At 47.1% G+C, this 139810-nt stretch overlaps 7 protein-coding genes and 1 non-coding gene across 16 annotated transcripts; 2 read left to right on the top strand and 6 right to left on the bottom strand.

Moving 5' to 3' along the window:
• Window positions 1-10642: 10642 nt before the first annotated feature.
• RBM3 (RNA binding motif protein 3) lies at window positions 10643-14166 on the bottom strand. Of its 2 annotated transcripts, none has more exons than XM_069462960.1 (7): window positions 14101-14166; window positions 13389-13508; window positions 13001-13107; window positions 12252-12357; window positions 12053-12152; window positions 11549-11634; window positions 10643-11198 (listed from the first exon to the last, which is right to left on the bottom strand). In XM_069462960.1, the coding sequence occupies exons 2-6, from the start codon at window positions 13489-13491 to the stop codon at window positions 11574-11576; spliced, it is 477 nt and encodes a 158-aa protein (XP_069319061.1). In that variant the 5' UTR covers window positions 13492-13508; window positions 14101-14166; the 3' UTR covers window positions 10643-11198; window positions 11549-11573. The 2 variants fall into 2 exon arrangements, with proteins under 2 accessions (XP_069319061.1, XP_069319062.1); XM_069462961.1 differs by having other exon boundaries at window positions 11549-11631.
• Window positions 14167-20430: 6264 nt separating this feature from the next.
• TBC1D25 (TBC1 domain family member 25) lies at window positions 20431-35447 on the bottom strand. 3 transcript variants are annotated; one of them, XM_069462864.1, is made up of 6 exons: window positions 35244-35447; window positions 33537-33646; window positions 31783-31937; window positions 22661-22788; window positions 22333-22521; window positions 20431-22074 (listed from the first exon to the last, which is right to left on the bottom strand). In XM_069462864.1, the coding sequence occupies exons 1-6, from the start codon at window positions 35373-35375 to the stop codon at window positions 20713-20715; spliced, it is 2076 nt and encodes a 691-aa protein (XP_069318965.1). In that variant the 5' UTR covers window positions 35376-35447; the 3' UTR covers window positions 20431-20712. The 3 variants fall into 3 exon arrangements, with proteins under 3 accessions (XP_069318965.1, XP_069318963.1, XP_069318964.1); XM_069462862.1 differs by having other exon boundaries at window positions 33537-33694; window positions 35256-35447; XM_069462863.1 differs by having other exon boundaries at window positions 35256-35447.
• Window positions 35448-43607: 8160 nt separating this feature from the next.
• Window positions 43608-47699, bottom strand: EBP (EBP cholestenol delta-isomerase). Of its 3 annotated transcripts, none has more exons than XM_069463057.1 (5): window positions 47660-47699; window positions 46414-46772; window positions 44994-45030; window positions 44737-44867; window positions 43608-44088 (listed from the first exon to the last, which is right to left on the bottom strand). In XM_069463057.1, exons 2-5 carry the CDS (start codon window positions 46736-46738, stop codon window positions 43865-43867), a joined length of 717 nt encoding a protein of 238 aa, XP_069319158.1. In that variant the 5' UTR covers window positions 46739-46772; window positions 47660-47699; the 3' UTR covers window positions 43608-43864. The 3 variants fall into 3 exon arrangements, with proteins under 3 accessions (XP_069319158.1, XP_069319159.1, XP_069319160.1); XM_069463058.1 differs by having other exon boundaries at window positions 47471-47693; XM_069463059.1 differs by lacking the exon at window positions 47660-47699 and adding an exon at window positions 47387-47463.
• A 1376-nt stretch (window positions 47700-49075) lies between these two features.
• On the bottom strand, window positions 49076-60151 carry PORCN (porcupine O-acyltransferase). 4 transcript variants are annotated; one of them, XM_069463287.1, is made up of 15 exons: window positions 60034-60151; window positions 59175-59347; window positions 57739-57931; window positions 57303-57346; window positions 56730-56911; window positions 56519-56649; window positions 56386-56403; window positions 55123-55137; window positions 54899-55024; window positions 54639-54739; window positions 53486-53562; window positions 53339-53402; window positions 53160-53245; window positions 51999-52109; window positions 49076-49485 (listed from the first exon to the last, which is right to left on the bottom strand). In XM_069463287.1, exons 2-15 carry the CDS (start codon window positions 59308-59310, stop codon window positions 49384-49386), a joined length of 1386 nt encoding a protein of 461 aa, XP_069319388.1. In that variant the 5' UTR covers window positions 59311-59347; window positions 60034-60151; the 3' UTR covers window positions 49076-49383. The 4 variants fall into 4 exon arrangements, with proteins under 4 accessions (XP_069319388.1, XP_069319389.1, XP_069319390.1 ...); XM_069463288.1 differs by lacking the exon at window positions 55123-55137; XM_069463289.1 differs by lacking the exons at window positions 55123-55137; window positions 56386-56403 and having other exon boundaries at window positions 57739-57860; window positions 59175-59565.
• Window positions 60152-80879: 20728 nt separating this feature from the next.
• Window positions 80880-89128, bottom strand: FTSJ1 (FtsJ RNA 2'-O-methyltransferase 1). The gene is made up of 14 exons (XM_069463024.1): window positions 88657-89128; window positions 87013-87220; window positions 86669-86738; window positions 86492-86582; window positions 86086-86164; window positions 84660-84712; window positions 84521-84574; window positions 84332-84434; window positions 84146-84229; window positions 84057-84062; window positions 83455-83552; window positions 83156-83353; window positions 82924-82965; window positions 80880-81397 (listed from the first exon to the last, which is right to left on the bottom strand). Exons 2-13 carry the CDS (start codon window positions 87131-87133, stop codon window positions 82933-82935), a joined length of 990 nt encoding a protein of 329 aa, XP_069319125.1. The 5' UTR covers window positions 87134-87220; window positions 88657-89128; the 3' UTR covers window positions 80880-81397; window positions 82924-82932.
• Window positions 89129-98185: 9057 nt separating this feature from the next.
• SLC38A5 (solute carrier family 38 member 5) lies at window positions 98186-106171 on the top strand. Its single transcript, XM_069463602.1, has 16 exons — window positions 98186-98231; window positions 98570-98623; window positions 98703-98778; window positions 99337-99452; window positions 99542-99615; window positions 100294-100386; window positions 100516-100594; window positions 102585-102667; window positions 102954-103012; window positions 103113-103235; window positions 103435-103514; window positions 104207-104307; window positions 104544-104659; window positions 105270-105414; window positions 105508-105611; window positions 106070-106171. Exons 2-16 carry the CDS (start codon window positions 98571-98573, stop codon window positions 106169-106171), a joined length of 1404 nt encoding a protein of 467 aa, XP_069319703.1. The 5' UTR covers window positions 98186-98231; window position 98570.
• Window positions 106172-118061: 11890 nt separating this feature from the next.
• On the bottom strand, window positions 118062-126508 carry LOC138379003 (protein SSX7-like). The gene is made up of 4 exons (XM_069464284.1): window positions 126440-126508; window positions 125881-126018; window positions 122091-122226; window positions 118062-118174 (listed from the first exon to the last, which is right to left on the bottom strand). Exons 1-4 carry the CDS (start codon window positions 126506-126508, stop codon window positions 118062-118064), a joined length of 456 nt encoding a protein of 151 aa, XP_069320385.1.
• Window positions 126509-137515: 11007 nt separating this feature from the next.
• LOC138379175 (U1 spliceosomal RNA) lies at window positions 137516-137679 on the top strand. The gene has a single exon (XR_011231981.1). It is a non-coding gene; the product is annotated as a U1 spliceosomal RNA (small nuclear RNA).
• Window positions 137680-139810: the final 2131 nt, after the last annotated feature.

Genomic DNA, 139810 nt, shown 5'->3' with positions numbered 1-139810 from the left:
TCTCGCTCTGTTGCCTGGGCTAGAGTGCCGTGGCATCAGACTAGCTCACAGCAGCCTCAAACTCCTGGGCTCAAGCGATCCTCCTGCCTCAGCCTCCCAAGTAGCTGGGACTACAGGCATGCGCCACCGTGCCTGGCTAATTTTTTCTATATATTTTTAGTTGTCCAGCTAATTTCTTTCTATTTTTAGTAGAGATGGGGTCTCACTCTTGCTCAGGGTGGTCTCGAACTCCTGACCTTGAGCTATCCGCCCGCCTCGGCCTCCCAGAGTGCTAGGATTACAGGTGTGAGCCACCGCGCCTGGCCTCTTCATTTGCTCTGTCAGCAAATCCTGTCAGTTCTACCTTCAGAATATACCACAATCTGACTTTTCCTCTCTACATCCACTGCCACCACTGCCATCGCTGGCCTAGACTACTGCTGTGGCCTCGTCACCACTTCTGTCCCCACAGCAGCCAGAGGGATCTTCTTAAACCCAAGTCAGCCCATGGCCCTCCTCTGCTCGAAGCCATGTTGTGGCCCCCATAACCCTCAGAGAAAAAGCCAAAGTCCCCTCTGTGGCAAATGAGGCCCTACAGGACCTCTCTGACCTCACCTCCTACCAGCGGCCCCTCAGCCACTCTCCTTGTACCCCACTAACCTTCTGGCTGCTCCCCACACACACCATGCAAGTGCCCACCTCAGGGCCTTTGCACTTGCTTGCTTTCCCTTCTACCTGTAATGCTCCTCTTCCAGATGTCAAGGCAAGGTAAGGCCGACATATTTGGCTGGTAAAGAAATGAACTCTTGTTAGATTCAGATGTTACTTACACACATAGTGAAAGCAAGAATAGCCTTAGATTCCGGCTCATGTCTCTTGTGCTGGGCGACACCATAAGAAAAGGGGCGAGATGACTGTGCCACGGATGGTAGGACATCCTGTTGCTGAGAAGCTAATTTCATGCTGCAGCTAAGCAGCTCTATAGCCCTGAGTCGAGGGTATGGAAAGCCTCAAACCTCACCAGAATCTTGGCAGGTGAGGAGAAACTGTCTCCTAACAGCCTCCTTGGCATAATATATAGGGAGGTGAGTGGGAAATGGCCTCATAAGCCGCCTGTGCTCTGTGTTCCGAGGATAACAGGGTGTTCTGCCAAGACTTAGATCAGCTTACCTACGTGGCCTGTGTGGAGATATTCCAAGATAGCCAGAGCACCATGTCGGAACCATTCCGCAAGCCAGCTGTCCTCCTTGCTCTCTAACTGGAGCCTCTCTTGAAATCCACCTCCTCTGAGTTGCCTTCCCTGACTTCCCTGTGTACAGCAGCACATCTCCTCTCTCTCCACCCCACCCTGCTTTATTTTCCTTCCAACTGCTTCCTACTCCCTAACATTACATCATGCAGCAATTTTTTAGTTTATTATATGTAGACCCTACCAATAGGTAGTAATTCCTGAGGGAAAGGAATGTCATCTCCGTTACTGTGTCCCTACTATTATCATATGGCACACACAACAAATGCTAACATTTATTGACTCCGTGCCAACTACTGGACACTGTTCTAGGTGTTTCCCATGTCTTAACTCATTTAATGGGCTACCTTTATTATCCCCATTTTACAGGCAAGAAAACTGAGGTTTTTAATGAAGTCCTGGATTCTAGAGGAGAGAAGGCAGGACTTTTTTTTTTTTTTTTTTTTGAGACAGAGTCTCACTCGGTTGCCCAGGCTGGAGTGAGTGCCGTGGCGTCAGCCTAGCTCACAGCAACCTCAAACTCCTGAGCTCAAGGAATCCTCCTGTCTCAGCCTCCCGACTAGCTGGGACTACAGGCATGCACCACCATGCCCGGCTAATTTTTTCTATATATATTTTTAGCTGTCCATATAATTTCTTTCTATTTTTAGTAGAGATGGGGTCTCGCTCTTGCTCAGGCTGGTTTCGAACTCCTGAGCTCAAACGATCCGCCCACCTCGGCCTCCCAGAGTGCTAGGATTACAGGCGTGAGCCACCTCGCCCGGCCTAAGGCAGGACTTCTGACGCTGAGCAAAGGGATGGTCCTTCTGCCTGAGGAAGCCAGACGGGTCCTGAGGGCTGTGACTAGGAGGGGAAGGAGGAAGGGGTTCTAGGGCCAGTATCTGGAAAATATCAACTTTATCAATGAATGTCAGATGTCAAGAGATAGAAGCTAGCTTTTATATTATAGAACAGGGTTTCTTGAGGCCCTTGGAGTAGAAATGCCTATAACTCAGGAGAGGGCTTTGGGGGACAGAGCAGGCCAGCAAAAAACACCTGACAGCTATCCACCTCCCATGCCGATGTCGAAGTTGAACAAACCCCATCCTAATAGTTTTCATTTAACATTTTTTATGGATAATTTCAAACTTACACAGAAGAATAGTATTGATATAATGAACCTTCAAAAAACAAGTCATAACAAATTTAAGAAGATTGAAATCATATCAAGAACCTTTCTGACCAAATGGTATGAAACCAGGTATCAGCAATAGGAGGAAAACTGGAAAATTCACAAATTATGGAAATTATTATTTTTTATTTTTGCTGTATATGGATACCTAGAAATTGTAGAAATTAGACAATACATTTCTGAACAAACTAATGGATCAAAGAAGAAATCAGAAGAAAAATAAAAAAATATCTTGAGACAAAAATGGAAACACAATATACCAGAACTTATAGGATGGAGCAAAAGCAATAAGAGGGAAGTTTATAGTGATAAATGCCTAATTAAGAAAAAAGCAGGCCGGGCGCGGTGGCTCACGCCTGTAATCCTAGCACTCTGGGAGGCCGAGGTGGGCGGATCGTTTGAGCTCAGGAGTTCGAGACCAGCCTGAGCAAGAGTGAGACCCTATCTCTACTAAAAATAGAAAGAAATTATATGGACAGCTAAAAAATATATATAGAAAAAATTAGCCGGGCATGGTGGTGCATGCCTGTAGTCCCAACTACTTGGGAGGCTGAGACAGGAGGATCCCTTAAGCTCAGGAGTTTGAGGTCGCTGTGAGCTAGGCTGAAGCCACGGCACTCACTCTAGCCTGGGCAACAAAGTGAGACTCTGTCTCAAAAAAAAAAAAGAAAAAGAAAAAGAAAAAAGCAATATCTCAAATAAACAACCTAACTTTATATCTCAAGGAACTAGAAAAAGAACTAAGCCAAAAGTTAGCAGGAAGAAGGAAATAAAATCAGAACAGAGATAAACAATAGAAAAGATGAACAAAGCTAAGAGTTGGCTTTTTGAAAAGATTAAACAAAATAAATAAATAAAACCCAAAATGAAAGAGCACACATTATAATGGATACCACAGTAATACAAAGGGTCATAAGAAACTACTATGAATAATTAGTATACAAATTGGATAACCTAGAAAAAATGGAAAAATTCTCAGAAACATACAACCTACCAAGACTGAATCATGAAGAAATAAAAAATCTGAACAGACCAGTAACAAGTAAGGAGATTGAATCATTAATCAAACATCTTCCAAAAAAGGAAAGTCCAGGACCAGATGGCTTCACAGGTGATATCTACCAAACTTTTAAAGAATTAATACCAATCCTTCTTAAACTCTTCCAAAAAAATTAAAGAGGGAGCACTTCCAAACTCATTTTATGAGGCCAGCATTACCCTTACACCAAAGTCAAAGACACTGTAAGAAAACTACAAGCCAAAATCCCTGACAAACACAAATGTAAAAATCCTCAACAAAAATACTAGCAAACAACTGAGTTTGCACGTTAAAGGATCATATACCACAATCAAGTGAGATTTATCCCTGGGATGCAAGGATGGTTCTACATACATAAATCAATAAATGTGATATACATATTAACAGAATGAAGGACAAAAACCGTATCATCTCAATAGTTGCAGAAAAAGCATTTGACAAAATTCAACATTCTTTCATGATAAAAACTCTCAACAAATTAGGTATAGCAGGGATGTACCCTCAACATAATAAAGGCCATATATGACAAACTCACAGCCAACATCATACTGAATGGTGAAAAGTTGAAAGCTTCTCCTCTAAGATCAGGAACAAGACAAGGACACCCACTCTCACCACTTTTATTTAACATAGCATTATAAGTCCTAGCCAGAGCAAAAAACAAAAACAACAAAAAAACACCACAAGACATCCCAATTGGAAAGGGAAAAATACAATTGTCTGTTTGCAGATTACATGATCTTATGTATAAAAAGCCCTAAAGACTCTAACAAAAAAAAACCTGTTAGCATAAAGGGATTCAGTAAATTTGCAGAATATAAAATCAACATAAAGAATCAGTTGCATTCCTATACACTAATAACAAGCTATCTGGAAAGGAAATCAAGATAACAGTTCCATTTACAATAGCAGTAACAAGAATAAACTTAACCAAGGAGGTGAAAGACTTGTACACTGAAAACCACCTAACATTGATGAATGAAATTAAAGACACAAATAAATGGAAAGATAGCCTGTGCTCATGGTTTGGAAGAATTACTAAAATGTCCACACTACCCAAAGCAATCTACAGATTCAGTGCAATCTCTATCAAAATCTGATGGCATTTTTCATAGAAATAGGAAAAATCCAAAATTTCATATGGGTCCATAAAAGACCCCCAAATAGCCGAAGTGATCCTGAGATAGAACAAGGTTGAAGGCATTACACTGTACATAACCCTCGTACACTGTTGATGGGAATGTAAATTAATACAGCCATTAGGGAAAACTGTATGGCAGTTCCTCAAAACATTAAAAATAGAACTACTATAGGATCCAGGAATTCCACTTCTAGGTATATTTCCCAAAGAAATGCAATCACTATCTCAAAGAGGTATATACACTCCCATGTTCATTGCAGCATTATTCACAATAGCCAAGATATGGAAACAACCTAAATGCCCATGACAGATGAATGAAGTGAATGTATGCACAAACACACACACACACACACACACACACACACACACACCCCAGAATATTATTCAGCCTTAAAAAAGGAAATTCTGCCATTTCCAACATGGATGAACCTGGAGGACATTATGCTGTGAAATAAGCCAGTCACGGAAAGACAAATACTGCACAAAGTCCACTTATACATAGAATCTAAACATGTCAAACTCATAAAAATGGAGTACAATGGTGGTTACTAAGGGCTGCGGGAAATGTTGGTCAAAGAGTACAAACTTTCAGTTATAAGATGAATCAGTTTTGGAGATCCAGTCAATGTATAGCATAGTGACTAGCTAATACTGCACCATATACCTGAAATTTGCTGGGAGTAGATCATGTGTTCTCACCACATACACAAAAAGGGTAACTATATGAGGTGATGGATGTGTTAATTAACTTGACTGTGGTAATCTTTTCAAATGTGCATATTGATCAAACATCCTGTTGTATGCCTTAAATATGTTATTTTTGTCAATCAGACCTCAAAAGAGCTGGGGGAAAAATTAATGCAAAAAGGTCTACCAAAAAATGACTATAAAGAAAAGACTTGCTAGGCTGGGTGCAGTGGCTCATGCCTGTAATACTAGCACTCTGGGAGGCCAAGGCAGGAGGATTGCTCCAGGTCAGGAGTTCGAGACCAGCCTGAGCAAGAGTGAGACCCTGTCTCTACTAAAAAAAAAAAAGAAAGAAAGAAAGAAATTAGCTGGACATCTAACAACATATATAGAAAAAATTAGCCGGGCATGGTGGCATGTGCCTGTAGTCCCAGCTACTCGGGAGGCTGAGGCAGGAGGATCGCTTGAGCCCAGGACTTTGAGGTTGCTGTGAGCTAGGCTGAGGCCACGGCACTCTAGCCTGGGCAACAGAGTGAGACTCTGTCCCAAAAAAAAAAAAAAAAAAAAAAAAAAAAAGACTTGCTAAACAAGCTTGAAGTATAGAGGCATTAATTGATTTTACAATGTGAATATTGATAGATGTACTGTTAAACATTTAAAAAACGTTTCCATGTATCTGCTGAACTATCAAGGAAAAGAGTAGTCTGCTGGGTGATGAGTAGGTGAACTTGTTTTCTCAAGTAGGCACATTCCCTAAGTAAAGGTTTTTGTATGAGTTAAACCTTATTGTAAACAAACTAGGGACATCAATACATAAATTGATCTTTCTTTTGCTAAGTAGCAAATTTTTCTTTTTTTTTTTTTCCAAGACAGTCTCACTCTGTTGCCTGGGCTAGAGTGCCGTGGCGTCAGACTAGCTCACAGCAACCTCAAACTCCTGGGCTCAAGCAATCCTCCTGCCTCAGCTTCCCGAGTAGCTGGGACTACAGGCATGTGCCACCATGCCCGGCTAATTTTTTTAATATATTTTTTTAGTTGTCCAGCTAACTTCTATTTTTTTTAGTAGAGACGGGGGTCTCGCTCTTGCTCAGGCTGGTCTCTAACTCCTAAGCTTAAATGATCTGCCTGCCTCAGTCTCCCAGCGTGTTAGGATTATAGGCGTGAGCCACCTCACCTGGCCCTAAAGTAGCAAATTCTTACTTTTATCTGTTTTACACATTGTGCACTTTGGGTATCATGGAATCTAAGCCAGTATACAAAGCAACCAGGTCCCATGAACTCCCGGTGATTTCAATGCAGCAGGTTGCCACTGCAACTCCCCCCTTTAAACAAACCACTCTGCTACTCCACTTTCTTCTTTACCAAATGGTTCCTTGAGTAGGTCTTGCCTCTTTATTTTCAGATTGACTCATATGCTGATTTTCCAGCCTTCAGTATAACATGAGTACATGGGCCGGGCGTGGTGGCTCACGCCTGTAATCCTAGCACTCTGGGAGGCCGAGGTGGGCGGATCGTTTGAGCTCAGGAGTTCGAGACCAGCCTGAGCAAGAGCGAGACCCCATCTCTACTAAAAATAGAAAGAAATTATATGGACAGCTAAAAATATATATAGAAAAAATTAGCCGGGCATGGTGGTGCATGCCTGTAGTCCCAGCTAGTCGGGAGGCTGAGACAGGAGGATTCCTTGAGCTCAGGAGTTTGAGGTTGCTGTGAGCTAGGCTGACGCCATGGCACTCACTCTAGCCTGGGCAACAGAGTGAGACTCTGTCTCAAAAAAAAAAAAAAAAAAAAAACATGAGTACATGGATGTAAGCATGAAAAAAATTAACTCAGCAGTGTATTAGAAATGTTTATTTAGAATAATGGCACAACTGCTTTTAACCATTTAGAAGCCTAAACTGTATGTATACACTGTATATAAACACCCACCCCCCCCCCAGAGGATCTAGGGCAGTAAACTATGCATATTCCCACTGATCAAAGGTTATGAAAAGCCTCAGGTCAGATCTTGCCACCAATTTTGAAAATACTTGGAATGCAGCAGGGCAGGGAGTCTTGATAAACAGATAAGATTGGTTAAGAACACTAGCTACTGATTGTCATCCAATATGCTTTTTGATATACCTGAAATTTTCACAGCAACTTAATTTTTTTTGCTTTCAATGTATTTTATTCTGATGAAGTTACAAAAGTAGATACAAAATATTTTTTTTTTAAAGTACAGTTAACTGGCCGGGCGCGGTGGCTCACGCCTGTAATCCTAGCACTCTGGGAGGCCGAGGTGGGCGGATCGTTTGAGCTCAGGAGTTCGAGACCAGCCTGAGCAAGAGCGAGACCCCATCTCTACTAAAAATAGAAAGAAATTATATGGACAGCTAAAAATATATATAGAAAAAATTAGCCGGGCATAGTGGCGCATGCCTGTAGTCCCAGCTACTCAGGAGGCTGAGACAGGAGGATCGCTTGAGCTCAGGAGTTTGAGGTTGCTGTGAGCTAGGCTGACGCCACGGCACTCACTCTAGCCTGGGCAACAGAGTGAGACTCTGTCTCAAAAAAAAAAAAAAAAACTTAATGCAAAATAGCATGACCAAAGGACTAATATTTTCCCTCTTTCACAGCAACTTATTTTAAAAAGCTTTTTGAAAGTATTCTACACCTCCACTAAATCCAGAATGTGAGACAAAGGTGTGGGAGCATTATTAGGGACCTGGCCCAATCCTAACACTTTACATTTAATGTCCTTCACCCCTCTGTGAGGTGGGGACTATAATAGATGCTGACAATGACATCTTGCCCTGACCTAATCACAGCCTGCCTGAGGCTGTGATTCCATTTTACACATGTTGAAACTGAGGCAGAGGAATTAATCCAGGAAACAGGGTCTGAAAACAGTGATTTCTATCCAGGTGGGGTGGGAGGGGCAGGGCTCGGGATTTGACAGCCAAATTGAAAACTGTAAGTCAAAATCCAGACCTTGAAAAGGGCTTGGGGCAGTTTGTGTGAAAAAGATGTAAGATTTTTGGCCAGCCTGAGCAACAGTGAGACCCCATCTCTACTAAAATTAGAAAAAACTAGCCAGGCATGGTGGCACATGCCTGTAGTCCTAGCTACTCGGGAGGCTGAGGCAGGAGGATCGCTTGAGCCCAGGAGTTTGAGGTTGCTGTGAGCTAGGCTGATGCCATGGCACTCTAGCCTGGGCAACAAAGTGAGACTGTCTTTTTTTTTTTTTTTTTTTTTGAGACAGAGTCTCACTTTGTTGCCCAGGCTAGAGTGAGTGCCGTGGCGTCAGCCTAGCTCACAGCAACCTCAAACTCCTGAGCTCAAGTGATCCTCCTGTCTCAGCCTCCCGAGTAGCTGGGACTACAGGCATGCGCCACCATGCCCGGCTAATTTTTTCTATATATATTTTTAGCTGTCCATATAATTTCTTTCAAATTTTAGTAGAGATGGGGTCTCGTTCTTGCTCAGGCTGGTCTCGAACTCCTGAGCTCAAACGATCCGCCCACCTCAGCCTCCCAGAGTGCTAGGATTACAGGCGTGAACCACCGCGCCCGGCCGAGACTCTGTCTTAAAAAAAAAAAAAAAGATTTTTGGTATATTCACTTGACCAGCCTTAAAAAAAGAAAAAAAAAAAAAAAGGAAAAAAAAGACTTTTGGTATAGATAGGATCCAGGACTCGAAAATAAAACTTATTGCAGGCCATGTGTTTGGTCTTTGCAGGCCTTGGGATCTACCTTCTCAAGGTACCTTTGAGTGGTGGTTTCTGTCTTCAGTGGATTCTCGGGAACATAAGTCCATTAATGGGATACTGGAGACAAACCAAAGCAGGAGACTAAGAAGCACTTTGAAAAGGATTTTGGATCTCAAATCTAGAACTTTGCTGATAGGGGCTATGGCACCACAGAAAACTGTGGGTCCTCTGGGGCACTTTTCCTTTGAGCAAACAGCAGACTGGGCCTCCCTGGGATGAATTACCACAAAGCATCTTCTAAAATGAGCAGAACAGGTTGACAGATGCTATACAAGTCTGTGAGACTACCTATGGTCTTTATAGATCCCACTTAGAGGGTCATTTTGTTACAATATTGTGGCTGATTATAGGATCCTAACTCACTCAAGTGTCACTGGGCTAAGAAGTACATTGCCATCCTAAGGCAGGGAGCAGACATTCCCACCCCTAATGGCCCCTGCACCTACAAGGCAGTAATGGTGGTCCTCCTACTGTCTTAGCTCCCTAAAGGCCCAGAACAGAATGCCTCCTCAAACCAAGTACCCACCCGGTGGAGTTAGCCACAAATGCCCCATTACCTGAAACCTGGCTCAGTCGGTTAAGGCAGAAATATGGGAAATTCCTAAGTCTCCATCTACCTGCCAAAGCAAATTCATGACTGGGTGGGAAGAAGGAACCTTGGGGCCTGTCCCAACTAGCCAGGAGACCCAGGAGGCAGGCTTCCAGGACTGGGACTCGTAATACAGGGCTTCATGCCCCATGAATGACAGAATAAGGCAGCTTAAGATAATAATGTCCTAGAGTTTACAATCTGGTGATGCCTGGCTCAGTACTAGCCAGGTGAAAGCCACATAACTGATTTTTCTGTTCCAATCTGGAACCAATGGAGGTACTAGAAAGACCCATGAGTAAAGGGGAGAAGCAGAACTAAGGAGCCAGCTAGAGGTACAAAATCAGACTAAAATCATACCACCTTACCACCCAAGTAACACACCAAAAGATTGAATCCCCACAACTGAGCACTTTGTCACTCTTCTCAATATCTTTATATGCCTATTCAATTCATTTAACCCCCAAGGAAAATGTAAAATGCCCACGAGGCTGAGGCATGCTGATGTTAAATGACTCCACCAAGGTCAAATAGCTGGGAAGTAGCAGAGCTCGGACTTAGAATCTGAGTCCAGTCTGAGCTCTTAGAACCCTGTTGTCAAATCAGGTCTCCCTCTTTATCCTTCACACACAAAGATGAGTTCAGCACCTCTCCCCAACCCTTATCATTTCAGAGAAAGGCACCACTCTATGACAGGGTTTAGCTCATGCCATGGGCAGGTGGCTGACATTCTTGTAACAATCCTGTGAGAACAGTGTCCACCTAATGCTCAGAGAAACTAAGGAGATTCAAACTCAAACACTGATTGGACAATACAACGAAGAGGAGACCATGTCAGGCAACCCTTACCCTTTTGACAATCCTTTCCCACCCCACCCCCCACCAAATTTTCCCCAAGCCTCACTCCTCCTGATCTGCCTATATTTTTTATTTGCTAAGGGGGCCGAGTAAGGAAAAAGCACTATCAATATCAATGTTTAAGTTTCAACTTTTTAATTAGCTTCATGAAAGATAACCTAAACACGTGAGACACAACAGAATATTTTTTTCTTCCAGTATTTTTTAAAAAATAACATTTACAAACATTTTTAAGAAGCTCTTCTATATAATCAGGTTGGTTAACTTCAGTTACAAAAAAAACCAAAAAACCCTAGGCAATTATGTTCATGATACATATTTCTCTCAGGTACACTTAGAAATGGTTTCCTAACCATGATAAACATTGTGTATGTGTTTTTAAAATGTCCCTAAAAAAATAAAGTATCCTAGACAATCATTAATTAAAAGGAAAGAAAAACCAGTCTGGCTAAGCTTGCCAAGACCAATAATCCTGAGAGCTCAAACAAAAAACTGGTAAAAGGAAAAATACCCAGACTTTAAAAATGTCGCAGAATTTGCCTTTAAATGGAAGGAAAAAAATATCTTAAAAAATACAGAGCTTTCTAAAAGGTCCTTAACAAGCTACCTTGGGAGAGCAATTCAAAAATAGAAGTTGGTGTATTAAAACAGATGTTTCAGTGCAGCTCCAAAAATCTTTATAAATACAGCCATCTGGAAGGACGATCCTGGATCAGAAGTATTATTCCTTGTGTCTGAGAACATCAAGAAGGGGGAGAATTGCGATGTCAGGAAGGTACAGGCCAACAACATGCTTACCTCCCACAGTTGACAAAGATGCCAAGGGCTCAGCCATAGGGACACTCCATCTCCTCCATCCCACACAAGAGCAGACTACAGGATTTTAGATCCCTTCCCCTTCCAATTAGACTAACCCTGACATGGACCGGAGAGCAAGGGAGGCCTAGGAATGGTGTCTGGTAGGCTGGCTGGGAGAGATACGTGAGGGCAGCAGAAATGCTGAGCAGTCTGGCCAGAAAAGGTAAGAGGGACATGACAGGGTTTGATAAACAGAGGTCTGCTCACTAACAATATCCAGTCTCACCTATGTTATGTGTGCATGTCTCATCTCAGTTGTCGTAATTGTCTCTGTAATTTCCTCCTGAGTAGCGGTCATAACCACCCTGGCTTCTGGGGAAAAAGTTTTGCAGAAATGCATCAAATACCACTGATAATATTAACAACCATACAAGTTATATCTTATAACATAAACTTTAAAGGTAAAAAAACAGAACATATTAAGTGTATGAACACCATGTAGTAAACAATTTTGTGGCATGCAATTTAGATAGTTATAGTATGTTAACTCACATTACATGTTAAAGCAATACAGTTGCATAATTAACCAATATAGTACAATCAACACACATCATCTACCTTGTTATATGACAATACAATTCATTATACATAACTCAAAATACTAAGTTTCATATTTGTTTTACACACATGCTAGCAACACCAAGGTTATGATGTTTGTCAATACCCAGGCATCTGAGTTCTTAAGGAGAGGGAAGCAATAGCAGAATACCCCAGACCCTTGGCTACCTACCTGCCACCATAGTCTCTGGGCCGTCCATATCCATATCCATATCCATATCCTCCAGGTCGACTGTCATACCTGCCACTCCCATAGCCCTGGTCCCCACCACCTACAGGAGATAACAATTAAAACAGCATTTGTCCACACATAGGCCATTAATAGGTGGCTCTCCCTCTCACTCCATGATCAAACCTACCACTGTACTCACCTCTAGAGTAGCCGCGACCACGCCCATAGGCCCCAAAGCCACCTCCTCTGGTTCCCCGGGCAGACTTGCCAGCATGGTCCACACGGATCTGGCGACCATCCAGGGACTAGATGTAGGGGGGAGACACAAGGAGGATGGGTTTGACAGTCAGTCAGGGAAGTGGTGAGGGAAGAGTGGGCATGGGCAGGTAAGCAAAAGAGCCCAGAAATTTCTGCTGGGCACCAGGTTCTGGGTGCCATGTTCCAGAATAAGCTCCTCTAACCAGAATGGCTTCACCAGGAGCTGTAGAATCCCACAAAATGACCTGAATCCACCATGTTCCCCCTGCTACTACTTACATCTTGACTGAACTCAGGCCGAGTTCTCCTCCCCACTCCTCTAAGCTGCCCGACTATTAGGGCTAGATAGACACCTCTCTTGGTTTGAGGCTTCAGAGTCCATCCCAGAAGACTCACGAGGTCCTCTCCGGGCCAGGCCCACAGGTCTGCAGACTCTACTACCTAAGCCCAAGGCAGGTGAACCATCCACAGGTGGCTTCTCGGCCTCATGCAGAACCAGTCGTCGCCTCCCAGGCAGCTCTGTCTGCCGCTGCCCTCCACCCCCTAGAACAGAAGGCAGTCATGCTCCTGTGAGTGGGCACTGCGGGGCTTGGTAGCCACGCTGCCCCTAGCAGACACAGAGAGAAAAACAGAAAGAATGGAGGAAGTCGCAGATGGGGGCAGGGCCCCTCTGCAGGTAAGAGACCTCACCTCTCCATTCATGGCTCTCATGGCATCTGAGGCATGCTCTGGGTTGGTGAAGGTGATGAAGCCAAAACCCCGGGATCGCTGAGTCTCCCGGTCCTTCACAACGACCACTGGGGAAGGGAGAGAAGATGGAGCAATGGGATGACTCACCACTAGAAGGGGTAAGTAGCAAGAAGCTGCCTGAAAAGGGGGTGGGGAGAATAGACCCCTCCTACCAACCCTGAAAATTATAAGGTTGTTCTTAGCCTTAGTCTACACCTTGGGCTTAGAAAAAAGAGGAGAATTTCAACTCCTGGGATCCTGACTTTTCTCTTAATGTTCCTTGAAATGCAAAGGTCCCAGGCTTCGTTTCACCTCCCCCCTGCCATTACAGGTCTAGTCCACGTCTCACCCTCAGAAATAGGCCCGAAGCTGCTGAAGTGGTCTTCCAGCGCCTGCTCATCGGTGTTAAAGTTGAGCCCTCCCACAAAGAGCTTCCCTTCCTCAGAGGACATGGCAGTAAATTCGAGTCCTGTGGGAAGAATATGGACAAGGGTGGCAAAAATAGCTATGGTAGGAAAAAGAAATTGAAAAAGTCAGAAAAACGGTTAAGAAAGAGAAGGGGACGAGAAGCACAGTAAATATACTAGAAAAACAGAATAAAGAGTAACTAAATAAACACCAAAAAGGAAAACCGAAACAGCAGGAATCTCCGGGGCTGGATCTAGGCGGCCGCCATCGCGCATGCCCACAACATCCTCTCCCGCCACACCCGGCATTTCGTGCCACTGCGCAAGCGCAAAGCACCCTTGCGTTCCCCCTCCCCCCTGCACCCGCAGAAAATGGCGGCGATCACGTGGGACTAAAGAAGGGCAACAGATTCCGCTGTCGCGTGGTCACTGTCGCCACCAACGTTGCCGGCTCCGCCCGACACCCCTAGCACTTGGATACAGCGCGCGCCAGCCTCCTACAAACCTCCGAGCACCACACCCGCCCGCCCCGGAAAAGCCCAAGCCTACGTGTCTGCAGCCGTTACTCGCCCCACTCGCGCCCCTACTCTCCGCCCCCGCGGCGCACGTGTGTGACGTAGCGAGCGGCCGCTCTGCAGGGCATACACTGCTTACCTGGAAATTAAAAAACAAAAGGATCGGACAAACCGCGAGCACCAGCGAGCAGGGAGAAGAGGGAGGCTGCAGCGCGCGCAGACGACTGATAAAGCTTACGTAGCGTGTACGCCACTTAACGTGCCCCAGCGCGCGGCGGCGTGTGTGCTGATTGGCTGGGGCCAGCGGGGGGCGGGGCTCCGAGGAGAGTAAGGGACCGTAGAGCAAAAGGAGGAAAAGTCTCTACGCGCTTCCCGGAATGGAGGTAACTTTTGTGCGATAGATGTACTCTAACGTAAACCCCACCAGCCGAGCCGTCTTTGTCCCTTCCGCACAGAAACCTTTTCGCTCTTACACTCTCTTCGGTCCCTGACATCACCCTCTCGCCCTTAACGTCCTTTCCCCCATTGGGTATGATTCCCCCATGACTTCCTCACCATCACAGTGTCTTCCTCTGGGTCCCTGACGACGTAATTACCATCCTCTGAGGTCAACCTCCTTCACCTTCTAGTTCTTTAACCTCGGCCGGGGGCGATGGCTCACGCCTGTAATCCTAGTACTCTGGGAGGCCGAGGTGGGACGAGGATTATTTGAGGTCAGGAGTTCGAGACCAGCCTGAGCAAGAGTGAGACACCATCTCTACTAAAAATAGAAAAATTAGCCAGGCGTGGTGGTGCATGCCTGTAGTCCCAGGTACTCGGGAGGCTGAGGCAGAAGGATTGCTTTAGCCCAGGAGTTGGAGGTTGCTGTGAGCCAGGCTGACGCCAGAGCACTCCAGCCGGGGCAACGGAGTGAGACTGTCTCAAAAAAAAAAAAAAATTGTTATATTCAAGTTTTCTATTTTTTAGCATCAATTTGAGCACATTTAAATTTTCCCAGAAACTTATGCCTTTCATTTATGTTTTTAAATGTATTAGCTTACTTTTTTTTTTTCTTTTTGAGACAGCTGGGCTAGAGTGCAGTGGCATCATCATAGCTCACTGCAACCTCAAACTCCTGGGCTCAAGCCATCCTCCTGCCTCAGCCTCCTGAGTAGCTGGGACTACAGGCGCGCACCACAACGCCCGGCTAATTTTTTTTTTCTACTTTTTGTAGAGATGGGGTCTTACTCTTGCTCAGGCTGGTCTCAAACTCCTGGCCTCAAGCAATCCTCCCACCTTGGCCTCCCAGAGTGCTAGGATTACAGGTGTCAGCAAATATGCTGGGCCAGCTTACAGTTTTTAACCTCTTTTTGTGCCTGTAATTCTTCTTTTTGTTCTGTATTTTGCATTCTTTTAAATCAGTCTTGGCAAAGGTCTATGATTAACATTTTTTTTTTTTTTTTGAGACAGAGTCTCACTCTGTTGCCCGGGCTAGAGTGCCGTGGCGTCAGCGTAGCTCACAGCAACCTCAAAGTCCTGGGCTCAAGCGATCCTCCTGCCTCAGCCTCCAGAGTAGCTGGGACTACAGGCACATGCCACCATGCCTGGATAATTTTTTCTATATATATTTTTAGATGTCCAGCTAATTTCTATTTTTTTGTTTGTTTGTTTTTTTAGTAGAGACGGGGTCTCGTTGCTCAGGCTGGTCTTGAACTCCTGAGCTCAAACAATCCACCTGCCTCAGCCTCCCAGAGTGCTAGGATTATAGGCGTGAGCCAAGGCCCTTGGCCTATCATTAACATTTTTAAAGAACCAGCTTTTTATTTTGTTAATCTTTATTATTACTTTTTAATTCTCTATTGCACTTATTTCCTTCATTATTTCCTCTATAACTCAGTTCCTCTGTTCTTTTTTCCAACTTTTTTTTTTTTTTTTGAGACAGAGTCTTGCTCTGTTTCCTTGGGTAGAGTGTAGTGGCATCATTGTAGCTCACTGCAACCTAGAACTCCTGGGCTCAAGTGATCCTCTTGCCTTAGCCTCCCCGAGTAGCTGGGACTACAAGTGCGTGCCATGACACCCAGCTAATTTTTCTATTTTTTAGTAGAGACTAATATTTCTATTCTTTTAGTAGATAGAGATGGGGTCTCACCCTTGCCCAGGCTGGTCTCTAACACTCCTGAGCTGAAGGGATCCTCCTGCCTCAGCCTCCCAGAGTGCTAGGATTATAGGTGTGAGCCACTGCACCCAGCCTTTTCTAACTTCTTGAGTTAAATGCTTACATCATTTGGTTTTCAACCTTCTTTTCTGATAAATATGTTTAATGCTATGAATTTTTTTCTATTAGCTAATTTTGTTGTATCCCACAAATTGTACATGTATTGTTTTTATTAAGTTTTAAATATTTGTAAAATTCCTTTATGATTTCTTCTTTCATCCAAGGGTTATTTAGTAATGTTAGTTTCTAAAAAATGAGGAGTTTTTTTAGCTTTTATTAGTTGCTAATTTTACTACATATCATTAGAGGACATACTTAATATTGATACTTTTGAATTTATTGAGGCTTCCTTTGTGCCCTAACATGATCTACTTTTGTCATTGCTAAATGTAAACATAAAAGGAGTCTTCTCCATTTGTTAAGTGGGGGGGTTATATAATGTGAGATATCTATGTATAAAAACATAATATATATCTATATATCAAACTTAACATGTATTATTTAAGGCTCCTTAGGAATATTAGTGTTTGTAATAGACATATCTTCCTTGTCAAGGAGTATGCGCTCTTCTTTGTCCTTTGTGACCTTAAGTCTTCAATTCTATTTTGTTAGCTATCAGAATGGCTATCTCAGCTTTCTTTGAGCTTTTATCAGTCTGCCATATCTTTTCTCCATCCTTTTGTTTTCAACATTTCTAAATCTTTATATGTGTATGTTTACTGTTGGATTTTTTTTTAATCCAACGAGGGTCTGTGGTTTATTTTACTTTATTTTATTTGAGACAGAGTCTCACTCTGTCACCCGGGCTAAAGTGCCGTGGCGTCAGCCTAGTTCACAGCAACCTCAAAGTCCTGGGCTCAAGCAATCCTTCTGCCTCAGCCTCCTGAGTAGCTGGAACTACAGGCACATGCCACCATGCCCGGCTAATTTTTTCTATATATATTGTTAGATGTCCAGCTAATTTCTTTCTTTCTTTTTTTTTTTTTTTTTTTTTTTTTTTTAGTGAGATAGGGTCTCGCTCTTGCTCAGGCTGGTCTTGAACTCCTGAGCTCAAGCGATCCTCCCACCTCAGCCTATCAGAGTGCTAGGATTAGAGGCGTGAGCCACCTCATCCGGCCAAGAGTCTCTGTTTTAAATATTTTTGTAATTATTATTATACTAGGACTTAGTTCTGACATCTATTTTCATATACTCCATTCATAGTGTGTGTATATATATATATATATATATATTTATATTGAGACAGAGTCTCACTCTGTCATGCGGGCTAGAGTACCGTGGTGTCAGCTTAGCTCACAGCAACCTCAAACTCCTGGGCTCAAGAGATCCTCCTGCCAAAGCCTCCTAGTAGCTGGGACTACAGGTGCACACCACCACACCTGGCTAATTTTTTCTATTTTTAGTAGAGAGGGGGTCTCGCTCTTGCTCAGGCTGGTCTTGAACTCCTGATCTCAAGCCATCCTCCCGCCTCGGCCTCCCAGAGTGCTAGGATTGCAGGCGTGAGCCACCACGTCCAGCCTACAGTATATTTTTTATTGCATTTTTTCTACCATCATAGTCACGCCTAACATCTTTTGGGGTCCTTTTTATAATCTCTAGTTCCTGTTTTATATTTTAATATTATCTCTTTTGTATTATACTTATTTAAAATATTCATCTGTCTGTCCCAATGCTCCTTCTGCTTCAGATGTTCTGTTACCCAGTGTGGTAGCCAGCTTCCAATATGGCCCCTAGTGACCCCTGCCTCCTGGCATTCACAGGCTGTATAGTCCCCCTCCCATGCTGTAGTAGGGTTGATCTTATGTGACCAATAAAATATAGCAGAAGCGACGATATGTCATTTCTGAGATTAAGTTATAGTAGACAATGTAGCTTCTGTCTTGGTCATGGTGTCTCACCTGCTTGCTCGGATCACATGTTGTAAGGAGCCCCGTGGAGAAGCTGAGGTGGTGAAAAACCAAAGCCTCCCGCCAACAGCCCTGTGACCAGGCCATGTTGGAGGTGGGTCCGTCAGCCAAGTCAAGCCTTCAGTGGACTGCAGTCCTGGCTGACAATCCGACTGAAACCTCAGGAGAGATCCTGAGTTAAAACCACTAAGCTAAGCTGCTTCCAGATTCCTGACCCTCAGAGACTGTGATATTTTAAGTGGTTAAGTTTGGGGGTAATTTTTTATACAGCAGTAGATAACTAATACGTTCAGTTGATTTTTCTCTGGCGGTGTCCTGGTGTCTAGCTCTGGCGGTGGACTCACATTCCCCTGATGTTATTAGCTGCCCTGGCTGGTAAAACGTACCAGGGAAAGGCTCTGCTCGATCACCTGGAGTTTGCAGGGTAAAGGGATGTGTGAGAGATAAGCCAGAGGCTGGACAGTCCCAGATACCACAGAAGCACATTCATCACTCCTGCTTCCTCTCACAACACCTGACCCTCACCCCCGCCAGTGAGGGATTCATCTGTAAACCCTCTGAGGAAGGCAGCTTTAAGAGGAGGCAGTCTCCCTAAATGGAATCTACCAGCCCTGGTGTCTAGAGGGGGAGAGGTAGAGGACTCATGGCCTCTGGCTGTCTATTTCTTTCCCCATTAGGGCTCTTGCCACCCTGATACAGCCCTCCAGATACCTGTACCAGTGGTTTGGATCATTTCTGCAGTGAGGGGAGCAGACAGGGACGTCCCCAAGGCAATACGGGGGAGAGGTAAGAACCAGAACTTAAATCTCTTCTTCCCTTGTCTACCCTTTATCTGCTGCCTCCAACCATCCGCTCCTCAAAACACACACCAGTTAAAGACAGCCTTCCATTTCTCCATGGGTCTATCAGAACTATGCTGCAGTTTCTGGAACCCGTGTTTTCCTCTGTAGTTTCTCCAGGCAAGGGCATCAGCAGCTTGTGCTATCTGTCATCTTGGCAGGAACCAGAAGCCCCAAGTATCCTAGAGGAATAATAGGTTTCTGCCCTTCAGCATATCTGAGCCTCCTATTCAGAGAAAGGACTTTTCTGGCCCCCAGAGGCCCCAAGCCATTATCCACAGAATTGACTTGTCTGGCCCTCCAAATATCTGAGCTCATTAATTACAGAACGTATCCCAGAAGGTGTCAGCTGGTCACTGACAAAAGGGACATTTCAGGTCCTCAGAGGGCCAGACACTTCCATATCTTGGACGGCCCTTGGGGGAGTCTCAGCCCCTTAACCACAGAATGCACTTATGAGAACCACAGTGTTTGAGCACCCTAGACACACGGTCAGCTTCCCCTCCAATACTGGGGGTGGGGGACATGGCAGGAGCCTTTTGAGAGTCATCCCCAGCTTTATATGACATTCTTGGAGGAGACAGATGCGAGGATGGCTGCCCTGATGCCCCCTCATCTCTGGCAGCATTGCCTAGGTGCAATGACTTCTGGCCAGAACCTGGCAGAGTCTACAGTCATACCACCCTGAACATGCTCATCATGTCTGATCTCAGGAGCTAAGCAAGGTTGGGCCTGGTTAGTACCTGGATGGGAGAACATGGCGTGGCTAGGCCATGGCCTGAGGACCCCAGGTACCCCACCCGCCATCTTCCAGGTCCTTTGTGGAGACTAGCACCTGGCCTGTGAGAGAATCCTACCTTTTGAGAAGGTAAGTGGGCAAAAGGACCTTCTTTTGATCATTACCCTCCAAATAAGTAGGTGACTTTTTTTAGGGTTTGATGTTTGTCCACATTAGTGGGATGGAGGAGGCAAATAAATGGTTAATATTGCTGGAATGGTTAAGACAGGTACCCATGAGCTGGAAACCCAGTTCAGGAACCTAGGTATGGCGAGGCCACGGACCCTCAAGCTGGCTCCAAAGCAAGTGGCATGAATAGGAACCTTAGACTCCTGCCCAGAGGTGCTAGCATTGGTACATATGACTCACAGAGAAGGGTCTAGATCCTAGAAATGGTGACATGTGGTATGCCGGGGATGGCTGGTCCAACGTTTCTAAGTAGCCTGTACTTCCCAATCTTGATAATGAATCTTGCCCCTTTTTGAGCCAAGAACTTTCTCTCTCATCTCTCATTCAGAGGCCCATCCTGAAAACGTACATTCACAGCCATAAGACAGACTGTTACAGGCAGACGGATATACCAAAAAACAGACTCAGGCCTTCCTCAAGCAGTCCCTGACTTGGGCTCACCTTCTAGAACCGATTTTCAGTATCCACTCTCCCCACCACTGGGGAAGCGGGAGCCGCTTTCCACCAAGTGAAATATTTCAGCTCCATCAGGTAAAGAGCCCTTGGGGATTCCATCTACAGCAAAAACCAGGGAGGGAGCAGAGAAATACACAGACAACAGTGACCTTCATGTGTGCAAAGTATAGTTAAAAACAAAACAACAAAAACGGGGGGAAAAAAGGCTGTGGCCTCCAGGGGGCAGTGCTGAAGCAGAACCCCACACACTCTGACCTGGGGAAAAAGGGCCCCACACTCCAACAGGTCTAGGGGCTGGCAGGCAAGGAGGTGGGGTCTCATGTGTAGGCCCTCATGGCAAAGAATGGATACCTGGTGGGGGGCTGATGGTGGAATGGAGGGAGCTTGATCAAGACGGGGCTGTGGCCTCAGCCCCCTCCTCTGAGTCCCACATCTCTGACTGCAGGTAATCAGCGAAGAGAGCCTTGGCCCTGCGCAGGACGCGCCCCAGGTGGTGTTTTCGCACAAGGCGGTCAAAATGCATGGCCAGCTCGTTGTAATCTAGCCCATTGCGCATGATGTGGTCACGGTGCTCCAGCAGGATGGCCAGGCAGAGGAAGAGCATGAATGGGTTTCCCCGGCCAAACTCCTGGGGTGGGGGCAGGCCCACTGGGGGTGGGGGTGGCAGGGATTTCCCAGGGTCTCTTGGGGAGCCTACCTCTTGCATCAAAGGGGATCCTACAGCCATGTCGCCAGTGGGAGAGGCCTCCTGGGTGGATGGTGGAGATGAGGAGGATGGGGAATCGGGGTGGGAAAAGGAGGAGAGAAGTGGGTCAGGGGAATTCAGCAAGGGCTCAGAAAGGGACTTGGAGCTGATGAGGGCAGCTGGGTGAGGCAGCTGGACCAGAGGGTCCCTCCTGGGGCTCATGTTATCCCTGAGTTGCTGGAGGCCATCCAGGCTAGTTTGCCTCAGGAGACGCCCCCCACCACCAGGCCTCTGGCTGGGCATGGCCAAGTGGTCAACAGCATCTTCAAAGGCACTGCTTCCTCCACCAGCAGGCCTCAGCATGTGCCTCTGTCGCACAGGCCGCCCCCTGTGGCCACCAAAGCCATTGTCTGCCGCTTGGCTGGGAGGTCCAACCAGCTCCACCTCATGTTCAGGAGGATCAGGGGGCAGCGAGCTCCAGGTGACCTCAAGCATGCGGAGGGCATCATCAAAGGCGAACTCACGCTTGAGCTCAAGCAGCAGCCAGCGGTAACAGAAGAAGAGGTCATCAGCACCTGCTTCTTGCAAGTACCGGTAGAAGTCGGGGTCAGCATGTCGCAGCAGCAGTTTGAGGTGAGCAAACTTGGTGGCCATGGCACGGCCGTCAGGATGGAAGTTGGCAGCCAGGCGCTTCATGATGCCACAAAAGCAGACGAAGGCATGGCCCTCATGGTCCATGACAGCAAGGATGGGTGAGGCAAGGTCACTCATGCCCTGGCAGTAGGACACCTGTGGGTGGGTAACGGCATAGGTGGTGAGCAGGTCGTGTAGTGCTCGCAGGTGTGGGCCATCCTCAGGCCCCGCGTAGTATGGGTGGGCCCGGTCAGTGCGCAGTACGTCCTTCAGGACCGTGCTTCGGATGAATTCCAGGTCCTCAGGGCTTGCTCGCTGGGCCCACTCACTCTTGAGTTGCTCATACTCGCGACTCTTGCGTTTCATGTAGTCCATCCGCTCTCGGCCTGTCAGTCCGTCTGGGTACACATTCAGCAGGTACCGCCACACCACCTGGCCAGGGATGAAAGGGATGAGGCTGAGGTTCTCCAGATAAGCCACCACACCCCAGTGTCAATCAGTCACCACCTCCCAAACTCCTCTGGGCCTCTGTCTTCTTTCTGACAAATCTGCCTTCTCGCCTCTGACTCCTAGCTACTCCTGAAAGATGGCTTCCTGCCCTGGAATATCTCCATCCATGACAGTGTGGTTGACATGAGCTACTAATGATCGCAAGAATGATGGATCCTACGAGTGACTGCAGAAGCTCACCTTTCGCAGTGAGGGCTCCACACCACCATGATAGATCCGCAGACGCAACTCCTCAGGGCGGGAGAGCTGGCCCTCGTGGTTCAGGTATGTGTGAAATTCGGCATCACTCAGGGGTGGTTTGAAGGGCTTGACATCTTCCCCATATGACCAGCTCAGTACCTGCTGGACCTTAGACAAGGTACGGCCCACCTATGAAGGAAGGAGGGAGGGAAGCCACTGGTCAGCTGGGCAGACTAGGGGAAGATGCCAACCAGCATGCTCAGAATCGGGGTGCCAGGTAGGCCCTGCCCTCCAACCATAGCTGGGTCCCCAGGGTCCCTGAAAACACCTGAGAGAGGATGGACTGTGTAAAGGGCAGGGCAGCAGTCGTCAGCGATGACCGTTTCTCAGCCAGCAACACGTCGGAGCCAATGACATCCTTGGGGCTGATTATGTCCCAGTCTTCCAGCAACGGGCCTGGGCACACAGAGTAAAGTGCTATGAGAACAGGGATGAGAACTCAGACCTCAGGGCCCGGTTCTTCTCCTTCTACCAAAGCCAGGCCACCTGCAGGGCAACAAATGACTCCCACTCCCTCTTTCGGTATCATTCAAATCATGAAAAACTCTGTAGTAAAGGTCTTACAAAATGGCTGGGCAGTCTCTAATACCTGAATGATATCAAGTAATATTTACTGAGTGCTTACTATATGCCAGGCACTAGAACAAGGGCTGAACATTAATATAAGAAATGATAGGCCGGGCGCATTGGCTCACGCCTGTAATCCTAGCGCTCTGGGAGGCCGAGGCAGGTGGATTGTTTGAGCTCAGGAGTTTGAGACCAGCCTGAGCAAGAGCGAGACCCCATCTCTACTAAAAATAGAAAGAAATTATATGGACAACTAAAAATATATACAGAAAAAATTAGCTGGGCGTGGTGGCGCATGCCTGTAGTCCCAGCTACTTGGGAGGCTGAGGCAGGAGGATCGCTTGAGCCCAGGAGTTTGAGGTTGCTATGAGCTGGGATGACGCCACAGCACTCTAGCCCGGGCAACAGAGTGAGACTCTGCCTAAAAAGAAAGAAAAGAAAAGAAATAATAATAGTAGCCAACACTTCCATAGTGCTAAGTGCCACTGTTCTGAGCCCTTTGCAAATATTAACTCTTTTTTTTTTTTTTTGAGACAGAGTCTTACTTTGTTGCCGGGGCTAGAGTACCATGGCATGATCATATCTCACAGCAACCTCCAACTCCTGGGCTCAAGTGATCCTCCTGCCTCGGCCTCCCAAGTAGCTGGGACTACAGGTGTGTGCCACCACACCTGGCTTATTTTTAGTAGAGATGGTGTCTCACTCTTTTTTTTTTTTTTTTTTTTGAGATAGAGTCTCGCTCTGTTGCCCGGGCTAGAGTGCCGTGGCATCAGCCTAGCTCACAGCAACCTCAAACTCCTGGGCTCAAGCGATCCACCTGCCTCAGCCTCCCAAGTAGCTGGGACTACAGACATGTGCCACCATGCCCAGCTAATTTTTTCTATATATATTTTTAGTTGGCTAGATAATTTCTTTCTATTTTTAGTAGAGACAGTGTCTCGCTCTTGCTCCAGGCTGGTTTCGAACTCCTGACCTCGATCGATCCTCCCAACTTGGCCTCCCAGAGTGCTAGGATTAGAGGCGTGAGCCACCACTGCTGCGCCCAGCCATTAACTCATTTAATAGTCACATCAATCCTATCAGTTAGGCGCTACTATCATTGCCACTCTTTATATGAGGAAACAGGCACAGTCAGGATGAGATACTTGCCCAAGGGCCCCATAGCTACTCAGTGAAATAGCCAAAATTTGAAGCCCGGGCCCAAACTCCTATATTCCTGCCAGTCTTCCTCCTGCAAACAGTAGAGACAAACCTTACCATTCTCATTTTACAGAAAATGGCAAAAAGTTTTGGGAAAAATAGTAAGTGACCAAGATTCTACAGTCAGGAAATGGTAGGGCTGGGATCTAAACCACATTTACCTTACTGAGCAGCCCAGACAAATTTTAGAAAAAGTATTATGGAACCGGTATGCCATGTTTGTTAGACAAATGAAACAATGTTATGCTTGGCTTTGTCCGGTTCTGGCCCTTGAAACATCAGAAGTCTATCCCTTCTCTCTTTTTCACTTCCCCTCACAGCCCTTCTTTCCACCTCACATGTGATGTGGCAGGTGAAGCACCAATGGCCACCTGAAGGTAAGTTCGAGAGAGTCTTAAGGGATGTCAGCCCTGACGCCAGAGGGTTGCTAAGCCCGCAACAGCAACGTCCAGTGGCCAACTTTCAAACTCCATTGTATGAAACAAATCAACTTCTATCTGTTTAAGCCACTGCCACGTACAGGCAAATGCCATTCTGAAACAGCATTTCCATGGAATCCACTGCACTTTTCCCCACAGAGCTGAGGGGGAAACAAACTCTAAGGCACGTCTAAATGTCACTGCTTCTCCCTGGATGTCTCACAGGGCACTGCAAACCTACGGGGTCCAAAAGGGGAGCCCGAAATCCATGGCTTCCTCCTCTGCTCCTCATCTAAATGAAGAGCATCTCTATCTGTTCGATTGCTTAATAAGCCAGAAACCTAAGAGGCAACTTTGCCCCCTCCCACTTTCTCAACCCTTGGGTCCAAACCATCTCAAAGCCCTGTAACTTCTGCAGGCAAAACCTTCTTCAATTCCCCCTCTTCTCTCACCTCCACCTTGTCACCCTGTCCAAACCACCACATCTCTCACCTGAAACTGCCTCCTAACCAGTCCTCACTTCCTCTCTGTTCCTTTCCAATGTTTCCCAACAGCTGCCAGAGTAGTCTTTCTAAAACATTAATCAGAGTATTAAAACACTTAACAGGTGAAATGAAGATGGTCATATTACTGAAAATCAAATGAATGGTCTGAAGGCACGGAACTAAGGCTTGATGATTTGAGTGAAAAAGTAGAGAGACCTAGAGGCCAAGTCCAGGAGACCTAATAAGCAAATATTAGGAAATGGAAAGGGAGAAAAGGGATTAGGTGGAGACATTAGAATCAAACAGGTATAAAGGAAAAGTTCCCTGAGAAGAAATGGCTCCCCAAGTCTTAGATAGCATTAATTAACAGACTTACAACAGGCCTCCCCCACTTCTATTCACAGCAGGCGAAATGCCCAAATTCTAAGAATGAAAAACACTTGTCATTTTCCAGAGACAAAGAACAGACTGCTTACAATGGAAAGAAGGTCAGATTGTCAATGGACTTCTACTCCACAATCCTGGAAGCAAGACAGTGGCTCATGGCACCCATGGAGCACTGCAAAGCCTGAGATCCAAGCCAAGGGCCCTACACCCAGCCAAGACAGTACAGATCTATTCAGCCAAAGAAAAACGTTTTTTGTTTATTGTTGTTGCTATTTTTTTTTAAGAGACAGGGTCTCGCCCTGTTGCCGAGGGTGGAGTACAGGGGTGTGATCACAGCTCACTTCAGCCTCGAACTCCTGGGCTCAAGTGATCCTCCTGCTTCAGCCTCACAAGTAGCTGGGACTACAGATACACACCACCACACCAACCTAGTTTTTCTATTTTTTGTAGAGACAAGTCTGGCCTCAAGCGATCCTCTTGCCTTGGCCTCCCAAAACGCTGGGATTATAGACATGAGCCACTGTGCCCAGCCTAGTTTTTAATGTATGTATAGTTAAACATAAAATGACAAAGATAACGTGATTGGAAATTTGTAATATTATGTGTTATGCTATAATTCTTGAAACATAAGTGATTTAGTATGTCAGTTAGAAAATATAATGATAGCCTGGAATTTAGAAAGAAAAAAAATTAAAGCTGCCTACGCAAAACCCAGAAGTTAAGGATTAGGAATGAGAGAAAGAATGAGCATTAGAAGTGTTCTAAAGCTCCATTTCAAGGGCCAGGGAGGGTGAGAGAGACTGGGGGAGAAAAAGTAGCCTAAACATTTCACTGTCAGTCGTCTAAGAAAGCATAAATGAGGTTTTTATGAGAGACATACCTAAAACTAGATGATAAAAAAAGGTTAAAAATTTAAGAATCCTAAGGTATACCTGGAAAACATAAACAGAAAGCAACAGTAGCAATGTGAATGTCAGATAAACACAGCTCAAAGCCAAAAGCATTATAAAAAGAGACATTATATACTGATTTTAAAAACCCATAAAAATAAACAAAAAATCCCCAAGAACCCATTAATAAAATAAGCAAAGGATTTTTGCAAGCACAAACTCACCTAGTGGCAAAACCTGATCTGAACTGACACGAGACTATATATAGTCTTCACATAACCCACTTAGTGTGAATATGTGCACGTTTCCCTGAAGAAACACCCAAGTGTTCCATCATGGGCTGTTGGCCCAGACCCTGCTTGTGGTATTACATAATACATGTGATACGTACTACATTTCCTTATCATAAAATCGTCAAACTTCACAAACCCTAAATTAATATATGAACTCAGTGCAATGCCAGTGAGAAATCTAATGGAGTTTTTGCTGGAACTGGATCAAATTATTTTAAGGTTTATATGGAAGAATTCATGTTCAAGAATAGCTAAGAAAAGTCATAGTTGGAGCATGGCAAAGGCTTGCCTTATTATAACTGACCACAAAACCACTGTAATAAAAATACCATGGTGTTAGCATAGTAATAGACAAATAGAGCCAGTTGGTAGAATGCAATAGAAAGCCCAGTAATAAATCCAAGTACATATATAGGAACTCAACATGTGACAAATGTGGCATTTCAAACCAGTGCAGAAAAGGTCATCATTTAGTAAAGGATGCTGGCATAACTGACTATCTGGAATTTTTTTTTTTTGAGACACAGTCTCACTCTGTCACCCCCGCTAGAGTGCAGTGGCATTATCATAGCAACATCAAACTCCTGGGCTCAAATGATCCTCCTGCCTCAGCTTCCTGAGTAGCTGGGACTACAGGCACGTGCCACCACACCCAACTAAATTTTTTTTATTTTTAGTAGAGACAGGGTCTTACTCTTGCTCAGGCTGGTCTCAAACTCCTGAGCTCAAGCAATCCTCCAGCCTCGGCCTCCCAGAGTGCTAGGATTACAGGTATGAGCCACTGAGCCCGGCGTGGAATTTTTTTTTTTTTAAAAAAAGCTAGGTCTACTTATCACAACGTTGACAGAGTAAAGATTTATATGTAAAAAAGAAAACAATAAACATAGTAGAAGAAAAGGTAGAATTTTGTATAAGTCTGTGGTTGGGGAAGATATTCCAAAGAGGAAAAACTCAGAAATCATAAAGGAAAAGGGAGATATATGTATAACAGTACGTACAGATTTTATTTATTTATTTATTTATTTGAGACAGAGTCTCACTCTGCTGCCTGGACTAGAGTGCCGTGGTATCAGCCTAGCTCACAGCAACCTCAAACTCCTGGGCTCAAGTAATCCTTCTGCCTCAGCCTCCCGAGTAGCTGGGACTACAGGCATGCGCCACCATGCCCAGCTAATTTTTTCTATATATTTTTAGTTGTCCAGCTAATTTCTTCTATTTTTTTAGTAGAGACAGGGTCTCGCTCTTGCTCAGACTGGTCTCGAACTCCTGAGTTCAAATGATCTGCCCGCTTTGGCCTCCCAGAGTGCTAGGATTACAGGCGTGAGCCACCGCACCTGGCCAGATTTTAAATTTTGATATGACAAAACAGATACCATAAACAAAGCCATAAAACAAAAGATAAACTGGGAAAAATATTTGCAGTACATATGACAGAAAGAGGATTCATATCACAAATGTACAAATGGGTCAAAGGCCTAGGCTTGGTAATCTCCCAACTGTAGAGGTGACAGAAAGTAGCTTATTCCCAGAGAGAAAGATTGGGTGGCCTCAATATGCTTGTTGCTTTCACAACCATAATAATGATCACAAGAATGCCGTTGATAATATTTATAATAATAGCTCCATATTTTGGACACTTATTAATGTATATAGTATACCATTTATGTTAGATACATTCCATTTTGTGTATATACACACAAATCTGAATATACTCACATATCTTTATATGTGGATAAATTTGTGCGTGTGTGCAAATAAGTAAAGGACATGCAAAGTTACACATCAGACTGTTCAAAGTGAGTCCCTCAGGGCCAAAGGGTGAGGATTGAGATTAGGCATAGTGTTCCCAGGAGACTTTAGCATTACTGAAAATGTTTAATTTGTAGTAAGAATTTTTACTGGGTAATTAAACATCTATTCCTTTTAAAATTCCAATCAAATTCCATCAGAATTTTAATGGAATAATAAAGCTAATTATATTAAGTGAAAAGAAAGGGGAAAGACAGTGACAGAGATGGGCAGGGAGACAAAAGGAAAATACAGGTATCCAGAGGCACAGGAGCCTCTGCCACTGAGCAGCCATATGTGCTTAGGTCAGAATATTCAAGAAAATTTTTTAAAAAGGAAAATATCAAAACATGTCATAAAGCAATCATGATTAAAACAACATAAGCCAGACATGGTGGTGGGGGCCTGTAGTCCCAGCTATCTGGGAGGCTGAGGCGCAAGGGTTGCTTGAGCCCAGGAGTTTGAGGTTGCAGTGAGCTATGATGCCACTGCCCTTTAGCCAGGGCGACAGGGTGACACTCTGTCTCAAAATAAAACAAAAAAAGCCCCCACAGAACTGGCTTACGATTTCATAAAGAGATCAGTGTAAGAGAATCAGGAATTCAAAAGCAGACTTGCATATATGCAGGAATTTGGTAAATAAGACAGATGGCTGCTGAAAACAGTAGAAAACGAATGGACTCATCAATAACTGGAAAGTTGATTCTCTTTAAAAAGATAACTTTTAAAATGTATTTCTGCTAAACTGATAGGTATCTGTGTCTCTGCTTTACTGGCATTTCTCTCCATTCTTGTGCAGTTGGGGTTTTCTCTACATGTTTATTAGCCATGCAGATTTTATTTCTGTAGTGAAATAGTGCTACAGTGTCTTTTTTACAGCTAAAGAAAACAATGCCTGGGGAACTAGTTAAATGACTGACCTAAGCACATATGGCTGCTCAGTGGCAGAGGCTCCTGTGTCTCTGGCTCCCTATATTTTCCTGTTTGTCTCCATGCCCATCTCTGTCACTATCTTTCCCTCTGATCCTTGTTTATCTCTCTCTCCGTCTGCCTTTTTTTTTCAAGGTTGCCAATCTTAACAAGCCCAAAATGTTGTAGTGTCAAATGGCTGAGAACAAGGATGTTGGAGCCAATTCAGCCACTGTCCGGGTTCAAATCCTGTTCTTCCTGCCTGGCGAGATGGCTCACGCCTGTAATCCTAGCACCAAGAGGCCAAGGTGGGATCGCTTGAGGTCAGGAGTTCAAGACCAGCATGAGCAAGAGAGAGACTCCCCATCTCTACTAAAAAGAGAAAAAATTATCCAGGCGTGGTGGCACACACCTGTAGTCCCAGCTACTTGGAAGGCTGAGGCAGGAGGATCGCTTAAGCCCAGGAGTTGGAGGTTGCTGTGAGCTAGGCCGACACCACAGCCCTCCAGCCTGGACAATAGAGCAAGACTCTGTCTCAAAAAACCAAAGAGGCTGGGCGAGGTGGCTCACACCTGTAATCCTAGCACTCTGGGAGGCCGAGGTGGTCGGATCGCTCGAGGTCAGGAGTTCGAGACCAGCCTGACCAAGAGCAAGACCCCGTCTCTACCTAAAAAATAGAAAGAAATTATCTGTACAACTAAAAATATATAGAAAAACTTAGCCGGGCATGGTGGCACATGCCTGTAGTCCCAGCTGCTTGGGAGGCTGAGGCAGAAGGATCGCTTGAGCCCAGGAGTTTGAGGTTGCTGTGAGCTAGGCTGACGCCATGGCACTCTAGCCCAGGCAACAGAGTGAGACTCTGTCTCAAAAAACAACAACAACAACAACAACAACAACAACAAAAAAAACCAAACAAAGAAACAAATAAATCCTGTTCTTCCACTTACTGTCTGTATGATTTGGACAACTCCTGTCACTTCTCTCAGCCTCAATTTCCTCATCTATAACATGGAGAAAATGATTGTCTCTACCCTGTAGGATTATTTTGACAATTCAATGAAAAAAATTATGTGCACACAATGACCCCAAGTGTTCAATACATGTTAGCTATTTAGATGTTATGACGTTAGTAAAAGTGCCTCAGTCATTCCAAACGGGCATGTGAGCTCCCCGAGGCTGAAGTGGGAGACATTAACCATGTCTCCCACTCATAATTTTTAGTTTAAAAAATTTCAAACCTACAACAAAGTTAAATGAAGAATATATTAAACATCTATACATCCTTCATCTAGATCCCTTATTAACATTTTTTGCCACGTTTGCTTCATCTCATTCTTTTTGTATATAAACATATTATTTTTGCCAAATTATTTGCAGACATCATGATACTTTACTATTTCATACTTTTCTGTGTTTTCCCCAAGAACAGGGGCATTTTCCTTCAATTTCCATGATACCATTAACACACTGCTATAGTTGGAATGTGTCTCCCAAAATTCATATGTTGAAGCTTAATCACCAATGTGATGCTATTAAGAAGTGGAGCCTCTGGGAAGTGATTAAGTCATGAGGGCTGAGCCTTCATCCATGGGGTTAGGGCCCTTATAAAAGGGCTTGAGGGAATGTGTTTGCTTTTTTTTGTTCTTTTACCAGGTTGAGGATGAAGCAAGAAGGCCTTCATCAGACACACAACCTGCCAGCACCTTGATCTTGGACTTCCCACCCTCCAGAACTGTGAGACATAAATATCTATTTATAAATTACCCAGTCTGTGTGTATTGTGTTACAGCAGCACAAACAGACTAAGACATACACCCAGGAAATTTAACACTGATACAATACTATTATCTAATGTATGGTCCATAACCAAATTTGGGGGACCATGTCTTAATTTATCTGTGTGCTCATGGGGCCAGAATAGTCAAGAATGGAGGAACAAAGAGAAGAAGTGGCTGAGAGATGAAGGGAACAAATGAATGAGTGAACAACAGCACAAACAAATATGGGTATAGGATGAATGAATGAATAAACACAATTACTACTATCATGATAAGCATTGTTATATTTACATATTATAACTAAAATATACAGTAATACAGCTATATATTGCATTATATAATTGTAACATATATTACTAGGTTATATGCTATAATAGTACAATACAATATAATTATCATTATTAGAGCTAACACTTTTTGAGCATTCACTATGTAGTCATGTACTATTCTAGGCATTTTATGTGTACTTCCCTATTTAATCCTCACAATGGCCCTAAGATTATTATCTCCACTTTAGACCTGAAAAAACTGAGGTGCAGTGACTGAGCCAGGATCTAGACCTAGGATACCTTGCTGCCCAGCCCACTGTGAGGGAGTGTATTGCAAGGGGCAGAGTCACTTTATGGGGAAAAGGTGGCTCCCAGAGCAGTACCCCTGGGGCATTGAGTACTCACTGTCCTCCGAGGGCCGAATGTCTACACGCAACTGCAGGTAAGGTTTGGAGGCAGTGGCAAAGGCTGTGCTGAGGTCCCAGTCAGACAAGAGTGAGAGGTAAGCTTCCTGTCCTAGTCGGTCCCGGCCAAGGTAGCTGATGCCAAAGTTCTTCTTCCTGGACAGAAGATACCAGGGAGTTCTCAGGGCTCCCAGTTCCCTGGAGGCCTCGTGGACAGTTTCCAATACAAGGGGGATAGAAGGTGTTGAAAACAACTTCCTACTGTGTGCTGGGTACTGTGCCAAGGATTGTGGGCAGCCTGAGGTCAGGTCATTTATACCCACTTTGTTACACAAACACAGAAATAGATACACACCTGCTTGTATCTGGAGGGCACATTGGAAACTGGTAAAATGTTGGTCCCCTCTGGGGACAGTAACAGGATAGTTGAGGGATAGAAGTGAGAAGAAAGCAGCTGTCTTACTACATAAAAATAAAGCGAGTGTTTGTTATTTTTCACCAAAAAATGTTTTTGCAAAAAAGTCAAATAACTAAGAATTTATTCTTCAGATATACTTGTGCAACTATGCAAAGTATGTTGTGTGATAATCACTGTAACCATGGAAACATCCCAAATACCCATCAATTTTGTACTGTTTGAATTTGTTACCATGTGCATGTATTCCTCCAAAATAACAACTACTATAAAATAACCATCACACCTGACCCCAAGAGACACACTTTTGAGCTATCAGGTTGGCAAATTTTGCAATGTTATAGTAACCAGTGTTTGGGAGGGTGTGGGTGAAACAGGCATTTTATATGCTGCTGGTGAGATTGTAAATTGGTAAAACCTGTCTGGAGAGCATGTTGTAACCATCCACTGAAAGTTTAAAAAGCACACACCCTTTAACCCAGCAATCCCACTGCCAGGAATTATCTCATGACTAGAATTTCCCAAATACAGTAAGTCCCCCCTTATCCACAGGGGATACGTTTCAAGACCTCAGTGGTACCTGAAACAGCAGATAGTACTGAACCCTGTATACACTATGTTTTTTTCCTATACATACATACCTATGACAAAGTTTAATTTATAAATTAGGCACAGAAAGAGATTAAAAACAATAGCTAATAATAAAATAGAACAATTATAACAATACAGATACTCCTCAACTTATGCTGGAGCTTTGTCCCGATAAACCTACTGTAAGTTGAAAATATCATTAAGTAGAAAATGCATTTAATACACCTAGCCTACCAAACATCATAGCCTAGCCTAGCCTATGTTAGGCTAGAAACATGCTCAGAACCCTTACATTAGCCTATAGTTGGGCAAAATCACTTAACACAAAGCTTATTTTATAATAAAGTATTGAATATCTCATGTAATTTATTGAATACTGTACTGAAAGTGAAAACAGAATGGTTATAAGGGTACTTGAAGTATGGTACTGAATACAGATTGCTTTGAGCCATCATAAAGTTAAAAACTCTTAAGTCCGACTATTACATGAATGTGGTCTCTCTCTCTCAAAATATCTTATTGTATGTAAGATTTTCAGACCACAGTTGACTGTGGGTAACTGAAAAACGTAGAAAGTGAAACCCTGGAAAAGGCACAACTACTGTACCCCAAGATATGCATTTGTGGCTGCTCACTGTGGGATTATTTGTAACAGTAAAATAAACAAACAAAACCCCTACCAAACAAACAAGGCCAGAACACCACTGTTGCGTGGTCCACTGGCCAGTCCCCAGCATCTTCTCACTCACCCGTTCAAGTCAAAAGCTCGGATGAGGATGTGTTGTAACACGTCCAGTGAGGTGATCTGGGGGTCTACAGCAAAAGAGCGGAACTCATGTGGCAAGATGCTCTCACATTTCTGGGGAGAGAAGACACAGGGTAGGCCATCAGGGGCCACATCACCACACTGAAGGGTGAATGAGGTGCAGAGTGGTAGAAGGCAGGGCCAGAGAGGTGGCCGGGGCCAGATCGAGGTAGGCATTCTGGGCCATATCGAGGACTTTGTTTTTTGCTCTGAGTGAGGGGGAGCCACAGAAGGTTTCTGAGCAGAGGTGGGATGTGGCCTGAATTAGGATGTAACAGGATCCTTCTGGCTACTCTGCAAAGAACAGACTGTGGGGCACCTGGGTAGAAGCAAGGGATCCACTGAGGAGGAGGCTACTGCAGTGGTCCAGGCCCCCAGTCCTTCTTCTATGTCCTCTCAATTATGGTTGTCAGAATCACTATGTCCAGTCTGGCTCCTATTAAATCTGTCCTGCATGCTGCAACCAATCTAGCACATCTACCTACAACACCCCCTGCTTAAATCTCTTCAGTGGCAACCCTAGGATCCCCAGCAGGTGAGCCTATAGGGCCCTAGCCAGCCTCTCTCCAGTATTTTTGAACTTTACACTCTGGCAGAACCAAACTGTTGGAAGTTACCTTGAACACATCCTGACTCCGGGCCTTTGCTTGTGCGGATCATCCTTCCCACTTTCTTCATCTGGCTCACTCACAACTCAGGCAGGCATCATCTTTTTTCTGAATTCCCAAACCTCTACCTTAGAGATCAAGTGATCTGCTGACCCTCTTCTCATCACTTCCAGTAAGTACCATCACTCTAGTCTGAGCCACCATCATTACTTGCTGGAACTATTGCAATGGCTTTCTTCCTCTGAGTACACACCAAAGGCCCTTCTCCATCTGCCCCCTCTTACCTCCCTGACTCACCTTCTTCCACGCTCTCCCTCCCTCTCTCTGCTCCAGCAATATGGGAACCTCCGGAGGAACATGCCAAGCTCATCCCCACCTCCCAGCCTTTGCCCTTGCTGTTCCCTCTGCCTAGAACACTCTTCCCCTGATATGCACGTGACTGACTCCTTTTTATTCGGGTCTCTGCTCCTTCAATACCCTCTCTGGAAATTTCCGGGTAAAACCTTGGCTAAAGTAACCCCCTAGTTCATAACCGTTTTCATTATTTCCTCATGGCATTCACCAGTGTCTGAAGCATCTCATTTATTTAGCTGTTTGTCTCTGCTAAGGAACGTGTCAGCTCACTAATGGTGGGAAATCGCACAAAAGTGCATTCCCAACACATACGTGTTGAGTGACTTCAGAGCCCCCCTTTCAGACAGCAACAGCACAGGGCTCACTCCTCAGGGCCCCACCCTCAACTACTGCGGCCCCTCCTCCGACCCTATGGCCCCTCCCCTCCACCCATAAGCTCCACCCATACATTCCATAAGCCCCTGCCCATGCATTTTCACTCACACGCCCTAGGGTTTATCCCTAAGGCCCCATGCCCTCAGGCCCTCCCCCTCCAACCCCCAACCCCCCCACCCCCCGCCTCGCCACCATCACTCGACCCTCAAGCCTCGCCCCTCAGGTAACGCCCCAAATCTCAGGTCCCGCCCTCCATCCTATGACAGCCACAGCCTTTGCCTCCCCTGGGATGCCCTGGCGGTTGGCCGACCGGCTGCCAGCCTCACCTTGACTCGGACCCGAACCACTTCTCGCTCCTCCTCCTCAACTGTCGCCGCCTGGGCTCCCCCGCCGGGCGGGGGCGCTCCAGAGCCAGCCAAGTCCAAAGACCCGGAGGCTGTCGCCATCCCGCTGCTGCAAGCCTCAGGGTGACAATTGACAGTTGCCCCCTACCCCTGCGCGCACCCTACAGTGCGGGCTCCCGCGGCCCCACCTTGCGCCAGAGCGCAGGCGCAGAGGGCACTGCGCGACCCTGCCTCCCTACTGCCCCTCCCACCTGGCCCTGGCTGGAGGTCGCCTGTGCACATGCGCCTAGCGGGCTGTTGCCAGGAGTCCCGCCCCCAAAAGCCGGACATTTTGCTTCATTTCAGCCAGTGTGCAGGCGCCTACTGAGGCCCCACCTCTCCTCCTCCCGTGGTTTGGCTATTTTGGCAGTCGACTTCCGGATTCACCTAGATCTGTGTTAAACTGACGACCCGTTCGGGCGAGAGAAGTAGGCGGGGAAAGGAAGCTGCTGCGTGATGTTGTCAAGGCTGCACGCCCCGCCCCAAGTTACCTCGCCCCTCTGCTGACAGATGATGTCATCTATTTCAAATACCGGTGGCCCTCGCTTCTTATGAATCCACTGAACGGGGGAAAAAAAAAATTCTTGTTCCAGAGTGTTTTTAAAAATAGTTTACACCCTGACTCAGTAAGGTCATATAAAGAAAAAAATCAAAAAATAGTTTACATGTTGTGAAAATTCATGGAGCTATACATTTATGATTTTTGCACTTTATTTATGATTTTGATTTTGTACTCATGCTATACTTCATTAAATAATTTACCCCAAAAAGCGAGTTTTATGCTCTCTGGCAGTCCTAGCTGTTTAAAGTTTGCCTTTGTCTTACTTAATCCTCACCACACATTGAGGTTAGTCCTGTTATTAAACGATGTGTGTCCACTAAATATAGGCTGAATGATTGAACATATCTCAAACTCCTCTAAGAAACTTTATGTATGGCAAAATGCAAAAAGACATTCTCCCTACTTAATTGCACAAAAGCCATGTGGTTTGGACAAAATATAGGCTGCCCTTACAAATGTTATTTCTAACAAATGAGTCTTGTAAGATACTAGGACTTCAGCTACTGTTGCAGTGTCATATGGATGCTACCCTTAAGGTTAACGTTCTAGGCAAGTCTACAATTCTATTTTGGTATCTTTTAAAATAATGTATTGCCTTGGTATTTTTTTTTTTTTTTTGAGACAGAGTCTCACTCTGTTGCCCAGGCTAGAGTGCTGTGGTGTAAGCCTAGCTCACAGCAACCTCAAGTTCCTGGGCTCAAGCAATCCTCCTGCCTCAGCCTCCCGAGTAGCTGGGAATACAGGCATGTGCCACCATGCCCGGCTAATTTTTTCTATATATATTTTTTAGTTGGCCAGATAATTTCTTTCTATTTTTAGTAGAGACGGGGGGTCTTGCTCTTGCTCAGGCTGGTCTCGAACTCCTGACCTCGAGCGATCCACCCGCCTCGGCCTCCCAGAGTGCTAGGATTACAGGTGTGAGCCACTGCACCCGGCCTTGCCTTGGTATTAATATTAAATAGACATCTCTATTTTTTGGAAGATATAAATAATGGGGCATTTTCTTTGAAAGCCAGAAGAGGGTTATTGGCATGTCCTTTTGTCCCATGTGTATGGAGTCAAAAACACCTATGGCATTGCTGAATTTTCTGATGGAAAGTAGTTTGAGAGTCTGCTTCTCATTTAAGTTATCATACGGTGAGATGAGCAAACCATTAGCCTGGAGCTTGGAGTTGATCCTGGGGGCATTGGAACACAGGTTTTAGACAAGGGTATGATGTGGTCAGATGCCATACTCCTGGGGAGAACTTTCTCTTTTATTTGTTTATTCATTCTTCCATTCAACAAATACAAAGTATATGCTAGACAGGCTACATATATATATATTAATTCATTTAATTTGCATAAGAACCCTATGAGGCACTCTGGGAGGCCAAGGTGGGAGGACTGCTTGAGGTCAGGAGTTTGAGACCAGCCTAAGCAAAAGTGAGTGAGACCGTGTCTTTACTACTAAGAATAGAAAAAAATAGCTGGGTGTGGGTGGCATGGGCCTGTAGTCCCAGCTACTCGGGAGGCTGAGGCAAGAGGATTGCTTGAGTCCAGGAGTCAGGTTGCAGTGAGCTATGAGGACACCACTGCACTCTAGTCTGGTGACAGAGTGAGACTCTGTCTCAAAAAAAAAAAAAAGAAAAAATCCCAAAAACCCTAGGAGGTAGTGTCTCAGTCCGTTTACTGTTGCTATCATCAAATACCCAAGACTGGGTAATTTATAAAGAAAATAAATTTATTTCTTACAGTTCTGGAGGCTTGGAAGTCCAAGGTCAAGAGGCCACACCTGGTGAGGGCCTTCTTGCTAGTGGACACTCTCTGAGAGTTGTGAGGTGGAACAGGGCATCACATGGTAAGGGGGGTGAGCATGCTAGCTCAGGTCTCTCTTTCTCCTCTTATAAAATCACTAATGCCCCACCATTATGACCTCATCTAATCCTAATTACCTCCCAAAGGCCCCACCTCTCAAATACCATAGTTGGATTTCCCATCCTCTTAATACTGTTTCAGTGGGGATTAAGTTTCAACTTGAGTTTCAGAGAGGACAAACATTCAAACCATAGCAAGTGAGTATTATTATTATTATTGCATTTTACAGATGAGAGCACTGAAGGCCAGGGAGAAACAAGCTCAAGGTCAAAGGGGTAGTCACTGGTATAGAGATGAGGCAGTGCAATGGATGGAAGTTGGGGCTATGCCGATCATGTCCGAGGAAGAGCAAGGAAGTCAGCAAGCCTTTAAGTCTAGCAAACAATAAAGTAAGTGATGGCATATGGGATAAGAAAGTAATGAAGTGAGATCAAGCATGGCTTTGACCTTTACAGTGAGGCATTTTTCCAAAGCTATACTGTGGGCTTGAACAGAGCCAGGATTTGGCCTGAAGCCAGTCTATGGATATCTGCAGTTTTATGATTCATTCTTTGCCATCTCTTCAAAACTCCTGAAGGGCCGGGCGCGGTGCCTCACGCCTGTAATCCTAGCACTCTGGGAGGCCGAGGTGGGCGAATCGTTTGAGCTCAGGAGTTCGAGATCAGCCTGAGCAAGAGCGAGACCCCATCTCTACTAAAAATACAAAGAAATTATCTGGACAGCTAAAAATATATATAGAAAAAATTAGCTGGGCATGGTGGCGCATGCCTGTAGTCCCAGCTACTTGGGAGGCTGAGACAGGAGGATCGCTTGAGCTCAGGAGTTTGAGGTTGCTGTGAGCTAGGCTGACGCCACGGCACTCACTCTAGCCTGGGCAACAGAGTGAGACTCTGTCTAAAAAAAAAAAAAAAAAAAAAAAAAAAAAAAAAAAAAACTCCTGAAGTACCCAACTGTTTTATGATCAAGGGTCTATAAGGTTGATGATAAAGACTGTGGGATGAGTGAGGGCATCTGTGGGTTGAATGACAGGAGGTCTGTAGGGAGAGTAATGGAATCTATGAGGTGGATGACAGCATCTGTGGGTGAGCAATGTGGTGTATACAGTGAACGGTGGACTAGTGAGTTGAGAGATGGAACAGTGGGGTGAGTGATAAGGGGTCTGTGGGATGAGAGGTGGACTCTGGGTTGAGTGATGGTTCTGAAAGGTGAATTAGGGGAAGATTATGGGGTTAGTGATGGGGGATCTGTAGGATGAGTGGCGGGTCTGTGGGTTTAGTGATGGGGTTGGTAGGGTGAGTGATGTGTAGGCTATGGGGTAAGTTATGAGGTTTTCAGAATGAGTGAAGATTCTGGGGGTAATAGGGGCTTGTGGGGTGAGCGATGCAGTCTATAGTGAGCCATGAGGGCCTATGGGGTCAGTTATGGGGTGTCTGTGGGGTGAATAATGGGCAATCTATGGAACAAATGAAAAGGTGTTTGTAGGAAGAGTGATGGGTGTCTTAGGGGTTAATGGTGGGGTATGTGGGGTGAGTGATGGGGGGACCTGTGGAATTAATGATGGAATGTCTGTGGAGTGACTTATCAGAAGCCAAAAGGCTGAGTTATGGGGGTGTAAGGTGAGTGTTGGCGGCTCTGTGAGGTGAGAGATGTGGCATCTGTGGGGTGAGTGATGGGGAGTGTTACGAACTGAATTGTGTCTCTCCAAATTCATATGTTGAAGCTCTAACCTCCAAAGTGACTGTATTTGGGATAGGATCTTCAAGGAGGTAGTTAAGGTTAAGTGAGGTCATAATGGTAAGTCCCTAATCCAACTGGACTCATGTCCTTATAAGAAGAGGAAGAGGAGGGAGAGGTTGGGCATAGGTGGCTCACGCCTGTAGTCCCAGCTACTCAGGAGGCTGAGGCAGGAGAATCCCTTGATCCCAGGAGTTCAAGGCTATAGTGAGCTATGATCCTGCCACCATACTCCAGCCTGGGTGACAGAGTGAGACCCTGTCTCAAAAAAAAAAAAAAAAGGTGGGGGGGCGGGAAACAGAAGAGAAAGAAACACTGGGGCACGAGTGCACAGAGAAAAGGCTATGTGAGAGACAGAGCAAGAAGGCAGCTATCTACAAGCCAAGGAGAGAGGCCTCAGGAGAAATCAAACCTGCTGACACCTTGACCTTGCACCTTCCAGTCTCCAGAACTGTGAGAAAAGAAATTTCTGTTGTTTAAGCCTCCTGGTCTGTGGCATTTTGTTACGGAAGCCTGAGCTGACTAATGCAGGGGTTGGTGAGGGTCTAGAGGGTTAGTGATGAGGCGTTAGGTGTGATCAAGGGACAAGAAACTGAGTGATGGGGCCTGCAAGGTGATGAAGGTCATGAGTTAAGTGATGGGGAGTCTGTGGGGCGAATGATGGGGTCTGCAGGGAGAGTGAAGGTGTCTTTAGGGTAATGGGGGATCTGTAGGTGACTGATACAGTTCTGTCGGGGGAGTGATGAGGGGTCTGTAGGGGCACTGATGTGCTGGTCTGTAAGGTGAGAGATGGTGGGTTTGTGAGATGGGTCATGAGGAACCTTGGGGTGAGTGATTGGAGCTCTGCAGGGTCAGTGATGAGTGAGTCTATGCAGTGAGTGATTAGGGGCCGATGAGCCAAATGATGCAGGGGTGGGGTCTATTGGCTGAGTAATGTGTGATCTGTGGAGCAAGTGGTGTGAATATGTGGGGTTAATGATGGGGGATCTTTAAGGTTTGTGATCAGAGATCTGCAGGATGAGCGTTGCAGGGGGACGGTGGGGTGAATAACATGGGCCTATGCAGCAGCAATGTGGGGGGCTGTGGGTTGAATAATCGGGGTGTGTGATGGGGGTCTGTGGGTTGAGTGATGGAAGGTCTGTGCTAAGTATTGGGAAGTGAGTGGGGTGAACATAGAGGGAAGTTATGGACTGAATTATATGCCCCCCCAAATTCATGTTGAAGTCGTAACTCCCCAGTACCTCAGAATGTGATGACTGTATTTGGAGATAGGTCCTTTAAAGAGGTGATTAAGTTAAAATGAGCCTGGTACGGTGAGCCCCAATCCAATCTGTCTGGTGCCCTTATAAGAGATTAGGACACAGACATGAACAGGCCCAGAGGGAAGACTGTGTAAGGACACAAGAGGGTGGCCATCTACAAGCCACTGAGAGAGGCCGCAGGAGAAACCAGACCTGCCAGCACTTTGAATTTGGACTTTCAGCCTTCAGAACTGTGAGAAAATAAATGTGTTGTTTAAGCCATCTGGTCTGTGGCATTTTGTTTTGGCAGCCCTAGCAAACTAACACAGATTTTGTTACTGGGAAGTGGCGTGCTGCTGTAACAAATACCCAAAAATATGCAAGTAGCTTTGGAACTAGGTAATAGGTAGAGGCTGGGTTTTGAGGTACATGTTAGAAAAAGCCTACATTGCTGGATGGTCTGAAATGTCTGTGTCTCCCCAACCAAATTCTTATGTTGAAATGCAATCCTCAATGTGTTACTAGGAGGTGGCGCCTTTGGCAGATTAGGTCATGAGGGTGGAGGCCTCATGAATGGGATTAGTGCCTTTATAAGGGATGAAGGGACCAGAGTTCTACCCTTTCACCACGTGAGGATACGAGAAGGCACCATCTATGAGGAAGAAGGCCTTCACCAGACACCGAATCTGCTGAAGCCATGAGTTTGGACTTGCCAGACTCTAGAACTGTGGGAAATAAATTTCTGTTGTTCATAAGCCACCCAGTTTATGGTATTTTATCATGGCAGCCTGAACAGACTAAGACAATTGCCTTGAGGACTATTGCTAGAAATATGGATGTTACATGTGCTTCTGGTGAGGCCTCAGATGGAAATGAGGAACATGTTACTGGAAAATGGAGAGAAGGCAAGGAACTTAGTTGAATCGTGTTCTAGTGTTTTGTGGAAGGTAGAACTTGTGAGTAATGAACTTGGATATTTAGCTGAGGAGATCTCTAAGAAGTGTTGAAAATGTGGCCAGTTTTTCCTTGCTTTTTATAGTAAAATACAAGAGGAGACAGATAAATTGAAAAAGAAGTTGTCAGGCAGAAAGGAACCAGAATGTGAAGATTTAGAAAATTCTTGGCCTATCCAATATTGCAAAAGCTGAGAAAGTGTGTTCTGGAGAGAACACTAAGGGCGTGGCTGGATAATCACTCCATAAGGAAGGTCATGGATGTGACCCATTGATTTAATCAGACATCTCAGTAGAAGCCAGGAATAGAAATGGCATAATACCCCTTTAAATGGGACAAAATGAAAGAAGGCTGTCAGACTTCTGGGATTCAACAGAACAGGACAAAAAAAATCTTTCTGGCTGTGAACATGCATTATCCTTTAAGAAAAAGGAAGAGTGATCCCAAAGGGGGGACTATCTCCTCCTTAGTTCCAGAGGGCGGGGACAACTCCTCGGTTTCAGTGAGCCAGACTGCCACTCAGGGCAGAGGGAGCAACACTAACTCCCAGGAGAGCCTGGAAAGTCCACCCCAGTAGGCCCAGAGGACACAGTATCTGGCTAAAGGGGATTATTCTCAAGCCTTAATAATCTAATGGAATTTGCCCTGTTACGTTTCAAACTTACTTGGGACTTATGATACCTTTCTTCTTAACAATTTCTCCTTCTTGGAATGGGAATATCTATCTTATGCTATCCTATCACCGAATTTTGGAAGCAGATAACTTACCTGGTTTCACAGGTTCACAGCTAGAGAGGAATTTTTTTCTCTTAGGATGAATCATACATCGAGTCTCACCCACAACTGATTCAGATGATACTTTTTTTTCTTTTTTCTTTTGAGACAGAGTCTCGATCTGTTGCCTGGTCTAGAGTGCCATGGCGTCAGCCTAGCTCACAGCAACCTCAAACTCCTGGGCTCAAGCGATCCTTCTGCCTCAGCCTCCCGAGTAGCTGGGACTATAGGCACGTACCACTATGCCCAGCTAATTTTTCTGTTTTTAATAGAGATGGGGTCTCGCTCTTACTCAGGCTGGTCTCGAACTCCTGAGCTCAAACGATCCACCCGCCTCGGCCTCCCAGAGTGCTAGGATTACAGGCGTGAGCCACCGAGCCTGGCCCAGATGATATTTAGATGAGACTTGGGACTTAAAGTTAATGTTGCACTGGGTTAAGAATTTTGGGCTGCTGGGATGGGCGTGAATGTATTTTGCACATAAGGACATAGGCTGGACGCCACGGCACTCTAGCCTGGGCAGCAGAATGAGACTCTGTCTCAAAAAATAAAAAAAACAAATAATTAATACATAAATGAATGAATGAGGGAATGAAGGACATGAAGTATTGGAGACCATAAGGCAGAAGGTTATGGACTGAATTGTGTCCCTCTCAAATTCATCCTCTAGTACCACAGAATGTGACTATATTTGGAGATAGGGCCTTTAAAGGGGTGATTAAGTAAAAATGAGCCTGGTAGGGTGGGCCCTAATTCAATCTGACTGGTGTCCTTATAAGAGGAAATTTGGATACACACAGAGCTACCAGGAGCATGAATGTATAGCCCCTATCATACAGGAAAGACCATGTGAGGACACGGCGAGAAGGCAGCCACCTGCAAGCCATGCAGAGAGGCCTCAGAAGAAACCAAACCTGCTGGCACCTTGATCTTGGACTTCTAGCCTCCAGAAGTGTGATAAAATACATTTCTGTTGTTTAAGTCCTCCAATCTGTGGCATTTTGTTACAGCAGCCCAAGCTAAGACAAAAGGACTGTGGGGTCAGTGTTAGGGGGTATGTGGTGACTTACAGTGTCTATGGTTTGTGAGGTCAGAGATAGGGGTCGGTGGGTCAGTTATGGAGCATCTCCGGAGTTAGTAATTAAAGACCTCTCAATGTTAGAATCAAGATCTTTTATTTCCTGATTTAAAAAATTGCCATCATCATGAACCTCCTAGCTCCTCTTATACCTTCGTGTCCCCATGTCTCCTGGCAGTAGCTTCACACAGCCCCTTTCTTCCCCATCTCTGGCCCTTTCTGTGTCCACCCATCAGCTGGAGTTTGACAGATCAATTAGCTTGGTCCCTCCAACCTGTGGAAGCAGGACCGGATTCTTCTGGCAGCTGGAGAGCTCCTGATTGGCCGGTGTTGGGGCCCGGTCCACAACTCCTTAGTTCTGCTTGCTCTTGGCTTTTGTGGCCTTGGCGTCCAGCACACACTGGGCATATGTGAACTGCTTCACAGAGTCGAGCACAAGGACTCCAGGAACCACCAGCCACAGTGTGTTCAAGAAGACAAAGTAAAACCAGAAGTAGAGGGGGTGGCCTAGCTCCCCATGCTGGAATCCGTCTCGGTACTCTGTCAGGAAGTAGAGTACGTCCCCGTACATCTGGCCTGTGAGAGGTTGGAGGGGAAGAGGAAGCCCCTGTGAGGAAGGGAAAGCTATCTCAAGCTCTCTATTCCAAGGCATTTTCCAAGTCATCACTCAAGGTCTCAGAGCTTAAGACCCCAAATGCAGAGAGCTAAGCATTCTGAAATCACAGAGCTGACAATCTGAGAAATCAGAAAAGTGAGAATTCCAGAAATCAGAGAGCTGAGAATTTCTGAACTCAGAAGAGCTCATACCTGTAGAATTCAAGGAAGTTTAAAATCCTAGAATTCAAGATAGGCTAGGGTTCTGGGACTAAAGAGAATTCATAGTTCTAGAACTACAGAAAGCTAATAATTTAGGGACACAGGAAGACTGACTCTCAGACAAAGGGATCTCGGATCCTGATCGTGGAGGATGCAGGGGCTTCTTGCCATCGTGGGCCACCTCGTGTAACCTTTACAGGAGACTTTGTGATGGAGGAGGAGGAGCAATGGACCTTTCCTGCTTGAGAGCACAGGCTCAGAGAGGGGCACCAGAACCTCGGGGAATCTGTCATTCAGTTTGACTCACCCTTGGATGGGCACAATTGAGATCCCACCTGCAGGAGTGCACTTGTATCTGTGGATTCCCCCATCAACCCCTACAGTGCCCAGCGTAGGCCCTCTCCTCACCCATAGAGACCACGAATTGTAGGACAAAGCGGAGGGGTTGGTGGCGGAGAAAGGCAATCACCACCCACAGGCTAAGTGGTCCCCACAGGAAAGCCGTGACAGTCTCCATGCATACCGTGAAGTTGTCAGCCCTGCAGGAGAAAGGATGAAGGGACACTGGAGTCAGTGTGCTCTGCCCACAGGGTACCCCATTAGTGCTCCCTAACTCACCCCCCTCAAACTGACGCAGGTCTCCATTAACAGAGGCAAACACTTACAGGATGTATCGGCTGTCTCCCTTGGCATACTCTTTCCCTGAAGAAAACAAGAGAGATATATGAAGAATAAAGGCAGGAAAAGGAACTCACATTTGTGAGAGGTGGGAGCTCCTGTAAGAAGACAGACTTCATAGCCTCCCCGTGCCTCAGTTTCCTCACCTGTGAAATGGGGTGGCAGTTAGGATTCTAGAGGTTAATATATATAAAACAAGATATGGTGTGCAAAGCCTGACAGAACAGTGTTGCTGTGATTGTTTAGTACTCAAGAAACATTTGTGGCATAAAGGAGGCAGGTGTAGATGATGGAGTGAAGTAAGTACCCAATGAGTGAGAGAGAGTGAGAGTGAGTGCATGCAGGTGAACAGATGAGTGAATGAAAGTGTGAGCAGAGAATCAATAAGAAAAAGATCACCCAATATAAAAATAGGCAGGAGACTTGAACAGGTTCTTTAGAGAAGAAGATTTCCAAATGGCCAATAAACGTATGAAAGGTGCTCAAACGTTCATTAGGCACTAAAGAAAACAAATTAAAATCATAATGAAATATTACTCACATCCACTAGAATGACTAAAATTGAAGAAATACCCGACCATACCAACTGTTGGTGAGCATGTAGAAGAACCAGAACTCTCCTATACTGTCGGTGGGAATGAAAAATCGTACAACTATTTTTGAAAACAGTTTGGTAGTTTTTCATAAAGTTATACACACACCTATCATAAGACCCAGACATTCAACTCCTACATATTTACCCAAGAGAAATGAAAGCAAATGTCCACACAAATACTTGTATTAAAACGGTCCTAGCAGCTTTACTCACGAGGCCAAGAAGGAATACTGTTTACAGTAGCAGAAGATTGAGGGAAAATGCCCAGCAGTGCTAGGTAAGTCAAATAATTCAGTAATATCTATGCTTTGAAAGCTCTTTATGAACTGATGGAGTGACCTCGTTAAAAAAAAGCAAAATTCCGAAGTGTATATAGCATGTTACCATTTATGTAAAAAGAGAGAAATAAAAATAATGATTATAATAACAGTAAACAATTACATGACATCTACTGTTTGCCAAATTCTAAGTACCTTATGTATGCTGGGTATTACAATTATTCCCCTTTCACAATTGAGCAAACTGAGGCTTGTATGTGTAATTTTTGTGTAAATAAACTTTGGAAGGAAACATAAACAATTATTAACAGTAGTTAATATTGTTTAGGGAAATTCGGTTGATGGAAGACAGATTTTCACTGCACATCTCTTTAGATGTTTTTTTTTTGACCCATGTGAAATATATAGGCAACAAAAAACTTCAATGAATTTTTAAAATAAATTAATGAAAGAATGGGTGGGTGGGTAAACATCCAAGCCAATCCCTGCCCAGAAAATTCCCTCCCACAGTACATGAAAGAACTCAAGACTCACAGAGTTGGGATAAGAAGGCTTGGTCTCCAAGAAGGTCCTTGTGGTAGAGACTGAACCAGCCCTCAATAACCAGGTGAATGAACCCACACACTGCAAACCAGCACAGGGACAGTCGCCGCCAAGTCCCCAGTGGGACAACTGCAGCACGATCGGACAACAGCCATGTGGTCACGACTAAGACCCCAGAGACAGAGAAGAGGCCAGCCACCAAATGCCAGCCGGGGTGTTCATTAGGCACAAAGCTGTCCAGCTTTAGGTGCCGAGGCCAGTATGGGTGCAAGGGGCCGGCGTCGGTGGTCATGTCTTTGTGGGATGACAGCTGCATGCGGACAGGGAGGAGGAAAAAGGAACAAAAAAACCTGTACAAATATAAAGCACAGAATGAGATAATAAAATCAAATCCAAATAGTTTACTACCATATGAAATGTAAGCAGACTGAATTTGCCAGTTAACAGACTGTAAGACCGGATTAAAAATAATCTAATCATATGCTGTTTTACGAACATGATGACAAATATAAGGCCACAGAAAGACTGAAAGCTTGCCCTAGCTCTATGGGAGCCATATTATGATGTGGGAGAAACAGGAAACAGGCCTGGTCCCAGCCCTCAGGGATCATGGTATGGGGAAAGACACAGGGGAACGTGAGCCTTCATTCCAGACCTCAGAGGTCAAAGTCTGGCGAAGACCAGGCCTGCCCCACCCTTCATGGATCACAGTCTGGTGGGAGAGAGATGATCACTAAACCTGTTGCAGCACTCAGGGGTCACGGTTTGACGGGAGACACAGGAACCGGGTGTGGTCCCACTGCAGGGGTATCTTGCACCGTTCAACGGAAAACTATTCCCTTCCCTGTAGTCCCGAAAACTGCAGCTGGGGGACGGGGGAAAGAAGACTAAACAGAAATACACCCCTCAGGCCCGGCGTTAAGAAAGCCAGAGCCTCCCCGCAATAACGCAAACTGCAGCCAACCTGCTGGAACGAGGAAGCAAGCTGAAGGCAGGTGCCTAGCTCGCGGCGCTAAAGAGGGACAGGAGAGGCAAATACAAAAAGTACCAATCAGCAATAGAACCCTCCGGTCCAGCTGTCCAATGAAAAGGAGGATCTTTTGTCGTCTGGACAACTGCGCGGCAGGCGCAAGGCGGGGTGGTGTGGGCGAGGGTCTCACACAGGCACGCCGACGGCTGGCCGTCTAGCCGCGTAGAGCCAGGGGATGCAGGGGCGGGCCGGGCACAAGGCACTCACTCGGTCGCGCGGTCGCAGCACCGTCTCCCACAGGCTCCCGGCTCCCTCTAGGCTGGCTCCCCGGCGCCTTAACATGCCTAGCTCGGGCTCCTCCCCTCACGGGTTCGGAGCGGGCCAATGGAGAAACAAACGAGGCAGCCTGTGCCGCTGCCAACCAATAGGTGCTCTCTGTGTGCAGCCGGCCGCGCCCCCACGCGTGGTGCCATTTTCGCTGTTGGCTGAGACCGAACCGGAGGTGGAATGTAGGCGGAGACGGCCCAAGGTTGGTGGGCGTTTTTGGCCCGTAGCCAATCTGCAAGGTTGCAGCCAATGGAGCCTCGGTTTCAATTTCCCAATCCCTTTATCAGTAAGTCACAACAGGGGAATCATTAAAGTCTGCATTCTCTTCGTCTGATAGTGAAATCAGCGTTGCATTGTGACCTCACCCAATCAATTTCCAGACCAACCTTAAATCCCAATGCAAGGAAACTGGTAATATTACAGGCAGATGACATCCCGTACGCTGAAAATCCTAGCCCACAGCCACCTTTTAAGCCCTTCAGTACTCAGAACTTCTCAGTCCTAACAGCAGCAGTCATTCTCACCGCTCCGGACCTCAAGTCAGAAGAACCAATCAGAACCCAGACCCTGGGCCAGGCGCGGTGGCTCACGCGTGTAATCCTAGCACTCTGGGAGGCTGAGGCAGGAGGATCGCTTGAGGTCAGGAGTTCGAGACCAGCTCGAGCAAGAGCGAGACCCGTCTCTACTAAAAATAAAAAAGTTAGCTGGGCGTGGTGGCGCGCACCTGTAGTCCCAGCTACTCGGGAGGCTGAGGCAGGAGGATCGCTTGAGCCCAGGAGTTTGAGGTTGCTGTGAACTAGGCTGACGCCATGGCACTCTAGCCCAGGCAACAGAGCAAGATTGTCTGAAACAAAACAAAACAAAAACAGTCCCAGGCCCTCAGTCCTTGCTGGCCAGTTGACATGGAGACCCTCAATCTGCCAATGCTGATCCTAAAGAGCCAACCAGAAGGCCACAACCCTTAATAAGTGGGCACCCAGGCAGAGCACTCAATCAGAATCCAGACCCATCCTGGACCTCTCAACCAATTAGGACGCACAACCCTACCTCTCTTGTCCCAGTCAGAGCAGCCAATCAGAATGGGATCCTTCAGTTTTCCTGCCAGTTTGTATCAAGCCTCCCCCCCACCCCCATTTCCAACTATGCAATCTGTCCCAGCCCCACTCAAATCAAGCAGGACCAGGACCCTGCCATCTTTGGGCTCATCATCCAATCATGAACAATCATAATTTAACATGAACCAATCACAATCTGCTCCCTCTTCATGGTTTCCAGCTTGCAAACCTTTATCCATGTTGTACCCCCTTCCTCACTCACTCCTATTCCCCTATGAGCAGTGAAGAAAGAGCCTATTATATATTTCCTACTTTTATTTGACAATAACAAACTGTATATAAAAAGGAAGAAGGAAGGCGGGAAGGCCCTGGATCTCCTCTTCTCTGCTTCCCCAAGCATCCCTCACCCCAGCAGGGACCACCCCCTTCCCGCCTTGTGGTGGGGTGGGGATTGACAGGCATGGAAATGGTGTGTGTGTGTGCGTGTGTGTCGGAGTGTCAAGGATGGAGAAGGTTCAAGGAGTAGAGAGAGGGCCTTCCCTCATTCCCCATCAGAGCTGGCCCCCTGAGAGGGGTCTTGAGGGAGCTGTGAGGGTCCACAGATGTGCCTCAGCCTATGAGACGGTAGAAGATCCAGCATCCAAACGTGACCCAGTGACTGGCCCAGCTGAGCTCTGACCACTTGTGGACAGTGTATGCCATGCCGTAGCCCTGTGGGAGAGAAAGAGGTGATGGTCTTTCTCAGAAAGGAAAAAGAGGGTCTTAGGAAAACCCATCCTTTGCTCAAGGACATTTCTTTGACTGCATGGTAACCCTAGTGAGGTTACCTATAGAAAGGCCTGGGTGCATATGAAAGGCGACCAGATATGGTTTTTGTTTTCTTCTTTAAAAATCATTTTAAAATCAGAATAAGGCAGTCCTACTCTCTGACCTATAATTTCCCTTATATATAAAGAGTTCCTAGACATCAATTTTTTAAAGATAAAAATTGCCAAAGGAAGTGAGTAGGCCATTCCCAGTAAAGGAAAAACAAATAGCTCTTAAACATATGAAAATAGGCTCACTTGTAATGTTCCTCTTATTGAACTGGCAAGCATATCCAGGAAGTATGAGAGGCACTCTGTGTTGGTGGGGCAACAGGCAAGTTCGCACATTGCTGGTGGGAGGGCAAAAAGGTAACCACTCCACTGAGAATCGAGACTACCAGGAATAGATCCTACAAATCTGTCTGCACCTGTGTGGATCCGCATGGGTAGGAGAGTTCTTGCTGCAGCATCATTTGCAATAGGAAAGGACTGGAAATCACCTGAGTGTCCACCAATAAGGGACAAATTAAACTGTGTCAGCTCCTCACAGTGGAAAAAATGAATGAGGACACTTTATATACTGATGTGGAAGATTTTCAAGAATTGTAGAACCATGTCATTCCTGTGTTACCTTTAGGGTAAAATCTAGGGAGATGGATTCAAAATACATTTTTATATTTGTTTGATACGATTAAACTTTGGAAGGATGTTTTTATAAAATGAATAAAAGTGATTACCAGTAAGAAGGAAGAGGGTAGAGCATGAGTGCTCTATCCTGAATATCTTGAATACTGTTTGGTTTTTGACCATGTGATATGCATTAAGTATTTAAAACTATCTTAATAAAAATAAAACAAAAACTTTATTTAAAAAGAAGCGGCCAAGCATGGTGGCTCAGGCCTGTAATCCCAGAACTTTGGGAGGAAGGTTGGGGCAGGAGGATCGCTTGAGGCCAGAAGGTCAAGACCAGCCTGGGCAACATAGTGAGACCCCACTCCTGTCTCCACAAAACATTAAGAAAATTAGCTGGGTGTGGTGTGCATGCCTGCAGTCCCAGCTACTTGGGAGGCTGAGCCAGAAGGATCTCTCTTTTTTTTTTTTTTGAGACAGAGTCTCGCTCCATTTCCCTGGGCTAGAATGCTGTGGCGTCAGCCTTGCTCACAGCAACCTCAAACTCCTGGGCTCAAGCGATCCTCCTGCCTCAAACTTCTGAGTAGCTAGGACTACAGGTGTGTGCCACCACACCCAGCTATTTTTTTCTATTCTTAGTTGTCCGGCTAATTTCTTTCTATTTTCAGTAGAGACGGGGGTCTTGCTCTTGCTGAGGCTGGTCTCGAACTCCTGAGGATCGGTTGAGCCCAAGAGTTCAAGGTTACAGTGAGCTATTATTGCACCACTGCACTCCAGCCTGGGCCAGAGCGAGACTCTCTATTTTTTTTTTTTTTTTTTTGAGACAGAGTGTAACTCTGTTGCCCAGGCTAGAGTGCTGTGGCGTCAGCCTAGCTCACAGCAACCTCAAACTCCTGGGCTCAAGCAATTCTTCTTCCTCAGCCTCCGGAGTAGCTCGGACTACAGGCACTTGCCACAACGCCTGGCTAATTTTTTTTATTATTATTTTTAGTAGAGACAGGGGCTCGCTCTTGCTCAGGCTGGTCTCGAATTCCTGACCTCAAGCGATCCTCCTGCCTCGGCCTCCCAGAGTGCTAGGATTACAGGCATGAGCCACCGCGTCCGGCCCAAGACTCTCTCTCTAAAAACAACAACAACAAAACCAAGCAAAACCCCAAATTTTGCCCACTCAAACTGAATAAAAATTAAAAATTGCTTTTAATTTCAAGACACAAAGTTTTGTTTTTAATTAAAAATGAAAAACCTAGCTAAAAGAGATGCAAAAACTTGGATTCTGCAAGAGCTGTAGGAATAAACATCATTTAAAAAAATTGTTCTAAATTTAAGAAGGAGTAAAATTTGGAATTTTCATACTTAACATGAACAAAAATAGCACATAACATTTAAAATAAAATTTTAAAGTAGCAGGATCCAGAGTTTGCACACTTATCCTGAGCAAAATAAAATATGTTTAAAAAATTAAATAAGAAATCTTGCAAATTCTACCTAAACAAAAATGAAGGGAAATAATTAATTAACAAAAAATAAAACCCAGATTTTGTACTCTATAAAATTCATTTTATAAGTAAACTAAGTAAACAGATTTTGCACACTTCACCCAAATGAAAAACCCACCAGTGTGACTCAACTAAAGGGACAACGGGAAAGGACCAAGGAGCACTGGCTGCACAAGCGAAGAAACATGATATGAGGAGCTCATGTCTTGGCCTCCCTGCCTTTGTCCTCATGGTTCCTACAAGCAGGTAGCACCATACCTGCTTAAACCCCCAGCCCAGGGCCCCACCTCACCTGCTCCTCTGTGGTGTCATCCACATCGACATCAAACAGGGAGCCCAGGTAGGCCAGGTGGAAGATGGCCAGGGCCCCAAAGAGCAAGTTTAAGGTTCGCACCCCCAGGCCCTGTGGGGGACAGATGGATACACTTGGCAGCTGGACCTATTCACTGTCCTCTGCCTGAGCAGGGGACCCCAGGGGGACACACAAGGCACAGTGGGTCCCAGGATTGAAGATGCCGCAGTTACCCCCCTAAGACAGGAAGAGATGGTTCAGGGGGGCTCTTATGGGAGCTCAGAGGTATCCAAGGGTGAGGGTGCTATTCACAATGAGGGCATCCAGGTTGGGGGGGATGCCATCTTCAGGCAGAGGAGGAAGAATGGTGGGGCTTTGAGTCGGGGCTTTATGGTGACGAACATTGGTGTCGGGTGGGAGACAAATATGAGGTTGTCTGTACTCGTTATTGCAAACATAATGAAAAACACAAAACGAAACGAAACCAAATTCCTATCATGATCTAGAAGGCCCATGCCCCCACTATCCCCTTCACTCCCTCTGCTCAAGCCACACTGGCCTCCTCGCTGTTCCCCAAAGATTCCAGGCCTGCTCCCATCTCAGGGCCCTCACACTGGGTGTCCTTTGGCTGGAATGCTTCTCTCCCTCACCTCCTTCAGTTAAAGGACTCAAAAGTCACCTCACCAGGGAGGCTTCCCTGACCTCCCTATTTAAAACAGAAACCACCCTCCCCCGTAATTCCCATCCCGTTTCCCTTATGTATTTTTTCCTTAGCACTACTCACAATCTAACAAACTATTATTAGACTTTACTGACTTATTTCTTAATATTTACTGGCTCCCTGGTTAAAATGTCCCACAGGGCTGGGACTTTGGCCTGTTTTGTTCACCACTATGTCTCTAAGACTTAGAACAGTGCCTGGCACCAGTAGGTGCTCAATAAATGTTCACTGGGGGAAATGAATGCCAGGTGTGTATACAACAGGTGCTTCATAAATGTCTGTTAGAGAGTCGGATGCCAGTGAATAGAGGTGAGGTTTCGGTGATGGCTCAGTCACCAGAAGAGGAAGCTGGGCGCCCTGAGAGAGACACAAGGTAGAGACAGAAGGAATGTTTTTGAGGGGGAGTGTGGGGCACGAGGTTGCCCAGGCTGAACCCTCACCAAGCGATGCCGGTGTGAACAGTCTGGTGGGCACGGCTTTGACAAGACGCAGGCACTGAGGATCCGAGCCAGGCGCTTCCGGAGGACTGGGGTGGTGGGGAGAGGTAAGCGGGACAGGTTAGCCTCAGGGGCCGCTCACCAACCTTCCATCCATCTGCTGGGCTGGGCCCTGCACTCACCGTGCTCCACGTAAGTGATAAATGCCAGGGAGAGCAGGACAGCAGCCAGGTGGAAGCTGAAGCCCTGGGGGCCCGGGGACAATGAGATCAGTGAGGAGGAGGCCCTGCCACTCCCGCCCGCCCTCCTCCCCGCTCTGCCTCGCTCACGTGCAGGAGGGCGCTGGCTGCATAGGTGACCAGCACGGCTGAGAAGGTCCCCAGGCGGAGTGCATTCTTGAAAACATCTGGAGGGGGAGGAGAAACAAGTCAAGATTCTCCAGAGATTCCTACTGTCCTTCCTGGAGGGCCTTAGGCAGGATGAGGGCACCCATAGCCTGTTGGAGCCTCCGGGATAAAGTCCTAATGATGGCTTCAAACTTCACCTGCCTGAAGCATATCTCCGATCTTTCCTCTCAATCGGGTCCTCCGGCAGTCCTCAAGTTCAGTCAATGTCAACCCCACTCTTCCAGTCCCTCAGGGCAAACACCTTGGAATCACCCTTGATCTGCTCTCCTTGCATTCCCACATCCAAACTCAGCAAATCCTGTCAGTTCCACCTTCAGAATATACCCGAATCTGACCTCTTCTCTCCACATCCACCGACGCCGCCACCATGGCTGGCCTGGACTGCTGCCGCGGCCTCCTCACCACTTCTGTCCTCACCCCTGCCCTCAGTCTGTCTTCAGAGCAGCCAGAGGGATCTTCTTACAACCCAATTCCCTCCTGTGCTCGGACCCTTGCTGTCGTTACCATCTCAGAGAAAAAGCCAAAGTCCTCTCTGTGGCCCAGGAGGCCCTAAAGGACCTCTCTGAGCTCACCTCCTACCAGCGGCACCTCAGCCACTCTGTTCCTGCCCCACTGACCTGGCTGCTCCTCACACCATGCAAGCGCCCACCTCAGGGCCTTTGCACCTGCTGTTGCCTCCATCTGCCAGACTCCTCCCCAATATATCTGCAGTCCTGTTCCCTCACTTTCTTTGGGTCTTCGTGCATGCAAATGTCACCTCCTCGGTGAGACTTGCCCTGGCTAATTGATTTAAAATTGCAACACCCCTTCATCCTGCCAACATTCCTGGATCACCTTTACCTGCTGTATCATTTTTTTATAGCACCTGAGCTATTGTGTATTTTTTTCTCTCATTTATTATCTGCTCCCCCTATAAAATTGTAGCTCCACGGGGTAGCGATTTGGGTTTTGTTTTTTATCCCTGATGTATCTTCAATGCCTAGCACATAGAAGGTGCTCGGTAAATGTTTGTTGTATGAATGTGTGAAAGGGCCTGGTTAACCAACTCCGCTGGAGGGAGGACTTGACGACTCACAGTTATTTAGCCAATAAGACATAGGCAGGTTCCAGCTTGTGACAACTTCCACCATTGACCGGGGCAGCTCCACGTTCAGGGGTTTGGACACCGTCAGGTCCCTGTGGGCAGAAGAGACATGGAAATCCATTTGGGATCTCAACACATCTGACTGCCACACTTTTGTCTTGGCCGTTCCCTCCCCTGGGAGTGCCCTCCCTCCTCCCCGTGGCTTCTCTGGGCAGCACCCTGTGGGAGAGGGGGCCCCAAGTCCTCCCCACCATTCCAGGTGATCCTTCTCCTCGGTGAAGCCAGCTCCCGCCAACGTGGCCGTGGCTTCAGACAGAAAGCCCACAAAATAGTTGCTGAAGTGGAAGGAGACAGCACTCTCGTAGGCTCGCAGCCACCTGGGGAAGAAGCAGCAGGGGAGAGAGGCATCATGCCCAGGCACGGGCATGACACCCCACCACGTGTCAGCATCCCCAGCCCCGTTCTGTAGACTCACCTTACCATGGTGCCCCTAGGGCCCCAGGGGTCAGGAAGGCAGCAGAGGAGAAAGAAAAGAGAGTCAGGGAGGCCGCGGTGGCTGGCCTGAGTTGTTCACAGACAAGACAGACAGAAATGCAGTGGCAAAAGAGGTGGACTGTGACAGCCACACACGGACATCCACCATCAGGCAGTCAGTTTCATGTGGCTCAAACGAATGCATGAGCTGTCCTATAACATGGCATGGCCCTGCAGCCTCACAGGGCCAGACCACCAGACTCAGCCACCATCAGAGGGCTGGCCTCGCAGCCATGCACCCTCAAACAGCCACACCCCCAGACACAAATACTACCAGACTCCTAGCCTCGCAGCACTCTAACCTGACTCAGCCACCAGAAGACGGCTGAAAACCCTTTGAGCTAGGCATGAAGACCGTCAAACGCCCTGCCATGCACACATGCACATCCTGCCAGCTGTCAAGCAGACATGGGCAAAAACAGGCAGCATCCTGCACTGGAAAAAGCATAGGTTCTGAGGTTAGGCATGGGATTAATGCCTGGCTGCTTAGCTGGGTGACACTGGTCAAGTCCTTTGACTTTTGGAGACTCATTCAGCATCAGAGCCAGTCAGCAGCCGGGGAGCGGGGGAGCGGTCATACACTCAGACAGCCAGATCAAACCCTGCAGTCAAACCGGAGGCAGATCGTCAGTCCTGCAGACAGGCACAGGCACATAGTCGGTCACGATCCCTCAGCTAGACAACACCAAGCAGTCAGAGAGGGCAGACACACAGGCAGAATCAGTCACAGGGAGGCACACGATATGCTATAGTCACACCCATTCCTGGCCAAAGTTGTGGATAAGCCAGAATCATCACCATCCAATGATAGCCACATACCCCATCATTGACAATGGCACAGTCAGAACTCACAGTCCCACATTCTGGGAGTTGGTGGCCAACAGGTGAACAACCCAAACATATCCCTAGCCAGAGTCACAGACAGGCTAGAGTCACCAACCGACACACACATGTCACTCTCCATTACAGTCGTGTAACTTGTTTCTAATGGTGAGACAGGTGAACAGATGGACAGCCAGACACAAGGCATGTGTTGGAGTGTCAGTCATACACACAGTCACCAAGCCAAGCTTGGTCAAACAGACAGCACAGTCTCTGTCTAGCCACGGAGTGGACAGGCAGACAGACTCAGACTCACAGAACCCGTTCCCCCTTCCCCCATCGTTCCCCACTCCACTCGCCCTCAGCACCTGCCCTCATTTACCTGGCTTTGCGTTTCTTGCTGTAGTAACAGAAGACAGACAGAAGCATTAAGAGACAGGCTCGGAGTTGGGGAGACCCCAGGTCCCTACCCAACCCCCTCACTGCTGGGCAGGGGCCTCAAAGGCTGTGCTCACTTGCGAAGGAGGCGGTCACCATCAAGGGGGATGAAGTACGGGAAGAGGTAGGGGCCCACACAAGTGGACAGCACAAGGCACAACAGGGCCAGCACCAGGCTCCGGGCCACCTTCTGCAGCCACTGGCGGCTCTGTGGGGATCAAGGCTCCATGAGCACTGCCCTATGGCAGCTCCCACTGTCCCTACCCACCTGTCCACCCAGGACCTCACCAGTGGGCGGCCTTGGACAGCCTGTAGGTAGCTGTGGAAGGATATCCAGGGCCCAAAGACGATGGTGCCCACGAAGTAGAGGTAGCCCATGAACTCCACAGGTGAGGGCACTGCACCCACCTCGCCCCGGTCCAGGTCGAAGCCCAGTGACACCGCCTTCATGGCCACGATCATCTGGGCCCCTATGTGTGGTGCCCATGGTCAAGTGGACCGGCAGAGAGCAGGTCAGCGTGTGGGGGAGGGGGCACACCAGGTGACAGGTGGTAGGAAAAGGGGGTACAAGGATGGATAAGTGGGCACGAGGTCAGATAGGCAGGTGGGCAAGTGAGCCCAGGACAGACAGATGCCCTACTCAAGAGAGTCAGGCACACCCGTGAGATGAGACAGATAGGCTTGGGGGAAAATGCATGGTGGAAAGACACACAGACTCAAGGGGAGTGGGAGGCCTGTGTGTCCAGTGGGGTGGGCTAATGAGGGAGAGAACTAGGTGGGGGAGACACAGGGTGGGGGCAGTTAGGAGGTGTGGAGTGGGGCAGGAGGGCTGTGGCAGGTGAGAGGGACGGGACTACCTACCTCGCATCTTGTGCCATGTCACGGTGTCCACCATGTGCATCTCACTGAGAAAAGAAGGTGCTGGTCTTGGCCCCATGATCCCCATGGCCTCCGAGACCACAGAAGGGGGATATCCACGTGCCAAGAGGGTTGTGCCTTCCCCTGTCCTCCACAACCTCATGGAGGAATAATTCTCCCAGGCTTTCCCCTCCAGGGGGAGCCCATGCCCAACTTGTCCAGTACAGTCTTTTGAAGCATAAGTCTCCTGGATTCTCTTCTCCAGGAACACTCCACACCCTCCCCGTTCTGTGCCTCCTCACAGGGGAATGGTTCCTCCAAACTCCCTTCTTTCTCCTGGGAATCTTACGCCCTCCCTGTCTCGGACAAGCTCATCAGAGACCTGGGGACCCACCCACCCTTCCACCAACAGTGGGAGGATGAGGACACACACTCATACCCCATGAGCAGGTAGATGAGGATGGTGACGGAGAGGAAGACGCCGCGATGGGAGGAATGTCGGCAGAGGAACAGCACGAGGTAGCACAGGAGGCTGAGCAGCACGACCCAAACCATGTGCAGCTGGAAGAAGTGGTAGAGGCTGAAGAACCCGCCTGCCACGGTGCTTGCATGCTTCAGGTAGGATGGTAACCCTTTGGGTGAGAGGAAGAGAGAAAGAGAAAGAGAGAGAGAGAGATCGAGAGAGAGAGAGAGAGAGAAAGAGAGAAAGGGGGAGAAGAGAGAAAAAGAGAGAGAACAAGAAAGGGAAGGTTGGTGGGCTGGTAGGAAGGGGAGGACGACCTGGGCAGAGGACATTGCCTGGGCAAAGGTTGGAATGTGGTAGGATTGCAGCGGGCCCAAAGCACGTGTTAGGGGGCTGGAGAGGGTGGCACAGCCTGGGTTTAAGGAAAAGAAACATCTATAAAGGACATTTGGGGGGCCCTGGAAGAAATTCAAATATCAATTTATGCTGGATAATATCGCATCCAGATCCAATTTCTTGGGGGGGTGATGGTTGTGGGGGAGGATGTCCTTGTTCTTGGGGGCCACGCACTGAAGGATTTGGGATGAAGTGTCATGATGTCAGCAGGTTATTCAAGTGATTCAGGAAGATGATAGATAGATAGGAAGATAGATAGGTAGAGCTAACGTGGCAAGATGTTGACAGTTGAAGAATCTGTTGATGCATATATATGGGTGTTTATTGTACTAGTCTTTCAACTTTTCAGTAGTTTTGAAAAATTTCAAAATAATAAACCTGGGAAAAAATAAAACATCCATTTAAAATAAACGAAAAAGAAAAAGGAAAGCGTAGAACCTTTGAATCTCGGATTTCCAGAAATCTCAGCATCCTGTCGAAACCTCGGAGACTTGGAATCTTATCAGTTAGATACAAGCCTGCAGTGATTGTGGAAACATTCCAGAATCCTAGAATCCAGAAATCTCACCATGACCTGATTATAGAAATCCAGAATGCCAACACTTTGGAAGCCTAGAATATGAGATTTTCAACTCGTCAGAATCTCCAAACCCTGTAACCGTGGTACTTTGGGATTTCATAACCCTGTGACATCAGCTTTCCAAAGTCTTATCACCTCAGGATATATAGACATTTCAGGATTTCAAGATCCAAGAACTTCAGCTTTTCAGAATCCCAGAATGCAGGGATACTGAAGGGCATGGCTCGGCAGGATGTGGCTTGGTGTGGGCGGCCAGGCATAGTAGGATGTGGTGTGGTGGAATGGGTCTCAGCCTGGTGGGATGTGGTGGGGCTGGACATGTTCAGGCTTGGCTTGGCATGGCAGGATGTGGCAGGGTGAGGTGTGGCTTGGTATGGATAAACGTGGCAGATATGATATGGCCTGGCTTGGGGGCACATATGTGACAGGCACTTACCGAGCCTCCAGAGGAGGCGGCAGGCGAGGCAGATGGCAAGGAGCAGCCAGATCTGGTCAAGGCCCTGCTGGGCAGTAGGCAGAAGACAGCCCTGCAGTAGCTGCTGGAAAAATTCCTGGCGGCTGAAGGTGGCCATTGTGGACCCCCACGGATGGATGGACAGATGGATAGATCTGCCAAAGAGGGGACACAGAGGGAGCAGGTGTCCATGGGGAAGACCATGATCAAGGGACGGACTTGAGCACTCGGATTTCACTTTGGGGCTTGCCCAACCCTTGTAGAGCCATGGTACTGGGGCCCTGGGGGAGGGTGTGAGCGTCAGGTACATCAGACCGAGCCGCCGACGGTGTGCGTATGGGGGTTATGTATGCACACACACACAGCCTGTGACCTGCAGTGAATGAAGGACCTCTATCTCTTGAATGCTGTGAACAGTCCGGTCCGATGGTGGTCGAATGGTAATACATTCTAGGCTTCTATATCAAATGGAGCGGGGAGGGGGTCGGGTGTGGGGGCAGATCCCTGGTTTCCAAGGTAGAGTCGCTCCATGTGGAGGGCAGAGAGGGGGATTCTGTGACACTTGGGGGCCGTGTGCATCTCTCCTTCTATGGATGTGGAGGGTGTCCTGTATCCTCCGCGCGCCCCATCTCACCCCCACCCGGCGAGAGGCCGCCAACAAAGTCCTGCCCAGGTCCGGGGGGCTGCAGGGAGATGGAGGTGGTGGTGGGAGACATAGCAGGAAGGAGCGTCGGAAAGGTGATGGGGAGGGGGGTCCCAGGACCCACGCTACAGATCCGCTCCAGGAGGCCGGCTCAGAGATGGGAGCTGGGGAGCCGTGCGCGCACTACTGGCGACTTACCTGGCAGGAAGGAAGCCGTGGTCCTGGGGACCGGGGACGCGCTGCCGCCGCCACCGTCGCCGCCTCCTCCCGGCAGCCTCCCCCGCAGGCCGCAAGGCCGGGACCTGCAGCGGCTCCCAGGGCGGCGCGGCGCGAGCGGGCCCTTTAAATCCCGGGGAGGCCCGGCAGCCTGTTTGGCCAATGGGAGAGCGGGAGGGGGCGGGGACCGGGAGGAGGGGAGCGGGAGGATCGAGGGAAGGAGGAGCGGCGGGCTTGAGGGGAGCGGGGCGCGGGAGGACGTTGGCGCGCGGAACGTTCGCGCCCGCACCTTTCCGGCCTGCGGCCGTTCCAGCCCCAGAACGGTAGCGTCTGGAGGTTTTTTTGGCCGTCCAGGAACAAAGTTCCCAATCGCCAAATTTCTAATCGCTGGGAGCTGAGATGGGAAAGATAGGGGAGAGAGGAGGAAAATCCCCTGCTCCCCCACATGCTCACCCGCGCACGTCCTCTCGAGGTGTAGTGTCCCAGTCTCACAGATGGGAAAACAAACCTAGATCTCTCCTTCCCCATCCTTTGAGGGAACTGAAGGAATTTCCAAGCCTCCCCACCCCCGGGACCAGCCAGGAACATTTATAAGTAATGACTGTGTCACCTAGGAGCACGAATTAGGCGCCTGTGCTTCCCCCTAGGGACTAGCTGTGAGCACTTGGCTTGTGGCTGAGAACTGATTTGCCTGCTTAATTCCCCACCGGACTCGACCTTGCATTGAAGGTGACCCCAGCGACTAGTCAATGGTCCCTGTGAATCAAAAGGAGGCCAATACGGAGCACTTATAAAAGGAGCATTTAAAAGCACTTACAGTGGCCCCAACAAAGATTTGTATTAGGCTTTAGTTGCATCAACACTAAGCATATATGCTGCCTACCTACGCTACCCTAAGGTTTCTGGGCATTCACTTTGTCCCTAGTCTAAAGAAGGTCTATTTTTCCAAAGGAGTGTTTATTGGGTACTTACTGCATGCTTAGCTATGATGTGGAAGGGAGAAGGAAGCCCAGGTGAAGTTGGACCCCACCCTGACCCGGCCAGCCAAGGAAAACAGGTTCTAATCAGATTAATGCCTGCTTATATGGAGCCAGGCAAATCATGTTCATTCATCCATTTCCATGTCCCTTTCTGTTAAACAAAAGAGTGGGATTAGCAATTCTTTGCTTGGAAATGCCAACGGTAATTGAAGAGAAATGTATAAATCTCCTCCCTTTTTTTTTTTCCGTTTCCTTTTTGTTTTTGAGACAGGGTCTTGCTGTGTCTCCCAGGCTGGAATGCAGTGGCGTCATCACAGCTCACTGCAACCTCAAACTCCTGGGCTCAAGCGAGCCTCCTGTTTCAGCCTCCACAGTAGCTGGGACTACAGGTGCCTGTCACCACACCCAGCTAATTTTTCTATTTTTTTGTAGAGACAGAATCTTGCTATGTTACTCAGGCTGGTCTTGAACTCCTGACCTCAAGCAATCCTCCCACCTTGGCCTCCCAAAGTGCTAGGATTACAGGTGTGAGCCACCGCACCCAGCCTTCTCCTCTCTTTTTAAAACAAATTTTAACATGAAGTTAAATGGAGTTCTAGCTCGTAAATTAATATTCATGTATTACAAATGAAAAATGTTTAACAAAGTAAGAATATATATATATTTATAAAACGAATGATAACATAGGCCAGATGCACAAATATCAATTCCTTTCCTTAATAGCAGAATACAGGCCATACATTTTATGAATTAAATTTCATTTTAATTTTTTTCTGTGTTGTCAAACACACTCAAGTAGAGTCAAAAACAACCCACAGCACCAGCCAGAAATAATTCCCTTAGTTGTAAGACCTGGCATTTAATACTGGAAGATTCTTACTATGTGTACCCCTGAGCTTCACGGACCTGATTATTTTCACCTAGGCTTTCAATGTCCGTGACAAAGAACTAGTATCTAGATTCTAGGACATATAAAGAACATCAACAAATCAATAAGAAGAGGATAAACAATACACTAGACAATGGACAGAGGATACGATATAGACGGGTAATTCACAGAAGACACCTGAAATCTCCAATATGTACAATATATGAAAAAATAATCTAATCTCTTTAGTTATCAGGGAAATGCAAAATTAAAACAATAGGGAGATACCATTTCACATCTACCAGATGTGATATTTTGTATTTTTATCACTGGAGCTTAGTAGCGAGCGGGCCCTCAGGAAACATCAAATTTCATAGCCTTTGTGGTCATTCTGGGTTATGGTTTCCGGGGCATTTTAAATGGCCTCTCCATAATTAAAGAGATGCAAGTTAAAACAATGAGATCCTCTTTTTCACTTCTGAGACCGGCAAAAAGATGCCAAGCCTTAAAATAGTAACATATTTACTCTCTTTTGGGTCTCTATATGTCTGACTCTCTCTATATATATACACATATATATAACATGTATATGTATAAAATTTGTTTGAATGGCACACAATAATTTTTTTTCTGGACTATTTTATAGTGGTTAAAGATATGATGCCCTTTTAACTAAATATTTCAGTATGAATTTCCTAAGAACAAGGATTTTTTTTTTTTTACATTGCTACCAGCAGAGTATGAGGGTCCCATTTCTCCACATTCTCATCAATCCTTGTTATCTGACATTTTGGTTCTAGCCATTCTAGTGGGCATGCCGATAGTATCTTTCCATAGGAAAAGGGAATCCTAGGTCATGATATACATTCTGTTATCAGGTCTTTTTTTTTTTCTTGAGACAGAATTGTGTCACCCGGGCTAGAGTGCTAGCTCACAGCAACCTCAAACTTCTGGGCTCAATCAGTCCTCCTGCTTCAGCCTCCCGAGTAGCTGGGACTACAGGGACGCCACCACACCCGGCTAATTTCTTTTATTTTTAGTAAAGACAGGGTTTCGCTCTTGCTCAGGCTGATCTTGAACTTCTGAGCTCAAGTGATCCTCCCGCATCAGCCGCCCAGAGTGCTAGGATTATAGGCGTGAGCCACTGCGCCTGGCCAGCTTTTGTGATCTTAATGTTTTTGAAGTGCATAGGCCAGTTCTTTGGAAGAATGTCCGTCAATTTGGGTTTATCTGATGTCTCCTTGTGATTAGATTTGGATTCTGCATTTTTGGCAGGAATTCCACAGAAGTGACGCTGTGTTCTCAGTGCATCAGGAGGCTCAAGATATCAGTTAGTTTCGAAATTGTTGGTCTTAGCACTGATCTTTTGGTTAAGGTTGGTGTCTTCCAGCTTTCAACACTGTAAATTTACTATTTTCCCTTAGTAATTAAGCAATAGCTTGTAGGGAGATACTTTGAGACTATGTAACTCTCCATTTTTTTCTCAAACTTTTACTTGCTAGTTTAGCTTCCATTGGTGATTCTTGCCTGAAGTAATTACTACTCTGATGGTGGCCAAATGATTATTTTCTTTTACGTGTATAGCTGGGATTTTAGCGTAAGGAATAGCTTTCACTTTCTCTCTCTCTCTCTCTCTCTCTCTCTCTTCTTTTTTTCTGGGACTCATGGATTCTTATTTTAATTTACAAGTTAAAATCAGTTACTATACCAGCCTGAGCAAGAGCGAGGCCCCGTCTCTACTAAAAATAGAAAGAAATTATATGGACAACTAAAAAAATTCGCGGGGCATGGTGGCACATGCCTGTAGTCCCAGCTACTCTGGAGGCTGAGGCAGGAGGAACGCTTGAGCCCAGGAGTTTGAGGTTGCTGTGAGCTAGGCTGATGCCACGGCACTCTAGCCTGGGCAACAGAGTGAGACTCTGTCTCAAAAAAAAAAAAAATTAAAAAAAATCAGTTACTATAGTTATTATTTATTTATTTTCAAAAATAGCTTAATTTAGATGTAACTTACACACCATAAAATTAATCCGTGTTAGGTGTACAATGCAATTGTATATTTATAGACTTGTGTAAAAATCACCACAATCTAATTTTAGGACATTTCAGTCACCCCAAAAAGAAACCTCGTGCCCTTTAGCAGTCAATCTCTCCCTGGCAGCCCTATGCAACTACTAATCACTTTCTGTCTCTATAGATTTGCTTATTCTGGACATTTCATATAAATGGAATCATACAATATGTGATCTTTTGTGTTTTGTTTCTTTCACTGAGCATGTTTTTTTAATTGTGGTAGAGTACACATAAAATTTACCACCTTAACTATTTTTTTTTTTTTTGAGACAGAGTCTCACTCTGTTGCCCAGGGCTAGAGTGCCATGGCGTTAAACACTAATTCTCCATTGTCCCCTCCCCATAGTCCCTGGCAACCATCATTTTACTTTCTCCACAAATTTGATTACTAAATACTCCTTATACGTGGAATTATATAGTATTTGCCGTTTTGTGACTGGCTTATTTTACTTAGCATAATGTCCTCAAGATTTATCCATGGTATAGCATGTGTCTTTCCTTTTTAAGGCTGAATAATATTCCATGGTACGTGTAGTCATCCCTTGGTATCCATGGGGAATTGGTACCAGGACCCCCCTCAGATACCAAAATCCATGGATGCGCATGTTCCTGATATAAAATGGCATAGTATTATATTTGCATTTAAAATATGCACATCCTCTGGTATACTTTAAATCATCTCGAGATTACATATAATACACAATACAATGTAAATGTTATATAAATAGTTGTTATGCTATATTATTTAGGGAATAATAACAAGAAAAAAATGTCTGTACATGTTCAGTACAAACACACTTCTTTCTTTGAATATTTTTGATCTCTGGTTGGTTGAATCCATGGACGCAGAGCCCACAGATATGGAGGGCTGACTGTACATTCCACTTTTGGCTTATCTGTTCATCTGTCATTGGACACTTGGGTTGCTTCCACCTTTTGGCTATTGTGAATAATGCTGCTATGAAAATGGCTATGCAAATATCTCTTTGAGACCCGCTTTCAATTCTTTTAGATATATATACCTAGAAGTGGGATTGTTGGATCGTATGGTAGTTCTATTTTTAATTTTTTTTTTGAGACAGGATCTTGTTCTGTCACCCAGGCTAGAGTGCAGTGGCGTCATCATAGCTCACTGCAACCTCCAACTCCTGGGCTCAAGAGATCCTCCTGGCTCAGCCTCCTCAGTAGTTGGAACTACAGGTGCGTGCTACCACACCCAGCTAATTTTTTTATTTTTGGTAGAGATGGGGTCTCACCCTTGCTCAGGCTGGTCTTGAACTCCTGGCCTCGAGCAATCCTCCTGCCTCAGCCTCCTGAGTAGCCCAGCCTATTTTGTAATTTGTTGAGGAACTTCCCTTCATACTGTTTTCCACAGCTGCTGCACCATTTTACATTTTCACTAACAGTAATTTCCCCCATCCTTGTTAATTTCATTTATTTGTAAAGTATATGAAAAACTAAGATGGTTTTTTTTCTTTTTTTTTTTTTTTTTTGAGACAGAGTCTCACTCTGTTGCCCAGGCTAGAGTGAGTGCCGTGGCGTCAGCCTAGCTCACAGCAACCTCAAACTCCTGAGCTCAAGGGATCCTCCTGTCTCAGCCTCCCGAGTAGCTGGGACTACAGGCATGCACCACCATGCCCGGCTAATTTTTTCTATATATATTTTTAGCTGTCCATATAATTTCTTTCTATTTTTAGTAGAGGTGGGGTCTCGCTCTTGCTCAGGCTGGTCTCGAACTCCTGAGCTCAAACGATCTGCCCACCTCGGCCTCCCAGAGTGCTAGGATTACAGGCGTGAGCCACCGCGCCCGGCCTTTTTTCTTTTTTGAGATAGAGTCTCGCTTTGTTGCCTGGGCTAGAGTGAGTGCCGTGGCATCAGCCTAGCTCACAGCAACCTCAAACTCCTGGGCTTAAGCAATCCTACTGCCTCAGCCTCCCGAGTAGCTGGGACTACAGTCATGCACCACCATGCCCGGCTAATTTTTTCTATATATATTTTAGTTGGCCAGATAATTTCTTTCTATTTTTAGTAGAGACGGGGTCTCGCTCTTGCTCAGGCTGGGCTCGAACTCCTGACCTTGAGCGATCCACCTGCCTCAGCCTCCCAGAGTGCTAGGATTACAGGAGTGAGCCACCGCGCCTGGCCCTAAGATGGTTTTAAAAGTCAGAACTAGATCAAAAGGTATACTCATAGCAGTGTCACTTCTCTGTCCTCCTCCTTCCATCCCATTCCTACCCACTCCTTCTAGGCAACCAGTCTCAATAGTTTCTGCTTTATCCTTCCAGTGTTTATTTTTGTAAAGATAAGCAAATATGCATATGTTTTCTTATATCATCTTGTTTCTTACATGAAGGCTTGGATACTATACATACTTTTTTGCACTTGTTCTACTTAACAGTATCGCTTGGAGATCACTCCTCATCAGTTCATAGATTTTTTTTCCTCAATCATTTTGCAGCTGCATAGAGCTCCATCGTGTGACTGTACCACAGTTTATTTAAATCACTGCCTATGTATAGGAACTGATATTGTTTCCAATATTTTGCAATTATAAACCATGCTGCAATGACTACTCTTGTGCATTTGTATTTTCACATTGTTGGAGGTGTATCTTCAGGGTAAATTGCTGGAAGTGGGATTGCTGGGACGAAAGAGAAACACATCCATTTTTATTAGATGCCAAATTCCCCTCCATTGATGTTGTAAAAAGGACTTTTAAAAAAGCACAAAGAAGAAAAGCTGATCTTTACAAAAGAAACCAAACAGTCTTTTTTGCTGACATCCAATAGTCCATGGTGGTTTTAAGGTCGAGGGATTTAATTTCACAAAGACTGGTTTTTACAGAGTGATTTAATTTCACCATTGTCAGAGCCTCTGCTAGTGGCTACCCACTCCCACACACGGTATCACACTGCCATAGGAACTGCCCATTTTAGAGAAGCAGCAACTGAGGCTCAGATGTGATAAGCAACCCGGGGGGCCATCTATAGGCAGATATCTGTGACTCAAAGTCTATCTGGGCTACAGATGCTTTTAGAGATTAAGCATGTTTCTCTGTGGAATTCTGAATCTCCCAGAACATCTGATGAAAGCCAAGAGCCCTCTCCTTAAGAGCACACCGAGAAAGGGAAAAACAGCCCTTGCTATCTGGGAGCTGGTCTGGCACCCATAGCTAGGGCTTGATGTCCTCTTTCTGAACATGAACAATTTCACAAAACATCAATATCAGACAAGGCTGCTCTGTGACCATGATGGATCAAGACAAAATTAAGACCGGTCTATAATCTTGTCTGAGCACAGACACATGAGCGTTGTCCAAACCACAGAAATAACCAAATGTCCCCCTGGCCTGGTTACTATGCTGCTTCTTTCCCAATTACAGCTTCAGCCTCCACTCTAGCTAGTCTGCCCTCCTTCTCGATAAGATTTATTAAGCTGCCCAATTATAGAATTGCCTCCACTTCCTATCTAAAGCAAAGCCCTGCTTCCTTAAACCCTCCCCCAAGTCACCTAACACAAGCCCAAATCCTATTTTGAACTCCCTTTTACTGAGACACCCCACGATTCCCCACAGTGTGTGGTCTCCCTTGTTGCAATGAGAAATAAACCCCACTTGTTCAACCACACGTGTGTTCCTGGGAGTCTTTGGATGAAGGGCTTTGACAGCACTTACAGAGTTGGCTGCAAGTTCAAGGGCTCTTTGGAACCCCATCTATGCATGCCCCTCACCCATAGACTCCTAATTAAGTGCCCTTGAGCCTGGAGCGTCAGTAAGACCATTAAACCAGATGGAAAAACTGACGTGTAGGCAGATTCAGTGACTTCTTCAAAGTCTCGTTGTGTGCTAGTAACTGGGTAGAAACTGGAAACTGTGGCTGCTGTCCAGTAGACATGGAACCCATCCCCAAGCCCATCCTGGCCACAACAGTGTCCTCCCTGCATTGGCCACCAAACTACCTGGCAGGACACGCATGTGCTCATCTCTGAAGGATGGCTTTGTTCCCTCCCTGCCCTAGCTTTCTCTCTGTAGAATGGGGCAGTGGGATTCTAGGTTAAGGTGAGGGGTAAAGGAACCCCCCCCCACACCGGAAGCCTCAGGCAGTGAGGTCTCAGTCAGAGGAGCCTCATCTTCCCTGTCCACCTGCACTGTGTCCTGGAGTCTGTACCTCACAGACCCTATCACCAGGAGCACACCTTGTTCCCATCTCTCACTCTCCCTTCGCATGTCTCGCTGCCTTTGCCCATGCCATGCCCTCTGCCCGGAACACGCTCCCTTCCCTTCTTATCCTTGAGTGCTCCTAGTTTCCCTTCAAGATCCAGGAGCTCAGTGTCACCTCTGAGGTGGTGGAGACCTTTCCCACCTCTCGCCTCTGGGACTCCCAAGCCCCGGGCAGACCCTCTCTCCATAAGCCTAGCACACAGAAGTGTCTGGCTGTCTCCCCACTAGGCAGTGCCCCGTCTCTGTCCCGTCTGGAGCTCCCAGTGCCTGCACTGGGCTTGCCGTCCAGGCGATGCCTGGCAATGTAGACTACAGGACTCCATCAAACCCAGCAAATAGGTGCTACTGGCCTCCTTGTGCCTGGAGAGCTCTTGGAATGGGGCTGCCACAGGACTCCTGGGCTTTATGTGGGAGGCTGAGGTTCCTCCTCACCCTGCAGACCCATTGCCCTTGGCCTTCTGCCCCACCCCACTTGCAGGCTGCTGTTCCCCTTCCTTCCAGAACCAGCTGGGGTCTCCCCAATGCTCCTGGAACCTGAGGGCCTCCCTGCACACCATCCCCTAACCTAGGTCCCTCTGTCATCCCAAGATCTGACTGCACCACTCTCATGTCAAGCTGTCAAGGCTGAGGACTTTTCTGACCTGACACCTAGCAGGCTGGCAGCACTGTGCAGGTATTTTGGTTCAGCACTGAGCCCCATCCCCTGCCAGGGGTGTCATTCCTAGGACACATCTTTGACTGTCCTCCTGGCTCTTGCTTCCTGTGAAAGACAACTGCATTCAACAGAGCCAGTAGCACCCAGTGCTCCTAAAGAGGCCTCCTCGAATGGTTTCTTTTTCTTTTCTTTTCTTTTTTTTTTTTGAGACAGAGTCTCCCTCTGTTGCCGGGGCTAGAGTGCCGTGGCGTTAGCCTAGCTCACAGCAACCTCAAACTCCTGGGCTCAAGCGATCCTACTGCCTCAGCCTCCCGAGTAGCTGGGACTACAGGCATGCGCCACCATGCCCGGCTAAGTTTTTCCATATATATTTTTAGTTGGCCAGCTAATTTCTTGCCCTCTTCCCTCGGCAATACGGCTGTGCATCCTGTGAACCCTCCAAGCCCTACAGAGCCAGGTACATTGGGGTGCACATGCCTGATGCCCCTGACCACACTGGGTCCCTGGCATGTGTCCTTGGAGTGTGTGGTATGGACCAGAGTTCACGATTGCATCTGCACACACACACATAATCTAAGCATCCATCTGTCCATCTATCCATTCATCTTGGGGACAGTTCCTATAAAAGGCATTCTTCCTGAAGTTTAGTGTCTTTTTGTTTCTTTGAACTGCAGGCTGGAGGTTGGCACATGTGTCTCCTTGAGACCTGGAGCAAGAGCAGGCCAGCCACCCCAGGCTTTTGGCCACACTCTCTGAGTGCTGGCTTTTTTGTTGGAAAGCCACCCCTGACTCCCCTGGGCCAGAAATTAAAGGCCCCTGCTCAGCTGCCCAGTGCCAACTTCTGCCTTGGCCCCCCCATCCACCGTATGCTTCAACCACACTCATTCTCTCTTACATCTCCCAGGGTCTACTTACTGCCCTCACTTCCAGGAACGCCCTTCCTCCTCCTCTCTCCTGGCGAAGACCGACAGATCTGTGAGCACTCAGCTAAAATGCCACTGTCATAATCAAATGCTCCTTGCGGGGTATCCACAGCGCTGATCACAGAATCATGCAGTGAGATACACCTGCGGATGTCTCTCCAGTTAGACTGGGAGGGCTGAAAGGGCACAAGAGTTGTCAGTTACATGGTGCGTGGGTGGGTGGCTAGATAAACAGATGAATGAATAGGTGGGTAGGTGGGTGAATTATGAGTGGATGAATGGGTGCAAGTCTAGGTGAGTGGTTGGGTAGATGACTTGTGGGTGGATGGAAAAGCAGGTTGATGACAATTCTAGTGTTCTAACCCATCCTATCTGCTTCCCACCCCTCCCTCTGACCCTCTCACACGGAACTCATCCTTAATGGTCCAGAAGAACAGACCTCCCTCTTCCAAAAAATCAGTGTTAGAAACTGATGCTCGATGAATACACACCTACACAACAGCTTTGGACCAGAGCCGAACTGACAGGCTGATAGCTGAACAGACAGATCCCTCAGAGGAAGGGGACAGAAGAACCTGGAGCTCAGATGTGCCTGGGAGGGCCATCTGCTCTGAATGGTGACAGAAGATGGGAGGGAGGCTGCTCTCTCCCCCTGGGCTGCCTTTGAGCTGCCAGGCCCATGGAGTACTTGGCAGTCTCTCCGAGAGCTCCCCATCCTTCTGCCACACTGCCCTAAATCCCACCAGAAGATTAAGTCACGTGCAGAAGGTTTTGCCTTCTTCAGACAGCCTCTGCTGCAAACATGTTTAAGGGCTTCTGGTAGTCATTGGAATTTTAGTATAAATTACCTTTCTTATCTGTCATGGAACGCAGAATTTCTTGTGGCTAAGAGAGATGGGGTAACTTTGTGGCATAAAACTGAGGACGTCCACATGGTGGGCAGAGAGAGACCAAGGCTGCCAGTGCTTTTACTTAAGGCTGGCATGCCAGTGGCCTGCCGTGGTAGGCAGGCATTCTTTTTGCCAACTCAGCACCTCTTCCCTCTTCTATTAAATGCCACTCTCCACTTTCTTCTGATGACACACGTCACCTCACTCCAGTACATGTTGTCCTTGTGGGACTAATTTCCACCCACCCCCAGCTCCCAGCCCATATCTTTAGGAGTGGACCTGTAACTAGTCTGGCCCATCAGAGCAATCTGTCATCCTGACCACAGGGTCACGAATGGTGTGCGACCCAAGCCAGGCCACGTGATCTAAAACTGGAACTGAAGGGAAAGAGGCTTCTCCGTCTGTGGGGGCTCCTTGCTCTTTGCGGATAGGTGAGGCAGCCGCCACATGGGAGAGCTTGCTGAGGGCCAAGCTCTCAAAGAGAAAGCAGATCTCCCTTTCGGAGAGACGTTGATTCCTGGGCCGTGGTGTGCAGGCCCAAAGCTCACTCTGTCCGAGGTCTGTTCCATTACTCGAGTAAATCCCCTCTTACCTTAAGCTGGTTTGACTTGAGTTTCTGCCACTTACAACCCACAGATCCCTGAAGAATACACCTACCTTCTTGCCCTCTCAGCCCACGTGGGGTTATCTTCCCATTTTGCAGATTGGCCCTCTGAGGTCAGAGCATGCCAATGCCACAGAGAGGAGCCTGGACTGGAAGGGATCCCTCAGGCCACTGAGTCCATCCCCTGTCCCCCACAAGTCCCCCAGGCAGGCCTCAGGATTGGCCTGAACCCAATTTTCCTCCTCACTAGCCAAGAAACTTGGGCAACTGGGCTCTCAACTTGCTGGGCAACCTCCCATGCTGTGGAGAGGGGTGTCTATGTACTTTATCTCTAAGGGCAGGGCCTGGGCTGGGGGAACTTCAGCTTCCAGCTGTTGTGCTCTTGCAGACCATCTGTTCTTCCCCAAAAAGTAGCTGCAAAGGTTTTCAGCAATTCACAGCTCCAAAGTGCTCATTGTGCAGATGGGGAAACCAAGAGGCGACCTCCCCCGGAGGCCCCACTGTTACCGGTAGGGAATTAGCCTCTCCTTGTGCTGCACCCACTTTCTCCCCTGGACCCCAGGATCCCTTGGATGGCAGCACAGGGGTTCCAGAGAGAGCAAGCCAGGCATGTCCTCCCTGGCCAGAGGTCTGACCTCCCTGATCCAGGGAGTTGGCTGTTTTATCCAAGGATAGAGCAGCTGGTCCTGCCAGGCCAGCATCTGGAAGGGGTCCCAAGTATCCCTTCAAACACGTCTGCCACTGGAAGCTCTGCAGAGCAACCAGACCTAATGACTAACAGCAGATATATACTGAGTGCTTACTCTGTGCTAGGCGATTTGAAGAGCTTTGTGTGCATTATCTCATTTAATCTTCTCCCTACCACCATAAGGCAGGAACTGTAATTATCTGCATTTTATAGATAAGAAAGCTGAGGCATGACAGTTGAAATAGCCTGCCTGAGAATAAAGCCCTTCCTACATGTGTCACCAGCACAGCAGCCCAGGATGGGGCATTTCAGCACTGCCCCTAGCCAGGACGGCCTCGGGGAGGACGTGGGGGCTGGTTATGTCTTGAATCTGAATCAGGGCACAGCACAGAGGGTGGGAACTGACAGGAGGGCCCCTCATCCCAGAGGGTCATTCCACATCCCCATGGTGGAGGTGTGTCACAGGCCCCCATTCCACACCCTGGACAAAGCAGGGCAGAGCCCACAACAGCCTGGGTTCAGCCCTGCCTCAAGTCTCAGTCCCTGAGGGTCACTTCAGGCAAGTCCCTCCCCTCCCAGCTTGGTGATGTCATCTGGACTATGAGCTGGTAGATGCGGTTAAAGGATTATTTCCAAAATGGCAACAACTCAACTCATACAAATATAAAGTGAACCCGTGTCAAAGATTTTATATAGATCATTTATTACTGAGGGAACTGGTAAGATGTTACAATGGGCTCACAGGACGATCTGAAGAACAGACATCTAGGCTCCCAGGGACACCAAAATGAATTTGCCAATAGATGTAATATATTTGGAATCATCTTTTTCCGCAGGGTAGAAATCAGTTGTATCTTTGATACAGGACAAAATTCGTTTGCATTTTTATGAATGGGAACAGTGGGCCCTGCACAGCTTAACTTCTACCTCTACAGAGTTCAGAATGGCCCAGCCAAAGACAGAGGTGCAGCCTCCTATAGAATCAGATAAGCTTTAAGGGTCTGCTAGACAACGCCTAGCATGTCATTGAAAGGACGCCTGGGAATAGTCTTGTCTGTTTAAAAGCTTTTTACAAGTTTTCCGGACGAGTGCACTAGACAATAGCCCAGCACTTTTCCAGCTCAGAGACATCCCCAGGCTAAGGCCTGTGCAGCCCTCGGAGCTATGTCTACTTTCTGCAACCTCTCCAGTCTTCCTTTGCCTTTAAAGACCTGGACACTGAGGGGTGCCACCAGCTCACACAGTGCCTTTGTGAACTTTAGAAAAGGACGCCCCTTCCTCTTGATGGACACAGCCCCAAGGCAGGCCCTAGGAATGCTAGAGGAGATCAGGATGCATTTCTGTCCCCTCTTTCCTCCTTGGCCAGGTGTCCTTTGTCAGGGCACAGCCTGAATGACTGTGCACAGTGGCCTGCTGCTGCCTGACAGTCCACGGTCAGTATTGTTGACCCCCCTGGGGATCTAAGGGAAAGCTATTAGCTTAGGGTTAGGGTAAGAGCACAGGAAGGTCTTGACCCTGTACCTGAGAGCTTTTTGGGGTGAAGCCGGGCAGGGCTGGGGTGCCAAGGCTGGGAGGGGAGATCCCTCTGCCCTCTCCAAACCTGCTCTACATCTGGGCCAGACTTGGAGTTCAGGACCAGTATCACCCTTCTCTAACCAGGGCCAGGCGGAGGGTTGCGGGTCCCTGTGCCTCCCACCGCCCCCCCCAGGCAGCTGCCATGCCTGGGTGGGTTGGTGGGTGACCAGGGTTAGCAGTGGAGGTGTCCCCTCCTGGCCCAGGGTTGCAGCCCCACCAGGCCTGACTTCCCCCATGCTGATAGGCCTGTGGCCGTGGCTGCTCCAGCCGGCATCCAAGCTTTGACCCTGGGGCTAGCTGTTAGGACCCAGAAGTGTCAGAGAGGAAGATGGCCCAATCTTGGGGAGTGGCCACCTGCCTGCTCACTACCCGTAGGCTACTCTTGCAGACTAAATGCTTCCTTGCGCCTGGGCTGCAGACAGTGGCGAATACCAGAGGCCCAGGAAGAGCAGGCAGCTTACTCTGGGCCCCAGGGGCTTGTGGAATCCTGGACAGCTCTTTGAGCCTAAACTGCCTGTTTCAGGGACAGAAAGAACACTCATACACGCCCCCTCACGTACACATCCCCTCACACCCCCCCCACACCCACACCCTCACACTCCCACACACACAACCTCACACACCCATACACACCCTCACACACCCGCACACACCCTCACACACCCTCACACTCCCACACACACCCGCACACTCCCTCACACACCCACACACACCCTCACACTCCCTCACACACCCACACACACCCTCACACTCCCACACACTCCCTCACACACCCACACACACCCTCACACTCCCTCACACACCCACACACACCCTCACACACCCACACACACCCTCACACTCCCACACACAACCTCACACACCCACACACACCCTCACACTCCCACACACAACCTCACAGACTCACACACACCCACACACAACCTCACACACGCACGCACACCCTCACTCACCCTCATACACCCTCATTTGTCTCTGGGCCCCTCCGAAGCCTGGGTGCTTGCTCTTTTACAAGTGATGAGAGAGCCAGACACAGCTTCCTGGCTGAATGGACACTGCATCCCCAGTCCCAGGCCCTTGCTTCTGAGTGTCCCTTGTCTTGCCATCTGTCCTCCTACCCCATCCCTGCGGGTCCAGGTCCTCCCCAGTACCATGGGCCCCCTTCGCTGCATCTTCCTACCTCGTCCTCTAGGAAGCCTCCCCTGAGTCTCCAGGCACAAGTCTCTCCTCCCTGCTCCCAGTGGCTTCCTGTCATGATGGCTCACAAGCACTGCTCATCTTCCCGGCCCTCTGGAGTCTGGCCACATTGTCTCTGGGTTGCCACAGAGCTCAGCGCAGAGCTCAACTCAGGGGGAGGGGGTTGAAGTAAGGAAGGGGTGTTTCCCAAGCTCTAGCTTTGTGTCAAGTGACAAGGTTTGAGACAAGTAAAACAGTCCTGAATTTCACCCCCTTGGCTCCGCCCAAACCTGGATTCCTAGAGGAAGCACATTCCTTGGTTTCCCTTATAATCTCCAGCCAGGTGTAGGTGGAAGTGAATCTGCACACCCATGCCCCACACAGGGTCCCATATGCATGCACAAATGCCATAGTGGTCCCCCAAGGGTACACATGCATAGACACCAAGCCCCAGGCCCATTGGCACAGCTGAACACGTGAGCATACCCATGCATGGGCCCCTAGGGACATGTACAGGCACGCCCAGACCCACCTGAAACCGTGCACACACACATGAATGGGCACCCAGACACTGAGGCATGTCCATGGGCCCACCTGATCACATCCACATACACACAGGGGATATGCTCACAAATACCCAGACCCAGGCCCGTGGACAAATATGCATCCACGCAGGGGTACATGTACACAGACACCCAGGGCCAAGTCCATGGGCACACCTGCACTCGTGCACACACACATGCATGGTGCCCAGAGGTCTAGGCTCCTGGCCACTTGTACACACACACATGCATGCATGGGTGCCCAGGCCAATGGAAATTCCTAAAGCCATGCACACATGTGTATGGACATCCAGGCCCAGGCTCGTGTGTACACCTGTTCACTCACACTTGCATCTGTATAGGCACCCAGGGGTATGCATGCATAGACGCTAGACACACTAGTCTGTGCCAATGGGCTTCCCTGTACCTGTGCACTCACACACAGCCACACATGTGGAATACACATGTACAGGCATGTACACACAGACACAAACACTCAGGCTAACACCCATGGCCATAGGGGTTTGCACATGGAATCTCACACATGAGCACATCCTCATGCACATGTACAATTGCTTTTCACAAATACCCTTGTCAGGGTACAGGTCCCCATGTACCTGCTGCACTGTAGCATCTCCAGAAGTGTGCACACTTGAACTTGTGTCGCACACATGTGCTTATAATCACACCAACATTCAAAACAGCAAAGCACAAATACACACACATGTAGCATGTATGCATGCATACAAAAACATTGTAAATGTGCACACACAGAGGCATAAGCACACCATGCATGCATGCACATAACTTCACACATGCTGGTATGTGCGCACACCTATGTGCAGGCATGCACACCCAATTATCCTTTGAGGCTTTTATCCACCAACCCTGCCTGGCTGGTAATGGCTCCCAGCTCCTGCATCTGGTAGAACTTTCTTGTGAGTCATGGGTTGTGACCCATGATTCATTCCAGCTTTCCCCAGCCCCTGTGTCACCTAGAGAGACTCAGACACTTGCCCCTTCCCTTGGGCTGCCACCAGCCTGAAATTACACCATTACATTTATTCTTCTGAACCAAGGCACCGATGGGTCTAAACCTGCATATGTGTTCTGTGGGAGAACAACCTTATATGAACCAGGTGTGGGTAGAGCGTTAGAGGAAGACTTGAGGCAGTTCTGGAAAGCTTCCCAAGTAATTATTACTCATCTTGCAATGTGGCTGAGAATGTTCCATGGACACAGCTCCCAGAACCTGCAGGAGTGCTGTGGCTCTCAGCCCTGGCTTTTTCTGGGCCACTCACCCCTCCCTCGGCTCCACAGCCCTCTTCAACTAGACAAGAAGGGTGTGCCGAATTTTCCTTCTTCACTTGAGCACCTGGTCCCCTCACACGTGGTCAAGATGAGTCTCCTGAAATCAGCCCTGAACCAGAGAGGCAATGTATTAGTTGCTCGGGCTGCCATAACAAAATACCACAGACTGGGTGGCTTAAACAACAGACATCTATCTATTTTCTCACAGTTCTGGAGGCTGGAAGTCCAAGGACAAGGTGCTGGTAAGGTTGGTTTCTGGTGAGGCATCTTTTCCTGGCTTGTAGACGGCCCCCTTCTTTCTGTGTCCTCACATGGTCTTTCCTCCATGTGTGCATGACGGGAGAGAGAGGGAGCTCGGTGTCTCTTCCTTCTCTTATGTTGACACCAGTCCTGTCAGATTAGGGCCTCACCCTTGTGGCCTCATTTAACCTTAATTACCTCCTTAAAGGCCCTGTTTCCAAATACAGTCACATTGGGGGTTAGGGCTTCAATATATGAATTTACAATTCAGTCCATAGGAGACAATAAATGAAGTGCTACCTTGAGTAGCTGCAGAAGGCCACATCTCCTCCTTCTCCTCAGGTGCATTCCTGAGACATGTCTGTGCAGAAAGCACGTGGAGGGCAGGAGTAACAACAGGCACAACTGCAACCTCTCTTGTAGACATAGAATTCTTTATTGCTTGCAAAGCATTGCACCTTTTCTTTTTTTTTTTTTTTTGACAGAGTCTCGCTCTGTTTCCCGGGCTAGAGTGCCGTGGCGTCAGCCTAGCTCACAGCAACCTCAGACTCCTGGGCTCAAGCGATCCTCCTGCCTCAGCCTCCCGAGTAGCTGGGACTCCAGGCATGTGCCACCACACCCGGCTAATTTTCTTTTCTATATATATTTTTAGCTGTCCAAATCATTTTTTTCTATTTTTAGTAGAGATGGGGTCTTGCTCTTCCTCAGGCTGGTCTCGAACTCCTGCCCTTGAGCGATCCTCCCGCCTCAGCCTCCCAGAGTGCTAGGATTACAGGCGTGAGCAACTGTGCCCGGCCTGCACTTTTTTTTTCTTTTTTGAGACGGAGTATCACTCTGTCACCCCAGCTAGAGTGCAGTGGCATCATCACAGCTCACTGCAAACTCAAACTCCTGGGATCAAGCAATCCTCCTGCTTCAGCCTCTTGAGTAGCTGGGACTACAGGCGTGTGCCACCATGCCTGGCTATTTTTTTCTATTTTTAGTAGAAATGGGAGTCTCACTCTTGCTCAGGCTGGTCTCAAACTCCTGAGCTCTAGTGATCTGCCAGCCTCAGTCTCCCAGAATGCTAGGATTACACACATGAGCCACCTCGCCCAAAGTATTGCACTTTTTAAAAAAAGTTATAATTTAAATATAAAGAGAGTTACAAAAGAGGATATACAGTAATGTTCACCCTTTTAGTGTTCTCTGAGTTTTCACAAATAAAAACATTTGGGTAACCATGCTGCAGCAGCCAGAGGGATCCTCTTACAACCCAAGCCAGGCCATGGCCCTCCTGCACTTAGAGCCCTGCTGTGGCCCCCATCTCTCTCCGAGAAAAAGCCAAAGTCCTCTCCTGGCCCACAAGGCCCTATAGGACCTCTCTGATGTCACCTTCTACCAGCGGCCCCTCGGCCACTCTGCTCCTGCTGCACTGGTCTCCTTGCTGTCCGTCAAATGTGCCAGGCATGCTCTTGCCTCAGGGCCTTTGCACAGGCTTTCCCCTTTGCCTGGATCACTATTCCTCTAGACACACCCCTCCTGGGGTCACACTGGGAAGAATACACTCCTGGGTTCACACTAACTGGTGTATGGACCCTTCCAGGGTCACACAGTCTGGGGTGTGGACCTTCCTGAGCTCACACAGGTGAGGGTGTAGACACTTATCATGTCACTAGATTTGGGAGTGAGGAATCCTGGGGTCATGCTGATTGTGATGTATATACTCCTGGGGTCTCACATTAGGATGGAGACTCTAGGGGGTCACACAGACTGGGATGTGGTCATGCGGTGGGTCACACAGACCCAGCTGTGGATATTCTTTGGGTCACACAGATTGGGGGATGAATGCTCCTTGAGTCACGAAAATTATGGAAGAGACATCCTTGGGTCCCAGAGCCTCAGTGTAGACACTTTTAGACTCACACTGACTGGGTCAGGGACATTGCTGGAGTCAGGGACACTGTCAGGGTCACACCCACTGGCATATAGACATCTCTCAGGCCATGCCGATAGGTGTGGGCACTCCTCTGGTCACACTGACTAGGGAATTGACTCCCCCGTGGTCACAGACCTTGGGGTGTGGAGACTCCTCTGGTCACACAGATGGCGATGTGTCCTCCCTGGGTCACTCAGACTGGAATCTGGACCTACCAGCAGTCATGGGCACTGGAGTTTCACACTTCTGTGGTCATACTGATAGGGGAGTAGATAGTTTCCCAGTCACAGATGGGGGAGTATACCTTCCTGAGGCCATCAAGACTGGGGTGTACGGCCAGGCGCGGTGGCTCACGCCTGTAATCCTAGCACTCTGGGAGGCTGAGGCGGGAGGATCACTCGAGGTCAGGAGTTCGAGACCAGCCTGAGCAAGAGTGAGACCCCGTCTCTACTAAAAAATAGAAACAAATTATCTGGCCAACTAAAAATACATATAGAAAAAATTAGCCGGGCATGGTGGTGCATGCCTGTAGTCCCAGCTACTCGGGAGGCTGAGACAGGAGGATCCCTTGAGCCCAGGAGTTTGAGGTTGCTGTGAGCGAGGCTGACGCCACGGCACTCTAGCCCCGGCAACAGAGCAAGACTCTGTCTCAAAAAAAAAGAAAAAAAGACTGGGGTGTAGACACATCTATGGCCAGAGACTATGGGGTTTGGACAACACCAGGGTCACATAGACTGGGAACTGGACATTACTTCTGTCACAAAAAAACTTGGGTATGGACACTCCTAGGGTCACAGAGATTGGGGAGTGGATGTTCTTGAGGTTGCTGGACTGGGGCAGAACCACTCCCAGAGCACCAGACTGAGCTGTGGACACCCATGGGGTCACCTGGACTAGAGTTTGGACACCCCCATGGTCACACAGTTTGAGGGTGTGCACACTCATGGCACCACCAAGACTGGCTATGGAAACTCCTGTGGTTTCACAGACCAAGGGATTGCCACTGCTGGACTCATAGAGCCTGGGGTCTCAGATTCTTGCATGAGTCAACACTGCTGGATTTGCACTGCAATGGGTGTGGATGCATCTGCAATCACACAGCCTTTTGTGTGGATACTTCTGCCAAACATTCCTGGGGCCACAGAGACTGGGGTATGGACATTCCTGTGGTCACACTGGCTTAGGTGAGAAGACCCCTGAGTTAAATCACTGTGGTGTGGATAGTCTGAGACTCACAGAGTGGGGTTTGGGCATTCCTGGAGTCACATAGATTGGGGTGTGGTTATTCTTGTGGTCAGAGACTGGAGTGTAGACACACCTATGAACACACTCCAGTGTTTAAACACCACTTCTGACTGGGGATTGGACACTGTTTGTCACAGACTTGAGTGTGTACACTCCTGGGGTCACACAGACTAGGGTGTGGCAACTCCTGGGGTCACTGGACTGGGGTATGGATAGTCCTTGGGTCACAGAGAAAGTGAGTTTCTAAAGACATGGAATTAAGCTGCACAAAACAGCTCTGTATAGATGGGGACTTTTTGTCATCTCCTGTTTGCTAGTTGTAGAAATTCAGGACTGCAGTCAATGCAGACTTGCTGACATTTCTTTTCTTTTCTTTTTTTCCCTCGAGACAGAGTCTTGCTCTATGGCCTGGGCTAGAGTACAGTGGCATCATCATAGCTCACTGTAGCCTCCAATTCCTGGGCTTAAGTGATCCTCCTGCCTCAGCCTCCTGAGTAGCTAGGACTGCAGGTGTACACTACCATGCCTGGATAATTTTTTAATATATATATATTTAGAGATGGGGTCTTACTATGCTGCCCAGGCTGGTATTGAACTCGTGGCCTCAAGTGATCTTCCCACCTCAGCTTCCCAAGGTGTTGGGATTCTAGGTGTGAGCCACTGTGCCTGCCCCACTGATACTTCTTTAGGAGAGGGGTTCTTAACCTAAATAATTTGTTCTGGGGAACACTTTGGTATCTGGTTAAATCCATGGACCCCTTCTCAGAATATTTTTAAAAGCACACATGCACGCACACACACAAATACACAGGATTGCAATGGAGCCAATTACGATGAAATGCAGTTATCACCATATATTAAACTGAAACAAAACTGAGATGCAGTAATACATGGGCTATTTTATTAGTACACCAAATTATAAGATCTGCTATCACTCCAAGTGGTGATGAATGTGAACAATATTTCAAGATGCCTGCAATATCTGTAATGTCACATAAAAAGTAACAGGTCTGTATTGGTGGGAAAATTGCAGGTGCTGCTTTTCCTATTGCCATTTGTTGCCAACATTTGCAACTGGGAGTAGGCTACATTGCCAGTATATTAGTGAAAATAAAGATGTAACATTTTCCTCCATCAAGTTTATGGATACCCCTGACTTCTATCCAGGTAAGAACCTCTGCTTTCAGGGGAAACTCTAGATGTAATCAGGACATCCCTGAGGAGGTTTGGAGAAGCAGTAAGACCTCATTCAAGAATTCCCATTGCAGCACAGACAGACTTCTGCAGTGTTTCCTTCCTTGTCTTCGTGCTGGTTGTTGCAGATTCCTACTCAGGGCTTGTTCATTCAGGTCCCGTTGATGAGATATTTGAAAACAAGTTCATCAACCCACGTTCTGGTTTTCCTGACAGTAGGCAGTTTCTGAGTTTTACTGGCATGCCAGCTAACCAAAAGATGAAAGAAAAAAGAAGTTTTAAACAAAAACATGTGTTCCAGTTTTCTCTACTATAATCACTGTTCACTAAGCTGCTAACATTTTTGTGACTTCCCCCCTTTTATCATGAACTGTAACACATAGAAAAATGCATAAAACACATGATGTTCAGCTTAATGAGTAACTGTAAGGTGGTATCTTGTATAATTATAGGATGTCCGTTCTCATTGCTGTGTAGCTCTCCTCTGCAAATATACCATGATTTAATGGAGGTACTACAAATAGTGCTGCTACGAACATTCTAGTACTCATCTCTTAGGAGTGGATCTGGCATACATGCAGCTTTAGTAGACAATGCCTGACAATTTTTGATAGTGGCTACACCATTTTATGCCCCTAGCAGCATGTACAATGGTTCCAACTGTTGCAGTCCTTCCAAATACTTAGTGTTGTCAATCTTTTTAGTTTTAGCTTGCATTTCCCTGGTGAGAACAGCTTTTCATGTGCTTATTGGCCATTCTTATGTTTTTTCTTATGATTTATAGGGCCTTTTTCTTTTCTTTTCTTTTTTTTGGAGACAGAGTCTCACTCTGTTGCCCAGGCTAGAGTGCCGTGGCGTCAGCCTAGCTCACAGCAACCTCAAACTCCTGGGCTCAAGCAATCCTCCTGCCTCAGCCTCCTGAGTAGCTGGGACTACAGGCATGCGCCACCATGCCTGGCTAGTTTTTTCTATATAGATTTTTAGCTGTCCAAATCATTTCTTTCTTTTTTTTAGTAGAGACAGGGTCTCACTCTTGCTCAGGCTGGTCTCAAATTCCTGACCTTGAGCGATCCGCCTTAGCCTCCCAGAGTGTTAGGATTATAAGCGTGAGCCACCGTGCCCAGCCCTATAGGACCTTTTTAATATTAAAGACACTACACATAAGGATTGTAAATATCTTTTCCCACTGTGATTTGCTGTTTCAATTTTTTTGAAGGTGTCTTTTTAAATGGAAGACTTAAGTCTCAATAACATGCTTGGCCGTTGTCGGAAAGGGCCGTTCTCTAACATTTCAGTTTCAGCCCATTCGGCTACACTAAACTGGCCCCCTTGGTGTTTCCTCCCACACCAGGTACAGTTCCACCTTTGGGACTTCGCTGTGTCCTCTACCCAAAATGCTCTCCCCCCAGATAAACGCACGGATTCCCACCTTCAGCGCCTTCAGGTCTTTGCTCAAACATTACTTCAGTGAGGCCATCCATGACAACCCTTTTAAAAAGTGCAAACTGCCATGCCTAGACTTCCTGGTACTCTTGACCCTGCTTTATTTTTTTCTATTTTTCATTCCCTGTATCACTGGGACATATCTAACAGTGTGTATGTGTGGAGAAACTCCTACACTCACGGACTTGTCATGAGTCTAAGACTTTGTCTGTCTCTTCCCCAAACTGGAAGCTCTGAGAGGGCCGAGACACTTGCCTGTTTGCTCCCTGCTCTAGCTCGACCCGAAATCAGTGCCTGGCACACAAACCCTTAGACAAAAAGGCAAACTTACCTTAATGAGTTAAGGTGAACAATTCATTTCATTGTCTTCCATCTACCCAAGGGGGGAAAAAAAAGAGACTCAGATATTTTGCTGAACTTTTCTGTTCATTATGCTTGGTTTTACCCATTGATTTTTAGAGCTATTGGGAGGCAGGGAAGAGAATTTTGGCCCTAGAAACCATGTGGTTTGGGAGGCAAACTGGGAAGGGGTCAAACGTGAGCTCAGAGCCATGTTTCCAGACCTTAGGGGCCAGCAGGGTGTGGGGCTGAGGGGCGGCCAGGGGCTGGGGCAAGGTGTCCACTCCACGGATGGGGCAGTCCTGGGGGTAGATCTCCTTGGCCAGTTGCCCCCTCTTCTCCAACGTGCAAGCCTCCCGGTATGGTGGCGAGATGGGGAGCTGTGTGGGCGGGGTATACTTGTACTCTGAGCTGTCCTCTAGCTGCAGGGACACAAGAGGTGAGAGGTGAGGAGTTGGCAAGGACCCGGGAACCCAGGACAGCCTCCCTGCACCCCCCACCTAACTGTTGGTCGGGCACTCACATCCAGTGGGTAACTTTGGTCCGAATCATAGGAGCTCAGGTCCCCACAGGTCACAAAAGGCACAATGATGCGGGCGGGACCATCTAGCTGATTGAAATCTGAGTTTTAGAAAAAGGGCAAAATAAGACTGAGGACAAGGCTGAGACGCCTGGGGCCAGTCACGACGCAGGCTGCAGCAAGGTGCCAAGCCCTCCCCACAGATCCACCAGCTAGTCTCTCATGCCTCCGCCAGAAATCTGTCATTTGGTTCTGATCACCTCCTCAGGGAGGCCCTGCATAATGACCCCTTCTAAACCCCCCTGTTCTGACATTCCATTCCGTGTTGCCTCCCTCAAATGTGTCTCCGGAAGGGCAGGTTCTTCACCTCTCCATCAATTCCTACTAGGGGCGAGGCTAAGAACCCTCTCAGGGGCAGAAGTTCCACACAGGGTAAAGTTTCCACTGGGGGCAGGACTGACAGTCTTCCCAGTGCAGAATTTCCTTAGGCAGGTGGAGTGTCCACCGGGGCAAGGCTCAGAACCCTCCTGGGACAAAATATCCATGAGGAGATGGATTTCCACCAGAGGGTGGGGTGGAGGATCCTCTTGGGAAAGAATTCTCACCAGGGGCTGAGGGTGCCGGCCCTCTCGGGACATAATTGTACAAGGGGAGCAGAGTTTCCCCAGGGACGGGCCCATGCTCTAGCTCTCACCGTACGAGTGGTCCAGCAGGGGTTTGGTCAGGTCCGCCGTGAAGCCCTCAGGAGGGTCATAACCCCGACAGACAGCGAAGGCCTCTGTGGGAGGAATCTGGAGTGAGGGGTGACTACCACTTCCACCCGCTGCAGGCTGTGTCCCCGAGATGCCCCTCTGCCTGCCTGGCCTCTCCACCCACTGACCGATGCTGGAGTTCCGGCTGCTCCTGGGCTTGGCGCAGAGCACGCTGGGGAAGAAGACACGCAGCTGGCTGTAGAGGAGTGTCACATCCCGGCCTCGGAATATCTGCAGGGTAGGGAGGTAAAGATGAAGGGGTGAGGGCGGCTCTCAGGGACTTCTCTCTACATGCCACCAGGTCCCACAAGGCTTACCTTGGCCACAAAACAGCCCCCTGGCTTCAAGACATGTGTAGCAATGTTCAGAGCCTGTGGGCAGGACGGATGGCTAAGGCTGAGGTGGGGACAGCCAAGAGGGGGCCAGGGTAGGTCAGGGGAGGCCAGGGTTACTCACAGCTAGGAGGAGCTGGGCCTGCATATACTCATCGACGTCATGGAGGCCAGTTACTGTGACAAGAGGAACAGCGTTACGAGGTCCCGTCTAATTCTACGCATCTTATTGTACCAGAGAGATGAGAAGCTTACAAACATTTCCCAGGCTCTGTTACTGCTAAGTTTCTGGATGCAAATCATTCTCTGCCATCTGGATGCACATTGTGAGCTCCTAATCCTTAGGAACTCATTTTAATTCTCAAAACCACCACATGCACAAGCATCATTATCATTCCCACCTCCAGCCCAGACTGCTCCTCTGAACTCCAGGTTCACAGATCACACTCCGTATCTTCAACACACCCAAACCCAACTCCTGACCTTCCTTCCCAACCCTGCTCCTCCCACGAGCTTCCCCATCTCATCTGATGCTTCTAGTTGTTCAGGCCCCAAACCTTAGTTACCTTTGACGCTGCTGCCCCATGTCCTCTCCTCATACCCACATTCAAGCCACTAGCAAATCTACTTTCAAAAGATGTCCTGACCTGACCCTCTTCTCCTCTCCGCTATTGCTTCCATTGTCACCTCCTTGCCCCTCACACAGCTCACAGCAACTTGAGGGGTCCGGGCACAGCCCGAGCCGGGCACAGTCCCCCTGTGTTCACATGGTTTTCTCTGAACTCCCATCTCAGTGAAAAAGCTAACATCCTCACCATGACCCACGAGGACCTATAGGCCCTGTCCCCTGTGGCCTCTCTGACCTCACCTGCCACTCTCTCCCTCACTCTGCTCCAACCACTGATCTCCTCACTGCTCCTCACACATACCAAGCACCCTCCTTCACATGGGCTGGAACTTCGCCTGGATCACTCTTCCTCCACACATACCCATGACTTACTCCCTCACCTCCTGCAGGTCTCTGCTGCCAAGTCAGTAAGGCCTTCCTCATCCACTGTATTTAAAATCCCAACAGGTATCCCCCCCTCCGGCCCTGCTCACTGATTTCCCTCTGGTACCTAGCGCCTTTTAACATGCCATTGGCTCAGTCGTCTATTTTCTTTTCCATTTGCTCCCACCAGAACATCAGCTCCATGAGGTCAGACATTGGCGGAATTTTATTCACAGATGTTTTCCCAACACAACAGGTGCTCAGTAAATGTGTGTTGAATGGCTGGCTGAAGCGATGAATAAACACTACCGTGGAAATGGACGTTTGCAGAGAGATGAGAAGAGGTAAGGGCGAACAACAGACACCAAACTCAAAGGGTGGGATATGTGGAGGAGGAAGACAGAGGTGGGGAGAAGCTGACAGATGTGGAGAAGGCTGGGAGTGGAGGGAAGAGGACGGAGTAACTGAAGAGGCAGAAGAAGTCAACCGAGGTGGGAGATACAGAGAAGGACACACACAGGGGCCCACGCCTGGCCTCCCACCCCCTGCGGCTGTTTACCATCAGGAGCCCCGTCGCACACTACTAGATCCGCAGGGCAGCCCTCAAAGTGCTGGATGATCTCCTTGGCAGTGGACAACTATGGAGAGAGGGAGGATGAGTGGCCCCAGGGCCTCCCACTGCTGTCCTTGAACCCCACCTGCCCAAGGCCTTGGCCCACAGCCCCTGGGTCAGCCAAATTCTCAGACTTTGCCTGTCTAAGACCTGGCTCCAACTCCAGGGACCCAGTGCCATCATTTTTTGCTGCCTCTCTGCGATGAAGACCTGTTGGCTCTGTTTCTCTGCTGTTACTCTCTGTCTTTCTCAGTCTCTGTTTCTATCACTCTGTCTCCCTTCTACTTTCTATAGCTCCCAGGTGGGGGCCTTCACCCAGGATATACCCCAACTCCCTCAGCCATGCTCTCACCTGGGTGATATCTCCCTGGATCTGTAACACACCTGGTAGTGGAGCCATAGCCTGCAGGTCCACAGCCACCACGTGGCCAGACCCCTGGCCCCTGTGGACAACATGGCCCATGTCAGCCCATTTTCACTCCTGGGCCCCTGCCCTCCTGGACCTCCTATCGGGGACCCCCACACTTACCCAATCTTCTGGCTTAGCACCTGGCTCCAGCTGCCCGGGGCTGCACAGAGGTCAACTGCCCGTGTCACACCTGGGCATACACAGCAAAAGTATACTGGTCAGCTGCACCTACTTCACCAACCTGGGGACCCTGCAAAGTTCATCCCTTTCCTCTGGGGAGCACCCACATCTCTCCACTGCCCAGGTACCCAACTCCTCTCGGGTATTCTGCCCATCTTTCTGCCCCAGAGGCCCATCTGAGTCAGCCCACCTACCGCAGGAAGCTCTGCAGACCCAGTCCACTTGTCTGTCTCCTGTGCCCACCCCCCACCAACTTCCCAGTGACTCGTCTGCCATTTAGGGACCTTGGAAGAGCTGGAATTCTTCATCAAGTTGTAGCAGCTTGAAGGCGCTGCGGGCACGCCAGCCATTCTCCTTGGCCAGGCGGTAGTAGACATCCCGCTTGTCCTTCGACGTCCGTCCCATCTCACACACAGTTTGTCCAAGGATCTCCCGACAGTCAGCTGACGCTGCCCAGTATCAGTAACCAGCTGAATGGGCTACCACCTACTTCTGCAGGGTGGAGAGAACCACACAAACCAAACTGAGTTCATCTGACCCATGTGACAGTTTACTCAGCAAATGAGCCAACTGAAGCCCTGGCACTGACCCCACTGACTTTATAGGGCCCAAAGGACCCTATCACTGAGCTCTCAGGCTCCATCGCTCATTACACAGACCCCAATTCCTCCTGTACCTCAGTTTCCACTAAAGACCCCACAAATCCAACACTTATCCCATAGATCAGTGACCCTGTGCACTTCCCATCACTGTCAATCCCATTCCACACATTAAACCCTGTAACTCCCACTATCAACCCTTCCCTGCCCACCTCATCCCTATTTACATCTCAGTGACGTCTCCCCAGTTGTCCCCATTGCCCCTAGATTCATATAGCTCTACTAGTCCCCAACTAATCCCTTCTCATCCCCATTATCCTAATACTACCTCATTGTACTTCCCACCCCCTTGATCTCTCTCTGTCTACCCCATTCCCCATTAATCCCTCAAATGATCAGGCCCCCAGTAATTCCTTTATTATTATTAATATATCTTTATCGGCCCCTGTTAATGCCTGGAGGATCATGTCCTATTAGCTCCCCATAAACACTCAATTACTGATTTATCAGCCCCCATTAACTCAGCCCTCCAACTGATCCCTCACAGACCACTCCACTGCCCTGTAACCCCTTCAGTAACACACACTCCTGTTACTCCCTGATGATCACACATCAATTCCCCGTTCTCCCCTCACTGCCCAACTGTGCCCCCCACTGATAGATCACTGGATGATCACACCCCCAACAGCTTACTAGTACCCTTTCTTTGCTCACTCTGTCCCCATTAATTCCCAGATGGTCATGCCACCATAGCCCACATTAACTCTTTGACTACAATATCCATCAGCTTCTTATTATCTCTTCTTTCACCACCACCCCCACTAGTCCCTTGATCGACCTCCATTCTTTTCTATTATTTCCTTGATAGCCTTGCTACTATCCTTTCAATTACCATGCCCCCATTGTTCTCCATTAACCCATTGAGTGTTATAACTCCATCAATCCCTTGGGCATCACACCTCCATCCACCTCCCATTATATTCTAGATGCCCACTCTACCACCTCCTCAGCTAATCAATGAACATATCCCAACAGCCCCACATCGACTAAAACACTCTTATTAGCCCCACTGATTACCCAGTAACACTCCACTTGACCCCTGTTACTCTTGCATGGTCCACCCAACTTCCCATTAACAACAGCCCTCTGAGCACAGCCCCGTCCCTCCTCATCAACACCTCAAAACCGTGGCTCCATCGGGATCACCAGATCCTTCTCAAGGAGGCTCCGCGGATATCCGGACAGCTGCGACCCCATGCCTGCCCACCGAGCCCACCCCGCATACTAGTCCCCTTCCGCTGACAAACCTTGGGTCTGGAGCCCACCCACCCGGTGCCAGGCGCCTGGATTATGAAGCTGCAGCGCTGAGGACGGACCACCTTCCTTCCCCCGCCGGTGGGACAGTGCAGGCGTGCCTCACGGTCTCAGTCTGTATCCACGTCCTCTGCGCTCCAGGGCCTACCTCAGTTTTCAGAATGGGGAGAAGCCGGAGGAAGGAGGGTGGTCCGCTAGCAGCCCGAGCCTCGGCAGGAGCCCAAACACATGAAAAGTCGTAGGGCTTCAGTTTGTGTTCGTGGTTGACCCGAACGCCTGTCATACACGCCTAAGGGTTACTGCTGCACCGCAAGCTTGGCATTCTGCAACGCTGAGGCTCCGGCGAGGCCCAGACCTGATGGGAACGTACCACGTGTGTCCCGTCATTTTGTGTCGACGTATCCGGGTCATGAGACCTGCCGTTCCCAACATGCAACGGGCACGACCAAAGCGACGAAACTCACGCGCTGCGTGGCTGAAACGTCGCGGCGCACAAGAAGGGCTTCTTTGTTCTTTTGTTTCAAGGCCATGACCGATTTACTCCCCGCCCCTCCCTTCTCGGACCATGATGGTCGCTGAGCCTGTGGACTACATTTCCCAAGATGCCAAAAGCACGAAGGCACCTATTCATTTCACTTGTGCCGTCAAGCGAAATTACCGCTGGTGGCGTAAACGTGAGAGTAAGGCAAGTGCCTCGATCAAGTGCGCGAGCGCGGATGCTGCTCTGCTGCGACGCCGAATCCCGCTTCCGCTAATGGATGGCGCTGCCGGAGTTTTACCATCTCAGAATCTCAGTTTCCCCATGGGGAAAATGGGGATAATCAATAGTGCAGACTTCACAGCATTCCTGGGAGGATTAAATAGGTGTAGCTTAGCACACCATCTGGCTTTTTCTAATTCTGTTTTTTCTTCAGATTTTTAATTCCGACCCACATATGTAAAAGACTATACACCCCGACCCCAGTGGACAAACGTAAATATAGCAAGGGAATCATTTTTCGTAGCGTTTACCGTGTGCTAGGCACTAAGTGCTCTCAGTGGTGTGCTGGTCAATGGTTAATTGACTTTTTTGGGGCGGGGGAGTGGAGTCTTCGTTTCTAACATTTCCTCTCTCCTCCCCCTCCTCTCCCCTCTCCACCCCTCTCCTGCCCCCTCCTGTCCCCTCCCCTTCCCTCTCCCCTTCCTTCTCCTCTCCCTTCCCCTCCCCTCTCCTCCTCCCCTCCAGGCTGAAGTGCACCGCAGGATCATAGCTTACTGCCGCCTCCAGCTTCTGGGCTCAAATGATCCTCCCGCCTCAACCTCCCAAGTAGCTGGCAATTTCCACGGTTTACATACTGTCATCTGTTCAGATTTCAAGTTATCTATATGTAGTCACTGAACAGGGAGTTCAAAAGAGATGCAGTGTACACCATTATATGTTCTTTCAACAATACAGATAAAATAGGGGTAAATGACCTCAAGAACATAGAAAATAGTGAAATGCAGTAAAATAGGAAGTGATGAATTTTGAGTATTTATTACCTTTAATGTCTGATTTATTTAATTGTAAGTTTATATCATTTTATTTTTAACAACAACTATTTAACCACCAGTCCACAACATTTCTGAAAGTTGAACAAGCAGCTCCTTCAAACCTGTACAGTTGGCTCCAGCACATCTTTTCCTCTGTTCATTCATAATCCTGACAACATCCATACGAGTATTAGCTGGGCATGGTGGTGCACCGCCTGTAGTCTCAGCTACTCCAGAGGCTGAGGCAGGAGGATTGCTTGATCCCAAGAGTTCGAACCCAGCCTGGGCAACATGGAGAGATCCAGCTCTTCAAAAAAAAATCCTTATGAGGTGGTTACTGTAATTATCCCCAGTTTACATCTGAGGAAATTGAAACAAGGGAGTATATATATTACTATATTAAGTTTATAAACATGTCAGGCTGCAGTGGCTCACTGTAATCCCAACATTTTGGGAGGCCAAGGTGGGAGGACTGCTTGAGGCCATGAGTTCAAGACCAGCCTGGGCAACATTGTAAGACCCTGTCTCTACAAAATATAAAAAAAAAAAATTAGCCGGCTGTGGTGGAGTCCACCTGTAGTCCAGCTATGCCTATGGCTGAGGCGGGAGGATCACCTGAGCCCTGGCATTCAAGGTTGCAGTGAGCTATGATCATGCCACTGCACTCCAGCCTGGGTGACAGAGTGAGACCTTGTCTCTAAGGAAAAAAAAACTATTTAAACATATATGCCATTTAACAATATATAGAAATAGTGATGTATATTTACTAGTACATAAATTACATAGTAAACACATGTAATAAACAGAAATTATATATTAATACAATGGTATATATTTTATGTATTTAGTATAGTGTATATATAAAAATCTATGTATCATCTTATACATATGACATATAATGTATATGCTAATAGAAATACTCTATTATGTCTATACATTTACTTACTAAGTAATTGTGGTAAGCAGATACTATTAAATATATAAATATGTGACATGTCAGGTGGTGACAAAAGCTATGAAGAAAGGTATGGAGAATAACAGAGTCAGGGAAGCCTTCTCTGAGGAGGTGACATTTGAGCTGAGACCTGAAGGGGAGCACACCCTAGGAATATTTGGAGGAAGAGCATTCCAGGCAGAGGGGACCCTGAAATGGGAACCAGCTTGGTGGATATTCAAAGAATTGAATGTTTGATTCCTCATTCCTTAGCACGGGAGCTTCATCGGGTGGGGGTTCCTCTTCTGTCACGTTCACTGCTGCCTCCCATGGCCTAGAACAGGGCCGGTATACAGCTGATGTTTAATAAATGTTTCTTGCCTTTACCCTTTTGTTGCTTTGTTCCTTCATTCTTTCTTCTGTGGTGCACCCTGCGCTTTTGTGGAGCTCTGGGTGGAGGCATAGACAGAGACACAGAGCCTCCTGAAGGAGTCCCTGAGAGCTTCCTCAGCGGAGCTCCAGGGCTTTGTGGGGGCTGTGGGACTGTGGCTCCCCTGCAGAGCTGAGCGAGTGTGAGAAAGGAAGGGTTCAAGCCACTGGGCTGCTGTTCCACAAGAGAGGAGAGGGTGCCAGGCATTGGGGGCCCATGTTCACCCTGGGACGCTTCCCGCGTCCTGTTTTCTTGCCGCTCACAAAGAGGATGTTTAATTTTCAGCAAAGAAACTTGTTTCCTCCAGCAGGGCCGGGGTCTTAGGGGACAGAAGCCAGGCTCTGAACTCCCCAGGCTCTTCCCGAAGTAGGGTGTCGGCCTGCGGCTCCCACCCGGCACCCCACCGAGTGTAAAGGTGTCCTCCCCTCAGCCTCCTGAAGAGGTCAAGGAGGGGGGAGCTGCCAGGCCAGCTCTTTCCTGGAGGGGCATCTTAACAGTGTGGGGGAATGAGGGAGGTGGGCCAGGGGCACCAGACTAGAGCTTTGCTGCCCAGGGGCTGCTTTGAAGGACGGAAGTGACTAGAAAGAGAATTACTCTGTGGGGAGTCTGCATGAAAGGACAGATTAGAATCCTAAACGCACAGACTGAGAATAATTCATTAATTCCATCCACACATATGTATTGAGCAATTACTACCTGTCAGGCATTGTTTTAAGTGCCTTGCCTGTGTTAATTCATTCAGTCTTCCCAATAGCACTGTGAGTTAGGCATCATCATGCCCTTGAAGAAGCTGAGACACAGTGAGGGTTAGGAACTTGCTCCTGGCCACACAGCTAATAAGTGGCAGAGCTGAGAAAGCTTTTGCTGTTAACCGCTCCCTTTCCTGAAGGCTACCAAGCAGTGACCTGTTTCAATGAAAATCAGGAGTCCCCTTTAGAAGAACTGACCAGAACCCCAAATTATTTTGAATAGACTGGATAAGAATCTCACATGTCACACAGGAGTCTGCTTTACTGAACCAACAAAAACCTTAAATGTCCCCGAGAAGGGGCCCTACTTTGTTGAACTAACAAAGCGTTCTTATCCCCGGCATGGCCTCAAGGCCTCGGTCGTGCTTACAGACATCTGTTCGGTCTAAAGCAGGTTGCCCTTGTGCAGCCAGCCCCTGCTTTGCCCTTGTTTTTCCTTCTACCAGCATATGGTGAACACCTGCTATTTGCAGTGCCCTGAAACTTAGCAGAGCTCTGGGGTGTAGAGCTGGGTGGAGGTTCATCCCTCCCCTAGGAGACTTCCCTTGGCAGACATAAAAATGATAATGATAATAATATGACACCTGATAAGTGACATTCATTGAGTACCTGCTGTGTGCCTGGTAGCCCTGTGCTGGGCAATGTTAGAGAGCTGGGGAAGACTCTAGGAGGGGAGTGACCAGAGCAGGAGGCTGCGGCGGGGAGGTGGTAAATGGATGGGGGGGGCATCTATTTTTTTGTCCAAGGTACACTAGTTCTTTGGACAGGACACTTCGGACTTTTCTTTTTATTTATTTATTTTTTTGAGACAGAGTCTCACTCTGTTGCCCAGGCTAGAGTGCCGTCCCGTCAGCCTAGCTCACAGCAATCTGACTCCTGGGCTTAAGCAATCCTCCTGCCTCAGCTTCCCGAGTAGCTGGGACTACAGGCATGCGCCACCATGCCCAGCTAATTTTTTTCTATATATATAATTTTAGCTGTCCAGATCATTTCTTTCTATTTTTAGTAGAGACGGGGTCTCGGTCTTGCTCAGGCTGGCCTCGAACTCCTGAGCTCAAACGATCTGCCCACCTCAGCCTCCCAGAGTGCTAGGATTACAGGCATGAGCCACCGTGCCCGGCCCAGACTTTTCTTGAAATACAGATACCTGCCTTGCCCCATCTCCCACCCCCTTTAACTACCTGGGCCAAGGCCTCTGCTAACAGGTGTCTCTTTCCCTGGCCAGCACGTAGCACACATGTGTAATGTCTGTGGCTGGGGGAGGGGAATCAGAGGAGAGAGAGTCAGAGTAGATAGACCTGGAGGGGAGTACTGGGCAGGTGTGTGTGTGTGAATAGCCTGAGTGTATCTCATCTGCCTGTACAGGTTCTCAGCCATAACCACCTGTATGTGAGCTGCACGTGTGTCTTCCTAAATAACTTGCCTGATTGTGTCTTCTGTCTATGTCTACCCGTTCAACTCATGTGTTTCTTTCTTTCTTTCTTTTTTTTTTTTTTCCCGAGACAGTGTCTAGCTCTGTCACCTGGGCTTAAGTGTAGTGGCATCATCATAGCTCACTGCAACCTCAAACTCCTGGGCTCAAGCGATCCATCCTCCTGCCTTAGCCTCCCGAGTAGTTGGGACTACAGACACATGCCACCACGCCCGGCTAGTTTTTCTATTTTTTGTAGAGACGGGGTCTTGTTCTTGCTCAGGCTGGTCTTGAACTCCTGGCTTCAAGTGATCCTAGCCTGCCCCAGCCTCCCAAAGTGCTAGGATTACAGGCGTGAGCTACCGTTCCCGCCCATGTGTTTCCTTTTTGGTGACCCTGTGCGTTGGTACCATCTGCCTGTACAATTCATTTATATGGGGTTGTGTGTGTGCTGCTTGGGTGTTTGTCTCCTTTGTAATGCTTGTGGGTGATGAGTGTATTTGAGGATTTGTCCCTCCTGTGTGTGTATTGCCTATGTGTATGGGTCTGTCTTCTCCCTTCTCGGTGTGTCTCTCCTAGGTGAGAGGCTGCTGGTGTGTGTGCCCTAGGGGTATTTCTTTTGTTGCCACTGTATGTGTACTCTCTGGTTCCCCTGTTTCTTCCTCAGGCAGCTTTGGGTATATTTTCTGGATTTCCTCTTTGCAACGATAGCGAGTGTACTCTCTGTATCCCTGCACTTCCTGTTTGTGCACCTGTATATGTTTTCCCTGTTTCTTTCCAGACGTGACTTGTGAATAGCTGTGTGTGTACACGGCTCTATGCAGCCATCTGCTCGAATGCAGTTGTGCGTGTGTGTGTGTGTGTGTGTGTGTGGCTGTAGCTTCTCTGTTTGTAGAATCACGTCTGCCTGTGAGTGCCCCTCTCTCTCTGTGATCAGAGCTGCATGTGGTTACATGTGGCCACAAGTGCACACACTAGTTCACATGCACAGAAGTATCATTTTAGGTCTTGAATCTGGAAGTTTGCCTCTGGGGCCATCTGAATGTGGAATCGTGTGTGTGTGTGTGTGTGTGTGTGTGTGTGTGGTGGGGGTGGGGCAGTGGGTGGGGGGAGATATAGAGCCTGTGCACGATGTTGTTGGCTGCGGGTGGCTGCGAGTGGCTGCGAGTCTATGTGTGTGACTTGCCTGTTGGTCATCTTTGGCGTGGCTGTGGGTCTGTGAGTGACGACGTCTGGGAGTCTGTAGTGTCTGTGAATCTATATGTGCCTATGTCCGGGCCGGTCTGTGCTTTTTGTATGCGGCTCTGGGTCTGTAGTTGATGATACCTGTAAGACTAGCAACCCTGCGTGGCTGTGAGTGCCCATGAGTCTGGGCTGTCCGTGTGCGAGTCTATGTGTGTCATGTCCATCAGCCTGTATTCTCCGTGTGTGGCTGTGAGTGTGTGTGCCCATTGGGCTGTACTCGTTTGCACCTCTGTGGGTGATGGTGAGTCTGCCCTCATCTCTGAGCCCCTGAACGGGGCAGTGATGGGGCCTGCTGTGTAGCTGTGATCCCCAGAGTGTGCAGGAGTCTCTCTCCTGCTGTGGGGAAGTAAACACCCCATCCGTCGCCCTCTTCCAACTTCGGGTGTGGTGGGGGCATCTAGGCTAGCTTTGAAGCCTCAGCCAGCTCCTGGCCTTTCCGGGAATTCTGTGCTCCCTATAGGGGGTGGGCAGGCAGGCGAGGGGCCTGGACAGAGGCTTCTTGTCCACTTGGGCATCAAGCAGCCCAGTTGAGCTGCGCTAAGACCCCAAGTCCACCCTGCCTGACTCCCCATAGGGGACACATGCCTTGCCTGGGACATACATTCCTGTCACACGCCTGCATGGCAGTGAACAGACAGACCCCCATATAAGACAGACAGACATTGGGGCTCCTGAGTTAGAGCTTGGACAGGCCCCACCCCATGCCCAGGCTGGGGTCCAAGACTCCGGGGCATGCCCAATGTGCAGACTGTGTGTGTCCACACTCCTCACCCAACCACAAATGCCCTCTCTGCCTCCCTCTGGAGGCCTCCAAGATCTAGGGTCCTCTCCCGACTAGGCTGTCTGTCTGTGGTCTGCCCATAAGGCCTATAATGGCCTGGCTGTGTCTAGCCCTGCACCAGTCCCACTGCTGTCCCTAGGCCTTTCCATCCACCCTGTCTGGCTCCCTGCCTGTTTCTTCTGTCCCTCTGTGTGTCTCTCTGCCTCAACCTCTCCCTCTGTTCCTTTGCCTCTCTGGGTGTGTGTGTTTGGTCCCAACCTGTTTGGGGATGTCTGGCTGTGTCCACCTGTCTATCTGCCAGCCTGTGTCTCCTGTCTATTGCTGGACCTGACTGCCTGTTGCCTTCCTCCAGGTGCCTGCATGAGCCTGTCCCTACCCACCTGCCTGTTTCTGAGTCTGTCCGTATGTCTCTCCCCGTGACCACCCCTCTGCCTGTCTACCATGCTCCCCTTGCCCCCCACCCCCTCCTGTCTTTCTGTCCCTGTGGGGTTGTTTCTCCTGCCTGCCTGTTTCTATTTGTGACTTTGTTTCTCCTCCTCTCCCTCCTCCTCCTTCTCTGTGCACCCCTTCCCGCCATCCATCTCTTCCTGCTGTCTGTCTGATCGCTGACTCTGTTCCCTCTGTGTGCCTGACCCTCTCTCTAGGTATGGATCTACTGCCTTAGTCTTCTTTCAGTCCATCTCCCGCACCACCAAGACGCCCACAGACCTCGGTCTCCCCGCAGGCTAGTCCTGATGGGGGCACCCCTCCCCCCACTCCTTCCCCCGCCTAGGGCCAAAAGGAGGGAAAAGAAATTAAAATGTACATTTCTGGCCGGATGCGGCTCACTGCCTGTAATCCTAGCACTCTGGAAGGCAGAGGCCGGCGGATTGTTTGAGCTCAGGAGTTTGAGACCAGCCTGAGCAAGAGCGAGACCCCGTCTCTACTAAAAATAGAAAGGAATTATATGGACAACTAAAAATATATATATAGAAAAAATTAGCCGGGCATGGTGGCGCATGCCTGTAGTCCCAGCTCCTCGGGAGGCTGAGGCAGGAGGATCGCTTGAGCAGGAGTTTGAGGTTGCTGTGAGCTAGGCTGACGCCACAGCACTCTAGCCCCGGCAACGGAGTGAGACTCTGTCTCAAAGGAAAAAAAAAAAAAGATTAAAAAAAGAAAAAAATAAAATGTACATTTCTTCCCTGGGGAAAAAAAAAATCCCCCCACCCTATTCAATTCCCCACTAGTGCTAAAAATGGGTTCCCTGAGCCCCCTCCTGGGACCCCAACTCATATCTTGGGGCCTCCGGAGGGGAGGGGCACCTGCCCCAGCTAATCTCCTCCCCTACTGCTCCCTCTTCCCAGCTACTCCTTCCCCCCCAGCTATCCCCATACTTAGCTATCTCTCCACTCCGGCTAGTTACTCCTCAGTTACTTTCCCCTCCACATGCTCCCCTTCCCCAGGTATGCCCTCCCTGGCTGCTCCCCTCCTTGCTTGCTTTGCTTCCCGATTGGCTGCCCAGCCGCTGGCTGTGGGAATCCCTGCGCCCTAGTCTGAGTTGCTACAGCTTCTGGAGCTGAGAGGAGCAAGGAGGTGAGGAGGGGGTGTGCAGTTGGTGTCTCCGGAGGCCCCAAGATATGAGTTGGGGTCCCGGGAGGGGGCTCAGAGAACCCATTGTTAGTGCTAGTGGGGAATTGAATAGGGTGGGGGGATGTCCTTTTGGTACCTTGATCCCAGGAAGCAAATTTAGGAGTGGGTGGGAGTCTTCAGAGGGTGCTCATGGCTGGGGATGGGGCTCCTTAAGACCTCTCCCCACTCCAGAAAGGGGATTCAGGACTTGGGAGGGGGTTTCCTAGATCTGGTCTTAGCTCTAATGGGGACTCTGAATGGGGGTGTCTGAGATACCTCATTCCCAGGGAGTGAGCTACGGCTGGGGCTTTCTTCAGAAACCCTCCATCCACAAGATGGGGGCTCTGGGCTTGGATGAGGATTGCAGAGACACCTCCATTCCAGGAAACACGTTAGGCCCTGGGAGGGGGGCTTTGCTGAAGGTCTCAGAGACTTCTCATCCTCAGGAGGGGAAATTAGGGCTTGGGTCAGGTCCCTGAGGCACCCTAAGCCCAGGAAGTTTCTCAAGTCTGGAAGTGTCTCCAAAGCTATTTCTGCCAAAAGACGAGTGTTTAAGACGTGATAGGGGTCCTGGAAAATACCTCTAGGCCCTAGGAGGGGGATTAAATGGGAGTCTCTGGGTCACTTCGTTTGGGGATTGTCTTTGGCCCCTAGTGAGGATATTCAGAGTTGTGGCGGAGAGCAGTTTGCAGCGCCTGGAGCTGGGGTCTGCAAGTCTGCCCCAACCCCCAGTCCATTCAACAGGTTGCATCAGCTCTGGGCAGGAGGGGGGTGAGGGGCATTAGAAGGGGTGGGGCAGCCGGGCTCGACACGTGTCCCTGCAAGGAGTGAGCCACGCAGTGAGGGTGGAGGGAAAGGGGGGGGGGCGGGGGACGGGGGAATGAAAGAGAATGAAAGAGACAGCCGGCAAGAGAGACAGAGTGAGTCCCCGGTCTGAGAGGCTATCCCAGCTCCAAATGGCCGTATCATCTGCCGTTGGTGTCTCTCTGTGACTTCCTGTTTCTCTCTCCCTCTGTTTATCTGTCACTGCCATCTTTTCTCTGTGTGTTTCTGAGTAGCTGGCGGCCTCTCTCCTCTGAGTCTTTTCACTCTCCCGTCTCTTTATCTGTCGACCTCTCTCCACTTATATCCCTGTCTCTCATCCCTCTCTGTCCTGTTCCCCTCCCTCATCTCTTTCCCTGTCCCTGTGTAACCCGCTCCTCTTTCACGCAGCTCTCCTCACTTCGTAGCACCCCCCACCACACTTCTCTACCTATAGGATGGAACTGCAGGATCCAAAGATGAACGGAACCCTTCCTGTGGATGCTGTGGAGTGAGTTGGGGATCCAAGGAGGTGGGGTCGGGGGTCAGGGTTACCCTCTCATCAGCCCCCATGTCCCTGCCCTACACAGCTACAGGCAGGAACGTGAGGGCTTCCTGCCCAGCCGTGGTCCTGCTCCTGGGAGGAAGCCGGTCCAGTTCATGGATGTGAGTGACCCTGTAGGCTCTGTCCCAGCGGCACCTGCCCCAGCTAATCTCCTCCCCTACTGCTCCCTCTTCCCAGCTACTCCTTCCCCCCAGCTGTCCCCATACTTAGCTATCTCCCCACTCCGGCTAGTTACTCCTCAGTTGCTTTCCCCTCCACATACTCCCCTTCCCCAGGTATGCCCTCCCTGGCTGCTCCCCTCCCTGCTTGCTTTGCTCCCTAGCTGTTTCCCCCCCTCCGGTGCTCCCCCTCCTCAGCTGATCCCCAGCCCCATCTACTCCCTCAGCTGTTTTGCCTCTGGTAGCTGCTCCACCTTCCCCTGGTCCTCTCTACTTCTAGCTGCTCCTTCCAAAGTTTCTCCTAGTTTTCTTCTTCCCAGCTCTCCTTTCCCAGCTTCCTTCATCTTCAACTCTTTTTCCCTTCCAGCCTCTTCCTTCCTCCTATGGCCCCTCCTAGGTGTCTCCCCCGACTCCACTCACTTCTTTCCCTGGCTCTGGCACTCCTCCCCTTACCTGGTCCTCCCTCCCCATGTGTGCCCGGGCTTTACCCCTTGCCTGCAGTTCGAGGGTAAGATATCGTTCGGAATGTCAGTGTTCAACCTCAGCAACGCCATCATGGGCAGCGGCATCCTGGGGCTGGCTTATGCCATGGCCCACACAGGGGTCCTCTTCTTCCTGTGAGTCCATGGGTGGCCTGGGGGGCCAGGGGTGTCGTGGGGAAGGTGGGAGGCCCAGGATGAAGTCCAAGCTTTGCCATTCGCCACAGAGCCTTGCTGCTGTGCATCGCACTTCTGTCTTCGTACTCCATCCACCTCCTGCTGACATGTGCTGGTGTCATAGGTGAGACCCAGAGCCTGGATCCCAGCCCCTACCCCCACCCCTTTAGACCCCAGGCTCTTGATCCACATCCAGAGCTCACCCAAGACCTTGGACCCCAGACCCTGAGCCCAACTCCCTGACCCCAGACCTCAACCCAACACCCAGACTCTGGATGTGCCACCCTGACCCCAGATCTCAGGCCGAGCACCCCAGACCCCTCACTCAACTCCAGAACCCTGACCTTCAGACTTTATCTGGTCTCCCAAATCCTCATCTCCCAATTCCCAACCTCCACCCCTCAGTGCGGCCATCTGACTCCATTGCTCAGACCACTGCACTCTACCTCTAACCCCACCCTCAGTCCTCAGACTGCCCCCTTAACCTGGAAGCTAGCCCCATAACCCTGAGGCCCCCACTCCTCAGCCCCCGGGCTTCACTCTCATCGTGGTCTCAGTCCATATTCTGGCTCTAAGCCCCCTACTCCCTACCTCTAGCCCCTAATCTTCTCCCTGGTCTCGGATCCCACCTTCCAGACTCTACCCCCAAGCTCAGCCCTAACTGCTTAGCCCACACCTTCAGCCTCCATCAATCAAACTCAGTTTCCCCAAGCCCCGACTCCCCAGCTCCCTGAACCTCTGGCCTGCACCCCTGGCCTGGCCTCCTGGACCTACAACCAGGCCTATACCCTCCCCTCACTAGGCATCCGGGCCTATGAACAGCTGGGACAGAAGGCATTCGGGCCTGCAGGGAAGGTAGCGGTGGCTGCAGTCATCTGTCTGCACAATGTTGGGGGTGAGGAGTCTGTGAGGTGGGGGTCAGCTTGGGGGGGAAGAGGGTGGGGTGAGGTGGGCTGGGCTGGGGAAGACGAGGTGGGGGCATGAAGGGAATCCTTCTACTTATACCTCCCCCTACCCGCACCAGCCATGTCCAGTTACCTGTTCATCATCAAATCTGAGCTCCCCCTGGTTATTGGCACCTTCCTGAACAGGGCCCCCGAGGGGTGAGTGAGCAACACCCTTCGGCTGGCCTGCAGTCGCTTGACTCTGCCTGTGAGGTCGGTCTGGCTGTTCTCTTCCACTCTCTGTGTCCAGCTGACTCCCAGGTGTTCTATTTTGTGACTGTTGGGCAGGCCAGTTGGGTCTGACTGTGATTCCTGTGTATTGTGATGCCAACAGTATGTGTGACTGTTCCTCTGACTATAGAAGTCCAGTAGACCATGTGCTGATTTTGTGACTGTTATTCTGGCTGCTTCTGGCTGGTGACTGACTCTGTATGGCCAGTGTCCTCTGATGCTGACCCTGTGTGTGTGACTGCACATAGCCAGTAGACTTAGATTCTGTCTGCGGGTTTGATTCAGTGACTGTTGTGCTGGCCAGTTCTTTCTGGCTGGCTGTATGCTTGACTCCAGCTGTGTCCTGTATATTGTGATTCTGACCATATGTGTCTGACTCTGACTTTCCCCATCCAGCTGTTTCTTTGAGTTTGATTTTGGGTTCATCTGGCTAAATCTGGCTAGCCGTAAGTGTATGATTGCTGATTCCAATGTTATGTGTATGTGTGTGTGTAGTATACTGTGGTATCAACTATGTCTGTGTGACTTGCTCTGACTGCATGTATCCAGTCAACTCCATCTCTGGGTTTGATTTGGTGACTTTTGTTCTGGCAAATTCTCTCTGGCTATGTGTGTGTATGCTCCCCAACTCTGACTGTATGTATATGGCCCCTGTCTTACGGTTTGCAACTTTCACTGTTGTTCCGACCATGCATCCAGCTAATTGTGTGTTTGAGTCCACACCCAGCATGTGCTCAATCTGTCTCTCTGTCTATGATGGGCCCCAGCAGCATGCGTGTGCATGCAGTGTGTGGTGATGCTTTTGCTAGAGCTCAGTGTGTCTAGCTGCCTTTGTATGTTTAACGCACAGCTCTATGTGACCAGTGGCTGACTTTGACTCTGGTCTCGTGGACTTTGCATGGTGTGTATGCATGTGTCTGGTTTTGTGAGTCTGACTATGGGTTGGTTGGTCTGTGTGTCTGACAGTTTTAACTGAGTGCTTGCTTTTTATTGCCTGTATATATCCTGTTAGATTTTTGATTTGATTCTGAGAACATCAGGTAGCTTACAGTGTGACTAGGTATGTCTAATTATTATAATTAGCTCTCATTGTATATATGGCCAATGACGCTTTGTTTGTTTATTTCCGGGTAACTTTATGTATGAGATAGAAAAAGAACGTGTGAATGCCTGGAACATAGTAGGCATTCAGTCAAGTTGTTTGGACCAAATGAGCATTGCTCAGCTGATTCTGCATTAACCAGTCTTCCCTGGGCCCCTCCCTCCAATATCTGTACAGTATCCTCCAATATCCCTCCAATATCTCACTTTTTCTCGGAGCTTAGTTCCAGCAGTGGCCAGCTGGCTGATTTTGTTTCTATTTCAGTCTGTTTTTTGGTTGTGTGGCCACATCATCCCATGGGCATACTTTCAGATATCCAGCAAACCTTGAGCTGTTCAAACAAGCGTGCATGTGTATTTCTGACTTTTTGACGGACTCTGTGTCGGGGCCTGTCTATCAGCTCATCAGACTGTTGTTCTACCTGTCAGACATACCAGGACGGTGACTCACTCTATCTTTGTGTCTGGCACCTTGTGTTGGACTGATTTGCACGTTGAGTCTGATTGATCTGGCGTGTTTGAGCATCTGATTGTATATCTGCTTCTGAATCTGACGGTGAGCTTTGTCCAACTGTGCATGTGTTGTCAGCTCTGTCCCCTCAACGGTGTCTGACTGACTGTCTTCATAATCAGTCTGTTTTTCGCAATCCTGTTGTGCCATTTGTCACCGTAACCACCTGAATGACTTATCACAGCTGAGGTGTCAGCTTATCTTTCCTGACTGTGGGTGGAAATCTGTTTGTCTGTCTTCTGTGAGTGTCTACCTGACGGTCTCCTTTGGCTGGCAGCGAGGCACTGTGTTTCCCTGTCTCCCTAGGAACTGGTTCTTGAAGGGAAACTTCCTTATCATCCTTGTCAGTGTGTTAATCATCCTGCCCCTGGCCCTTATGAAACATCTGGGTAAGAGGCTTCCTGGGTTGGTCATTGGATAGTGGGTTCGAGAGGGGGAGCCATTGAGAAACTTCCCATTTTCAAGGGCTATGGGACACCAGGAGAACACTTGTTTGATGTGGGTTTTAGCAGATTAGTAGGAGTTTACTATGGAGGGGTGGCCGGTCTGGGTGGAAGTAAAAGCTTTTGCAAAAGTAATTGGGGCAAGGGGACCTTGAAGGCCAGACTAGGGGCTTGGGGTTTGGCATGGGGGTTGTCCCTTGATTTCTGAGGCTCTTTGTATTGCCCCTTGTAGGCTACCTGGGGTACACCAGTGGCCTTTCTCTGACCTGCATGCTGTTTTTCCTCATTTCGGTGAGTCAGAGAGAAGAACATGAAAAAGTGGGGAGGGAGTGTGGGACTTTGGGACACAGCCTCCACCATGACCTCTCTTCCCTGCCCCCCCCACCCCTAGGTCATCTATAAGAAGTTCCAACTTGGCTGTGCTGTCGGCCGAAACGAGACAGCAATAGAGAGTGAAGCCCCGCCGGGGCTCAACAGCAGCTGTGAGGCCAAGATGTTCACAGTCGACTCACAGGTGGGTATGTGGGCATGCAGGAGCTTGCGCCACACTCAGACCCTCTGATCCCGTCACGCGGAGTATCCTGCTCAGAGGGAAGCCAGGTATTGGGCATTGGGGGCTCCCATGTGTCTGATACGGAGGGCGATGGTGGGGCCGGGGGGAGGGGATGGACCCCTGTGGACTCCAATCCTGTGTACTTGGGTCATTTCTGCAGATGTCCTACACAGTGCCCATTATGGCTTTCGCCTTTGTCTGCCACCCTGAGGTGCTGCCCATCTACACAGAGCTCTGCCGGTGAGTGGGCGGGCAGGTGGGCACGTGAGATGGGCCAGCAGGGGGGCAGTAGTCATATGCCTGGCAATCCCTACAGCAGTCCTGGAACTGTAGCCTGATAGTGGCTGGGTTGTGCCAAGGGAGGGGTTTGGGGTGGCCAGGAGGCCTCAGGGGACTCAGGGCGGTGACTATTTACTGACTGGGGCTTAAGTATTCCCCTACTTTAACATCCAGCACAAATGTGAATGGGCAGAGTTGGGAGGCTGAGATCAGATGATCACATGGATGGGTGGTATGCAGGGACAGGGAGGGGGAGGTAGGGCTCTTATGACGGGGGGACGTGGGGATGATCAGACAGAGGGACAGTGTGGATGGTCAGATGGAAGGGAGAGGCAGTGGTGGTCAAATGGAGGGGAGAGGCGGAGATGGGGTTTTCCATGGTGGTGGGGGTCCCTTGATTTCTGACGCTCTGTGTTTTGCCCCTTGTAGGCTACCTGGGGTATCCCAGTGGTCTCATTGGGGGGGAGATATGGATGGGCAGAGAGGGGAGGCTTGGCTAGTCACACAGGGGAGGTGGAGATGGGCATCCCAGTGTATACCAGCTGAACGTCAGTTTGGGAGAATGGGATGCTGGAGGGTGGGGGCTGGCTTTGAGAGGTCTGGGCCAGGTCCAGCATTCTGGGCATGACAGTTCTGTGGCCTCTGCACCCCAGGCCCTCCCAGCGCAGGATGCAGGCCGTGGCCAATGTGTCCATTGGGGCCATGTTCTGCATGTACGGGCTCACAGCCACCTTCGGATACCTCACCTTCTACAGTGAGTGGGGCTGGGGTCAGGCCTGGGGGCCAGGTGTGGGGACTGGGCAGAGGGCTGGGGCAGGAGCCTCTGAGCTCTTTCCCTCCATGACCTTGGACCTATCCCTTTCTAAAGGGAGGCGGGGTGCATTACACGTGTAGGTTCTGTCACTGTGGATGTGTGTGTGGGTTTCTGGGGCACTGGTCCTGGTGCTCCTGCCACATCCTGCATCGAGTGTTCCCTGTCCCATGGTCCAGGCAGCGTGGAGGCGGAAATGCTGCACATGTACAGCCAGAAGGACATGCTCATCCTCTGCGTGCGCCTGGCCGTGCTGCTCGCGGTGACCCTCACTGTGCCAGTCGTGCTGTTCCCTGTGTGTGGGGGCGAGGGTGGGCCCATGGGGAGGAGGGCCATGGATGGATGGATAGAGGATGTAGGCATGGATGTTCAGGTGGAGGGTGGAGATGGGAGTGGATGGGTGGATGGAGGAGGCAAGGATGGACAGACAGGGAAGGCAGAAGTGACAGATGGACAGAGAAGGCAAAGATAGACGGTCAGACAGAAGGGGGGATGCAGATGGCAGGACAGAGAGGGTCAGGGGGCTGGGGGAGGGGCACGTGACAATGATTAGATGGGGGAGGTAGAGGTAGTCAGTTGGAGAGAGGCAGGGATCTCAGGGTGGGAGGACAGGTAGATGATCAGACGGGGCAGGCAGAGACGGTGAGATGGAGGGTGAGGATTTCAGACAGTGGGCGGAGGCACAGGTGGATTTTCAGACAGAAGGGGATGTGGATTGTCAGAGGGTAGAGGCAGGAAGCTCACTGAGCAGGTGGAGGCACAGATGGAAGGTCTGGAAAGGCAGAGCCATAGACAGAGGGAGGGGAAATCGGGGATCGGGATGGGGGTGGAGCCAGAGCGGATTATCACATGGAAGGGGGCAGTACTTGGGTCCTGACTTCTGCCGCACCCTTCTCTGGCCGCAGATCCGCCGGGCTCTGCAGCAGCTGCTTTTCCCAGGCAAGGCCTTCAGCTGGCTGCGACACGTGGCCATAGCCCTGATCCTGCTTGTTTTGGTCAATGTCCTTGTCATCTGTGTGCCGACCATCCGGGATATCTTTGGGGTTATCGGTCAGAATCCCCAACCCCAGTCCCATACCCCACCTAATATGGGCCTTGTACCCAAGCTTAGGTTGACTCCTGTCCCTCCTTCTTGTCCTCCAGGGTCCACATCAGCCCCCAGCCTCATCTTCATCCTCCCCAGCATCTTCTACCTCCGCATTGTACCCTCTGAGGTGGAGCCCCTCTTCTCCTGGCCCAAGATCCAGGTGAGCACTCCAGGGGAGAGCTGGGGGCAGGTGGCATTCTGAAGAGGGGGCTGAGGGAAGAAGGAACATGTAGAAGGGGTGATGGTCTGGAAGAACAGGGGTGACTGTCTCAGAAAGGGGCAGAGCAGACGGAGCACCAGCAGGGGCTGGGAAGAAAGAGGGAGCGCTCAAGAAGGGGCTGCCATGCGAGGAGCATTCTGCAGGCAGATGGAAGGAGCACTGTTGGGGAGAGAGCTGGGAGTACTTTCCAGAAGGAGGCTGGAGGAGAGCACTCCCGAATGGGTCCTGGGAAGATGAGGGAGGATTCACAGGAAGGGGAGGGCTGTAGGGAACACAGAGGAGGGTCAGGGTGGATTGGGCTCTCTCTGGAGGCGGGTGGAGAGCTTGAGGAACATTTTCAGGTGGAGCTTAGGTGGGGAGTCTCAACTAGCCCTATCTTCTCTTCCTCTTGCCTGCAGGCTCTGTGTTTTGGTGCCCTGGGTGTCCTCTTCATGGCCATCAGTATAGGCTTTATGTTTGCCAACTGGGCCACAGGCCAGAACAGTGTGTCTGGACACTGACCATGCCCTGCCTCGGTCCCCGTGCACACACACACGTGCGTATGGAGGGAGGGTGTCGGGCCACTTTCTAGGGTCCCTCGTGCCTGGGGTATGGAGGGGGCTGGTTCTCACTAGCATGGCTGTTGGAGGTGGGGGCAGCAGAGGCTGCAGAGTGGTCCACTTTCTTCCTCCCCAGGGATGCTGAGCTTGGATCATGGCCCTAATTGCAACCCCAACTCCATGGAAGGAGGAGGTGGCCAGGACCTGGGGGAGCCCTTGCCCAGCCCAGTCTTCTCTGTCTCCTCCTGGCCAAAGCTGTTGGTCAGAATTACCCTTGGGCTAAAGGGGAAGAATAAAGATGTTGAATTATAGCTCCAGCCTCCGCCTTCGGATCTTTTACTAAGACTTCTTGGTGAAGCCTGCTCAAGTCCAGGCTGGGGTAAACTGAGGCCCTGAAAGTAGGACTGTGCCTGTTCCCATGTGGTCACTCACTCAGTAAGCATCTGTTGAGAGCCTACTGGGTGACAGGCACTGTTCTAGGCACTGGGGACATAGCAGTGAATGAAGCAGATGACAGTGCCCATCAAGGAGTTGATGGTCTAGCTCAAGAGTGGACACACTATGGCCCACAGGCCAAATTCAGCCTGCCACTTATTATGGTATTGCCCTTGAACTAAGAATGGCTTTCATATTTCTAAATGATTAAAAAATATCAGAAGAATAATATTTTGTGACACTTGGAAGTTATATGAAATTCAAATTTCAGTGCGTCTAAGTCAAGTTTTGTTGGAGCACAGTCATGCTTGTTCATTTACATATTGTTTATGGCTTTTTTTGTGCATAGCTGAGGATTTGCAACAGAGACCATATGGCTCTGCAACGTCATTTACTCTCTGGCTCTTTTCGGAAAAAGCTAGCTAGCAGAAGACAGGCTAAGAGAAGAATCATTTCTGATAAAGATGAGAGCTATGAAATGTGAAGTGATGCGGGGAAGTGGTGGGTGAGCAGTCAGGGAGGTCTCACCAAGGAGGGGACAGTGAGCTGGGCTCTAGGTTGGCTAGAGGGAGCAAGCCCCACGGTTATCATGGGAAAGAGTGTCTCTAAGTAGAGGGCAGCAGCAAGTGCAAAGGCCCTGAGGTAGGAAGGAGCATGGCTGGTTCAAGCAAGAGTCAGGAGCACCTAGCATGGGGATGTGAGGGCTGATTTCACCATGGCCTTGCCAACAGCCTGAGTTATGAAACATGGATCTTTGCCACCTAATAATTGAAAATGGTATTATAGACACTGAAATTTGAATTTCATATAATTTCCAAGTGTCACAAATTTGATTCTTTTGATTTTTTTCAATCACTTAGAAATAGGAAAGCCATTTTTAGTGCAAGGGCCATACCAAAAACAATTCACGTGTGTTTATGAAAGAAATCTTCAGAGACTTAAGGACATCTCTCTTTAAAGATTATTTTTATTCATATAAAGGCCACTACAGCTATATAATCTTTTCCCCCCTCCCTATTTACAGATAGGGCAATTGACTAATTGATTAATACTATCTACTTCTAGTTTCACTATTCTTTATCCCTTACTGCCACTAAACTTAAGCTGAACAAGCCTGCCTTTTTTTTTTTTTTTTTTTTTTTTTTTTTGAGACAGAGTCTCAACTGTGTTGCCCAGGCTAGAGTGAGTGCCGTGGCGTCAGCCTAGCTCACAGCAACCTCAAACCTGAGCTCAAGGGATCCTCCTGCCTCAGCCTCCCGAGTAGCTGGGACTATAAGCATGTACCACCATGCCCGGCTAATTTTTTCTATATATATTTTTAGCTGTCCATATAATTTCTTTCTATTTTTAGTAGAGATGGGGTCTCGCTCTTGCTCAGGCTGGTCTCGAACTCCTGAGCTCAAACGATCCACCCACCTCGGCCTCCCAGAGTGCTAGGATTACAGGCGTGAGCCACCGCGCCCGGCCAAGCCTGCCTTTTAATAATAATGATAACCTGAAATTCCAGTGCCTGGCCTTAAAAATGCAAGCCTTCATATGTAACAAAAAGCACCACAAAAGCAGATGAAGGTGATGCCCCTGCTCCTGAGATCAGCAGAGGGTGATATCATCCTATTTCACAAAGCTTGACCCAAGGACCTGTTTCAATATGATGCTGAAGTGAGCGCTTTTGCAAGAATTTCAATCCTGTTTTCATGTGTAGCATGGAGATGTGTGCGAATGGTCATAATTTGTTCTATTCTCTGTTAAAGTGACTGTGTCTTGGGAAACTCTGAAGGTTTTAGGAATTAATGCCATGCAAAAAAAAAAGTTGAACTCTGACATAAATCTGACATATTTAAAGATGTAAAAATTAAAGTATCATCTAAGTCAAAATACGCCATAAACAACCATTTTTAAAAAGGCAAATTTAGGGGGAAATGGTGAAACATGCAACAAATTAAAAGTAACCATCTCTAATAAATAACAAAGCATTTGCATATCAATAAGAGAAACTGGAGCAACTCAACAAAAATGTGTTCAGGCACCGCACCACTTCATAGTGTAGCACGAAAGGATTGAGAAATAGAAAGTACGAGGCCAGGCGTGCTGGCTCATGCCTATAATCCTAGCACTCTGGGAGGCCGAGGCAGGAGGATTACTTGAGGTCAGGAGTTCAAGACCAGCCTGAGCAAGAGTGAGACCTCGTTTCTACTAAAAATAGAAAAATTAGCTGGGCATGGTGGTGTGTGCCTATAGTCCCAGCTACTCAGAAGGCTGAAGCAAGAGGATTGCCTGAGCCCCAGGAGTTTGAAGCTGCAGTGAGCTATGATGATGCCAGGGCACTCTAGCCCTGGGCAACAGAGCAAGACTCTGTCTCAAAAAAAAAAAAAAAAGTATGAAAGGAAAAAATTAAAGGAAATGGAGTATAGATCCTGGAATTTTCAACATTCACCTAATAGGAGTTCCAGACACAGGGAATAGAAAGACCAGAGAGAAGGCACTGCTTGAAGAAATAATGTTCTGAATAATTTCCTGCACTGAAGAAAGACATGAATTTTTAAAATGAAAAGCATGATTGACACACGTGCGTGCACGTGCAACACACACACACACACACACACACACCCAGAAATAAAATTTCAGGATGAAGATAAAATCCTGAAAGGTCCCAGAGAGAAAAGAGAGAAGAGAGACTATACTGAGAAGCTCTTCAAAGAGCTGATGAGAAATGACTGAACCTAGATATCTATATCCAGCGAGGATAATCCAGAATGAGACCAAAAATATTTTAGAAAGTTCGTGACACACATACCCTTTCTGAAATAATTATTGGGATATGCAGCCCTACAAGAAAAAAAGTAGATTTAAGAGGAAGCTGGACATTCCTATAAGCAATGGTGAAGGGAAAAATGACAAAATTTGTTGAAAAGTCTAAGTAAGTTTTGATTTTAAAAATTATAGTCTTGGCTGGGCGCGGTGGCTCACGCCTGTAATCCTAGCACTCTGGGAGGCCGAGGTGGGCGGATCGTTTGAGCTCAGGAGTTCGAGACCAGCCTGAGCAAGAGCGAGACCCCATCTCTACTAAAAATAGAAAGAAATTATATGGACAGCTAAAAATATATATATAGAAAAAATTAGCCGGGCATGGTGGTGCATGCCTGTAGTCCCAGCTACTCGGGAGGCTGAGACAGGAGGATCGCTTGAGCTCAGGAGTTTGAGGTTGCTGTGAGCTAGGCAGACGCCACGGCACTCACTCTAGCCTGGGCAACCGAGTGAGACTCTGTCTCAAAAAAAAAAAAAAAAAAAATTATAGTCTTGAACTAAAATTCCAGATAATATAAACATGGAAGATGGGAGGAGGGACAGGAAAGATATGAGAAATAAGCTCTTTTGTTGTTCAAGGGATGGATATAGATGCTAATTAATGGTAGAATGGTAGAATAGTTAAATGAGCCAGCATTTTGGAGTGCAAACTCTGGGGCCAGATGGCCCAGGTTCTGGCTTCTCATCTTACCAGCTGTGTGACCTGGTTTAAGTCACACAACCTTTCTGTGTTCCAGTCTACTCAGGAGTATCTAATTCATTTGATTGCTATGATTAAATGGGTTAATATGTGTAAAGCACTGAGAATAGCACCTGTCATGTGGTAAGTGCTATATGTAGTTTAGTTATTGTTGTTAGTAATGACTTAAAATGGCTATTAAAATGTAAAGGCATGTCTGGTTCCAGATGCAGATAGTGAACTAGAAATAGCTGTTGGCTTCTCTCCCAAACCGACCCTGCCACGGAAGAGGTGAGGAGGTAGTTGGACTTCATAACAGTTCCCAGCAACAAAACTCTTGATGGTTTGGTCCCCACTGGGGGATGAGATGGTCTAGAGTGGAAAAAGTCAGATGCCCCAGAGGGAGGATCAGCTGAGGTGGAGCTTTCTAAATTGCATTCTTTCCTCTCCTCATGTTTTCTGGAAGGCTCATTACCTGTCCTGTAAACACCACAAGGCAGAAACTTGGCAGGGCTGGCCCAGTGACAGCCCAGGGTGGCATGGTAACATTAAGGTGTGGTAGGGTTGGAAAGCTCATAGAAAAAGTGCAGTCCCATCAAGGCTGGCCAGTAACTGACAATTCCTTTCCTACCCCCCCCTCCGCCCTCTGGGCCAGGCAATTGCAACAAATATCACTCACCACTAGACTTCCTCTGTGCTCTTGCCTGGTGGCTAAGGAAGAAGTCCTGGAATCTTCCCTAGGGAGACATAGGCTAGGGAAGGGAAAGGAAAATGGGCTCAGCTCAGCTCCAGAGGCTCTCTACCATAAGACATACCAATCCCCAAACCCTTCAACTCACACGGAGCATCCAGAACTATTGCAGATATTGCATATGAAAAAAATTAACTGCTTAAATAAATAATTCAATGGAATAGGTTGGATATTAAAATGGATATAGCTGAGCAATCAATTTCTGGGCTGAAGAAAAGAGTCTAAAGGACTCACATAAAAGTGGCCAGGCATGGTGGCTCATGGGGAATCCATATCTTCAACAACTTTCAAGATAAATGTCATGAAGTTGGACTGAATTTGGTAAATTTAGTGAGTGTATGTAGAGACAGTGCACCTTCCATGACAGGAAAACATGAAGGGTTTATTGCTAAGATAAAAAAGTATTAACAGATCCAGATGCTCTCATTTCTTTCTTTCTTTCTTTTTTTTTTTTTTGTTTGAGACAGAGTCTTGCTCTGTTGCCCAGGCTAGAGTGCCGTGGTGTCAGCCTAGCTCACAGCAACCTCAAACTCCTGGGCTTAAGCGATCCTACTGGCTCAGCCTCCCGAGTAGCTGGGACTAGAGGCATGCGCCACCATGCCCGGCTAATATTTTTGTATATATATTTTTAGTTGTCCAGCTAATTTCTTTCTATTTTTTTTTTTTTTTTGGTAGAGACAAGGTCTCGCTGTTGCTCAGGCTGGTCTTGAACTCCTGAGCTCAAATGATCCACCCGCCTCGGCCTCCCAGAGTGCTAGGATTACAGGTGTGAGCCACTGTGCTCGGCCTCATTTCTTTTCGTTGAATCTTGCATGAGCAAAATCTCTGTGCTAAAACTACTATTTTAAGTGACACTTTGCAACAACTTATAAGTATTGTTAACTATATTCATGCAAATGCAACATGGCATCTTCAGTTTTGTAACATGCTAAAGTTGAATGATGAAGTATTCAGTGTGGATTTGCCATATCATTCTAAAGTGTGTTGGTTATCACAGGGACAGATGTTAGCCAAAATTTTATCTATGTGAGAACAGATAGTTAAATTTTATGAAGAACAGAATCAGCAATGTGAATTATTGAAAGAAAATTTCTACAGGAATGCAGCATTTCTGTGTGATATCATGTCAAATCAAAACGACTTGAATATTTCTTTGCAAGGTAAAACTAAATCTATATATGATATGTGGCAAAAAATCCAAGCATTTTGAAAAAAGCTATGTTTTTTCAAAACATTTCTTCTTCAAAAGGAAATTTCAGATGAGCATTTTCCCCAGTTAACATAGGTCATTTATGAGCAGGATGATATATGCGAATCATTTGAAGACTATGCAGCTGTTACAGACCTATTAATTGGAGAATACAATGAAAGGTTCACTGGCTTTGAGAATCATGACATCACACTCGAATTAGCATTTCAGCCTCACCTAGTTGATGTCACCAAGGCACCTAAAGAACTACAGATGAAATTGAGCTCTCAGTAGATGACATTTTAAAGTCGTTGTTTGATGCTAAGAAAGATCCTATTGAAATATGGAAAAACACAGAATACCCATGCCTTCAGCAACATGCCCCCAAAATGCTTTCTTGCTTTTCAACCACTTATTGCTATGAATCCACATTCTCCTGCCTAACCCAAATCAAGATGCCCTTAAGATCACAAATGACTAATACCCATCTAGAGGATCAACTGAAACTGTGGACCTCCATTGTGCAACCAAATATTCAAATGCTTTCCAACAAAAAGCAGACACAACAAAGTCATTAAAAGGTTAGTTAACTTTAAAATTAACAAGTAGTTTTCATTTTTTGATATTATTAAGTACATAGTAGTTAGATTTTTTTCAAAATAATGTACATTTTAAGTATATCTAATTGAAGTTTCTTGAATGTGGCCTTATTTGATTACAGCTAAATTAATGCGGCCTTCTAACATGAAAAGTTTCCCCACTCCTGGACCTAGGGTTTGACTCCAGCTCTAACAAGGACAAGTTGGGATTTATAGCCAAGGAGCAGGGTCAGGGGGTGGGGGGGGGGTGGTCAGTGGATGGTAAATGACTAAGAGGAAACATCAGAGGTAGGGGGATTCTGGCTAAACCGACTTGATGGGATTTTTGCTAAAACTGACTAAACAGGCAAAGCCATGGGACTAAAGACAGAAGCCAAGGTCAGAGCCTAGTTAGAAAGAGGACTTAGAGGAGCCTGACTCAAGTTTGGTCAAAGGAGGGACTCTTTGTCAGAAAGCACAAGCAATAAAGACAACACAGTAGTAAAATTAATGTATGATTAAGGAGAATTTTTGCGCATTGCTTGGCAGGAATCTGCTTTAACCATTGTGATAGTTTATTATGCGAATTGGGTCATTTTCGTCATACCCAACTAAATCAGAGTTGAGGAGCCGTGGGGAAAAAGCACTTGGGGCACATAGCACCTACCTGCTCCAAGAATTGAATTTTCTGCAAGGCCAGTGGTGGAAATGGCCAGCTGTAACTCTAAGACCAGTTTTACCTAGTAAGTGCTAAAACGACCTGCAATGACTTTAAGGCTAGTTTTACCTACTGCCAGAACTCACCAATCAGAGTTTGCCAGCTCCCAAATGCTTCTCTGGTGCCAATGAGCATCCTTTCAAAACATATGTACATAACATTTCTCTAATAAAGCTCCTAACGTTATCTTTGTTCTTCGGAGATACTGAAGACCACACTGCTTTGTGTGTATGCCCCAAACTGCAATTCTGTGATTCCCAAATAAAACGTTTAATTTAGAGATTTGTCTCTATATTTTTTTTATTTTGACTTTGACACCATTCACCATTAGTTTGATATGTTTAAAAGGTTTTTCCCCAAGGTGAGTAGTATACTGAATTTAAAAATTCATTCTATTGTAATTCTGATAATTGCTTTGCTTTCCATCTTACTTAGGACTTGCTGGATATTTAGGCAGCTATAAACTACCCAGAGAAACAGCAATGGAGATAACGAGGAATTTGTAGTGTTACTGTAAAAGAGTAACAGAAGGGGAATACTGTAAGGGTAAATAAACATAAAATTGCATTTTTCCTGTTGCCAAAAGGGAAAGAAAATTTTCCCCACTACGCTTTCTTAGGGCATTTCCTTGAGAAAACTTGTATTTGTAAATCCTTCCTTTGATATGTAAGCTTCTTGCTAGCCTATAACCCAGGAATGTCTTTTGTAAAGGCCTTGGAGCCAGTTCTTTGAAATGTGAACATCAAGGAAGCTAGTGCCCGTTTCCCTGTCACCAGGGGGGTTTAGCCTAGGTGTCTTGCTCCAAGCTGTAAGTACCTGCTTGTTACAGAGATACGAGTTTTATTTTTTCCTTCAGATAAAGGCAATTAACTAGCACAGATGGCTACTTCAGTTACCAGTTGAACTTAGGACTTGCCTGGGAGTATTTAGTTTTCACCCTTGGCTGCTGCTGTACAGTCAGGCCAATGAGCTGCATACCTGGACTTTCTGGTTCCTTCCACCACTTTTGGAATGTATGAAACACTACACCTCAAAGTGTGCGATCTGGTTTCCCAGACAGCTGTCAGAGGGGCAGATGATGCAATCTAGAGTGTGGAAGAATTAATGCCTTTGGGGTAAACTTTGACCAAAAAGAAAAGGAACCAGGAGTGAGATAATAGGCACATAAATTCCCTCTCCTTCCTCCTTCCCATGCACTGTTCCAAGCACGGTTTCTTGGGGATGTTTTTGCAGAAAAAGGCAGTTTGGGTGATTTTTGCAGCAAACTGCTCAGCTCTGTAAACTATATACTTCCCTCCCCTCCATCAGTCTCCCCTATGAAATCTTTCATAAATTACCCTTTTATAACTATTGCCTTGTAAAGTGAATTTTCTCTTGGAGAATAAAACAGATTGAGTCCTGTGCCAAAATGCAGGGGAAGCGGCACACAGCCAGGTTAAAAAATATTATATTAATCTATAATAATAATAGGTTTTCTACATGCCAAGAGTAACCATTTATAAAACAGAATGACGAAAAATCACACTTACATTGTTACAGCAAGTGTTACAGTGAGTGGTCCCAAGGACAAACCGAGCGGCACACGGAGAGTGGGAGAATCAAGGTTTATTTGCCGGCGGGCTCAGAGGGGTCTCACCACAAAATTCTGAGCCCCGTCTACACAATTTTTCCCACTTTTATTAAGTTGGGGTGATCCAAGGGGTGGGGTCTCAGGTGACTAATGGCTGCCAGGTAATAGGTTAGGTTAGTTGCTGCACCAGGTAATAGGTTTAGTGTTATGCTGATGCGCCAGGTAATAGATTAGTTGATGGGCCAGGTGTTAGGTTAGTATCATGCTGATGCGGGTCTTCAGTGAGGGGTGGGGGTCTCAGGTGGCTGCTGTGCTGAGTAACAGAGGGGGGTTTTCCTTATCAATATAGTGACAAAAATAAGTAAAATAAAAACAGACAATTGGAGCAAGATAGCAGATATAGCCCATGTCCCACCCAACAGCCCATTGAACTGGGAAGGAAAATGTTTTCAAGGATAAATTCTTAACAGTACAGGAAAACAAGAAAAGGTATCAGTAGGCCACCAGAAGTACTGAGGCACTCTGGGTAGATAGAAAGTAGGTGGGATCAGACTGATACAGAAATCCAAGGAGACAAGATCACAGCTTAAATCACCGCAGGCAAGCACTCCTTTGTGTAACAAAGCCTCTGAAACACTCCAAAGCCAGACTCAAAAAAATGCAAAGAGATAAGAGCAGGCATGGGCCTTAGGATAATCATCAGGTAAATTAAGCGTTCATTTGTAGCACCTGAATCAGCCAGATTCCCCTCCAACACCACACACAGATTGGCTAGCAGCAGCCACTTTTGCCTTTAAAATGAAACTCCAAGAATTAATTATTCATTAAAGAAAGTGAACAATTTGGTTGTACCTTCTCTATAATACACATGAACATTAAAAATATGACCATGTATTAGGCCATAAATCCAATGTTGATAAACTGCTCCCCGCCCCGGTAGTAAAATGACAAGTGAACACAATACAATAAAACTAAAACAACATTATTTACTAGAAACGTTTAAAAAAACACCCTTAAAGACTACTCGAAGATGACTGGGCAAACAAGCTTGAGCAAACTTGTCTACCTTCCCACCAATCCACTGAAGTGACAGAAAACATTTCATAAAATACTGGAACAAGAAAGGCTGCCGTCTGGGGACCAGAAATTTTAAAAATTCCTGAAAAATAGAAAACAGCTTAGATGACATTATAAGGGTGAAGGGAACCACAAGCCAAAACAAGGAGGAGAAAACAATTAAGAAGGTAAGAGCATATCCAGTGAAACTCCAAGCATAAGCAAATGGATAGAAAGAGCAAGCACTGGCAGGGTGTAGTGGCTCACGCCTGTAATCCCAGCACTTTGGGAGGTCAAGGTGGGAGGATCTCTTGAGCCCAGGAGTTCGAGATCAGCCTGGGCAATAGCAAGACCCCATCTCTACAAAAAAATTTTTTTAAAAAAATTAGCCGGGTGTGATGGGCTTCCTTGGGGTCACTGATCTCTTCATATGCTACCAGATTCTTTCTTTCCCACAGCCGGTGGGTCCAAACATTTTTATCCCCCTGTAGTCCCAGCTACTGGAGAGGATGAGGAAGGAGGATCACTTAAGCCCAGGAGTTGGAGGCTGCAGTGAGCTCAGCCCACCCCAGCCCCCAAGCCCTTGGTTGTGAGGCCCTCGGTGGGCAGACTCATGCCTCTGTGCAGTGGACTTTTCCATCTGTTGCTTCCCTACATCAAGACTAAGTGGATTCTTCTATTCCTGTCTACCACATGGCCTATAGTGGACCCTCCTTCCCGATTCCTCCACGTTTCCCAGTTGACAGTTTCATCTGTCTCCTCCTACACACTCTCAAGTGGACTGTCCCAGCCCCTGAACCTGAAGATTGTTCAGAGAGCCAAAGGCCAGTACACCCAACCACCTGCCGCAGAATCCTGCTCCAGGACTGGGGTGGACGGTGTCTATCAAAATAAAAACCGAAAACATCCTCCACTATGATCCCAACTCCACGTGGGCAAGGGTATTGTCTGCCTTGTTTCCTGATGTCTCTCCAGCACCTAGAACAGTGCTCGGCATAGAGTACACGTTCATTAGGTGTTTGTTGGATAGATGACTCCTTTGACACAGCATTTCCACTGCTAGGAATCTGTCCTAAAGAAACACCCACACGTGCACAGAGCTGTGTGGGCAAGCATGACACAGAGTAAACAACTGGGAAAAGTTTGTAAATATTTATTTATTGTCAGCGATGCAGGGTAAACAATAGGGGTTTGTAGCAAAGAGCACTCACTGAACAGGAAACAGTGTTTGTATGTGTGTGTAAATGCAAAGAAAAAAATTGGGAATTAAACACAGAACTTTCCTCAGTAGTTCTGTCTGGGGAGAGAGGAGGGTAGTGTTTTATGTGCAGAGAATTTCTGACACTGCTTGTTTTCTAAGACAGGTGCATGTATACACAGACAGAAAAATTCAGTAGATATGTCTTGCTTGACAATGAAATACTAATATCTAACAGAATGCTTGGCCTATAGTAAGAAAAACAATGCTAAAATTTTCACTGTTGTGAACTCTTCCTTTCACTTGCTATACTCCCGGTGGCCGGGAGTTCACAGCCGTGCCCGTGTTCGTGAAAGGTCTTCAGGTTCTGCTTCTCATCATGGGCACATGTCACATCGCTGAAGCTGAGGCAAGGAAAGAGAAGGAAAATAAGTAGCAGTGAGTTCCTACCACCTGATAACTCAATCCCCGATTCCTCCTGACCGGCAGACCTCACACACTCTGATTCTGCCCTACATCAGGACCTGCACGCACCTCCCACTGTTCCCCAAAGTGAACTTTCTGCTCTTGCCACAGTGACTCCCTCACCTGGTTTATGAACTCCTGGGCTAGAGGAAGGTGTGGGCTTCATGTCAGGGCTGACCTGGGGTTTGGGAGCCCACAGCATCCTGTGTAGGGAAGATCCCTGGATATACAGGGCAGGGAATAGGAAGAGCACTGGAGATCTCATCATTTAGCCTCAATGCTGCACCTCAAGGGATTAGGAGAAGGGAATGATTTGGGGAACAACTGATGAGGTGGGATATCGAACCAATAACAGAACAGCACATTTGCTGGGGTGTGAGGGATGGGCTGAAGGGTCACTTACAGAGTCAGTCGTCATCTTCTTCTTCTTCTTCAGGGTCGCTGATCTCTTCATATGCTACTTGGTTCTTTCTTTCCCGCAGCCGGTGGGTCCAGGCATTTTTGCCTTTCTTCTTGTGTCCTATGATAAAAAAAAAGTTGTAAAATGAGGTTTGAGTAGGTTAGGGAGTGTGAGGCCCTATTTTGTCAGAAAAGGAGATGCCTCCTCTCTCCCAAGTGGCCACAGGCCTTCTACATCCTCTGTTTTCACATCTTCTGGCTTAGAGAGGCTGAGATGTTAGACCTGCACCAATACAGACCAAATGCCAGTTAAAGTTTTAGCTTCTGGCTCCTTCCACTGTCAGGTTTAGATTCTTAACCTCTTCACTTACCAGAACATTCACTCATGCCTTATTTCGTTCCGCATATATTTGTTAAGAGTATATGGGCATACCCGTTTTATTGAACTTCTCTTTATTATGTTCCATAGATATTGCATTTTTTTTTTTTACAAATTGAAGGTTTGTGGTAACCCTTCATCAAGTCTATCAGTGCCATTTTTCCAATAGCATGTGCTCATTTTGTGTTTCTGTGTCATATTTTGGTAATTCTCACAATATTTCTGACTTTTTCATTATTATTATATCTGCTATGGTGATCTGTGATCAGTGATCTTTTATATTATTATTGTTATTGTTTTGGGGTACCAGGAACTGCACCCATAGAAGACAGCAAACTTAATTGATCAACGTTGTGTGTGTTCTGACTGCTTCACTGATGGGCCATTGCCCATCTCTCTCCCTCTCCTTGGGCTTCCCTATTCACTGAGACACAACAATATTGAAATTAGGCCAATTAATAACCCTACAATGGCCTCTAAGTGTTCAAGTGAAAGGAAAGGTCACATGTCTGTCAAATTAAATTAAAAGCTGTAAATGATTAAGCTTACTGAGGAAGGCATGTAGGAAACTGAGATAGGCCAAGAGCTAGGTGACTTGCACTAGTTAGCCAAATTGAGAATGCAAAGGAAAACCTCCTGAAGGAAGTTAAAAGTGCTGCTCCAGTAAACACATGCTTGATAAGAAAGCAAAACAGAATTATTGCTGATAGGGAGAAAGTTTTAGTGGTCTGGATAGAAGATTAAACTAGCCACAACATTCCCTTAAGCCAAAGCCTAACCCAGAGCAAGGTCCTAACTCTCTTCAATTCTTCGAAGGCTGAGAAAGGTGAGGAAGTTGTACAAGAAAAGTTGGAAGCTAGCAGAGATTTGTTCATGAGGTTTAAGGAAAGAAGCCATCACCATAAAAGAAAAGTGCAAGGTGAGACAGCACATGCTGATATAGAAGCTGCAGCAAGTTATCCAGAGGATCTAGCTAAGATAATTGAAGAGAACAACAGATTTTCAATGTAGACGAAAAGCCTTATATTAGAAGAAGATGCCATTTAGGACTTTCATAGCTAGAAAGGAGGAGTCAATGCCTGGCTTCAAAGCTTCAAAGGACAGGGTGACTCACTTGTTAGGGGCTAATGCAGCTGGTGACTAAGTTGAAGCCAATGCTCATATACCATTCTAAAAATCCTAGGGCCCTTAAGAATTATGCTAAATCTATACTGCCTGTGCTCTATAAATGAAACAACAAAGGCTGGGTGACAGAACATCTGTTTACAGCATGGTTTACGGACTCTTTTAAGCCCACCGTTGACAACTACTGCTCAGGAAAAAAGATTCTTTCAAAATATTACTGCGCATTGACAATGCACGTGGTCACCCAAGAGCTCTGATGGAGGTGTACAAGCAGAGTAATGTTGTCTTCATGCCTGCTAATACAACATCCATTCTTCAGCCCATGGATCATGGAGTAATTTCAACTTTCAAGTCTTATGATTTAAGAAATACATTTCAGAAGGCTATAGCTGCCAGGGATATGATTCCTCTGATGGATCTGGGCAAAGTTTATTAAAAACCTCCTGGAAAGGATTCATAATTATAGATGCCATTGATAACATTCATGATTCATGGGAGGAGGACAAAATATCAACATTAACAGGAGTTTAGAAGAAATTAATTCCAAACCTCATGGATGACTTCAAGGGATTCAAGACTGCAGTGGAGGAAGTCACTGCAGATGTGGTAGAAATATCAAGAGAACTAGAATTAAAAGCGGAACCTGAAAATGTGACTGAATTGCTCATGATCAAACTTGAACAGATGAGGAGTTGCTTCTTATGGATGAATGAAGAAAGTGGTTTCTTCAGATGGAATCTACTCCTGAAGATGCTGTGAACATTGTTGAAATGACAACAAAGGAGTTAGAACATTACGTAAACTTAGTTGATAAAGCAGTGGGAGGTTTTGAGACGACCAGCTCCTACTTTGAAAGAAGTTCTGTGGATAAAATGCTATCAAACAGCATTGCATACTGCAGAGAAATCTTTCATGAAAGGAAGAGTTAATCGATGCAGCAACACTGTTGCTTCAACTTCATTCAAAGAAACTTCATTGTTGTCTTATTTTAAGAAATTGTCGGCTGGGCACGGTGGCTCATGCCTGTAATCCTAGCACTCTGGGAGGCCGAGGCAGGAGGATCGCTTGAGCTCAGGAGTTCGAGACCAGCCTCAGCAAGAGCGAGACCCCTGTCTCTACCAAAAATAGAAAGAAATTAGCCAAACTAAAAATAGAAAAAATTAGCCAGGCATGGTGGCGCACGCCTGTAGTCCCAGCTACTCGGGAGGCTGAGGCAGGAGGATCACTTGAGCCCAGGAGTTTGAGGTTGCTGTGAGCTAGACTGATGCCACGGCACTCTAGCCCAGGCAAGAGAGTGAGACTCTGTCTCAAAAAAAAAAAAAATTGTCACAGCCACCCCAGCCTTCAGCAACCACCAACCTGGTTAGTCAGCAGCCATCAACATTGAGGCAAGACCCTCTATCAGCAAAAAGATTATGACTTGCTGAAGACTCAGATGATTTTTAGCATTTTTAACAGTATTTTTAAACTAAGATATGTACTCTTTTAGACATAATGCTATTGTGTACCTAGTAGACTACAGTATAGTATAAACACAACTTTCATATGCACTGGGAAACCAAAAAATGTGTGTGACTTGCCTTATTGCAGTGGTCTGGAACTGAACCCACAATACTCTGAGGTATGCCTGTGTTGGGTGTCAGGCATTGAACTGAGTAAGGTATGTTCCCAGGTTATCACAGATGGAATTACTTGAATACATTTCACATCATCAGGCCTTCTAGATTTAATTTAATGCCTCCAGGCCAGGCACGGTGGCTCACACCTGTAATCCCAGCACTTTGGGAGGCCAAGGCGGGAGGATCACTTGAGGCCAGGAGTTCAAGACCAGCCTGAGCAACATAGTGAGACTCCTGTCTCTACAAAAAAAAAAAAAATTTAATGCCTCCAAACAATTTATGAACTACGATTCTTTTTCTTTTTCTTTTCTTTTCTTTTTTTTTTTGAGACAAAGTCTTGCTCTGTTGCCCGGGCTAGAGTGCCGTGGCGTCAGCCTAGCTCACAGCAACCTCAAACCCTGGGGCTCAAGCGATCCTCCTGCCTCAGCCTCCCGAGTGACTGGGACTACAGGCATGCACCACCATGCCCGGCTAATGTTTTCTATATGTTTTTAGTTGTCCAGCTAATTTCTTTCTGTTTTTTTTTTAGTAGAGACGGGGTCTCGCTCTTGCTCAGGCTGGTCTCGAACTCCTGAGCTCAAACGATCCGTCCACCTCGGCCTCCCAAAGTGCTAGGATTACAGGCGTGAGCCACTGTGCCCGGCCCTACGATTCTTTATTTCCATTTTATGGACTAGGAATCTGGAGCTCAGAGAATTTAGAATACTTGCCCAAAGTCACATGGCTTTTATATGGATGACAATTCAAGTCTGTGGTTCTGGAAGTCATGTTTTAACATCTCACCTGGTGGTGGGTGAGTTCTTCAGCTCAGCCTGCACCCAGGCCTGTCCAGGGTCCATGCTACACACCCATACCACACACACAAACATAGGCAGGAAAGCCAGAGGGTTTGTTCCTTAGTTGTCTCCTCTCACCTGTCTTCTTATTCTTCTTCCCAGCGGTACTTGCTTTTCCAGGGGGGGATAGCTGTCTCTGCGCCCGTTCCAAGCCACGTGTTCCTGGCACTCCCTTCGAATCATTTCCTTTCTTTGCTGGCTTCTTGGGTATCACCTTCTTAATGGGAAGGTCATATATAAACAGTGTCAATGGCATTTCTCTAATGCTTTAGAGCTCACATGCATTACCTTAACCAATGTTCTCAACAAATCTGGGAGATTATTACATTACCTGTACCTAAATTATGAGGAAGCTGGAGGTTAGAAAGGGAAGGAATGACCTAAATGAGCAGTGAAAGACTAGTTTCCAGGACTAGAATGCTTGACTTCACGCTCTTTCCAGACTGTCATTCTTGCAAAAAGCAAAAATCTCCATGTAATTGAGATTTGGTATACAGAAGATTTGGAGGAAGAATAGTATTCTAAGAATCCACAAGGTCTGCAAAAAGGGCTTCTATAAAATATATGGGATCGTGTCTAAGCTTGTAGGCAGCAACAGGGATGGTAAATATAAAAATATACACAGGGGACAAAGCATTGCTGGAAAAAATGGTGTGGAGGAGATGAATATAGGAAAGGGAGAGGAAAGGAATGGTTCACAGAAATTAATCAATTAATCTAGGCAGCCAAAAAAGCGGTGCCAGATGCGGCACACCAACCTATGCTGGCAATGAATGTGGAATTAGACAAGGTGGTACCTGTACCAATTCTGCTGCGTCAGGATGTGTCATTGGCCAGCAATCTTAAGCTACTTTTCACTGAGCTTTCTCATTTATGAAATAGTGAACAACACATGTTAAACAGGCTAAGGGAAAATACTTTCTGAGCTTGTAAATACTGTTTAAATGTGGTAATAATAAAAATTAACACTTTTTTCCAAGATTCTTCTTTGAATTTGCTCTATAATGGTCTCCACCCTGGCTACCTGACTCTCAGATCCCTTTACCCTCTGAACAGCAGTTGTGGAATCACTCATTTAATAAATATGCAGGCACCTCTGAAGCTTCCCCTGGGCTGGGACTGGGGCTTCAGAGGTATCCCAGGTGCAGACAAGGCCCTCAAGGAGTTCACAATAGGGAAGGGTCATTCCCACACCGTGGGAGTGGCCCGCAGTAGAGCAGAGGCCAGCTGTCCTTTAGTCAGTGTTTAATGGAAGCATCGGCCAGCTCTGTAGGGTAAAGCCCTAATGGGCAATGCCTGAACTTCATAAACAAATGAAAACATGAATGAGCTTTGAAATGGTTTGGGGCACTGCTACTGTACCTCAGGCAAATTATTTAACATCCCTGTACCACAATAGCCTCAACTTTACTACTATTATTATTTTACTTATACATAATAATAATATCCTCATTATTATTTGGAGATAATTGGAAATGACATTGTGAAGTTTTCATAAGGATTAAAGAAATTAATCTGTGCAAACTGCTTAAAATACTATCTGGCATCACTATGAAAACAAAAGAAGTATTAGCTATCACAATTGTGTTAAGTACTATCAAGCCATTGATGCTACATCAGGTGTTGTGATAAAGACATGACCAAAGGGAGACAGGGAGGGCTAGGACATTTTCAATATTCTCCCACTCTTACCGACGTTCACATCCGTGAAGGGACAAAGGTTCTCTGGTCCTTTAGATATTTGGGAGATACTCACCTTTGGGTGTTTTCTCTGTTGCCCAAGGGAAGCCCCCTGAGGAGGTTCATCTAAAAGAGGGTAATAAGTCAGAATTTTTCTTTGTTGGTAAATATTTCCAAACCCTAGAGAAATTCCTGTAGTATCATGGAATTCAGAAGTAGATGGTTACTAGTTTACTCATTGTTGAGGAGTTATTTGAGATTAGCTTTTGAATTGTCTTTAGTAATGGTTTATGCACTTATTGGAGGCATCAATTCAGAGTTTTCTTTCCGATGGTTTATAAAATGTGGGTTTAACCCTATCACAGTCTCATCCTATTTCATTACATGTCTCTCACTTTTTTCCCAAAGAAGTAAATTGGTTGGTTGGGAATTTGAACTGTATCCACTTAAAGACGTGTGACAACTAAAAATCAGTTTACATTTAAAATGGGCGAGCGTAGTGCCTCATGCCTGTAGTCCTAGCTGCTCGGGAAGCTGAGACAGGAGGATCATTTGAGGCCAGGAGTTCGAGGCAGCAGTGAGCTCTGATTGTGCCACTGCACTCCAACCTGGGCAACAGAGTAAGACCCTCTAAAAAAAAAATGAATTGTATGGTATGTCGATTATACCTCAAGCTGTTAAATGTGGGATGAACCGTGGATAATTTAGTCCAGTGGTTCTGAAATGTTTCCAGTATAAAGATACTCCTTTAGTGTCAAACAATTTGCAGATACTCAAGCACTAGATTTTCAGATCTCTTACAGTGATCATGGGAGCTTGTAGAATCTGGCTGGTTTAGTTCCAGAGTCTATAGCTCTATTGGATATTCTGACCCTGTCTTCTTACAATTGTGCTGTCAGAGCAGAAGAGCAAGTAAACACATCCCAACCCCTTTATAAGGATTGTGCATATTACTCAAATGTACAAAGAGCTCTACCCTAGAATCCGTCCCTTTTTCACCCCATGTTGTCTCTGCTCATTGGCAAGTGAGAGTGCTCAGCGTGTGTGGTCAGGGGAGACTGCTCTCTCAAACTCTCTTCCAAGCTCAACACATAGAATCATGCTTGATTAGCAGTGAAAAGATTATTTGGTTTTGATAAAATACAGGTAATAGCTATCTTCATTATATAAGGTGTTAATCACTTTCTCTCTTAAGATATTTATCCAATACCTATGCACTATCAGGAAATTGACTCTGCAAGTTTTGGGAAGATTTACACTTTAATTAGAATTTTCTCAATTACCCTTTGATTCATTAACAGTGTTCAGCAAGAACATATCCTTTAAAAAAAAGAAATATTTCAAACATACAGAAAATTATGGGGAATAACATTGAGTCCAGTCTCAACATTATCCCACAACGACTTCAGATCTCTTTGAATTCTTTATTCAAAATATTAGAAGCACTGTAAACAAGTCCCTACTGAAGCTGTCTGTGCAGCCCTCACCAACCTCTGCTCTCCCTTCTTCTCCACTTATAGCCACTCTCCTGAATTTGATGACTTTTATTCCCATGCAGGTTTTTATACATTTACCATTTACTTACTATCCATAAGAATATATATTCTTATTTTGCATGTTTTCAGATGTTATATGAGTGGCCTCTGTAGTTAACCTTCTGCATCCAACTTTTTTACACTGAGCCTTGTTGTGTGTGAGGGAACAAACACTTGAGAATCTTTCCCAGGCAGCGGGACTGAAAAGCAGCTGGGCTTGAGGTGACCCTTCCCTGCCCCTTCCCGTCCACTCACTCTGATTCCTGCGGCTCTGACGTTGACCTGAAGAACCCTGCGCCTGGGATTTTATGGCCCGTCTTTTTGCACTCATGAAAGCTGGGCGCCTGATCTTGAGCCCTAGAAAGAAGTAAAATATTTGTTCCTTAAGAGATAAGCTGAGCAGATGAATGGGGGGCAGGGTGCTGGGATGCCACACAGATGGCAGGGATCATCAGAATACAGGCCCATGGGAGAGAAACATGCAGTGTCCAGATTTGTGGCCTGTCCCTGTCCTCAGCCTTGCACTGGATATAGAAGAGCAGAATGCCCAGAAACTGCCTTGGGATTTTCCCCCTGCACAAAAGGAAAGTGTGGGACACTTGCTGCAGCCTAAGAAGTAGCCAGAGCATGTAAAGGGACTGAGGGATGCTCACATGTATCCAGGGCTTTCTATTACCTAGACGAGTCATGGTGTCATAGTTTTTCTTCATATACACATAGGTGGTCTTCTGTGTGTATCCCAGATTTGCCCACTCTTCCTGAGAGAAGTATTTGGCAATATCTTTGAAGGTCTAGAAAAGAAAGAAAAATAAATTCTGGCAGCAACTCAGCTAGACGTGTCTGTTGGGGCTGCTTCCTCTGAGCTGGATCTGGGAACTGGGGATAATAATCCCTCCTGGGTGATGTCATGGCTGAGAGAATATGGGTGACATTCCCTAGCCTCTCCCCTGGCATGCAGTAGGTGCTTAATCCTGCTAGTTTGCTCTCCTCCCACCTTCTAGAACGGACTGAGAGTCACCAAATGTAGTGCAAGGTCACAGATCTGTTGTCTTCGGGGATGCCAGACAAACTGAGAGTGGCAAGCTCCCAAGGCTCCAGATCTTCGCCAAGACCCCGCCCCTTGTCCCCAGTACCTAGTCCCCACCTCCTCAGAAATCTGGACACCCCCACTGTCCTCTGGGTCACTACTCTGCCCCCTCCAGATCAACTCACCTTGCATTGTTCTGATTTCTGAGCACCCCCTTTGGGCCTCTTTGCAAAGAGGCGGCCTCCTCTATTCATGGCACTGGGAGCACTCTGATCTGCAAGAGACACAGCTTGAGTCTGTCCAGCTACAAGACCAAAGGTCCTTTGGAGGGAGAAATGATTGAGGGATGGCCACATTCAGTTACCTGGAATTAGGTACTACATCTCTCCATCCTGGAGTTATCTATCTCTGAGTAAGGACATGGGAGGGGGCCAGGGGTCTCTGGGAGAAGTATTATTGACTAGGGATGACAGGTTTTCTGTGGACATGAGCAAAGCAGCCTTGAGTCTTTAAGAGGGAGTCAGTTATTGTTGTTAGTAGTACCCCTGGAGCATGGCTTATCCTGAAGGAAAGACATAAATACCCTTGCTGCGGAAGCAGTGTGTAATTTTATTGAGTAGGGGATGTTCTGAGATAAAGGGGAGGAGGTAAGTGCTAACGATCATATGGTCTCTCTAACTGGTGAGTTTGTGTCATCAGGCGGAGGGATGTGGGACTGTGTTCTGCTTAAGAGAAATGGGTATGGCTAATGAGTGGATTTAGAGGCTATAATGGGTTATTTGTAAATTACTAGAGTGAAGAGAGCTCGAATCTCTTTTTTTTTTTTCCTATATATTTTTAGTTGTCCAGCTAATTTCTTTCTATTTTTAGTAGAGACGGGGTCTCGCTCTTGCTCAGGCTGGTCTCGGACTCCTGAGCTCAAACGATCCACCCGCCTCGGCCTCCCAAGTGCTAGGATTACAGGCGTCCGCCACCGCGCCCGGCCTAATCTCTTAAACTACAGGACCAGACATCACTCAGACAGAGAGAATGTGGGGTGTTTTAAGAAACAGCAATCTGGTGTTCCCCAAACTGAAAGCATTGAAAATCTCTTTAGGAGAGGACATTTAGGAATCTCTGGGACCAAGAAGATTGCCGCATCGCCCAAGAGGAGGTAATAAAGTAGTCCCTCAGGCAGAGGCTATTTGCCCTTATCTCTGGTTGAGGAAATTTAGGGGCATCTGGCTTATCTGGGGGTTTCTCAGGCTAAGGCAAATTTTGCTTCCCTCAGGCATAGCAGTTAGGGAGTCTCACAGACCAGTTTGTTTTATCTCCTCTCAACTGGGATCACCCTGAAAGGCTTTAGTTGTTGTTCGGTCCTAAGGATCTTGAGGATCTAGGGAGGTACAGAAAAAGCCCAAAGACTTGGGTGCTCTACAGAGGCCCCCAGCTTTTCTATCTGCCCTGCTTAGTACATTCAGGGTGTCCCTTACAGAGAACTTACCTCAGAGGTGAAGCGGCCCTCACAAGAAGATGAAGTTCGGCAGTTCAACTGCCACAGGACGCGGGACCAATCAGGGAAGTTAGTGAACCAGCCAATCAGAAGTCAGGAAAGTGGGCGTGGCAAGTGAAGCAAATACGGGGTCTACTCGGTCCAGGCTCCCTGGACAAGACGTTCTTAAAGGGGGCGGAGACTGATTTTCCCGCCAGAGACAAGTGGTCCTCCTCTGGGATTGGCTACTCCTGGTTCACAGGCCTGTTTATGTGCCTGCCGGTACGCATGCTCGGATTTTCCCTTTCCATTCTTCCTACCTTCCGCTGCACATTTGTTGTTTAGTTTTAATAAATGGTATGTCTGTGTGGCCGATTGCCATCTCAAATCCTTCCCATCAGATATGGGCTCTTTCCTAGGAACTCGGTAGTAACTTAAGAACTTTAAACTTAAAACAACACTTTTGTATCTGCTTTTTCAGGAAGACCTGAGAACCAGAATCACATCTTATCCCTTGATAGTAATAATATTTATACAATAGTATTAAAAAGAGTATATAATTAGGGCTTCCTGTGTCCCTCAGGAGACTCACAAGTCGATTCCTCTAGAAAGTCTCCCCTACTTCCATCCCCAGTGCCTCCAATGGGTCCCCATTGTCCCCTGGGCTTTCCATCTACAGCTCTGATCCTCCCAGAATGACAGAGAGCTCTCTTAGGGCAGGGACCTGGGCAATGGCCTTTTCATCCAGCACAAAGCCCTTTATGTGCATATTCCCATTTAATTTTCACAACTTTCCCTTGAGTTAAGTACTATTATCATCCTCATTGTGCAGATGTTGAGACCAAGGCTCAGAGAATTAAGCAACCTGTTCAGGTCACATTCAGTGGGTGACAGACCTGGGATTCACCCCCAAGATGAATTGAATCCAAAGTCTGTGCTTTTAATTACTCTTCTATAATGCCTCAACTATTTGTTGGTTGGTTGAATGAATGAATGCATCTTAAAACTACGAAGGATCTTTAACATAAATTTACATAACTCCTTACAATCACCCTCAATTTCCTCTAGCTGCTGTAAAAAATTACCATAAACTTTGTGGCATAAACAACAGAAATTTATTCTCTCACAATTATGAAGGCTATAAATCTGAAATCAGTTTCATAGGGCTGAAATTAAGGTAATCAAGGTATAAGCAGTACTGTGCTCCTCTGGAGGCTCTAGGAGAGAATCTGTTCCTTGCCTCTTCCAGCTTCTGGTGACTGTCAGCATGCCTAGGCTTGTGGCTGCATCGCTCCAATCTCTGTCTCCATTGTTCCTGTCTTAGTCTGCTTTCTGCTATTATAACAGAATACCATAGTCTGGGTAATTTATAAAGAGTAGAAGTTTATTTGGCTCATGATTCTGGAGGCTGAGAAGTCTAAGAGATGGCACCGGCATCTGGTGGGTGTCATCCCAGGGTGGAAGGGTGGAAGGTAGAAGTGAGCACACAAGACAGAAAGAGGAAATTGGGCCGAACTCCCCTTTATAACAAACCTAGTCTTATGATAACTAATCCACTCTCACAATGATGGCATTAATCACCTCCTAAAGGCCTGACCTCTCAACACTGTTACAATGGCAATTAAATTTCAACATGAGTTTTGATGGGGACATTTTGCCCCTGGCCTCCCAAATTCATGTCCTTGCATGTACAAAATACATTCATTCCATGCCAAAAGCCTCAAAACCTTAACTCATTCCAGCACCAACTCAAAAGTCCAAAGTCCATAGTCTCATCTAAATCAAATACAGGTGAGACTCCAGATCCCACGGAGCATGATTTTTCCCAAGGCAAATCCCTTTAGCTGTGAGCTTGGGAATGAAAACAAGTTATTTACTTTCAAAATACAATGATGGGACTGGCATAGGATAGACATTTTCATTCCAAAAGGGAGAAGTAAGCAAGAAAAAGAGTTAGTGGTCCCAGGTAAGTCTAAAATCCAAAAGGGGAAACATTAAATCTTAAGACTCCAGAATAATCTTTCACTGCATGTGCTACCTCCTGAACACCTTGGGGTAGAGGTTGGGTACCCAAGGCCTTGGGTATCCTCACCCCCATGGCTTTGCTGGGCTCAGCCCATGCTTCAACTCTTTTGGAAGGCTGGCATTGCATGCTGTTACCTCTATAGTTCTGGGGTCTCAATGGCAGTCCTGCCTCCGTCGCTCCACTAGGCATTGCCCTAGTGGGAACTCTCTGTGGTGGCTCCTCCCTTGTGGCAAGTTTCTGTTTGGGCCTCCAGGAGATCCACAGCATTCTTTGAAATCTAGGTGGAGGCTGCCATGACCCCACAGCTCTTGCATTCTGCAGGCCTGCAGACTCAACACCACATGGATACTGCCAAGGCTTACCACTTACACCTTTCAGAGTGACGGGTCAAGCTGCATATGGACCTGCTTGAGCCATGGGGTGGCTAGGAAGTGCTGTGCCAGAATGCAGGGAGCAGAGCCCTGAGGTCGCCCCGGGAAGTGAGCCCACAGAGGGTGCCCTGGGCACATCCACCAAAACCATTCTGCCTTCTTAGAGATCTCTAGGACTGTGATGGGAGAGGCAGCCAGGAAGATCTTTGAAATGCCTTCCAGGTCTTTCTCCCATTGTTTTTATAAATAGCATGTGGCTCCCTCTATCCATGGTACTTTGCTTAGCAAATGGTCACTTGATCATACCCTTAGAATTCTCTCCCAAACATGCTCTTTCACTCTTTACATGAACAGGCTGTGAGATTTCCAAATCTTTCTACTCTGCTTCCCTTTTCATAATAAATTCTGTCTTTAAGTATTTCTTTGCACTTGCATCTCACTTTATGCAGTTAAAAGTAACCATGCAGCAGCCTGAATGCTTTGCTACTTAGATATTTCTCCTACTAAGTATTCTAGTCCATCACTCTTAAGTTTTGCATCCTATAAAGCCCTCAGGCATGGACACAATTCAGACAAAGTCTTTGCTACTTTATATTAATAACAAGGATGGCTTTTACTTCAGTTTCCAATACCTCGTTCCTCATTTCCATCTGAGATCTCATCAGAATGGCCTTTACCATCCATATTTCTACTAACATTCTGGTTGCAACTACTTAGGTAATCTCTAAGAAGATTTAGGCTCTCCTTAGTTCTGGGATCTTCTTCTAAGCCCTAACCAGAGTCACCCTTAATGCAATACAGTCTTTCTCTAGCCTGCTCCTCTAAATTCATCCAGTTTTTGCTCATTACCCAGTTCCAAAGCTGCTTCCACATTTTCGAGTATTTGTTTTAACAACCCCACTTCTCAGTACCAATTTTCTCAGTACCAATTTTCTGAACCCTCATGACCGAATCACCTCTTAAAGGCCCCATCTCTCAATACTGTTAAAATGGCAAGTAAATTTCAGCATGAGTTTTGGTGGGACATTCAAACCATAGCAGTCACATTGCCTTCTTCTCTTCTGTCTGTGTCAAATATCCTCTGCCTCAATCTGATAAGGACACTTATAATTACATTTCGGCCAGCCCAGATAATCCGGGATAATCTCTCCATCTCAAGATCTTTAACATAATCACTTTCTTGTTACAAGGTAATGAAGCTGAGGGAAAACCTGACTAGGCTTGTCAAACTTCAACCTGCTTGGCTTGCTTTTAGATTTTTTTTTTTTTAAAGACTCCCTTTAGCTTCCCTATAGATGACATCTCTGACATACAGGTCACAATAGTAATGATTGCCTGCAACTGCAAGGGCATTTCTGGCCTAGGCCAAGTTGCTTGTTGCACAAAGATCCAATTATTGATGAGGCTTGCCAAGGAAGAAAGGAATTTTTAGTACAAAAGAAATTTGTTGGAAGAATGGGAGAAGCTGCCTCAAATCTGTCACTCCATCTCTTCTACTAAAAGAGATCATGGGCTTTTAAAGGAGGGGCCATGTGCCTTGAGCAGGTCATGGTGTAACTAACAAGGGGTTAGGGCATTTGGGGTAGATTGTGGGGAAAGGTGAATCTTGGAATCAGAGAGTCTGCCCAGGGGCCTTCAGAATCTCAGCTTCTTGTCTTGCAGAAACCCCACCATTTCTGGGAAACAATTTAAAAAGTCAAGTAGTTAGTTAAGGGTGAGGACTATTAAAAAACATACAGGGGTCACTGAATTTGTTCAGGGAGCTGGTTACAATTTATCTCTTTTCTCTCACACTTTACTATAAGCAGTCAGAAGAAATCAGACCACGCCCTTAACACTTTGCTTGTAAATCTCTTTAGATAAATACCCAAGTTTATCATTTACAATCTCTTCTTTCCACAAAACTGTAAGACACAATTTAGCTAAGTTTTCTGCAGGTGTGTAACAAGAATTGCTTTTTTTCCAGTTTCCAACATTCTGGCTTATGATTATATATGTATTCCTAAGATGATATAGGCTTTCTCTCTCACGCTCCTCACTTCCTTCTGAGCCTTCACCAGAATTGTCTTCAATGTTCACACTTCTACCAACAGTCTGTTCAAGTAAATCTAGGATTTTTCTATCTAGCTCTTCTCTTCTGGCCTCTACCCATTATCCAATTCAAAGCCACTTCCATACTTTTAGGTATTTGATACAGCAACACCACTTCTAGGTACCAAAATCTGTATTAGTTTCCTGCGATTTCTGTGACACATTACCACAAACTTGGTGGCATAAAACAACAGAGACTTGTTCTCTCACAGTCCTGGAAGTCAGCAGTCTGAAATCAGTATTACTGGGCTGAAATCAAATCAGAAGGGCCATGTTCCCTCCTCAGGCTCTAGGGAGAATCCTTTCCTGGCCTTTTCTAGATTTTGGTGGCTATTGTCATTCCTTGGCTTCTGGGGCATTACTCCAATCTTGTTTTTTGTTTATTCATTTGTTTGTTTGTTTTTTTGAGACAGGGTCTCACTCTGTCCAGTGGCTAGAGTGCAATAGCATCAATCATAGCTCACTGCAACCTCAAACTCCTGGGCTCAAATGATCCTCCTGCCTCAGCCTCCCAAGTAGCTGGGACTATAGGCGTGCCACCACCACACCTGGCTAATTTTTATATTTTTTGTAGATCCAGGGTCTTGCTTTTGCTCAGGCTGGTCTCAAACTCCTGGCCTCAAGTGATTCTCCCACGTTGGCCTCCCAAAGTGCTAGGATTACAGGCATGAGCCACCACACCTGGCCCGCTACTCCCATCTTGAAGGCCAGCATCCTCAAATCTCTCTCTTCTCCATCTTCACATTACCTGCTCTGTGTGTCTCTTCAAATCTTCCTCTACTTCTTTCTTATAAGGATACACATGGCCAGGCATGGTAGCTCATACCTGTAATCCTAGCATTTTGGGAGGTTGAGGCAGGAGGATTGCTTGAGGCCAGGAGTTCAAGACCAGCCTGGGCAACACAACGAGACCATGTTTCTACAGAAAAAATAAAAGAAAGAAAAAAATTAGCTGGGTGTGGTGGTGTGCAACTGTATTCCCAGCTACTCAGGAGGCTGAGGCAGGAGGATTGCTTGAGCCCAGGAGTTTGAGGCTGTAATGAGCTATGATCGCATCTGTAAACAGCTACTGTGCTCCAGCCTGGGTAACATAGCAAGACTCTATCTCTTAAAAAAAAAAAAAAAAAAGGAACATGTGATTGCATTTAGGGCCCACCTGGATAATTCAGGATAATCTCTCCATGTCAATATCCTTAACTTTAACCACATCTGCAAAGAACCATTTTCTAAATAAGGTAACATCTACAGGTACCAGGGATTACATCCTAGTATCTTTGGGGACCATTATTTAGCCTACTACAAGGAGTAAATCAGAAGCCTTATTCTGAAGTTCTAGGGTCACTAGGTTTGGAAAAGAGTGACTGGAGCTCTTTTTGTTTTGTTTTGTTCTTTTTTTGTTTTTCTGTCCCCCATCCCCCAACTAGAGCTCTTTAAGGTCACATGGAGTGGGAGGCAGTGTAGCCCGTTGGGAGGGATTTGGGCTCTGTAGTCAGACTTGAATTCACTTCCCAGTCCCAACATTCAATGACCTTGGGCAAGTCACTCAACCTCCCAGGCCATCCATTTCCTCCTCTGTGAAATGAGGTAATGATAACACCTCCTTCACAGGGCTATTGTAACTTGTGCTTGTGAAGCACTTAACATAGGGCTAGACACATTATGAGTGATCAACAAACATTAGCTGTCATTATTAAACCACAAACATAGTAATAATAATACTGTGCATTTATTCTCTGCCTACTCTGTCCCAGGTTCACAAGGAATGTTAAAACATAATCCCCAGGAACCTGTGATGTAGATGGTCTTATTGCCCCATGCCACAGATGTAGATTCAGAGGCCAGGATTTGTCCAAAGTTCGTCAACAAATAGTACAGGAAGGATTGAAGAATATGTTTGGCTGATCCTTCACCACAATGCTAGTCTCCACCACAGGAGGAGATTCTAAACCAAAGTGCCTGCAGAGAGCATGTGTAAATGACAGGGACACATCTGCAAGCAGGAAAGTCTGTGGCCAGTCATGTGGAAGGACTTGTTGACTGTCAGGGCTGCAGATTGTGTGTAGGAAACCAGAATGGTGGAAGTCTCTGTGCACAGCAGTTTTCCACAAAGAGAACAGGAGAGATCCTCTGCATTGGTCTTGGCAACAGACCTCTGTGTGAGGGCAGGGCCTGCCCTATGACCCAGCATGCTGTGGCCCTTCTGACCCTAGGATGGATGGATGAAAAGGCCAGCATTATGTGGTTCTGGGAGTTCCCCATGATTTCCCAAGAATTCTGTTCATCAAGCCCAAGATTCTTCTGCTCCATAGTGTATGTATTTCCACTTCTTTTTCTAAAAGAAGTAAACTTTATATTGAAGTATAATATAAAGATAGAATTTTGCACAAATCACAACTGTATTACTTGAGAAGAGTGAGAAAATACAACATGTGAGAGATGGTGTTATTTTCCTCAAGGTAAACCATTGCTGTTGAATATGACATTGGGAAAATATATCTGCCAGTTTTAAGGTTCAGTAACTTAGACTTTCTTGTATGTATTTCTGGCACAATAGACCATCACTTGAGAGACTCTTATTATCTGTGACCGTTTTTTAAAACAGCTTTATTGAGATATAATAGATATACAATAAATTGCACATACTAAGAATGTACAATTGACATAGATATATAGATGTTTCCCCACAATCAAGACCGTAAACATATCCATGCCTCCCTTCTTCCCACCCCTACGCCTGCTCCCCCAACTCCAAGCAACCACTGATCTGCTGCCACTAAAGATTAGTTTATATTTTATAAAGTTTTTCTTTCTTCTTCTCTTTTTTGTTTAAGGTCAAGGTCTAGAATATAAAGTTTTATATACATAGTATCACACAGTATGTACCCTTATTTGTCTGACTTCCTTCACTCAGCATAATTATTTTGAGATTCATCTATGTGGTTGTGTTGTATGAATATGCCCCAATTTGTTTATTAATTCACTTGATGGACATTTGAGTTGTTTCTAGCTTTTGACTATTACAAATAAAGTTGCCATGCAAATTTTTGTACAAGTGTTTGTACAGATATATATTTCCTTTCTTCTTGGGTAAAAATCTAGGAGTGGAATAGCTGGATCATATGGTAGGTGCATGCTTAGATTTTAAAGAAACTGCCAAAATGTTTTCCAAAGTGGTTGTACCATTTTACATTTCTAGCAGCATTGTATGAGAGTTCCAGCTCCTCTATATCTATGCCAACATTTGCTATGGTCAGTCATTTTAATTTTAGCCATTCCAGTAAGTGCATAGTGGTATATCATTATGTTTTTAATTTATAGTTCCCTGATGACAATGATGCATAGCACCTTTACATGTGCTTATTTGTATATCTTCTGCTCAAATCTTTTTCTCATTTTTAAAAAATTGGGTTACTTTCTCATTGTTGAGTTTTGAGGGTCCTTTCTATACTCTGGATACAAGTCCTTTAATAGATACACGTTTTACAAATATTTTCCCCAATCTGTGGCTGTTTTTTTAAAAATTCTCTTTAGAGAGCAGATTTTTTTAGTTTCAATGAAATCCAATTTATTAATTTGTTCTTTGATGGGTCATATCTAAGAAATCTTTGCCTAATACAAAGTCACAAAATGTATTTCCTGTGTTTTTTTCTGGAAGTTTTATACTCTTAGGTTTTACATGTAGGTCTATAATCCATTTTGAGTTAATTTTTGTACATGGTGTGAAGTAGGGATCTAAGCACATTCTTTTGCATTTGAATATCCAATTGTTCCAGTGCCATTTGTTGAAAGGCTATGCTTTCTAACCTATATTGTCTTTGCACCTTAAAAATTGGCTATCTATTAATATATATGTGTGTGGGTTTATGTCCGGAGTGTCTACTTTGTTCTATTTATCTATTTGATCTTTATGCCAATATCACACAATATCAATTACTACAGATTTTTAATAATTTTTTGAGACAGGGTCTCAGAAATTATAATTATTGTAATAAATCTTGAGTCAGACAGTTTTAAGCCCTCTAACTTAGTTTTTCTTTTTTGAGTTGTTTTATCTTTTTTAGATCCTTTGCATTTTCACATGAATTTTAGAATCAGCTTGCCAGTTTCTACCAAAAATCTTGCTAGAGTTCTGACTGATATTGTGTTAAATATGTAGATTAAATTTGGGGAGAATTGACCTCTTAACAACATTGGCTCTTCCAACCTATGGACAAGGTATATCTCTCAATTTACTTAGGTCTTATTTAGTTTCTCTCAGCAATGTTTTGTAATTTTCAGTGTATAGGTCTTTCAAATCCTTTGTCAAATATATCCTTAAGTATTTCATATCTTTGATAGTATTATAAATGGTATTGGTTTTTAAATTTCAATTTCTTTTTTTTTTTTTTTTTGAGACAGAGTCTCACTCTGTTGCCCAGGCTAGAGTGAGTGCCGTGGCGTCAGCCTAGCTCACAGCAACCTCAAACTCCTGAGCTCAAGCGATCCTCCTGTCTCAGCCTCCCGAGTAGCTGGGACTACAAGCATGCGACACCATGCCCGGCTAATTTTTTCTATATATATTTTTAGCTGTCCATATAATTTCTTTCTATTTTTAGTAGAGGTGGGGTCTCGCTCTTGCTCAGGCTGGTCTCGAACTCCTGAGCTCAAACGATCCGCCCACCTCGGCCTCCCAGAGTGCTAGGATTACAGGCGTGAGCCACCGCGCCCGGCCTAAATTTCAATTTCTGATTGTTTGTTGCTAGTATATAGGAATACATTGGTTTTTGTATGATGATGTTGTATCCTGCAACCTTGCTAAACTCACTTATTAGTTCTAGTAACTAAAAGCTATTTATTTAAAAATAAATTCCATCAGATCTCTTATATAGATAATCAAGTCATCTCTGACATTTTAAAAATTTTAACAGTGAGCTTGCCTTTATCTACAGATCTGTCATTTTAATGTGCCCCGCATTTAACACTTTTTTTTCCTAAAATATAGTACAGAAAAGTGAAAACAGAAGCCATCCCACAAAGCCTTTTACTTAGTATTCACTACCATTATCAGTAAACCATTAGATCAGTGATTCTCAACCAGAGGTGATTTCACTTCCCAAGGGTCATTTGGCAATGTCTTAGAAATTTTCATTTGTCACAACTGGGATGGGGGGAGCCACTGGCATCTAGTGGGTAGAGGTCAGGGATGCTGCTAAACATCCAGCAATGCACAAGACAGCCCCCCACAACAAAGAATTGTCCCACATAAGATGTCAATAGTGTTGAGGTTGAGAAACTCTAGATTAGAAGCAGATACAAACAACACATACTTACCTGGCAGGGGAGATACCATGATCACAAAGGCGATTTTTCCAGGTTGAGGCTTATCTATTGCACTCCAGATGTACTGATCCCTGCAATTTCCCCAAATTCAGGAAACTCGACTACATAATTTGTGGTGGTGGGGGACTGTGTTTGTGCTCTCTCCTGGTATTAATTTTTTTTAAAAAGAAGTAGATACATACACAGATGTGCTCCTCACCATAAACATGCAGACAACATTGTGTGGGCAGATGTGGCAGGGTTCATTTTCAAATTTTACGTAAATCTCATCCTGTAATAACTACCTTTTCCTTTGTTTGGTGAGACATCTCATGGTCCTTCTGATGTGCAGCCTCCCTCATGGCAAAGGGTCAATAAACTTTACACTGTCAGATTACAGGTTTGTTCCTGGTGCTATTAGGCTTATCAAGCTAGGATAAATTCATGGGTAAAATCACATTCTCCATTTTGAGGTGTTTCTGGGAAACTGGGCTAGTCCAGAAACTCTGGAGGAATGGGAGGTGAAGAGTGTCTTAGGTGAGCCTCTGAAGCATGGGCAGGGTGCACTGAGTGAAGGCTCTAACTTATGAGCATCCATGACTGAAACACTCTCTGCTTGCAATGACCTTGCCTTTCCTTTCCTTGCAACAGCAACTTCCTCAGCACCTGGGGACTTAATGTTCAGATGATGGCCCAGCCCTGTGGCCTGAACCTTCTGCCAGAACTATGTGTTAATGAGGTTGTGTAACCTGGGTCCCTACGATAGCAGTCCAAGCCAGCTGGACCAGCAAGCACAGTGTCCTTGAAGGGTGGCACTGGTGCTCAGGCTTAGCACCCTTTCCAGGTGGATACTGAGATCTGCACTGCCTCCCAGTAGCAAAATCCAGATACCGCTGCTCATCAAATCCTGAATAATTAATCAAGCGCTCTTCCTCCTCTGGCCCAGAGGTTCCCATAGCCCCATTGGCCCCTGGACCCTGGGGCTAATTCTTTCCAGTCTGCAGGGCAGCAAAGCAAAGTAGCTTAGACCATCTGTCAAGAAACCTGGGACACAAAGTCCTTCCCTGAGACCTTTGAACCTGCTAGTGCAGCTGGTGTGTCCTGGTACCTGGATACCCGGAGGCAGAGGGTTGGACAAGATGACCTGCTGGGGCACAGTCAACATAGGGAGGAGACACTTTCTGCAGCCCAGTCCCAAGGGTGTCAGATGTAGGCTTCTCACTCCTGCTCTGAGAATACCTGGGCTGCTCTTGGGCAGAGAGGTCAGTTTCTCTGCTTCCCTTAGCCCCTCCCCCGAGTCCTCCTCAGGCCCGTCCAGCAGGAGGAAAGCATCAGCCTGCAGTTCCTGACCTTTTGTCTTGGGAGTGCTCTCCACAGATTGCACTAGACGTGTGACTTTGTCCTGGATGAAGAACAGTGGGGACTCAGTGAGACAGATGACAGGGCAAGAAATCCTCCAGAGAGAGGGTAGTGTAGCCAGATTCCTGAATTAGATTCTCATTGATTCTGCTACAGTTTTGCCTGTGAGTTGGATGGTGTTCCTTGGGCAGGAGAGTCTCCATACATGTGGCCCATGTGACCCTCATCAAGTGGCCCACTCTGTCTCTGCCTTTTATCTGCTGATCTCTTTCTGACTCGTTCTCTTCATCATCATCCTTCCATTCCCTCTTTCTCTTATAGCCTCTTAGACTCTCTTCTCCCTCCCACACTCTCTTCCTCTTCTCTCTCTGTTCCTCCCCTCTTGATTAAAGATGTTGGCTGCTGCATCTCTAGCCAATGTCCAAACCCCAATACAACCACAAACATGGCCAGTGACATCTTTCTTTAAAGACTTGTCACTGTCACATATTGGGGGACCCTAGCAGGGCCCCAACACTCTTCTGAGGTCACCTGTGCATGGTCCACTTCCAGCCTCCAATGAAACAATTCACAGCAAACCACCTCTGGAGATGTGGCATCAATCACCAGGGAGGCAGAGAAGGGAAGATGAGGAGCTCCCAGCACTTTAGTCCAGGGCTCCTGAACTGGAAAGGGACCATCTGCTCAGCCCTTCCTCCCCTTCTGCTGCAGGTTTTCATAATGATGTTTTTTTTTTTTTTTCTCTACTGATACCTATAAGCTTCTCGCTTTTGCAAAACAAAGATTTTAAAGGTTTTTTTTTTCACAATTAACTAGATTTTATTTAGAGGAAAATTTTAACTCATGTTTTTTAGTTAGAAAAGCAACTCCCTGTAACCTTTTATTTCCTACTCTTGTAGCAATTACTCTAGAGATAATGGCTACATATTGGCCACATTGG

This window comes from Eulemur rufifrons, chromosome 30 (genome assembly GCF_041146395.1).
Source record: "Eulemur rufifrons isolate Redbay chromosome 30, OSU_ERuf_1, whole genome shotgun sequence".
Taxonomy (NCBI): Eukaryota; Metazoa; Chordata; class Mammalia; order Primates; family Lemuridae; genus Eulemur; species Eulemur rufifrons.
The sequence above is the reverse complement of the archived record's forward strand: the minus strand, read 5'-3'. Positions and strand labels throughout refer to the sequence as shown.

Excerpts from the sequence above, each read along its gene's own strand:
- RBM3 (XM_069462960.1), bottom strand. The coding sequence starts at position 13,491 with ATGTCCTCTGAGGAAGGGAAGCTCTTTGTGGGAGGGCTCAACTTTAAC. Across the intron at positions 13,108-13,388 it reads CTTCGGGCCTATTTCTGAGG|TGGTCGTTGTGAAGGACCGG; the intron begins GTGAGACGTGGA and ends TCCCTTCCCCAG. Across the intron at positions 12,358-13,000 it reads TGAGAGCCATGAATGGAGAG|TCCCTGGATGGTCGCCAGAT; the intron begins GTGAGGTCTCTT and ends CCCTACATCTAG.
- TBC1D25 (XM_069462862.1), bottom strand. The coding sequence starts at position 35,375 with ATGGCGACAGCCTCCGGGTCTTTGGACTTGGCTGGCTCTGGAGCGCCC. Across the intron at positions 33,695-35,255 it reads TGGTTCGGGTCCGAGTCAAG|TGTGGTGATGTGGCCCCTGA; the intron begins GTGAGGCTGGCA and ends TTCACCCTTCAG. Across the intron at positions 22,522-22,660 it reads CACAGTCCATCCTCTCTCAG|GTGGGCCGTACCTTGTCTAA; the intron begins GTGTTTTCAGGG and ends CTTCCTTCATAG.
- EBP (XM_069463057.1), bottom strand. The coding sequence starts at position 46,738 with ATGCAGCTGTCATCCCACAAAGACATGACCACCGACGCCGGCCCCTTG. Across the intron at positions 44,868-44,993 it reads GGAGACAGCCGATACATCCT|GGCTGACAACTTCACGGTAT; the intron begins GTAAGTGTTTGC and ends TTTCTCCTGCAG. Across the intron at positions 44,089-44,736 it reads ACAATTCGTGGTCTCTATGG|GCCAGATGTACGGGGACGTA; the intron begins GTGAGGAGAGGG and ends AACCTCTCACAG.
- PORCN (XM_069463287.1), bottom strand. The coding sequence starts at position 59,310 with ATGGCCACCTTCAGCCGCCAGGAATTTTTCCAGCAGCTACTGCAGGGC. Across the intron at positions 53,403-53,485 it reads CAGCCAGCGCCCTCCTGCAC|GGCTTCAGCTTCCACCTGGC; the intron begins GTGAGCGAGGCA and ends CCGGGCCCCCAG. Across the intron at positions 49,486-51,998 it reads ATGACACCACAGAGGAGCAG|GGCTACGGCATGGCATACAC; the intron begins GTGAGGTGGGGC and ends TCTCTCCCACAG.
- FTSJ1 (XM_069463024.1), bottom strand. The coding sequence starts at position 87,133 with ATGGGACGGACGTCGAAGGACAAGCGGGATGTCTACTACCGCCTGGCC. Across the intron at positions 86,739-87,012 it reads AGAATTCCAGCTCTTCCAAG|GTGTGACACGGGCAGTTGAC; the intron begins GTCCCTAAATGG and ends GTGTATGCCCAG. Across the intron at positions 86,165-86,491 it reads TCCAGGGAGATATCACCCAG|TTGTCCACTGCCAAGGAGAT; the intron begins GTGAGAGCATGG and ends CTCTCTCCATAG.
- SLC38A5 (XM_069463602.1), top strand. The coding sequence starts at position 98,571 with ATGGAACTGCAGGATCCAAAGATGAACGGAACCCTTCCTGTGGATGCT. Across the intron at positions 103,236-103,434 it reads TGTTCACAGTCGACTCACAG|ATGTCCTACACAGTGCCCAT; the intron begins GTGGGTATGTGG and ends TCATTTCTGCAG. Across the intron at positions 103,515-104,206 it reads ATCTACACAGAGCTCTGCCG|GCCCTCCCAGCGCAGGATGC; the intron begins GTGAGTGGGCGG and ends TCTGCACCCCAG.
- LOC138379003 (XM_069464284.1), bottom strand. The coding sequence starts at position 126,508 with ATGAATAGAGGAGGCCGCCTCTTTGCAAAGAGGCCCAAAGGGGGTGCT. Across the intron at positions 122,227-125,880 it reads ATAGAAAGCCCTGGATACAT|GTGATACCCAAGAAGCCAGC; the intron begins GTGAGCATCCCT and ends CCCATTAAGAAG. Across the intron at positions 118,175-122,090 it reads GAAGAAGAATAAGAAGACAG|GACACAAGAAGAAAGGCAAA; the intron begins GTGAGAGGAGAC and ends TTTTTATCATAG.